The sequence below is a fragment of the Gobio gobio genome, assembly GCF_949357685.1.
Source record: "Gobio gobio genome assembly, chromosome: 10".
In the NCBI taxonomy this organism is placed as follows: Eukaryota; Metazoa; Chordata; class Actinopteri; order Cypriniformes; family Gobionidae; genus Gobio; species Gobio gobio.
Genome location: NC_137116.1, coordinates 38,113,640 through 38,219,602, shown reverse-complemented (window position 1 = coordinate 38,219,602; position 105,963 = coordinate 38,113,640). Strand labels below are relative to the sequence as shown.

The following is a 105,963-nucleotide window of genomic DNA, read 5'->3' as shown; positions in this document are numbered from 1 at the left end:
GGAGGGGTTACACATGGACTATTTTAATCAGGCAGTCTTTACTGCCTTTCTAGGCCTTTAAAAAGTGTTAATTAAATAGCTGTCTATGGAGAGGTCAGAAAGCTCTAGAATTTAATCAAAAATATCTTAATTTGTGTTCCAAAGATGAACTTACGGGTTTGGAACAACATGAGGGTGAGTGATTAATGACAGAATTTTCATTTTTGGGTAAACTAACCCTTTAATATAGCCTGAACCTTGCCGTTGGTCCAGAGGTCGTCTTTTTTTTTTAAAACTCCATTGTTGATTCGAATAGCGAACAACTCTTACTGCAAGCCCCTCAACAGACTTTTAAAAATGGTGGTTAAAATAAAATGCTGCGGGAACACAACCAATCAGCATGTTCAGCGCCCATGTACCATGCCCGAAAGTTCCTGAACTTTGAAAAAGTACTACCTAGCAAGCAGAGACTTTCTGAGGGGACATTTTATCTGACATTTTTACCCAGAACTTCGTTTAAACCCTGGTCCCTGCGGTCGAAACACACCGAGTACCTGCCCAAAGTCCCTAGTTCCTGGAGAAAGTTTGGTGGAAACGCGGCTTAAGACATGTGATATCCGTTTCACTTGCCTTTTTGAGAGCGTTCATGCTGCAGTTTCTGATAGAGTCCAGGAGCTGATCTCTGGAGCTCCTGTCCGTCTGTCGGACAGCAGCACTGCTGTCTTGTTTCCTCTGAGAGATTGGGGTCAGCGACCTCCTCAGGGCTTGAACATCTAACCCTGGGCTGGGAGGTGGTGGTGGAGGAGGAGGAGGAGCTTGTCGACTTCCTGTTGCCCCTCTTTTCTTTCCTGTTACCTCAGAGGGGAGGGGTTTAGATGGTGGCTTTGTGGGCGGAGCTTTGGGAGTTTCCTGAGCAGAGGGTAATTTTGAAATGGCACCAAATTTTGAGTCTTTCTTCTGAGTCTTGACAGACTTATTTTTTTCAAATGAACTCTTATCTTCACGTGGGGTTTTGTGGGAGGAATCGCTCTCCAGTCTGGTGAGTTTTTGTGCGTCTAGACGTTGCTGCCGCTTCCTGTCCATGTTTCGGCTCAAGATGTTCGTCATGGTCATCCTGGGCCCAGCCAGTTCGAAATGATATCCCAACTTCAGCAGAGAAGAGTTGTCACGTAAGACTTTGGGCATCTCCATCTCAGTCTTCCCTCCGCAGATGTGTCTCTGGTTATGAAACCTCAGCTCCATGAGCGTGCTGTTGTGCTGAAGAGAGTTGATGATGGCCAGGATGCCTTTGCCTGTCAAATGGTTCGAGTCGAGGTTGATTCCGGTCAGGGATGAGTTATTTCGCAGGGTTCCAGCGATGGCGAACGCAACATGATCATCCGCTCTCGTGTTCGCGAGACAGAAGGTTTTGACGTGAGTGTTGCTGCGAAGCCCCTCGGCAAACTGTATCAGGGTGTCTGTCTTAATGGCATCAGAATTATTAACATTGACCTCTGTTAGTTCAGGGTCGTCACTGCGAACCTGCTCTAGAAGGTCGTCAAACATGCTGGAGCCAGTATCACTGTCTATATCTTCACTAAAAGACTCATCCTCCTCAGTGGTCACAGAACGGTCATCCACACCGTGACAGTTCCCCGAGCTATTACGGGTGGAATTGGTAGATATCTTCACCTCATTGTTTTCTGACTGTTTCACTTGTTCTTTTTCTCTCTCTTTCCGTGCTTTGGTTGTGTCTCTCTGTGAGTGACTTTTCTCATCCTGCTCTTCTCTCTCCCATCGTCTGCTTGTCTCTTCTACATTTCTAATTCTGCTTTTCTTCTCCTCTGTTTCTCCATCTTTCAGGTTTACTCTTCCTACTGCTCTGTTGTTCTTGGGTTCCTCTATGGTTTTAGATCTGCTTTCGTCTTGTTTCTTGACATCTGCCTTATTGTCTTTTACTTTTAGGTCTTCAGCATCTTTATCCCCCAGAAGTTTGGAGACAAAACCTCGTATTTTGGAGTTTTCACTTACTTTTTTCTCCTCCTTCCTCCCTCTTTCTTTCTTATCCTCTTTTTTCTCCTGCAGTTTGGATATGAGGTCTAGAGTTTTGCTGCTTCCTCTCTCTTTCCTAGAAAGTTCTTTTCCAATTTCCATCTTATTACCTGTCTTCTCTCCTTCTTGCTTCTCTTCCTCCCTTTTCTTCTCAAAGCCTTTTTCTCCTTCATCAGGTAAACCTTTAAAGTCATCCTCCCTTTTTCTCGCTTGCTCCTTATCTTTTTCACTCTCTGCATTTCTACTTTCTGTGTCGGGAGGATCGCTGCTCTGCGACCTGGAAAACTCTCTGCTCCTCATCCGGCGGAGTCGATCTCTTCTTCTGCCATCCCCTCTTGCCTCTCCCTTCAACATTAAATACAAAATAAATGAGTCACATTACATTAAATCTGATAACCTCTTTGTCTTTTGGTATTAATCTGATTTTGACTAATCGTGATCTGGCTCACCATATTAACATTTTATATTAGTTCCCATTTACACACTAATTATAGATGAATATCAATTTTATCATTAAATACATGAGGGCATCAAACAAAGGGAACATCTAATTACAGCCAGTGGCTGGACCCAGCAAGGCTCAACTGAGTGAGTTATTTTTAGAGGTCATTAAAAGGGAATGAACATACTGTGTCAATTTGTGTGCTATTGTTTGAAGAAGCCTTAAAACTCTCAGATGTGCCCTTATAAGGCAGCAAAGGGAGGAACATTCAGGTCTGGAATGCCGTCCTTGACTATTCCAAAGCCTCACTGAGGCCAAGCTTAAAGTAAACACATTCACAAATCGCTGAAGTACATCACTCTTAACTACTGACTACTGTAAAATAACCTGAACATCAATTTCATTCTCACAGCTGTTTTACTGAATACACTTGGAAGTGACTATTCAGTTAGCAAATTCACACTGCCAGAACAGACTTCACAGCAGAATATCAATAAGATAAACTATAAACTATAAATGGGGAATCACTGATTGTAAAGAGCACCGTGTTACTTAGTTACTCCTGTGTGTGTGTGTGTGTGTGTGTGTATTCTGTTGCCTGCTGAACATGTTTCAAACAAACTCTTCAGTGTCTCAATAGTTTAAAAGTAGTTTGTGGCCCCTTGAGTGCATCTCACATTACAAGTGCTTCATTAGCACCTGTTTAAAACACAACTAGCACTCTCCAAAAACATAAGGAACACCATCCCAGAAGAACCAGACCATCTGTCCTGTGCTGTTTCTGTTACTCTAGACAATTTTTACAGCATCCTCTCAGAAAATCATATTGAGGTGAACCCAAAAGTGAATAAACAGCAACTCTGATGTCAAAGGTTAGTGCTGCATACTTTATATCAGGGTTATTCAAATCTTGCCCTGGAGGGCCAATGCGGTGCAGAGTTTAGCTCCAACCCTGATCAAACTCACCTACCTGTGATTTTCTAATGAACCTGAAGACATTGATTAGCATGTTCAGGTGTGTTTGATTAGGGTTAAAGCTAAACTCTGCAGGAAAGTGGATCTCGTGGGCCAGATTTAAGGAACCCTGCTTTATATGGAGTGCCAACTACAAATGGCCATCCCCTAGAACCACAGAAGGGAGAGAGAATCCTGTGTTTATACCAGACAACAATAAACTAAGCCACGATGCAAAATGTTTATAAAGACATTTGGCTGTAAAGAAGAAATATATAGCCTATTTGCTTCTGGATTTTTACCCAAGAGAAGCTTTACTGTTATACTTGTCAGAAGTGTTTTGGAGATTTGTTGTTGGAAAAAAAAAAAAAGCTTTGACTCACACTTGGAAGTACAAATTGTTTTGTAAATGTGCGGCTCAGGCACATGCTCAAAAGCAAAGAAAAGTTCATCAACACCAGATGATAGCAACATTATAGGCCATTAGGGTCCCGTGTGTGCAACAAAACGGGTGTTGACATATGTGACCATATCAGCATGTCAGGCACGTAGGCAGGGCCGGCCCTAACCAATTTGGTGCCCTAGGCAAGATTTTACTTGGTGCCCCTTGTGTCAAGGTTTAGCACTACACGTTATCAGTCTTTGGAAACACTCGTACTGTTTTATTTTTGTAATGCATTGATGTTTTATTTTTATTTTTGTTGTTTTATATGATGTCCAGTCCATTCTACCCCGTCATTATGTTCATGATATTATTATTATTATTTTTTATTTTTTAAAGGCTGATGATAGTCAAACTATACAAAAATTGCACCACTCTAAAAAAAAAAAGGTTCTATATGGCACCAAAAATAGTTCTTGGCTCGTAATCATAGGGGAACCTTTTTTTAGTGCTATATAGCACCATTTTTGGTGCTTCAGTGGTTCTTCAGCGGTTCTTCAGAGGTTCTTCACCGGTTCTTTGACTAAGGTGCTATATAGCACCTCTGAAGAACCACTGAAGCACCAAAATTGGTGCTATATAGCACTAAAAAAGGTTCCCTTATGATCACGAGACTTTTTTTTTAGACTGTATGCCACATTACAGCCTAAACACAAAGAGCAAGAGTGCATCTAGCATTCATGCACAAACTATTCATTGAGAACTAGCAAAAGTGTTTGTTTTCCAGTATGGCAGCAATATTCCACTAAACTATGAGCATTCATGTTTTCACCAGGAATTAAACAGAAATTTAGATATTTAATGTGAATTTTACATAAAATGTTGCTATTTTAAATAAACCTATATATAAATATCATTACTAATTTGGGCAAATACATTTTAAAATTGATATACACCCCCTTAAAGGTCCCGTTTTTCGTGTTTTTTTGAAGCTTTGATTGTGTTTACAGTGTGCAATATAACATGTGTTCATGTTTCGCGTGTAAAAAAACACTGTATTTTTCACACAATTTACTTATCTGTATACTGCTGTTTTCACTGTCCTCAAAACGGCTTGAAAGATTTCCCTGTTCTATGAAGTCCCTCCTTCAGAAATACGTAACGAGTTCTGATTGTGCCAGCGGTTCCCGTGTTGTGATTTGACAGCAGCTTAGCACACGCAAGAGCGCACGTTACCGGAAAGGTAACAGCGTCTCGACGACATGGCAACAAACAAACTATACGAACGCAACCGAACGCAACACTTCCTCTTCTCCACGCGGGAGCAACAAGACCACGCCCCCTTTTTTGCGTGTTCTTGTGGGCGGAGGTTAGTCGACATACTGCTCTACTGACGTAATTAAAGCAGGAAATACCAGGATGTAGTCCTAACCAGCCATTCGCTGTAGGCTTTGAAAGGGAACTTCTGTTAAATAAAATATCTCGCTTGGCATTGAACTTTGAGCTTTATAATTTTACAGGTATTATAAATGCTCTAACAGCAACATTACACACTAACTAAAGTTTGAAAAAGGGGATCACGAAGAACAGGACCTTTAAAACTGCACAACTGCAGAGTTAAAACAGGCTATTAAAAAAGTGATAGGCTATTACATGCGTTTAATATTTTTATATTATTTATTTTTTTAAAAATCACACTGGCTGTGGCCTCTGGAGATCCCAGAACAGCTGCTTGCATAAAGTTTAAGGTAAAAATAACTGGAATTAATTAGCAAACATTAGCATGTTACTACTATGCAATTGAATAAACTGTTCATTAATTTGCCTACATCACTTTACTTCTGTCTTTACACTGCAAAAAATGCTCTTCTTATTTAAACAAGAATCTTTTTCTTGTTTCCAGTCCAAATATCTAAAAATTCTTAAATCAAGGTGCATTTAATAGATAAGTAAAATGACATAAGCCATTTTTCTTGTTTACTTGAAAATAAAATCAAAATGAAGTGAGTTTTTGCTTAAAACAAGCAAAATGATCTGCCAATGGGGTGAGAAAAATAATCTTATTTCTGTTTGGGACAGAAACAAGATTTCAATCAGGAACAAGATTATTTTTCTCACTCCATTGGCAGATAATTTTGCTTGTTTTAAGCAAAAACTCACTTAATTTTGATTTTATTTTCAAGTAGCCTAAACAAGAAAAATATCTTCTGTCATTTTACTTATCTAGTAAATGCACCTTGATTTAAGAATTTTTAGATAAACAAAACACAAATACTAGGCTAAGTAAGAAGAGCAGTGTAGCCTATCCCTTATCTTGCCTGCTTCAGAGGGCTTCTGTCTTTTTTGACACTACAATTCGGCCATCCGTCATAAATAATCAGGCAACTTACACCGTGTCAACACCTGGAGCGAGCGGCCAAGCACCCTAAAAAATGAAAGCAATCCTGTCTGCGTCGGATGCGGCGAGAGGCGACGCAACACAACAAATTCCCCTAATGATAAACTGATCGCGCGTTGTATTTCTGACGCACTTCAAGATCGGCGGGGGGAGATTGATGAGGCGGACCGGGAAGATGCGGGGGACTTAGTTAAGTTTTTTGCGCTTTATTTGGTAATATTTCAAATTAATATTAATAAAATAGTATCAGTAATACATTTTTGGCGCCCCTATGGATGAGTGGCGCCCCTAGCATTTGCCTATTCCGCCTATGCCACGGGCCGGCACTGCACGTAGGACTGATTAACATGGATCTCAATGCTAAATCAGCCATTCACTGTGTCCACAGATCAAAAAAATGTCACACTATGATGAGATTTTAAACTGTAAAAGACTGAATGACAGATGAACACAGGTCAGCACTTCATTCTTCATCCCCCCTGCATGCAAGTCTCTAAACTTAGGCCACCAAGAGCAAACTATTACCAATAGGGGAAATATATTCATTTGTTAATGTATTTTGTAATTTTGGATTTTTAAAGTTTTTAATTTTTTTAAAGATTGAAGGGTTTCGTAGATGGACAAAAAAAAAAAGCTTCATTTAACAGTTGGAATAATTATTAAAAATAATAATAAAGGGTGAATTCAGGATAGCCTAATTGGGACACTTTTTGTCATTGAGATGACTTGGGAAAAGTGTCCCAATCAATCTGAATTCAGCTTAATTGTATGTACTAGCTATTCATAATAATACTAATTGTTGTTGTTGTTATTATTGTTGTTCTTAGCCTAATATTATATACGCATCACCTCTACGCTCAACTCTCTCCGGATCAGTTTCTTGGTCTCCCGCTCGCAGTAGTCAAGCATAGCCCCTCTGTCATATCCTCGGGACGGTAGTTTCTCCGTCTGATTCCGCTGGCGGAGTCCCACCGGTACGCTCGGGTCTGGATCAATAAAAACGAGCTCCCGCTCGAGCTCCTCCACTTCCTCCGGTGAGAGCGTCGCGAGCAGCAGGTCCGTGTCCGTGTCCGAGTCATCGCTCCCCTGCCGCTCCGAGACCTTTGGTCTGGACATTTTCTTTGGAAATATTTAATGTTTATTAGCCAAGTATAAGGACCCAGTTTAAAGAGTATATTTTCCCTTCACAAATGCCGTTAAATCCGTGAGAAAAAAAAAGGGGTGAGGGTCTCGCGCTCAGTGCGCCTTTCACGAGCTCCAGCTCAAGCTCGGATCGCCAAGACGCATTCCGCGCGATCCTTCACATTTGCGTGACCGCGTGCAGCCTGCGTACACGCACAAATGCGAGAACGTCTGTCTATCTGTCAGACAGGTTACCCCTTTATGCGCCAGCTCCTCCATAGTCATCATTTTCTCAAGCCACATCCATTGACTTGAAAAGTTTTAAAGAATTCTGCCATAGCCTATTCCTTTCACTTTCCTTACCGAGTAGCCTTCCTCCACCTTTTTCTCTTGAATACACTTGCCATTGGTATTCTTCCTCTTGTTTCACCACGTTCTGTTGTTTGAATCATAAGCCCGAGTTTGTAGTTCTTTTGATAAATACTGGGGTTATGCATATGAATTACCACTAGATGGCCGCCCTTTCACCAGTTCTTGCAAGGCACAATAGTAAAATCCTTCTTTATTAGTAGAAATAGCAGAGCATTTACTGTAAATTAAACCTCTTTCAATATCCGATTTTCAATATTGTCTAATATTACGTCAAGTAGTTCATTGAAAAGTTATATTAAGTTTAAAGGATATTGGGGTGCGTATAAAATAAATTCAACTTTTCAACTGATTATTATTCTATTTATGCCGATGGAAGCGATAGTTATCTACAAAAAGTTAATGTCTAGTCAACTAATAACAGTGAAATCATTTAAAGTATTTTAGTTATTGAATGTGTGTGGTATTCAAATATATAAAAAAAAACCCAAATAAAGCTAATTTAATTAGAAAGAAGCCCCGCCTCCCTATGATCACTTGACACACCCCAAAATGTTTTATTTTATTGTTGCTGCAGTTATAATTTTGTGTTTGGTTTTGATTTAATTATTGTTTGTTTTTAGTTATTATTGTTCCCTTTTGTAAATCACCGTGACAAACCACAATCTTGCATGAAGCTCATCACAGAAGCCATTTTATATATTATATAAACAATGCTAAAATAACACTGGTCTGTGATCAGTGCAAAGAAATCAGATGCACCATCATACCAATGATCACTAAATGAAGAGAAGAGGCTTCGTCTGATATTAGAACAAAAAGTTTTATTCCACACTATAAATTGGGACACTTTTTTTTAAACAAGCTAGTCAAACCCCAAACCCTAAAACCCCCCACCCTCACCCTTCAAAACGGCTTGAGCAGGTTTTGTGGCAGTTCATTACACTCTTCTGTCTGCTACAAATCTGACGCCTGTGTGTCCGTTACATATCCTGAATATCTGACCACCATCTCTAAAAGCACCAACACAACTGAGACCCCCCAAACCTGAAACTTACAAACGACATTATTGCTCCGATAAATAAAACTAATCTACAAAAGGAAATAAAACGACACAACGGAGAGAATCCCAGATGCCTGTGTACTGAAACGGCAAGTTTCCAAAAAATAGTTTCTCTGTATTTATTATTTATTGTATTTGGTGAAAACTGTTGGTTTGTCTTGTGTTTCTGGCCGTGCATGCAAAAGACCCTCGCAGAGTTTCACGAGAGAGTCTCTCCTCCACACCAGAAAGCAACACAAACACAAACCCATGCACCGCTATATTCATTCAGCATTTAGCATATTTATCATTGTTTTAGACAATCACAAACAGTTCGACAGAAGGAAAAAAGCTGTAAAAATACAAAAAGGTGACCAAATAGTATCATTCAGGACAATAGAGTCCAACAAAAAGCGTAAAATAGCACCGTTGTTACAAAGGTCAGAGGTCATATGATAGGGAATGGGGAGGGTCAGTTACACATCCAGGAGAAGGGATGGAGGAGAATGGGGTGGGAGACCGGTGGCCGCCCTTGTCCGTCTCACTTCCGGCGGCCCGCGTTAGTTTTGCTGCAGGTCACGCACATGTAATCCTCCTCGGCTGCCAGTTCTGCCGATACCCCCACACATATCATATGAAACCAGCGGTTACAGCAGTCACACTGCACCCAGTACACCTGAAGCAGAGAGAAACCGGTCAAAACACATTCAAACACGCTAGAGCTGCATGAGTGATCCTTAAAAGATGGCAAGTGACGTCACAGTCATCCGGAGTGACTGTGGTTACGCCCACTGAGTGGCAAAAAGACTGAGCAGCAGCATTGGTTTTCAGCGTAAATGCCGCGAAAAACACACAAAACGCATCTAAAACGGGAAAGAGCTTCGAGATTGACTGTACAAATAGATTTGACAAGAAATCTGAGGTATATTCTTTTTACGGACTGCTAAAAGCTACAGAAAAGAGAAGCAAATGGATCGCTGCAATTCATTGAAACAACTGGACTCCAGTCAGCAAAACATGGATTTGCAGTTATCAGTTTGTATCAATATGTTGAATTTTGGGGTAAAATCATAGCCTTTATATTGTATTGACATCAGTTAAACTCATGAGTTAAATATTTACCATCTAATATTTTGCATGATTGGATGTTTTTAAATAAGCACTGACAAAAACAACAAGTTTTAGGGGTGGACAGTATGACGATATATATAACATTGATATAAGTGATCACCAGGATTTAGACCTACCTATATTGTATTTATATAAAGGGTTCACAGGCAAATTTGCTTTATGTATTTCCCCGGCATTGAAAAAAAGACTTGATAAATGTCACGAAACACGATTCCTGGCTGCATGTCAATATCCATGGATCACTGGATCTTTGGTCAGTTGTAAGGAACACTATGAAGTCCAAACTGATAATTGTTTGTTTTACTCGTGTTTGATGCTTGAAATAAAGATTGTATCGATTATATCATTACACCAGTAGGTGGCGACAAGTGACTTAAAAATATATTTGTCATTAGCTATGTTTCCATCCAAAGTTGCGAATTTAACTTATGCGCAAATTGGAATATCACATAAAACGTGTATATAGTTATAGAATAAAGCAGCGTTTCCATCCCATGCATTCAAGAGAACAAAATCATAATTTCCTGGGAAATTGGCACAAAAATGTTATCTTGAGTTTGGATGACTGGCATTTGGGAACTCGATCGCGTGAGACACTTTTGGGAGGTCTTTATACCAGACTTTGGCTCAGGCATTTCAGAATGATCAAACCAACATTTGAGATGCTGTGCAATGAAATTTGTCAGCTGGTTAGTCCAGAAAATATCCACCTCATTTTTAGAATTGATGCTCATCTTACCGTTTCCATCCAGCGTTTTTTATGCGATATCCCAAAATGTGCATAAAAATAGGTGGATGGAAACATCGCTATTAAATCATTCATTCAAGGGATTTGTTTTAAAAACGCTGATTTATCCAGTAATGAAACAAGTGAAACCTTTTTGAGCGAGTCATTGAATCATTCATTCAAACGGAATTCTTTTTTTAATTCATTCAAATAAATGTTATATTTTTAAAGAGACTGCAGCAATTAACATTTTGTCGTTATTTTGTTTAGTTGTCACTCTAGAATTGCGCAGCTCCAGCACACACTCGGTCATTACGTTGACTCACTCACCTCTTCCCCCTCCGGCTGGAGACAGCTCTCTGCTGGACACAGGGTCATGTCCTCCTCTGAGTCTTCCGACTGAGACACGTCTGATGCAGAGACAGATGCTGCTTTCCTCTCCCTCCGCTTCTCCGTACCCATTCTCTGCTTCTTGTTTTTCGGCTTTATCCCTCTATCCCTGATCTCAGTATCCTCTCTGTTCATTCGCCGCTTGGCTTTCTTTTCGGCTGAAGTGATTGCGTCTCTCTTTAGAGAGAGAAAAAAAGATGAAGAAATAATGAATGCAAGTTCTTAAACTAAGGTCTTCAAACCATTTTCAGGCTGAGGACCCTTTGGTGGATCAACATACATGTAAATTAATGTACAAAAACAAATTTATCACGGTATCCACAAAAGTATTAGGAAAGCACAACCGTTTAACATTGATAACAATAAATGCTGATTTGGATCTCAAGAAACTTATATTGTATAGGAGTAATGGCTGCTAAAAAAAATTAATTTGCCATCATAGGTATAAATTACATTTTTAAAATCTATTAAAATAGAAAACTGTAACATTTTTAAATTCTTACAATTTAAAATAACGGTTTTACTGTATTTTTGATCAAATTAATACAGCCGTGGTGAGCATAAGAGACTTCTTTCAAAAAAACAAAAACAATGTACAGACCCCAAACCTTTGTACGATGCATTTACATACTTTGTCAAGATGCTTACAAAGCCATTAAAATAATCATTATTGATGTACAGAGTTATATACTTATACAATTTAAATTTAAAGAGGGACGCACCTTCAATTTTTTACTTTAGCATTTAAGTTAACTTAATTCTGTATTTTCTTATTATTTAATATCTAACAATAATAGCCAGACCCCACTGGAGACCTTAGTGAGCTTTAAATAAACAAATAGTGGAGGTCGACTTTTTCAGTAGCCTCGGTTCTGCAAGTATTTTCCCCATGCATTTTCCACACAGATTAAATAAAGATACAGTTGACTCAATTGTTAAAAAATCCTCAATTTAGAGTTGAACCATCAACTAAACCATTTAGCTCAAAGATAAAATAAAAAATATCAAGGTTTGATTTGAAACAAGAAAGCTGCTTCAAAAGGTAAAAGACCTTTGATTAAAAGATACTTGCATTAAGCAAATTATGTAATCAAGTAAAATATAGTACTGTTGTCATATAAAATATATGCAATGTATACAATATATTTGAAGTTGCAAAATAAATCAAATATATACATTGTTTGAGAAAGTAGGGAAACTTATTGAATTATGTAATTCATGCTTTATGGGAGTGGGAAGTTGCTGCTGAGCTCTCTCGCCATGGCTCTCGTTTCCATGGTAACAGCTTGATCCAAGGAGGCTCTCTCTTCAGGAATATGGCTACTAATAGTGCTTCATCAGAAATCCAGATATCAAACACCAAGCTGAAATTCACATGACGTGTGGCTTCTACAGAAGCATAAGCCATTGCTTATCTTGCCGCTCTTGGTGTTTTTTTTCTCAAAAGGAGACAAGCAGCCAGTCTATACATTATCGCCAGGGAGATTTTTACTTATAACCCTGATTATTCTTCTCAATTAGTGATTGAATTTTACTTGCTAAACAGCATGAAAGCCTTGCACGCTTTACCTCTCTCTGCGGCGAGGAGTGTTTCTGTGTGAGGTAGGGTGTGTGTTCTGTATGGGACGTGTTTGTGGTCGGGAGGCCAGACAGCAGAAGTCTGTAGAGCTGCTGGGCCTCGGGGAGAGAAACCTGCAGGAGCAAACCCTCCACCATCAGTTCCTCCAACTCCGAACTGAGACCTGAAACACAGACACGGTTTCATATTAAAACACAATCAGTTATTCTGCACTTGCGCTACAGTGAGATTTCAGAAAATATTAAAATGCTCTGAGTTTGTGTATGTGAGAATGATACAGACCCTGGAGAGGGATACAGCGTTGCTCTGTGTAAAACACGGTCTGTTCCTGCCCAGAAACACGCCAGTCCTGACTCTGAGATGGAGATCCACACAGCTGCTACAATAAAACAACAAAGCATCTCTTTATTGATGGGTGGTAAGCAAAAATAGCATTACACAGCAACAAAAAATGAGTGATGTAAAAACTGATGCAATTCACAATTTTAAAAAAGTTGTCTAACCTTCCTGTTGTGCCCAGTGGTCCTGTGGCTGTGTGTAGGTGAAGCTACTCTGCAATCCTGATGGTCTATGACCTCTCGTGCCCGTCGCTGCCAGCTGCCAGTACGTTCAACCATATAACGTAGAGCGTCACCCTCCGGGAGACGCACACGGATCCGCTGCAGTGATGACAACAGCGTCAGGATCTTGTCCAGAGGAGGCTTAGTCGACCGTAGGCATAACGGACACAGCCAGGCTTCGGGGTCGAGGGGATCCGAGGGCCCACGTACGCACACGCTGTGGAAAGCATCTCGACACAGCTCACACTGCAGCATGGCGCCCATGGCTGGCTTCTGACACACGCACACTTTGAGAGAAGAGCAGTCCGCTGTAGGCAGGAGCTTCGATTCATTAGCTGCACGGAGAGAGCATAGCGACTCCAACTCTTTTAAACGAACCTCAGCCAGAGTAAACATCTGCGGGAGAGAAAAAGAGAATGAATGAGAAAGTGAAGCTTTTTGTTCATCTCAAATATTTCTGGAATGTACCGTATTGCGAGCTTACAGAGGACGCAGAGTCTTTGCTGTCTGAAAGTGCCCTCTCCACATCACTCATATTGTCCAGCTTCACAAGCTTCTTCTTCCCTGATGACACACACTCTCCCTTCACCTTCCTCATCTTCTTCTTCAAAGAGCTGCCCACTTCCCATCGGGGACACAAGACCTGCACAGGTGATCAGATACATGAATAACCTCGACAACAACCATTTATTTATTCAAAATAAAGTTTTACAAAGTTTCTTTATGAGTGAATGTCATGAAAACATTTGCAGGTCATATTTCACCCTAAAAGTAGATTTAGTATATTTTCTAAAAGTATATATTTTTTTGCGTTGCATTCTCATAACCTATATTTATAGATATGTCAATAATTAAAATGTATTATATCTAAATGAAAATACTTTGCTTTATTATTTGTGAAAATAATTGGGACAACAGTATTTAAATATTATAAATCATAATAATTATAGTTTATACATCATATATTGTTAATCATAAATATTTCATTTAAATTCCCAACCTCTAAGCCATTGTAAGGTTATAACAAATTTTAGAAGACAGTTTTTAATTTCTATCATTTAAGAACTGAAACGTCCATTTAAAATGTTATAAAGTCCACTGCAATTTTTTTTAATATTTCCTATTAGTTTAATTTATGATATGTCCAGTCTAACCTCTAACAGCGTGAAGGGTGAGTTTTTGATGAGGAAGGTTTTTGCGACTGACTCTTTCCAGGCCAGCACCTCTGATACCAGAACCTCCAGCTGGTCCAGAGGCTCCAGTCGCACAGGAATAGCATGAGCTCTCAGAACCATATCAGAGAGCGAGCCGAGAACCGGAATCTGACCTCCCACCTGCCAGCACAAACGTAAACACACAGGACCACAACTACCATTAAAATTACTGACAGATTTTTTCCCCCCGTTCAAAAACATGAAAAGACACGAGACAGTACCCTAGTGTGCAGAATGCATACATAGTTCATTTAGCGAGGAGTACTCAACCTGTAAATCCTCAGCTTCCTGAAGCCATTCTTTAGCCCGGTTCACTGTGTCTTGTAGTAAGAGGCAGTTTGGCAGGTATGCAGGTACCCCATCCAGCTGAGTCAGCATGGAACCGAGCGTCTCCAAACTCTCTGGAGGCCTAAAAAAAACAAATAAACAAATGTCATCAATTTCATTACACAATAACTTTGTGATGCCTCTTGCAAGTCCTCAGCACGCACCACAGGAGTTAATTCAAGCTCATTCAAGGGCTGTTTTGCATTTCCAAGCCTCCATTTTGTCCTGCACTGATGCAAATGTTCATCTGTTGTACAAAAGGAAGTGGTTCCCCTATCCAATTTGTTTCTCATAAAGTCACTGTAGTAGAAATTGTCACGGCTTGAGACCAGAGATCCCACTGAAATGAAAACTATGAAATGTTGTCTTGGAAACTAATTAAAATAAAATAAGCTTAAGTTGAAGTACTAAAATAAAAATTAATTAAAAGCTATATAAAAATAAAACTAATAATAAAAAAAGCCGAAAGGACAACATTACTTTACTTAAATTAAATACTATAATATTATATAAATAACACTGGTACACATTATGCCATTTACATGTTAAATTCCATTCTGTAATGTTTTTTCTGTAATGTTTTTTTAGGTGTGTATAAATTCTGTGTAGACTCCTTATATTTGGTTATTTGGTGTGCTTTTGGAGTCTTCAATGATCCTTGAAGCTTCAATCTGAACTTTGGATATAGCAAATAATGAATGCGTTTAATGAGAAATGGCATATGCTTAATTTCACGATAAGCGAGCGAATAATCACACAACAGAGACGCGATTAATCACGATTAAAAAAAATGTATCTATTGACAGCCCTATTGAAAATATATAGCTGCCTATATTTGAGGAAGGGGGTTCATCATATTTGGGGGTCTGTTACCCCTTTTCCACCAGAATGAACCGGGTGCTAGTTCAGAGCCAGTGCTAGTCCCAGTTCATAGTTGGTTAGACTGAGGAGCTTTCTAAGAACCGTTTGCTTTTCCACATGCTGAGAGCCACAACAGAGCCAGGTCTTACGTCACTGTATACGTCTCATCTCTCTCAGCAACGCTAGCGAGGCAGCGGGAAACAAACACACCAAGCTTGTTCGAGATGTATCGGCGCCACGTATGATATAAAAATAAAAAAAAACGCACGAGTGAATCAAAAGCATAAGGAGTCATATGCTCTCGCTGGACTCGTTATCATACGCCGATCGGTCTGCACGGCACCGCTGCGAACAAGCCTAGTTCCATCAACAATGCAAACGTTGCGTTACTATTGATTCACATGGCTTTACGATCCTACATCAGCATCAAAACACAACGAAAACACAGCGAATCCAACGCATTCATGCAGTTCGCCGTAATTTGTATAGATGGAGATTACAAACGAGCAGCAGCTGTTAGCTCCATTAGCTGCCATTTCAAAAATGGCGGATCTCAAGTTTGTGTTCATCTTGTTGACCCCGCCCCCAGTGCCTGACGTAATCGGTTCTTACTTCTAGCCCAGCAATGTTTTGGTGCTACTTATGGCTCGTTTCCACTGAGCGGTACGGTTCGGTACGCATTTATTTGCGTTTCCACTGTCAAAAGTTGTGACTGGTACCAAAATGCCGAACCGTACCGTACCACTTTTTCCGGTACCCTTCCGTTGGGGTACCTAGCACAGTGGTACGGTACTAAAGGGTGGAGCTAGACTCACTGCAGAACGCTGATTGGTTGACAGAGAATCGTCACTTGCGCGTGCGACAGGGGGATCGAACTGCCTTTCCCTGTATTTTTCGGCTGTGTTTTTCCTTGCAGCCCTTATCAAACAAAGCTTGTCTCCTCCTTGTTATAAACAGCCACATGCCGAGAAGCAAAAACAAGATCTGCTGTAAGGCCTCCATCGTTCTTCTTCACACGCACGAATGACGTCAACCTATGCTTTCCGTAATACACCACGCCTATCAAAAAGGGTACTGATGGCAGTGGAAATACTCGCCTAATTCAAGGTTTACTGACCCGAACCGTACTGTACCGTACCGTACCGCTCAGTGGAAACGAGCCATTAAGAACCACTTTTCCTGGCTCTGAGCTGGTGCTTTGGGTGTGGAAACACAAAGAACCGATTTGAAACTAGGCTCTGGCTCCGAACTAGCACCAGCACTGCCTTGGTGGAAAAGGGGTCTGTGACATCGCTCAGTGCTGCCCCCACCTGGCCTTCAGCAGTGCCTGTGCTTTGTCCTCCAACTCCTCTGAAATCGTGAGCAGTTCCTGCAGCCGAGCCATCGTGCGTTCAGTGGAGGAATGCGGTGTCAGTCCGACACCTCGATCGATCAGCCGGCGCATGCTGTCCAGAGAGAGACCGCAGGGGTTTGATACCGGATCCTCTGCCTGCTGAACTCCGGCCAGCCAACGAGCCTGTTCCAAACGCTCCCGTAGCAGCGGCAACTCCGGAAGAAACACGTCGAACTGAGAGCCCTCCTCCAGCAAGGACTCAATCTCACCAACAGCATCTGCGCTCACTTCATCGGAGAGAAGCTTCTCACTGTGCTGCTGGAAATCCTCGATGCTATTCAGCAGTTCCTGAGAAAGAGAGTGTTAAAAGCTTCAATTATATGAGGTGTTTAGAGATTAACTATGCCTTCATTCATCTTCAGGAAGACTGCTTGCATCATACATGACTGTGTGTGCACGTGTGTGTGTGTGTCAGTCACCTTCAGAAGCGGTGCCTGTGTCAGGCTGCAGGGCAGGTTATAAAGCTGGCGGACAAATGATCTCATTTCCTCCACAGTGAGCTGATTAAGAGATTTACCCCCGCCTGTGCGATACCTGCAGACAGATGACGGCAGACGGACATAAACAAATGCATGAAATAATACACAAAATTCACATGCCACATGCATCTCAGCCAAACCACTGTGTGCAGGAAAACTAAGCCCACCACACTGGAAATTCCCCTTAAATGGAAATAAACACAGAAATAAACACTGTGAGTTAAGGTACTTGTATAGTGAATGTGTAAGAGGTCATTCTTTCATTGTTTGCACCATGTACGAATGTGTTTATAGACGGGTGTCACAGAGTTGCAATGCCCTTCTGTTTTTTCAGCAATCTGCACCATGAGCTACCAGTTATAACCATTTTTAAGATGCATCGGACATGTTATGTGAAAACATATTCAGCAAGAACGTGTATATATATAAAATGTATGTGTATGTGTGTGTGCGTGTACCTGGTCTGCCTCTTGCCGTTTAGCAGTTGCTGAGCAACAGATGAGCATTTCTCAGCATCTTGAGTAACTAGCCTCAGCTGACGTAACAGATCATTTTCTGGGAACGTCCTCTCATCAGACTCCTCCAGAAGGGTGCGAAACATGGTGACATCTACAGCGAAAGAGAGAGGTACATAAGTTGAGTACATAAGTTGAAAAGGGGAAAAAAAAGGAATTTACCGTATCTAATTTAAGTTACACATTTTGTGTATGAATACCTTTTTTTTATTTTTATATAATAATAACAACAACAACAACTACTTGTTAAAAGTGGATTCTCATTCAGAAAGCTTCAAAGGAGCATCAGTTCTGGAAGTTTTCAGAATGAAACTCACTGCGTTTCTTTTCTAGCTTTGCTTCCATGACCTCTGACACTCTTGACGCCCACTCATCATAAGACTCCGCCCTCTGCCGCACAGCATTCATCATGGGGTAAAGGTCATCCAGTGTGTAACGGTAACTGTGTGGTTGAGCATTATATTGAGTGAAACTTTCACCACGTTCACTTAAGAAATCTGCCCCACTGATGATGATTTTTAGCAGTGGAATCACTTCAATGATTAAACATATTAAATACATGTGTAAATATGTATCTTTTTTGATGAAGAAAGTACACATTGGCCTATCATAGGCCTATAAGGTCATTGAGGAATACTGAAAGCAGAAGTGGAGACTTACTTGAGTGTGTAGTTGGAGACGGGGCAGGAGCAGAGGTCGTGGGCATGGTGTAGACACACCTGGACTCCTGGTCTGCAGGGGCAGGTGAGAGCAGACAGGTAACAGGTGGTGCGACACTTCACGCACTGTCTCTCATCATCTGCCAGCAAGTCATATTCAAACAACTCACACTGGACCACCCCCTACACAGAGAGAGAATATTAATAAATGATCATTAATAGACAAGTAGGAAAAAAATACACCACCATGACCATTACCATTTTATATTATATTTTCATTAGGGCTGATTTTTGCTGTTAATTTCTCACTGAATTTGCATAATTAAAATAAACTGAACACCATTACATCATATTTAGCTAATCTCAAAATAACACGTTCAATTTAACAGTGACAATGTAACGATTAATAGTAAATAGTAATGGTAATTAGTAAATAGTAACGGTAAAACAGGTAAATAGAATCCTAAAATCAAGCATTCTACGTTAGTTCAGGCAGGACACGTAGTCAAGCTCCGATATCAGCTGACTGGAAAAATTCAAACCCCACCCCTATCAGCTAATCTGATTCCTATGCAGTCATTTGGCAACTCTCAAACAGGGTGCCTTACTTCAGCAAAGCTTAAGTTCAGTCTGCCTACTTGGCTGCTTCCGCTGCATGCTGCTTTGCAACCCACCTCCTCCTTAAACTGGTGTTTAACTTAATCAATGTCATTGATGCATGCTTTGTTCTATATGGGGGGGGGGGGGTCATTTACGCTGCTCTCCCAGTTTAAAAATGGGAGGTTGTCCCCATAAAATGCTGCTGTTCCATGTCTTGGCTTTTCATGGAGCTCATGAAAAGGAGGGGGAATTTAGAACAGAGCCATATCGCCAAATGTAACATTTGAAAAATATGCCAATAAAAGTTTGTCTATGGTGTTTTTGACTTAAGTAGTCTTGACTGAAGTGAGGATAGTTGTTTTATTGAATTATAACATATGCATTTCAAAAATATAGAATCTATTTGTTTTCCTCAGAGTGAACAGAGTAATGAGCACTGTTGCATGAATTTACATTACAGTGTGATCCACATAAATTGCATCACACACAGACTTGACAGGTTTTGTTTGTGTTCTCTCACCATCTTACGGACTTTGTCCCGTAGCTCTCTCTCCTCTCTTATCATGAGCTTCATGTCCTTCTGTACAGATGACGCCAGAACCACGTCCAGTTTGCCGGCCTTCGTGGCCATATTACACACCATCTCATCATGAGAGAACACGCAGTAACGGTTCAGCAGGCGGTAGTGATCCACACACTGACGACCCAGTGGCATCTGCACACCAAATTTACAACGCAAAGTAGTAAACAATTAGAAGAAGAAAAATGCAGAAAGACAACTGCAAAAATCCATGTGAATTAAAACTCTCTATGCTCAGCTCTGAGATCTAGAGAATCATTGTTACAGCAGGATTAATTGAGGAAATACTCACCCAGTCCACCGTGCAAAAGTTCACAGCCTCCGCAAAGTTGAAGCCCTGGTTGAAGCCGCTGTGATAGGATCGTGGAAACGTGATGACAAACTCTCCTGCGCACTGATTGGTTCTGTAAATCTAAAAACAGAGCGAGTGTTACTCTCATGTGAGTGTGTGACTTGTGATTGTGTGTATAAACGTTACTCACTGGTACTCCATGGGCCATAAGTGTATTGGGGTTCATGATTGTGACGAGCTGGTGTAGAAGATCCGGCTGAGACTCAAACAGTTCCGGGGCCAGTTTCCTCATGACTGCTTCCAACTGCTCAGCGGCAAATCCAGGAGCACCATACCAGGTCTTAGGTTCTCCCCTAAAACACACAAAAAACATAATCAAGGTCTTCACACGTACAGGACTGATCAAAAGTTATCGATAGCATTTTTTTTTTTACATGTTTTTTAAAAAAGAGGCTCTTGTGCTAACCAAGGCTGCAATTACTTAATAAAGGTAAAGTAAAAACAGTAATCTGGTGACATATTACAATTTAAAATAGCCGTTTTCTATTTAAATACATTTAAAAATGTAATACATTTCTGTGATGGCAAAAATGAAGTTTCAGCAGCCATTACTCCAGTCTTCAGTGTCATATGATCCTTCAGAAATCATTCTAATATGCGGATTTGGTGTGGAAGAAACATTTCTTATTATTATCACTGCTGAAAACAAATTGTGCTGCTTTATATTTTGCGGAAACAGCAATACATTTTTTTCAGGAGTCTTTGATTAATGAAAAGTTCAGAAGAACAGCATTTGTTTGAAATATAAATATTATTAATGTCTTCACTGTCACTTTTTATAAGCAACCTTGCTGAATTAAAAGTACTGGTACTAATTTCTTGACCGTAAAAAAAAAAAAAAAATTACTGAATGGTAGTGTAAAAGGTAATTAAATCATATTGATCTCAGATATTTTCCCTCTCTGTATTAACGCACAGTCTCATGGGTAACTGTGTTCAAATCTAAAGCAAAAACAAGGTTGTGGGGACAGACGCACAATCAGTTCAGCATGCTGCACTATATAAATCACTACTAAAGTAGATTTCTCGATTTAAGCATTAAATTGTGCTTATTACCAATGCAGGTAGTTGATTGAATAGCTCCAGTGGTCCTCAATGTGCCAGCAGAAAGAGGAGAAGCACATGCCCACGTAGAGCCATGGCAAAGTCATGCCACAGATATCAGCAGTGACATGGGTCAGCACTGATGGTGTCATCATGGCCATGTTATTCAGGTTCCACCCACAGTCAAGATATTTCTACAGCAACCAATCACACCACAGAATAACTAAATCAGTGATGGAAACAGGATGTAGTACATATGGAAAATACAATGTCAGACGTTCTGAGTAATATCTTAACATCGGATATTTCAGTTGTACCTCATCATGCGGTGCAACCTTAAACTTTCCACCCTTGATTGGAAAACCGCTTCCGAACTCTTTTGAGGCTATATCAGCACCATATTCCACTGTCACATCCTCCTCAATGGTGCCTACCAATCTCCAAAACTCTTTTTCTACCAATTCCGTGGGTACCATCTACAACAAACACCACATTCAGTATTCACAGGATGTGCTTATGTTAAGGTTAGTTCATATGTTTTAACATTATATTTGTAAATCTAAACTCTTGAGGGTCGCCATCAGAGTCTCAGTAGGGTTTTGTACATACATGAACAGGCATGTTGAAATAGTCTGACTTGAAGGAGTCTGCCATTTCCCCAAAGGATTTGAGAGAATAGTCCCTGTATGCTTGCTCGAAGCCAAACGCCTCCTGAGGTTTACTGCACTCCTGCAGGAACACATCAAAAAAAATGAGTCAATAATCTTTGCTACTGAATCAAAGTCTCTTTAAAAGCAACATTGACTGGATTGGGATGCTAAAGCAGAACTGTTCAGATTAATTTGCTGCTTCTAATGACTTTAAATTATTTTTCACTATGCAAACTCACCCGAGCCAGACACTTAGGGCACCTCCAATCCCCTTTAGGGACATCACTGAGAGGCGGGATCAAACAGAAGGTGTGGTAGCTGTCATCACAACCGTCGCATAGCAACAAACGATCCTCATCGTTCCCTTTTCCACACACTAAACACACATACATGTCCACCTAGTGAAAGACAGAGAGCACTATAAGTTTCAGCCACACAAAATGTTTGTATAGAGCTTGTAGTTATAAAAGAAATAGTTGTTTTAAGTTAACTCAAATTAATTTCACAGTACTGTATAATATTGTATAGTTATTCAACTTCAACGGTTTAAGATCAATAAATGAGATGAGTTGACGAGTTAACAACAACACTGTATATCTTTCCAATCAAAATAATCAGTTCCAGAATCCACAGTTCTGATTTACATGTGACAGAAAAGCTCTGCAGAATGTCCATTTGAATAAGAAAGAGGGCAGGAAACTCACCATGCTCACTGGAGGAGGAAGGTTACTGATTTTCTTGTAACGTGATTTGCATTTATCAGGTTCTGGATTTAACTCTTTAATCTCCTCAGGTTCCTGCTTCACCTGTATAGGGATCTCCCCCTCTAATAGACACATACAAAAAAATTGTTAATATAAAGACACTGATTTGACTAATAAAGCTATGCTTATCACGTTTGCTTTGCTTGATTGACTATGGATATTTGCTACTGAAGATATGAGTCATGTGAGGTTAAATGCAAAGGTTAGTTGATCACCTGGTTCAGGCTTGGCAACAAAGGAACCCATCCTCCTCCTGAGATTGGGCCTGTTCTCACATCCCTCACCCCCTTCTGACTTTACACAGCCAGACTATAGACACAAACAATAAGCATGCGAGTTAAAACACTAACAAAGAATCTATTCATTAAACATAGAAATTATTATATAAAATTATACCACCCTACCTTTTAAAAGTTTGCAGTCAGTGACCTGGTTTCACAGACAGGGTTTAGATTAAGCCATGATTAGGCCTTAGTTCAATTAGGGCATTTAAGTAGCTTTAATAAATGTGTCTTAGAAAAAAAACACACATTATGGTGTGCATCTTGAGACAAAACAACGTCACTGACATAATTTTAAAATATGTCAGTGCAAGTTGCGTTCGGTTAAAACAGCTCAAACATGCATTGTAGTCTAGGACTAGCTTAAGCCTTGTCTGTGAATCAAGGGGAGTTTTTTTTTTAAAGAAATTAATATTTTAATCAATTCAGACTGTTTTTAATGTTTTAAAGTCTTTTGAACTTTATATTAATAAAACAATTCTGAAAAAAAAGTATGCAATTTTCCACAATAATATTAAGCAGCACAACTGTCTTCACTATTAATAATAGCAATAATGTTTCTTGAGCACCAAATCAGCATTTTAGAATGATTTCTGAGGGATCATGTGACACTGAAGACTGGAGTAATGATGCTGAAAATTCAGCTTTAACATCACAGGAATAAACTACGATTTAAAATATAAAACCGGAAAGTTATTTTAAACTTTTAATATTTAAAAATACTAGTTTTTACTGTATTTTTGATCAAATAAATACAGCATAAGAGACTAAAAATAAATCTTGCTAATCCCCGTTAAACAATACTGTATAACCAAACTGACATATTGACTAACATGGAGAAGTAAAACAACTAAAACTAAACTGACAAAATGAAGGCGGATTGTGATTATGAACATACAGTGTGAGTGCGTTTACATTTACCTCTGTTTTCATCCTCTTGGCTCTTCTAGCAGGTGCACTCATGTCGTTGGGCTGGACGAGAATGTTTTGCCACTGCAGCAGGTCGTGAGGTTTATACTCTTTATCATTGTCATTTACATCATCCAATGATGTCTTCTGCAGACACTGAAAAAAAACACAACACAACTGGTTATATGAGCTCTTCAGTCTGGACGTTAAAGGGTTAGTTCACCCAAAAATGAAAATGACCCCATGATTTACTCACCATCAAGCCATCTTAGGTGTACATGACATTCTTCTTTCAGACGAATACAATCAAAGTTATATTAAAAAATGTCCTGGCTCTTCCAAGCATTATAATGGCCATGAATGGAAGTCCAAAATTTGAAGCCCCCCAAAAAAAGTGTCTCCATCCATCATAAACGTACTCCATACAGCTCTGGAAGGTTAGTAAAGGCCTTCTGATGTGAATCGATGGGCTTTTGTAAGAAAAATATCCATATTTAACGTTACACTTTCTGTGTAAGTAGAATACGGAAGGCGGTCCACCAGAAGCTAGATATTTTACTTTATAAAGTTTTAAATATTGTTATTTTTCATAAGGCCTTTATTAACCCCACAGAGCCGTGTGGATTACTTTTATAATGGATAGATGCACTTTTTGGGCTTCAAATTTTGGACTGATTGTATTGGTCTGAAAGAAGAATTTCATATACACTTAGGATGGCTTGAGGGTGAGTAAATTATGGGATACTTTTCATTTTTGGGTGAAATATCCCTTTAACTTGATTAAATGATCCCTCATGTTGTTTTAAACCTGTATGCATTTATTTTTTCCCTGTCAAACACAATAGGAGATGTTGGGCAGAATGTCCAAGCTGCTCTTTTCCATGTTGCAAATGTGATTAAAAAGCTAGGGCTGAATGGCAAGATTTTCAGCAAATAATTTACATTTTGGCCTTTTCCTTATACAAAGCTATCATAAGGTTTCAGAAGAGTTGTATCAAGTACTTTTAAAAGGTACTATTTTGAGCTTGACAGCCCATGGATAAGAACAGCTCGGGAATCCTGCATAACATCACAATTTGTGTAGGGAAAGTCAGTCATACAAGTTGAGAACTAGCCTGGTCCTACCAGACTCTCGTACATTTCATTTGTACAGAGAGTCTGGCCACTCTCCATTGACAAGTGTTTACTTCCTTGAAGGCGGGTACTCTGTTGAAGTTTAAAACTATTGGATCTGCCCAGAGCCACTCTGGATCTGCCATAACCAATCGCTAATGTTTGGTCGTGAGGCATGTCATCTCAAACTAGCACATGACATCAAATCGTCCGCCGATTGAACCGGTTAAATTTTGACCAGAGAAAACCAGAGAATATACTACAATCCCAGACATAACAGAGTCCTGAAGGAAAATGAAAATTGAGCGGAAGCACGTAGGAGGGCGGAGCCAGGCTAGTTGAGAACAACGAGAGTGGTAAAATGATCAAAAAACTAAATTTAGAGTGTAATTTAACAAACATTTAGGTCTGTTTTTGATCCAGAGTGATGTTTAAGATTTTAATTCCATGAAGAGTGAAAGGTCATTTTAAGGTCATCTCAGGGTTCTTCACACTAGAAATTGTGAAACTTAACACTTTAAAATTCTCATTTCCCTCCACTCATGATCCCTCCACTCCACACGTTAACACAGATAATCTGTGTTAACGTGTGAATAACCTGTTAGCCTGGCCTTAAAGAGTGTTACATCTGTGATTGCATGCAGGAAAAATCCTCAACATTCCCGGTTATGCTTGCTACCACTATCAGATTACAGATTAACGTAGAGACCGAGGATAGAGGGAGGAGAGAGAACAGCTGGAGGTGTAAAGAGATTAGCGTGAACAGAAAGCAGGTCACAGTCTCTGTGGGTTGAGAGGAGGAGTGGGAGGGGGGAGGGGTGGAAGAAAAGATGCAGCAGAAGTCAAAAAGACAAAAACAGAAAGAGCAGCAAGTGAAAACAAAGACAAGAGAAGTGGGTGGAGAATGAAAGCAACAGTGTCCCGGCAGGACGGCTGCGGGTTTGGCAGGGGGTCAGGACGGGTTGAATGCTGTCCGTCACAGAAACAACAGCTCGCTCGCTCCCATTTGTCACCCAAACTCAAAAAACAAAACACTTGGTTAAGGAAAATAAACAAACAAACACACACACACACACACACACACACACACACACACACACACTAAAAGCAGCAAAAGGAAATGGTTTACAGACCATTGAGATAAAGAACCAAGGAGAGTTTTGTGGTTTTGTGTAAAACATATAATAAAGGGTTAATACATGGCTTTATTAATATTAACCCTCATTTTTACCTTTTAAAGATGGATAGTGTGATTTTCAGATATCTATAAGAGCCACAGCGACTACTAAATGAAACATTCACTGCCACGGGTCCCATAATGACATCACATTCTGTCCATATTTAAATCGTCAGATTAAGTAATGGGGAAAGTAGAAACGTACCTCCTCCAGCCCAGGAGGTGCCCTAAAACTTGACAGTTTGGCTGCGATCTCAGGAGCCTGATGTAGAAAAGAGCACCCAACATTACATAGACATTGCCAGTGACCTCGGGGTCAGAGGTCACAGACATCTCTAACAGAGATGTCAAGCATTCAGTCAATGGAAAGAAAATTTGTTACTCCAAGTTACTTTTCATATGCTCTTGACCACTGATCGCATTTATATATTAAAATACTTTCATGTTAAAATCAGCAGCTTACAGTGTAAAAAAAAAAAAAGATATGTGCTTTTCAAAACATCCCGTTAATTGACATCGATAATGTATTATCTTCTAAAGACAAAAGAAGTCATTTGCGACCACATTTGGCAGAGGCTGGCGCACAAACAGCAGTAACGCTGAAAAGATCAGTACACATTACAGAAAACAAGCAGATAGAACACAACAAAACACACTTAACAACCACAGATTGCATTTATGCACACAGCACACTCCATCAGACCTTAATAGTGCACAAACTAATACCACTAACCCTGAAGGCCCAGCTTTAACACTGTTGACCAGCTGTAACCTGACTAAACCCAATAGCCGCCCAAACACACACTGTGAACTCCTGCATGACTGCTGAAAGCTTTATGCAGTGTGTGTGATATATTAATTTGATGCATCTATAAAATGAACTCACCAGTAGGTTTGTCCCAGACTGGAAGAGGTTGTACGGATACAGGATCCTTTCATAATGGGCTCTCAGGTGTGACCCCACAGCTTTGCCTGGGGCAAAACCCATCGTCATGGCGATCTTCGTCCATCTCCTCTCTCTACAGACTAAATCGAATCCGCCCTCATCTGCAACCAACTGGCAGATGGAGAAAGAGAATGTTAGACGTTATAGTAAAAAGATAATTGACATTTACCAATGCTTTTGACTCTCTTGGTCAAGGATAAAGAGCTCAGCGGTTACATGAATTAAAAAGTTTCTGTCATTAATTACTCAACCTCATGTCGTTCCAAACCCATAAGACTTTCGTTCATCTTCGGAACACAAATTAAGATATTTTTGATGAAATCGAAGAGGTTTCTAAATTACCCATAGGCAGCAGCGTCATTGCAACTTTCAAGGCCCAGAAATGTAGTAAAGACCTTTTTAAAATAGTCCATATGGTTCAACTTTAATGTTATGAAGCGATAAGAATACTCTACGTCAGAACACCAGCTCAATATTGGCTGATGCTGTTCACGTGAGAACAACAATGCATGTGCGCGATGCTGACGCAGGAGCGGGCCAATAATGAGCCGGTGTTCTGCCGTAGAACCTTGAAGCGCTGCACTGTGTTTACAACGTGAACAGCATAGGAGACTGACCTGGAAGAGAAGAAATTGTTGAATAAAGGCATTATTTTTGTTTGTATTTTTGCACACAAAAAGTATTCTTATCGCTTCATAACATTAAAGTTGACTATTTTAACAATGTCTTTACTACATTTCTGGGCCTTGAAAGTTGCAATGACATTGATGCCTGTGGGTGATTCAGAAAACTCACAGGTTTCATAAAAAATATCTTAATCTGTGTTCCGAAGATGAACGAAAGTCTTATGGGTTTGAAACGACATGAGGGTGAGTAATTAATGACAACAATTTTTAAGGTTCATTCACACCAATAACTATATTAACATCCACAAAATATTGTTTATTATAACCATGTGCTGCAGTTTTGTTGTCTGTCTCTTTAAATGCTCAAGCTCTTTAAAGCAGGATGGATTCATCAGCTGGAAAATTGTTCTGAAAGTGATTCCAACGATATTGTTCCTCTTCTCCCATTCTCACAGAATTAGAACCATTTTTAAAACTTTATAGTAATCGACCTTAGTGTGAACAGGCCTTTACTCTGTGACACATACAGATATGAGTCACAGGTTTCACCAAACAATATTACGAGTCATAATAGATCATTAATGACATATACCACAGTCCTGTAGGGAGCCTGACTGACACACTCACTCTGTTCAGCTGGTACAGATCGAGGATCTTCCGCTCCACATGTGGAATTTTGAGCGTGCATCCTTGTAGTTCCCAAAATTTAGCAATCTGGTCCAAGAAGTTGAGTTTAACTCTGGTTTGAGCCTGCGAGAAGGGGGAAGGGTAGATGGAGGTTGCAAGAAAAAGAAAAAATAAGAATCAGCAACATTGCAAATGGTGCATGTTAATTATTAAGCGTTTCAGAGATGGTGTTTTTTTTTATATCAGACATCTCAAAAGAACCAAAATCTGCTGACAAGACTGACCATTGACCCTAACAATGCAGACACGCACCCTCCAGTTTCACTATATCAGTGATGACATCTCAGAGACAGTGTTTTTTTCTATAGAGGTGACGATATTTGCAAAACTCTGACCCCAAACCTAACCCTGTGACAAGCCTGTTGATATCAGTAGACTAATGATTTGACAAATATATGAGTCTTTTAAAAAGGGAGAAGCACTTTAAATGACCTTGCAAGTTAGTTTTCAGCATGTCTCATTATATTTGTGGGGATATTTTAAATATTTGGCCCTAATGAATATAGCCAAACTTGTATACACACAATTTCCAAGCTCAAAGCAAAATCATACAATTACCTCTAACTCGTTGAGTCTCTGGATTCGTGGCGTAAAATGGAGTCGGTCAACGTCACATGCAAATGGAGGCTGCCAGTCCTAAATACACATACAAAGAAAACATACAATTAGTAAACATACATTTTTCTTACTTTTTATTGAAATTTAGTTCATATTGCTTGATTTGTGAAGTTTATTCAACTTCAATAATCAAATATTGGCGACATCCAAAAGGGACCAATGAAGCATTGTATGTCCTGTGTGAATTACATTCTACATATATTTGTAGTTAAAATAATCACAAAAACAAACTATTTCCATCAACAGCGAATCTAAACTGCAGAATGTGACCTTGAGCCCAGCCTCTGACTCATTACCGCGGAGGTCATGAACATAAACATGTTCGAAGCAAAAGGAGGCTTTATCAAAGAAATTATTTTTATCTTTAGCTTTCTGATTTTCGGAATTCATCAAGAATGTGTTTTGCATGTGCACACAAAAACGGGATGCTGTTGATTAGGTGGTGACCGTTTTTCATGTGTACAGATAAGACTTTCATTCTGAGGGTTCTGGACACTGATAAATTAAACGGGAACAAAATATCTACATAAACCACTGGAACACTGCATGTTGCCGGAGCCATTGTATTGAGTACAGAAGCAAAATAAGAAATAGTGGCTTCTCTTTCACTAATTTTTCTTTCTGTGCATTCATAAATTTAATTGAAATGATCTGATAAAGACAACCCTGTATAAATGTGACCGCTACACTGTGGTTTGTGGTCTACAGACTTGTGAATGTTTGTCTGCCTAAAACAATGGCTAAAAGTGAGCTAAAAATGTATATCACGTTCACTTACACGCAACCTGCTGTACATGCTAAACCGTGGAATTGTGGTTTTTGTTCAGCTCAGTCACCTATATTAAAAAATATGTTGGTCTAAATTTAACACATTTTCTTTGTCTCCAGCCTCCCATAACCACATGCTTACAAATGCGCTCAGAAAAACAGCAACACACAATCGTGTCTCCAGATACACACAATGTAATTAACAGTTTGATTACAGAGACCAGACATTTCCCTCTTGGGATCAATAAAGTGCTACCCATTCTTAGCCAAATAAGGAACCCCATGATAATCACAATCAAAATGAGCTGCTAAACCACATATTTTAGCCTCAGTGAATTCAAAAAGCAGATAAGTTTGCTTTTATACATTTATATTAATAGTGTAATTACGTAATCAGTAGGCCTACCTGAGAAAAACAAAACCATAGTTTTTATTCCAAAAATGAAAAATACAATTTCCTGCCTCATAATACATAAAATGGCATATTCATAAACACACCAGTGCAGGAGTCTGTACATTAAACCACTGTGCATTAAGATCTTTGACTACATTTACAGATTTCTGCGTGTTTTATGAATAATATTCATCACAATTTGCATCTACTACTTCAGCAACACAAAATATATAAAATGAAGGCGAGTTGTGCGCACATTAAGTCCATTTATTACAGTATTTCCTTGTTTGCTGTTCAGGCTGCATAGTTACAGAAAGACACAAAATGGCCAGATGGTTCATTCACTCCAAAGCTCGCAACATGGAGGACGCGCCCGGCCTGAGGACTTCATCTATCCATCCACAGGGTTCGGGGCCAGAATATGAACCGAACCGAACCTATGAATCACTTTACACGGTCTAAATGGTTTAAAACGAGTCGGGCTCCACCGCACGTAGGCTATGTTGGTGGTAGAAAGCAAGATGGCCATTTGGAAAACATTCTGAGCTTTAACACGTTTCTAAAATATTACTTTTTGGTTGGTTTATTAATACCGTCAATAATACGAAGCCATCGTGCTATAATGGCTGGACGTGTTTTACCCGTTAATCATCGCTTGTTAAACGTAATTACGCTTTCTCTCTTCTGCGACCTCATGCGTGAATCACGTCACGTAGCTACGAATCTAATAGATTCATACCCGAATCCGGGATCAGAACCAGAGAGTTTGATCCAGAGCGCGTCGTGGTCATAACAGATGAGGCGAGGATTGTCAATAAAGAAGTAAATACCATTTAAAATACATGAAGACAAAAACTAACATGCTTTCATGCGTTTTAATGCCCATAAACATGAAAATAAAGATGATGAAATACATAATCGGTTTTCCAGACAAATAAAACCATCTCCAGAGACGAATAGATTACAATGTTCGTGTCATTGGACTCGTCTAATGTTAACTAACACTAACGTTACCTTATAAAATATAAGACGCCATCAGAACCACTGAAACCCTTCAAACTCGTTTAGACGGGTTCGGATTCAGATTAACGCCGTTGGTCTGAACCAGATCATTTCGCTAATATGTAAACTTATATTTAGTCGCTGGCTATAAATGGTAATTAATTAATTGCATTAATCTAATCCGCACACAACCACTTTTGTCAAAGAATGGATTCGTTCTGATCAGAATAGACTAAATTATACAATCATTATAGGTTTATATGAACATAATCTGATCCTTTAGGCAATAATGATTAAATAAAATAATATAGACTAAATTCAATTTATGAACATTTAAAAGTTAGGGTGCTAAGATGAAAATGAAAGGAAGTTTATTTCCGCATTGGCAGGTATCTCATTGTCTCTTTGTTTTTTGTTTGTTTAGTTTTTTTTGTCTGTCCGATGACTTTAATTTCTCGTTAAAAAGTAGGCCTACATTGAATTCATTAGCCTTTAAATCAAACGATGAGGTAACAGATGGGGGTTTCTGTTCGTCAATGTCAACAACAAAGATGCAGAAGCAACTATACCCGTAACGTTACAACTAATTCAATACACAAATATGTATATATATAAAAAATCGGGTTTTTTATATATCACTGATAATCAGCAAACTAAATTAAGTAAATGTGACGTTTAATCCAGTACTAGAACCGAGCCAGGCCTTAAACTACACTCACAGTGGCTATAAAGAGACATTTTCCTGTATAATATTCACACATCCGCGACGTTTGCGTGTAGTGAGCAATGTTATTGCGCTCGTGGGTCAGAAATCCGGGTCATGCGGGTCCGCGGGTCGAGCACAGACCCGGCAGAGCTTCGGAAATTCAACTGATATGATGCCTATAGACACACAAAGCGGTTCGGCAGTGCTGTCACTGCGCCGCCATGTTTAGACATTTCCCTTTAAATCGAACTCAGAATCACTCCGCAGATCCGGCCCGGTTCAACCGGTCCGATTCAGACCGTCCGGACAGCACTCACCGGCGGTGGTCGAACCTTGCAGATCCCGGTTTTCTCGGCGATGGGTCGGATTTTATTGATAAACGCAAACGGGTCTGCAAATTCCTCCCAACTGGGCTCGAACACCGGGCACTCGGGCGGTGGGGTAAACTCAGCCGGGCCCCGCTGGGTCATCCTGCAGGTCCGGTTCCGGAGCAGAATCGAGTCGCTCAGCGAAACGGGGACAGAACTTCCTGGGATCCGCAACAAGGTCTGTCTGTCCGTTACTCCCCTAGTCCGGCCAACACTTGAACAACACGAACAATCAACACACGCGCGCACATACATACACACTCTCACCGTGACGTGACTGCTCTTAGGCTGAGACCACATCCGCTCAAAAATCTAGAGACGAAGCGAGCATGCCCACTCATTTCTAGCGTTGAAGAAACACTTTAACGAAACAATTCAGTCGTGATATTTACCGTTCATTGTCGTATTATTTAAACAGTGTGTCTTTTTGACGCGTAACGATAACAGCTGGAAATACGTTATTGTTCGTTGACATTAGTGCACGTGCTATTCAACATCAAGGAAAAAAGTAAACCCATTCCATACAGTTAACTCGCCTTCAAATACAAACTCTTATTATATACACTTTATACCTTTCTTCTATCATGTGACTTATTTAAAAGAAAAACAAGACATCTTTTTAGTCAGGGTTTTTTTTTATACTCGATGAAAATAATTTCATGTAACACGTGATAGTGAAACTACAGTTGTGAGTAACAAGGTTTTACTAGTTCCACTGCTGACTTGTACGTTTACGTGAAAACTCATAATACACGTGTTCTGCTCTGTTCACTGTTCATTTAGAAACTTGAGGAGCTCTGTGTCTTTACATACACTTCTGCTGAACAGCATGCGCTCAAAGCCGTCAACCGCTCTGCTCCGCCCCAGTGTTTACCTCTGCGTATGGATACCTTCAGGTGACAGCTGATAGTGGCTGGGACTACTTCTTTAAATAGACTTACTGCGGGTTCTGATTGGACGACTTGCGTATATAGAATGTGACGCATTGCAAGGGGGAGGAGGGGCGTTGAAGTAAAGCGCTTTACAGTGGTCTAGTTTTGTGTTTTGAAGTAAAGGCAACTCTGGTAATGTCGCACTTAAATGTAACATTTAGCACTGCAATTTTTGTGTTTATAATATGATAATATAAAACAAATTACAAGGCCACGTCTGAGGCTTGGTAACACGAAGCGTATTGTTGTAAAGTAATGTTTTAGATGGACATGGACAGTGATCGGAAATTCGGGAGACCCTCTTTAGAAAAAAAAGCAGTGCTGCATCTCAAACATGGCCTTTAACAAGCGATGATGCTTTAATTGCAAAACTATTCAAATAAAACCACTTAAAAATAAAATGTATCTAGGTTTGGTGTAATATTGTACTTCTGTTTAAGCATTTCAATTAAAAAAAGGTTGAGATTAAACAATGCAATTACTGCATTGCAGATGGAAGACCCATGATTGAGATCAATTATTTTGATAAAAAATACTTTAATAAAACTAATTGATAACCGTTCACTCAGTTTGTTTTAACAAAAAAGGTGATGTATTCAAATGTCTTGATCACACTATTCAAATATAACAATAGGGTACACCTATTGAACCCACCTTGCTTGACAATAAATAAATAGCTAGTATAAATAACTAGCCCAACTATAACAGCACATGTGGTCATGAAGAAAATGTCAGTGCTTTAGGGTTACTTTTCAACAAGAGAGAATAAAAAGTTTGTTGCCACATTGCTAGAGCCAAAAGCAGCAAATCCTTACGAAACGCCTAACTTTTAGTTTGAAGCATGGTCCACTCAACCCCTGCTGGTAGTTGCTGGCATTACACAATTCTGGGTGGAAAAAAAAATCTCTATTGCTTGCCATTCAAATAAACCTTGTATTGAGGAGCTACATATGAAATAATACAATGAAGCAGTTTTAAAGCCTGTTTGTTCTTCTAGTGATCTTATTTTAAATAAATGTATACATGGATAAAACCTTGAACCTACTTTCCACCTTAGTTATGAACACTTGAAGTCACTGGCTAAAGCTTCACATCACTACTAAAAATCATATCAAGAGATTCATTTCTCTTTAAGGAATTATTGTATGTACAAAATAAGACATGACAATTTATTCTGAAACTGCATTAAATCACTTACAGCATGGGTGAGAGACAAAGACAGCTTACAAAACAAAATGTTCACAGACAAAATGCCTTTGGCAACTCGTTTCTTTGAAATCAGACAGAATAGAAGGAAAAGAAAAGAACAAAACCTGACACAACAGAACATTTATAAATCACACACACCAGGGCATCGTTCCCCATCATTGGGATTTCAGAAGGCAACTTGCTATTGGAGAGGTAAAATACTGCTTGTAAGTGCTAGATTAGGACTAGTTTCTCTTCTGACTGTAGGTCTCAGATCAGCCTCTTAAAGCATCTCTAATACTCTTCTCCCTCCTCTTCATCCTCCACAGACTCTGTGCCAACCTCCTCATAATCTTTCTCCAGTGCGGCAAGATCCTCTCTGGCCTCGGAGAACTCTCCCTCTTCCATTCCTTCACCGACATACCAGTGCACGAAAGCACGCTTGGCGTACATCAAGTCGAACTTGTGGTCCAGTCGGGCCCAGGCCTCGGCAATAGCCGTGGTGTTGCTCAGCATGCACACAGCTCTTTGTACCTTGGCCAGGTCTCCACCAGGGACCGCTGTAGGTGGCTGGTAATTAATGCCAACCTGTTGAGAAAGAGGACACATTGTTAACTTGACTGAAGTTTCAATAAATGACACTTGAACGTCTTGTCAATCTCTCCCACCTTGAATCCAGTTGGGCACCAGTCCACAAACTGGATGGAGCGTTTGGTCTTAATGTTGGCAATAGCGGCATTGACATCTTTGGGCACGACATCACCACGATACAGCATACAGCAGGCCATGTACTTCCCATGCCGGGGGTCACACTTCACCATCTGATTGGATGGCTCAAAGCAGGCGCTGGTGATCTCAGACACGGACAGCTGCTCATGGTAGGCTTTCTCAGCAGAGATGATGGGAGAGTATGTGACTAGGGGGAAGTGAATTCTGGGATATGGCACCAAGTTGGTCTGGAACTCAGTCAGATCGACATTCAGGGCACCATCAAAGCGCAGTGAAGCGGTGATGGAGGACACGATCTGACCGATGAGACGGTTGAGATTGGTGTAGCTGGGGCGCTCGATGTCAAGATTTCTGCGGCAGATGTCGTAGATTGCCTCGTTATCTACCATGAAAGCACAGTCAGAGTGTTCCAGGGTGGTGTGGGTGGTTAGGATGGAGTTATAAGGCTCAACTACAGCGGTGGAGACCTGAGGAGCAGGATAGATAGCAAACTCAAGCTTGGACTTCTTGCCGTAGTCGACAGAGAGACGCTCCATCAGGAGGGACGTGAACCCAGAGCCAGTGCCTCCACCAAAACTGTGGAAAATTAGGAAACCCTGGAGACCGGTGCACTGGTCTGTCTAGATCAGGAGGACATTAAGAAATAATGAGTATATCAGATATACTGGTCTAAATTACACTTATGTGAAGGGATATGTATCGTTTACCCTCATGCTGTTCAAAACCGGCATGACATTTCCATATTTTGTGGAATAAAAGATAAGAGAAAAGTTCTCCTTTTAAAAACGTTTAATACATTAAATGTTCTTTTTTAGCAAATCACAATCCATTTTTCATTAATTTAATAAGTTAAATGTAATCTTTAGCAAATCTCAATGAATATCCATTTTTCATGCTGTACAAAATAATGTGATAACCAAATGCACTTGTAGAACTTAAGGATTGAATGCTTAATTTTAAGGCATTTGCATTGATTTTTTTAATATTGACAATAAAATTATAATAGTCAGTGCATCCTTCCTTATAGCTCATACCAATTTGCGGACACGCTCCAGCACCATATCAATAATCTCCTTGCCAACAGTGTAATGGCCTCTGGCGTAATTATTGGCTGCATCTTCCTTCCCAGAGATGAGCTGCTCCGGATGAAACAGTTGCTTGTAGGTTCCAGACCGTACCTCATCTGAAACATAAGATACAGGTCGTTTTGATATTCAGCTCTTAAAAAAAAAAAAAAAAAAACATGGATGCCAACTTAACCCTTAATCGCCCCTCAAGTAGGGTTTACATTCGAGTCCCTTGGGGTCAGATAGACCCCAAACTTTTACAGAGCGATTGCATAAGGAAATATAATTTTTTTACATGGAAAACTATATCATTTTTTTTATTTACTTCTCAACTATACATTTATGCTGTGTTTTTGTGGGTATTTGGTAGTTTTTTACCCATTTACTGCACAAATACTTAACTATGTCATAAATTGGCTCATTTAAAATCATTTTTTTATGAAAAAAAAAATCACTTGAATGATGATCTAAAATAAATATAAATAGTTTTTGGACATTACTCTATGTGTTAGGGATAGAATACCGCCATCTGTAGGTTTGTGGAAAAACTTTAGGAATTATAGTTAAAGAGAAAGAGAGTGCAATGACCACATTATCCAATAGAGGTCCATAGGGAAGTTATGCAAAAGTTAAGCCGCCTTTCATCTTTCTTTTATTTACCCTTTCCCCTCTTTCTCATGATTGTTCCATGTTGCATTTGTGCTCTAGTATTTGTCCTTCATTTATGTATGGAATTTTTTCAGATTTATGCCAGTTTTGTTGATTTTATTTGCCAGTTTCTATAAAAATGCTCTCTGTTGCAGTCACACACATGTGTGTGTTTGAGTGTGTGTGCACGAGACAGAAAGTTCGTTCCACTGTGTTTATGCTCTAGGACCAGATCTTGATATAAATGTAGACATTTTCAGATTTATACTGGATTTAGTTGATTTTTTTTTACAAACAAAGTGAAAAAAAAAAGCTTTTTTTACATTTTCCCATTCATTGCCAAAATCCAAAAAAATGCTCCAGACACCTGTGTTTGTGCGTGAACATGCTTGTTCCATATTGCATTTGTGCTCTAGTATTAGTACTTCATTTATGTATGAAAATCTTTCAGATTTATGCCAGTTTCTATAAAAATGCTCTCTGTTGCAGTCACACACGTGTGTGTGTGTGTGTGTGTGAGACAGAAAGTTCGTTCTACTTTGTATTTATGCTCTAGGACCAGACCTTGATATAAATGTGGAAATTTTCAGATTTATACTGGATTTAGTAAAAAAAAATTGACAAAAAAAGTGAACAAAAAAAAAAAATGTATTTTTTACACTTTCCCATTCATTTTCAATGTGGGGTCAATCTGACCCCGAGGGACTTAAACGGTAGATTTTTTTTTACACACCTTTAGAACAACCAAATCAAGCCCAGGTTTTTTTTGTGTGCATGTTTAGATAGATTATTTAGGAAGTCACCGAGTCTCATGGCCCTGAGATGAAGGGAACACTTTTAAAAAATGGAGGAAAAGTCCAGTGGGGTCAGCTGGACCCCAAGGGACGATTAAGGGTTAAGTGCAACTATTTGCACTCTGAATGTTGGTCAAAGTACACATACATTTCAACGGTAATAAAACTGGTTTGCTACAGGATAGTATTTATATGATGTTGATAGTTCCAATAACCATTTACCAATGACTGCAGGCTCCAGATCCACAAACACAGCTCGTGGCACATGCTTCCCAGAGCCAGTCTCACTGAAGAAAGTGTTGAAGGAGTCATCCACACCACCAGAGACCTTATCACTCGGCATATTGCCATCAGGCTGGATGCCATGCTCCAGGCAATACAACTCCCAGCATGCATTGCCAATCTGTACTCCGGCCTGGCCCACATGGATGGAGATGCACTCACGCTACACAAAGAAATACAAAGTGCTTTAAATGGCTGCCAACCAACTGCTGCCTCCAAGCCCATGAACCTGGTGACCTCAATATGGGTAGTCTCACAGTTGAATTAATTTTTTACATCACATTTTGTTTTAAAATAAATGAAATGTTTGTGTGTCCAAAGCCATTACATAAAAAGACTGCTATTTTTTCGTCAGGCAGCTTTTCAGTGACAAGTAATAAAAATAATGGCCATAGTCTTGAAATGAGATTAGTGTTTGTCAAGTTGGAGTCGATTAAATGTGAGATATTGACCTTGAACCCATTGAAGTTGACACTAATTTAAGTCCTATCTTGCTTATGCAGCAGAACTTGAAACTATAGTTACAGTTCAATCACTAAATGGAGCTGAAAGGCGAGACTGAATGGCACTAGCGAACACCCGAGCCATATTCCTGCATTTTAGCGAATAAATCCTTCTTCAGTCTGATCTGAAGACCAAATAATATCCAGTGAATGTACTTGCTGAATCTCTATCAGAAATTATTTGAATTTCACTTCCTCATCTTAACGTTCCTACTGGTGATAAAATGATGGTTGAGGAATGTTCCAAACCTGTGTGACTTTCTTCAGCGGAACACAAAATGAGCGACACCATTCTTCATTCACTTTATTTATATGGAGCGGGTGACTGAAGAAGTCAATTCTTACTGATGTCCTTTTGTGTTCCATGGAAGGAAGAAAAAAAAAAACTAGTTTGGAACATTTTCCTTCCAAGAGAAACTCTGGAGAAGAGAGAAAATCTCCCAGGAACATTTAAATCATAACTTTTTGTGAAAAACAGTAGGAAAGTGACTGAGTGCGCGCGCTCTATTATCGTAAAATGGGCGACAGGAAGGAGCCAGGCTGAACTAATGGCACAATAGAGGAAGAGGAGAAGATTTTTTTCGGCCGCCAACATCAAAGCAACGACACAAACAAGTAACCGCATTTTAAAAGAACAACTGCTCCTAGAGTAGCTTGAGGGCTAAAAGTCTGTAAAAGTCAGCAGACTCCCATCCCCCAGCCTCGCGCTCCCACCGGACCGCGCGCGTGAACGGCCTCCGCGGTGGGATGCCATGAATTCCTCATGCGCAACTTCTGAGTTATATCACTTTACGCTCTAATCATACATTCCGGTAAGGAAAACATTTTGTTATATTAATTTTCAAAGGTCACCAACATAAGAGTCACACTTCCTGCATTGAGGACAAGAAATATTTCACATTAAAGTGAAGACACGGAAGAGATGGCGACATAAAACGACGCGTGCAATCGTTATATAAAGTTGATAATGTGACTAACTTTTGTGGCGTTAATGTCTAAAGTAATAGTTTAATCAAAATTAAGTCTCCCTCGTTTTACTCCAAACCGGTTTGATTTCCCCCCCTCCTGAAGTACTGACAGTGAGTTACGTTACATCTTTTTAAACGTGAATGCAGACTGTCAATCTGCAAAAATCTCATTTTGTGTTACACGGAAGAGCGAAAGTCATACTGGTTTTATAGTAACGTTACATTGGGGTGAATGACAGAACTTTTACATTTAAGTGAGCTGCCCCTTTAAGATGCTTCAAAGTAAACGACTACGAAGTAAAATACGGTTTAATAAAATGCTAATTAAAAAATAACTGAGACAAAAAGACCACGTTTGACTTTTTATCGTTAAAGCTATAAAGTATTAATATTTCAGAGACTTGAGTCTCACTTACCATTGTGACTTAGTCTTCGTGGATACAAGTTTTTTTTTAAGAAACGTAAAGGTCTTTCGGTGGGAAAATTCACCAAAAGTTTTTGAGCTCCGTTGAGTGCAGACGCGCAACGTGTCTCCGCCAACACAGCAATGAGAGACCAAAGGTCCGCGGTTCAGTCTATATACTCGCGTGCGCGCTCTCGCCGCCGCTGCAGCTCGCGATTGGCCAGCAGCAGCATCAACATCCTCCTCGCCATATGATTGGTGAAACTAAACATCCATTTTAGATTTAAAAGTGTTGCGACATTTCTAACCGTTCTCGAGAGCAAAATAGATTTTTTTTTCTAAAAAGCCCTTACCTTTTCCTGAGAATCCTGATAAGAAAATAGGTTATCTGAGAGCTGAATTATTAGTATATTTTCGTCACAAGAAGGGAAAGTTTCCTTGGAAAGTTCAAATTAGTCCCATTTCTTTTGTTCGACAGCTTTTCTTCACAAAAGCTCTTTAACATTATTATACAGGGTAATAGGGAAACTATGAAAGCACTTAGTAAAACAAACCTTTTAAAGACTCCATAAAAACAAATGTATGGTTATGTGTCTTCCTTGCGTATTTTGCTAAAGTACTCCTAAATTCTAACGTTTATCAGATAAACAAGTTTAAAGTTTATAGCCCTGCTCATGTAGGGAAAAAGGCCTAATGACTCATCATGCGCTATACAGATTTTTTTTGTCCAATCAAATGATCTCTAGAATGAGCATGTCCCTCCTCCAAATGTCACCTGTAAATAATGCTGCCTTCACGTGCTGCCTAGTTTCTTGAATAAAAAATGGGACATGTTGCCAATTTGGGGATTTTGTCACCAAATTTTGCCACTTTCTCATTTTTGCTGCGACTTTTATTCATGTTTTGCAACAAGGAGCTATTTTGCCTATATTTAAATAAAATTACCGATTTTTTTTATTTGGGCAATTAAACTCTGGCTGGTTGGTACAGCCCTGTAGTATAACATAATACTACTATGACACACTCACACGTATGTTTACTGAGTGACAACTTAATGCACACTCCTGAAGGATATCCTTTGAAATAATTAATCAAATGTAAAATAAAATGTGTTCAAGTTCACATACACTACCAGTCAAAAGTTTGGAAACTGAACTATTTTGATTGTTTTTGAAAGAAGTCTCTTCTGCTCACCAAGGCTGCATTTATTTGATCCAAAATACAGCAAAAACAGTATTATTGTGAAATATTTGTACAATTAAAACTTAAAACAATTTAATGCAATTTATTTGTGATTCAAAGCTGAATTTTCAGCATAATAGTCATATGATCGTTCAGAAATCATTATAATATGCCAATTTGTTGCTCAAGAAACATTTATGATTACTATAAATGTTGAAAACAGTTTCAGTGTACAATTTTGTTTCAGGATAATTATTTAATGAATAGAAAGTTCAAAAGAACAGCATTTATCTGAAATATAAAGCTTTTGCAACATTATAAATGGGTGTCCCCCATTTCATTCATTCATAAAAAAAAAATAAAAAAAAACTTATGCATGCCTGTTTATACCTTATTTTGATATTTGGTGACTTTTTATGAAAAATTGAGTATTTTCAGAGGGAGGGGTTTGGCAACATTGGAACGCCCTCTCAAGTTAAAAGGCCCTCTCAAGTTAGAGCTTGTAAGCACACCATCGGAAGTGGGAAGTACGAAATTCCCGATAGCATGTGAAGGCAGCATAACAAGTATGTGGCCTTCAAGTGAGTTCTGAGCACATGAAGACTGAGCAGAGTTGTATTTACAAGTGGGAAACTCTGAATTTTAGATGATACACAAGTTGCTGAGTTGTGACGTTGGAAAGATTGGTCTAAACAAAATTTACAGATTAGTGAGCTGATTCATATTTTATTATAATTATAAATTCAGATGTAGATATTTGGGTTTATTGTTCAGTATAATTCTTCTGCTTCGTTTAGGCTACCTCTGTGTTGTTTCTGACTTGAATGCGTGATGTCACCATAATGAACATCTAAGGTTTGAGTTTCCCAGGTGTACTTGAAGGCAGCATTAGATACATATCGTCTCAACTTCCTGTTTCAGTAGGAAGTACGTCAGCACAATAAAGAAAACTGCAAATCTAACAATTTCAATGGGTCTTTAAACGTTTTATGAAATAATAGCAAATTCACTAGACAGTAATTCAAATATTTCTTTGTCATTTTGCCAGAGGGAGTGCAGCTACCATGGCAATATTCAGCAAGCGTGACTTGAGACTGATTTCTAGCATCTCCTATTTTAAAACAATCTCACAGGTAAGCTGATGATGTGAAACGTCTGTACAGGCTTCAGTTGTGTTACATGATAAACAGACTTTTCCTTTATTGTCTTTATCATGGAATCACTATTAAAACAGCATACCACATCAATGATATACTGCAGAACATCCACCATGCACGTCATCCTTCATTCATATTAATGGGTCAGTTTCCAGTATTTAACAAGACACTTTTCACTGAGAGGGCAAAGCTAAATTGACCCATGCATTCAGAGTCACACTACCAAACACTTACAACACCAGCACACTGGCTTCATGATATCTCGCTGATGGTTCTGTACATGACAGAAAAAAAATCCCTGGTGCATCAGGCACGTTGATAAAGGGTCGAGGAGCCCCAGCAACCAGAGTTGATGACGAAAATGTCATAACGGATATTACAGACAGGATCACACAAAGCACCTCTGCTGTCACATCCTGATAAATCTGACAATATTCTCTCCTTCAGGAAGGATTCAGTCACTTGGGCAGTAAGGCATACACATACTCGTCTCTTCTCGGAGACATTTTTGACACCAGTAGATTATTATATTGCACTTTAGAGGACATAACTGAGTGAATCTTACAAGTAATCAAAAATCGCAGAACTCTGTATGAAGAGGACAAAACATGGTGGTGAAACACACATGTTGACTGTATCATAAAGTTAGTGTTTTTCTTCCTCATTAAGGGAAAACAAGGACTGAGATCTCAGATGGCAAAAAAACGTAAATCCAAAGAGGAAAGGAGTCATAAAAAGGCTGGTAATGGGATCTGATGCTCCACTGAGCAGTGGAGCACAGATTCCAGCGTCCAGATGTCATTATAAAGCGCCTCCATGTCAGAAGAGTTTGTCTTCTCATTTTTCTCTAAGCACACAAACTCCTGCATCACAGCGTTGTGTTGCCATTGAAGTCACCACTTCCCAGCTGTCAATCACAGGGTCGTAACATTCAATGCTGCTGAGCAGCGAGTTCCCATCATATCTGCAGAAAGAACAGACGCAATATCAAAAGCAAAAGATTAAAAGGTTAGTTAACCCAAAAATGAAAATTCTGTCATTAATGACTTACCGTCATGTCGTTCGACACCCGTAAGACCTCCGTTCATCTTCGGAACTCAAATGAAGATTTTAGTTGAAATCCGATGGCTCAGAAAGGCCTCCATTGGCACAATGCACTTTACACTCTCAAGACCCATGAAAGGTACTAAAGACGTTGTTACAAAGTCCATTTCACTACAGTGGTTCTACAATAAGTTTATGAATCGACAAGAATAGTTTTTGTGCGCAAAAAAACCTAAATAACAACTTATATAGTGATGACCGATTTCAAAACACCGCATCATGAAGCTTTGAAGCGTTAGCGTGAGCGATTAGCGAAGCGTGAGATGTACTTTGTAATGACGTCTTTAGTACATTTTATGGGTCTTGAGAGTGTACAGTGCATTGTGCCAATGGAGGCCTTCCTGAGCCATCGGATTTCAACTTAAATATCTACATTTGTGTTCTGAAGATGAACGGAGGTCTTACGGGTGTTGAACGACATGACGGTAAGTAATTAATGACAGAATTTTCATTTTTGGGTGAACTAACGCTTTAAGTCATACATTTATTTTCTGGTCGTAACAACAGCACAAACACAAATGAGAACGGTTCAGTGTTCTACATTGACATCTTACCCTGCAATGGCATAAAGGCGGCCCCTTAGAACTGTGGCTCCTACGTAGCAGCGGGGTGTGGTCATATTGGCCACAGTGGTCCAATAGTCTGTGCGGATGTTGTACACCTCTACGGAAGACAGGTGGGCTGTGCCGTCAAACCCTCCGACAACATATATGTGATCATTCAGCAAAGCCACACCAGCCCCTGTAACACATAAATCAGGGTTTGTCAAATATTGTTTGATCTCAAAACTAATTTGAGAAAAACATATACTACCTTTCAAATGTTTTTTTTTTTTGTATATATGCAACACACACTATACAGAAATGTATATATATATATATATATATATATATATATATATATATATATATATATATATATATATATATATATATATATATATATATATATATTCACAAATATTTTAGGACGTAGGATATTATATTTAATGTGTTAAAAAGGAGACTGAGAGTGTACCTGAGCGTTTGTTGGCCATGGGAGTGACGCTGGTCCAGTGTCCTGTGTGAGGGTCATACCGCTCTACAGAATTCAGGATGTTCAGACCATCATAACCACCTGAAGTCACAACAACACAATGTTTACCATGTCTGAAAAGCTGCATGTCTATCTGAACATGACTGTGTCTAGCCTTTTGAGTCCCTGCCATTATCAACGCTAGTTAGGACTGTATTACTGGTTTCTCAGCACAAGAACACAAGAGGAAATGCCCATACTTTCCAGTCATATTCATTTACATTTAACAACTACTAAAACACTACCTAAACAGTAAATGAGGCCGCTTGCTACGACAAGTCCTGCTCCCTCTCTGGCAGTCTGCATATCTCCCAGCATGCTCCACTGGTCAATATTGGGGTCATAACGCTCCATGCTGGTGTGACGTCGACTACCATCGAATCCACCCGCAACATAGATCATATCTGTAAAAGAGAAGCTTTGCTCAACCAACTTACAAAAGAAAAGCGCTTCAGGCGATGTAGCCTAAGAACACTGTGTGAAGAAAATCATCCTGCTCTACATCCACAAAACCCACATAATTCAAACTCACTGAACTTGTTTTGTTGGGAGATTTAGTTTCAGTCTTATGTGAACTGTACTGCTGCATTCAATGCTCATGTACCTGAAAATGTTCATAAATGCAACCCATCTTGACCCAGAATCCAAAAGAAACCACTACGAATGTACAAGTAGGGGTTTTATTTCCCTATACAGAATAGGTACCTCCGAGGGTTGTAGCTCCAGCAAGGCCTCTGCGTACATTCATTGTGGCGACAGAGTACCAGACTCCATCTTCATCGGCTGTGTAGTCCAAACACTCAACCGAACTCAACCGCGATCGGCCGTCATAGCCACCGATAACGTAAACACGATCATTCAGGGCGACGGTAGCGACGTAGCGTCGCTTCCTTGCAATGTTCTGGAACATAAAAGATGTTTTGAGAGAAATCTCTTTGCCGTCTTTCCTCTCCTAAACAGACATGTTGGCTTCAGTTTGTCCACTGACACTGGGGAAATGTTTAATTAAATGGACAACATAACTCACAGGAAGAAAGCTCCATTCTCGAGTTTTGGGATCATACTTCTCAACAACGTCTATGGGTGATTGCTGGCTGCCAAATCCTCCGATAACCAACAGAACCTCTTTGGCACCTAAAACCCATCCAGTGTTAGAAAGTAGTTGTACGAGGCTTCACAAGAAAATCACAAACACGTTAAGACATGCAAAACTGATTCAGCGAAAGAGTGAACTGACATAATGAATGATATATTTTGAGGATTAATTAGAAGGATTTCAGGCCTAAATATTGAAAACACACAGAGGCATCAGACCGAGTCTCGCTTGGGTTCGAGGACTCTGCATCTCGCTGCGCAACTCTGGGCGGAGGTGAAACTTCTTTGCTTCGTCCACCAAATCTCGACATGGCAAACTGCAGCGTATTAATGGCTGAAACACAGATATGCAACATCATGCAATAATACACATAAAATAAAAACACAGGTGGGAACATCAAATTTTGCAACTGCAGCATCCTTTACATTCATACAGGCAGCGTGTATTGGGCAGAAGCTGACCTCTATGTCAATGACATCAGTGATGTATCGTGGGGTGAGCAGCGGCATGCGCACATACTCCAGTAGATCAGGCAGGTACGGCTCTCTCTCTTTTCTGTTGTGCTTCACCCAGTTAAGAACTGCCTCGAATACAGGCTCCTCTGAGTCAACCTACACATGTACAGTAACATTCAGATTTGTTGAGGCACAAACCTCAGTGGCAAAACTAACTTGTTGCTTCTAATTTTCATGGTTTAGATCTGTGACTTCAGCCTGCAACCATAAATGTAAGTCCAAACGTTGTAATTACACCTTCAGAATTAATGGACCGTGGTGAAAGATAAGAATTTAACAACACAAAATGTACTTGGTTTTTGTCTGAGATAGTCCATGTGTGCATAAAACAAGTCGAGGGGGTGTTACTGGTCTGCACTTGCGTTTTTACTTGTCTTTACTAATAAATAAAAAAACCACAAAAGAAAGACATTTCAAACTTATGGAGAAATATGGTACTCAAAACCAACCTGAACTGGTTCCTATGTGTACAACTCCAACCAGAAGAAATGTAAACTAATGTGTATGTTCTATAATAATATCTTTTTAAATTCGCTTGTGCCGTCAGAAATATTGTAATTACAAGTTTCAAGCACATAAATGACCAGGCAAAGTCATATATACAAAATGAATTCCGAATTCTAGATGATACACAAGTCTGTAGTGAATGGTAAAGAATGACTTTGCAAGTTGAATTTTACAGGCTGTATTTAGATCATTTTAAAGGGGTCATGTACGGAACAACTGGTAGACAACAAGTGTAAAGGTAATCACTCAACTTTCATGTTTTTCTTTATGCAACACAAACATTTAGGTACCATCTATTAATAAGTGATTGAAATTATAATTTTTTTGTCATTCGGAATTCAGATGTAGTAATTTGTGTATCCTTTTCACAATATAATTCATGACTACTTCCTTGTTATGTTTCCGACTTGAATGTGTGGCATTGTCGCAATAACTTAAAGGTACGAGTTTCCCAGGTGCACTTGAAGGCAGGGACTCATTCAGAATGAAAGAGAGCAGACAATCTCACCTGGATCTCATCACACTTGATGAGTTTTTCCACTTCATTCTGACTGAGCAGCATAAACTCTTCCTGTTGCACCACCTCAGCAAAATGCTTTTGTGAGAACAGTTCAGCAGCCTGCATCAAGTCCAGACAGTTGTGCGTTTCTGCAAAGTCTCTGATTCCCAGACAGTTTGATGGATCTAACTGACTATTAAGAAAATCACAGCAAGCCCTCTTCACACCTGTGAAGAACAAACACAAACACACACTAACATCCGTTTATTTGTGCATTAAAAACAGCAGAATAACATCCACTCAACAGGCAAATTGAATAAATGCATCAAGCTGATATGAAGACGCAAACTCAAACTCAAAGTTATACTGCTCAAAGTAACACAGAAGCTTAATCTGCCACCAGCATTTTTGACAGCAGGGTGTGTTGGGAGCAGGTGTTACCTGGGTGTCAAGCTACATTTTGTTTGTGCCAAACATAAACGTTTCAATTTCAGGACATAGAGCTCAACTTTCAAAAGCTTTTAGGTTTTTTCACAGGGATTTTTTGAGTTAGTTAGAGTGACCTACAGCCAATGAGAGCGCAAGATACAGGGCAGCAGGAACGGGAAGTTCGGGGAGGAGATATACACCAGAATATCAGTAGCCACGTTTACATGCGCCCTTTTTTTATCATTCCGCTTGAAAGATTCAGTGGACTGCTTACATGATAAACCGATTTGGTGTTTACATGTGCTGATGCTTTCAATCGGAATCATTTTGTGACATGCGCACACAGTTTGTTTGCCGCATCAGATTCGTAACGTTGCCAGTTATAGTAACTGCGACTTTCATGGATCAATATTTCTGTGTTGGTCATTTTTATATTTATTTTTCTGTGGGCGGACATGCAGTAGTTTAACCTCATTTATGTCCTATACAATGGCTATTTCAACCATAGACAGTAAAAGAAATAGACACAGCGACCCCATAGACTTCAACGCAGAAAAATGAAGTCAATTAGAAGCACTCACTTCCTGATGGCTGAGCGTACTGCGCAGCCTCAGACTGAGCTTGACGACGTAGATGTGACGTGAGCAACCTGTCTGACAGTTGTAAGTCTTCTAGTAGTTGTGCAAAGTGAAATCTGAATCACCGAATCTTGCAGAGACGGAGAGCGTAAGTAGGGGCAACTTTTGGTAAGTATTCTGACTAATTATTGTGTCATTTTGCATAGTATTTCTTTATTTTAAAATTGAATGCCAGTGCGCCATTTTAAGTTAATGCATCCTGTCTATACAGGAATATATGGTAATTTCTCTACTGCACGACTGGTTATGACGCAATCGTTAGCCTATTTTTACAAAAACAACTTCTACAGGGCGATAGTGTAAGATAAAAGGTAATGGAGCCTTTTATACATTGTCATGTTTCTTTAGAAATAAGCAATGGACAAATGGAGTCTTTAAACGCCTCAGATGTAAAGTCATTCGCTGTCTAAGTGACTCCAAATGAATGGGAGTCAATGGGATGCTGACAGCAGGTGATGGCTTGGTTAGCAATGGCTGCCCCTATGGAAGGTACGTTTTCCGGGTGTAGGATTACCCACTTGATTTCAACAGCTGTGAATGGACCCTTTTCACATTTTCGGGTTTCTCAGAGCGGAAGTCGTCATAGTTGGGTTAACTATTATAGTTGTTAACAAGCCTGTAGCACTCCTATCAGAAACTGAAGCCTCCGCGCCTTGATCGACCCCAGGTGGTTGGTCCCAGTATAGGTCATAACACCCACCCCTCTGTGTTTTCTAATGGACGCGAGACACACTATACAATCAAATTACTTCAAATAATTGTTTCCCAAAGTTAGTTTCTGTCATTGTAGGCAGTTTTTATCACAATGATTTCATCATGACGTCATGATTGACAGCTGAGATAGAGTGAAGTTGTCACTGAGGCACTAACATACTTTTTTCGGGATCTCTTTATTTCACACCGACATGATGAATTGTTCTTCATCTGCGAGAGTGTGGGTGGGCTTTTGATACCGCGTCTCTACCTTCAGCTCTCTACCGCATTAAAACACGTCATCAGTCTGTGAAAAGGGTCTATGATGAATGCGGACTCAAAATTAATTCAATTCATTTATTTTGAAAAACACAAAATTAACAAAATGCACCCAAATTATTAATAAAAACATAGGATATACGGTGAAACATGAATGAAAACATTCAAGACGTGCTCAGCATAATTACTAGTACGTTAGATAAATACTAAACGCATAGATATTTCAGACGATTAAGGAAAAATACCATTATCACAGAGGTATAAATATTAACAAAAGTTAATTAAAGTAGACTGTGGGTAATGTTACTTAACCAATTTGAAGTAGTTGTTGAACTTTTTTTTTAATATATAACTTACGAGAAACAGAGAGAAATGTCGACATATCCTCTCCAGCAACTTGAATGTTCCCCGTTGCCATGGCAACTCTCAGCAGCCACCAGGACTTATACAGTTTTATAAAAGCTATTTATTATTTGTTGTAAAGTGTAAGAATCGCCTCAGAAAAATTAATTCTTCTGTCAGGTGCAGTTGAAGCATGGGACAAACGCTGTCAAGATGAGATAGTGTAGCCAGGCAATGTCTGTGTCATTATTCCAACATTATGTTCATAACTTGTAACAAAATAAAAAGTTTAACACTTTAGAAAAATTTACTTCATGAAAAGGTTTATCCCACCCCTCTTAAACCGATTTCAATTTCAATTCAACTTTCCTCTCATCAACATTATAGCCTGGTGTGAGCGTGGCATGCACTCTTCAGTGATGGAGGTGCGTGCTGTATATCACGTCACAGAAGGACGTACATTCAAAGTAATCGGATCAGGTTGTTTACATGGTGGAATTTTTCGTTTGATCAGTTCATGAAAAGGTTTATCGCACCCCTCTTAAACCGAAAGGAACAGTGATCTGACGAGTTTGTCCTGACGTGCAGTGTGAACTCGGCTTTGTGAACTCGGCACTTCACAAAGCGCACATGAGCATTTGAAATTGAAAGCAGCCTACAGTCAGTAAGTTTCATATTTTTAATATATAAGCCCACAGCATTCCAAATGATATAAATGACGCCTTCATTGATCATTCGTAAAGAAAATACAGGCGGACATGACCGCACACTGCAAAGCGTGCGTTTCCCACACCGCATATCCTGTGCAATGAAAAAGTCCTTGTAATTCGCTTCAACCTTTCCGAACTTTATAAAAGATATTTTATGGAATGTTCATGTGGTCTGTGTGTGTGTGTGTGTGTGTGTGTGTGTGTGTGTGTGAGGAATTGGAAGCAAGCAGAATACGGGTGTTGCTAAAGCACACGCATCTGCGGTCAAAAACTAAGTTCAGAATTGATAATGAAATTCTATGAATCGATCCAGAATCGTTGGAGAGAAATCACAATGCATCGATTTTTTCTCCCACCCCTAGTGCTCGGTCCGATCCAATTTTTAAAAAAAATTGCTTACTGCACCTTTAAAGATACGTCTGTTAATGTTTTCTAAAAATGGCAAAATCTGTCTTTTGTTTTTTTTCTATTGTGGAGACAGACACAAATTGAATAAAAAAAACAGAGATCAATCAAATTCTTCTCTAATCTTTATCTTCAGCAGCTGAGCTGTAATAGCAGGTCTCTGGCAATAATTGCACCCTGATATCATGCAGGTTTGTGCTTGTGTTTGTCTGCTTTATAATTAAGAGTCTCAGTGACTCCCTATCATGCTCTGATCTCAGCAAGCATGCAATGTTCATTCCATCATAACAGAAAAACAATCAAATCATGCAGAATATTGTTTTTTTAAATGCCACATGTAAAATCATATACATCACAGGTAAAAAAATAAATAAAATAAGATTAATAAGAATAATAAGAATTTCTTTATTTAGATGTGCTGATCTTGTTTTTCACTTTAAGCACATATAAAAATGGATAAACGTTGTATTGCTGGACGATGACATCATTGTTTCGCAGAACTGCTTTAAATTTGAAATGAACTAACGTTAATTTAATAATTGATGATCTTTACAATGGAACTGAATCAACACTGACTTCAGCTGAACAACAGCCGAAATGCATCATTTTCCTGTTATCAGTGTAAAGCTGCTTTGAAAAAAATCTGTATTGTATAAAGCGCTATATAAATAAATATGACCTGTAATCAGCTCTCAAACATGAAATGGGTTTGTTAATGTTAGAATCCAATAACAAAGAAACAACAATGTGAGCTGGGCTGGTTTGTGAGTTTGTACCTTTAAGCTGCAGGAGACAGGCAGCGGGCAGCAGCTCCTGAACGTTTTCTACAGTAACCAGCACCGTCTCGGTGTAAACAAAATCCAGCAGGATCTCCATGGTGGACGCTGTGAGGCCCTGAATGTCCACAAAGGACTTCCCTTTTTCAGCAAGCTATAGAGTAACAAGAAAATAGACTGACATTAAAAAAGGCTGCCTTTTCTTTTTACAAGCACATTTAAATCAAAACACAACTTAAACTGTAAATTAAAAAATGATGCATTCTTAGGGATTTATTCACACTTTAGGCAAAGCTGTCACACGTTTTTTTACACTGTTGATTTCCTTCCCTTTGTCTGGGGAAAAAAAACTGACCAATAAGAAATAGGCCAGCTTTCCGGAACCAGCATTTCTGATTGAGAGTACAAAACAAAAGCTACAACTGTAACAAATAACCAAAACAAAAATAAGTGATAAGGACATCAAATGCATATTTCTACCCTAATATATCACCACAGCTATAATATTATCATTATAGACTGCTGCAGGGATGGCGCACTTTGTAGGCAAAAACAAGTTAGTCCTGAAGTCCTTTGTCCTGAAGTCAATAGCTTTTTTTTTTGGATAAATGCCTGAAATAAGGTATTTAGTGAACACAAGCTCAAAATATTTTCACGTTTTATTCTATGACATTAGTAATAACACCTTGAGCTTTTACGCGTAGATGAATAGGACTACAGAGGCTGTCAGGTACATTAAACGTCATCAGCTGAACAAAATGTGTATGAATTATAAAGTTCAAATTAAAATAATAATTATATATAATATATATATATATATATATATATATATATATATATATATATATATATATATATATATATATATATATATATATATATATATATATATATATATATATATATATATATTCCATTCTTTGTTTTCAAGAACATAAATTGCTTTAAATATTACATTACGTCAGGTTTTCCCATACTGGGCTTTGTGAGTATAACGAAGAGCTATTAAGTAATTAAATCATAAAAATGTAAATAAATAATTGTAAAATAAAAACAATCAAAATAAAACATTTACTAAAGATACTAAATATTTTTTATTATTATTAACTAAATTTTATTATTGACCTTACTTACTAACTTAAAATATCAGGCCGTATTATAAATGTATGTAAATGTAAATATAAATATATGTAAATATATTAGGGCAAATAGGTTCAGCTGACAATAAAGTTGGGGAATCCCAGCATTGCATTAGCCTGGCTCCGCCCTTCTACATACTTCCGCTCAATTTTCATTTTCTTTAAGTACTCCGTCTGGGACTGCAGTATATTCTCTGGTTTTCTCCGGTCAAATTTTAACCGGTCCAATCAGCGAACAGAGGGAGTGGCTGAGAACAATGACGTTGATGTCGTGCGCTATTTTGAGATGACATACGTCACGACCAAACGTTAGCGATGGGTTATGGCAGATCCAGAGTGGCTCTGGGCAGATGCAATAGTTTTAAACTTCAACAGAGTACCCGCCTTCAAGGAAGTAAACACTTGTCAATGGAGAGTGGCCAGACTCTCGGTACAAATGAAATGTACGAGAGTCTGGTAGGACCAGACTAGCATTGCATGTAAATAATGAAAGACTTGAATTTGTACATTTTAATGTGAAAGACAAAAGCCTTCCAGATACAGTAATACAAGGTTGAATGACTCACTGAGTTATAATTCAAATAATGATTTTGTTTGTCAGGAGTTGATTAGATTTGAAATGTTCCAATGTTGAGAAAACGCTTGACCTGTGATCAAATGCTGTTCTCAGTTTTCAGTGATAGGACTAGTGACTAGTGGCTGGTCTGTGTGTGCAATTCCACCAAACCTGGAAGACCTTATGAATGTATACAAGCAGTAGACTTTGTCTTTTACAGAAAGAAAAGTGTAAAATATTATGAATAATTTAATGCCAATGCAAACATATAGGCCCGGTTTCACAGACAGGGCTAAGATTAAGCCAGGACTAGGCCTTGGTTAAATTAAGACAATTAAGTAGCTTTTATAAATGTGCCTTCAAAAAACATTACTGGTGTGCATCTTGAGACAAAACAATGACACTGACCTATTTTAAGACTACTTAAAATTTGCCAGCACAAGTAGTAATCAGTTAAAACAGCTAAATAATGCATTTTAGTCTGGGACTAGCTTAAGTCTTGTCTGTGAAACCGGGCAGTAATCATGTAATCAATAGAAAAGTAACTGTAGTCAGAGTAGGAGTATTTTCAAATGTAATATAATCTAAATTAAAGCTGCCAGCAGCGATGAAAGGGCCCTTGCACCCAGGGACACCTCCACCCAGTGGCCCTGTGTGGAAAAACAGTGAATAGTGGGTGACGTGCATTTAAGCGGGTGAATAAAGGAGAAAATGACACTTCAATGTGCCACCCTTCCTGCAGCCAGCAGGTGGCACTTTGACAATAACTGGATATTTCCATGTAGATGTCTTCAGGTCAGGACTATTATCCTGTGAAGTTTAAGGCAGATCGGACATTGTATGCCTGAGTTACAACAACTTCCTGCTTCGTGGTGTTAATCGCATACATTAGCACTTAGCCAAGGGGTTTTGCATTATTTAAAGTGTTTCTAGCATGTTTGGTACTTCGTGGCATATTTAAAATGCGTTTCAGGGAGTGAACTACAGTGTAAAGCGTGCCATTTCCTGTTGCCCACAGGTGGCTCTATGACTGTAACTGAATATTGGCATGTAGATGTCTTGAGGTTTGGGGCAGATTGGACATTGTATGCCTGACTTACAACAACTTCCTGTTTCATGGTGAAACACCAAGACTTTTTCAGGCTGCCACGGACACTCCCTTCAAGGAAAACTCAAGATCTTCACAATTTAATGTAGGGCTGTAACGATGTGACCAAAAATAAAAATCTTGATTAATTGAACATTTTACCTTGATTACGATTAAAGGGATAGTTCGCCCAAAAACGAAAATGTTATGTTTTTCTGCTTACCCTTAAGGCATCAATTGTCCAGATTAATTGTCCAGCCCTAATTTAACGTCGCAAAGGCCTTTAGATTAGACATACCAAATTTGATGATGATCCGATTAAATCTCTAGGAGGATTTTGTTAAAGTACAAAATCTGGAAATGGCAAAAACTGCAAAAATCTTGCAGAGAAAATTTAAAATATCCCACTTCCTGTTGGGTTTCAGATTTTGCTCCAAGGGACATTTTTTGTAGGTATTGGGCTGTTACATGCTTGTATGTGAAATGCAGTGCGAGCGGCGCTTAATTAAAAATTATTGCAGGTGACACTGCCATTTTGCTATGCCTAATTCTAAAACCTATATCAGGCATACATTTTCGCCACTTCTGACGTGTGAGTTTTCGAGCATGTTTAGGCCCTCAAAAATCTCGGAGAAGAAGAATAATAGACCGAGCAAACCTCACACCATCAGTGCTCGGGCCCTAATTAAAATTTTTGGAATCTGATTACATAATCCAGATTACATGTAATCAAATATTGCCCAGCACTGATCCCTATATTATGCTATAAAACAATTTCTCTTACATTGTACAACATTATCATCAATCAGTTGGCATCTAGCTTGAATGCATGTGTCGTGTTCACTCTAGTAGCACTGAACCAGCTTCAACATATCTGAGAATAAGAGACTGCCTGGCTGCACCTCCTACTGTGAAGGAGCAGAATTGCAACAAAGTTAGAGCCAATTTTTTTTATATGGATATTTGGTGGACAGAGGCCAGGAAATGTTGAAGAATGCCGGCTAACTTGCACGTCAGGACCCCAAAGGAGGTTATTTTAATACAATCATACTCAAATGAAGGCTTTTCATTGACATTCGGGTAGGTCTTTATAGTTTTTAGACATAAATTGTGAAGAGACCGCTCCAGCTAAGACCACAGTCTGTTCTGTAACATGCGAGGGTTGAGTGTGGATATAGAGGGTGTTTGTTACCTCACTGGTGAACATGGCACAGAAATAATCACTGCAGGCTGCCAACACAATGCGGTGGGCCGGGAAATCTGTGCCCTCCACCCTCAGAGTGATGTCACACAGCGTGTTGCTCTTTCTTAGGGCGTTCATGGCATTCAAAATGGATTTGGCGTGTGAATTGGTCATGATGTCCTTGGGCGCCATGACGACAGGGGGTGGGGTGGAGTGACAAAGCCTCAGGCACTGCAGGATGATGATTTCTGCAGGACACACCAATCAGTGACCACTTTGTACCAACACAGCCGATCCCAAATACACAAAAAAAAAAATCCAAACTCGTATTACTTTCTTTCTTCGGTGGAACATAAAGGAAGACATTTCGAAGAATGTCGGTAACTAAAAAGTTTTAGTTCCCACTAACTTTCATTGTATGGACAAAAAATACAATGAAAGTCAATGGGAACCAAAACTGTTTGGTTACCGACATTCTTCAAAATATCTTATTTCAAGATAAACCAGAAAGAAAGTTTGGAAAGACATAAGGGTAGGTAAATGATGACAGGATTTTTATTATTGAGTGGACTATCCCTTTAAGATCAGATCGTTAGTGTCCATTTTTTGTATCTGTATTAGCTCAGAAATTGGCAGCTGTATGTTGACATTTGTAGAGAAAGTTACTTTCAAGGATTAACCAAAAAAATCTGTCTCAATGAAACAGCTCACTGCACATTCTTTAGGATACATTAATCTTTCCATCAGCATCTTAGAAAGAAACACATTCTGAAACATAATACAGCAATGTAAATATATAAACAGTAAAATATTTTAGAAAATGTGTACATAGATGTAGGCTGATGGACATTACGCCTGAGTGTTACTACAGACGGAAAACAGGACTCGTTTCTTCGTATTTATTATTTTCTTCGTATAAATTCATCTAAGTGTTGGTGTGAACAGGTGAGAGTTTTAAGTCTGACAGAGGTGATATGAGGCTACATGCTAAGGCTAACTAAAAACGAATGCTAACCCACACACATAAACATCTTTATGTGAACTCACAGCGTACAGCCGATCCACCAGAGAAAAGAAACGGACCAGGACTGGATGACAGCACACGGCGGTCTATTTAGACATCTGCTGGCACCCCTAACAGGGAGACCCTCGCAGGTGTGAACTGGATTATTTTACTCTAGCAATGAAAAGAACAGCGCTCACGTGTGCGCGCATCCCCAGCAAAACACTGCGACGTCACCAGCGCGCGTGCGCTGTCAGCGGCTATGCGCACTGAAAGAATTGTGCTCGCGCGTTTTGTAATAATGTAATCTCAAACACATTCCGACATTCATTTGATAACCTAATTAAAAAATCATTCGTTTTTTGATAAAACGTTATAATTTGTTTAAAAAATATACGGTTTTATAAAACAGCGCAATAGGAAGTACCGTCAGACAAAGTGGGCCGTTTTACGTAGTTAAAAAATACTACAACTAAAGAACTACAACTACCACAAAGATGGAACTGTGTATGATTTGTAGATCAAAACTCTAAAGTCTCTTCATGTAATGTAAACCACAGACCTCAATGGAAACACTTTCACATGGCTCCCAGTCCCAGCGGGCTACAAACTGAACAGCTAGAGCTTTATATAATAATTTTAAGTAAAAAGTAGTCATGAAATCTTTTGACAAACAGAATATATTGCTATAACATGGCTGAGGGTGATTTGTAGTTCAAGTTGGGCTTAAATGACACAGTGTGGTGCTAGTTTTGGGCAATGCCATGTAAGTATTTTCATGAAGAACCCATAGGAAATCTAATTTATCCTTTTAGTGTTGTTATTGTTAACTAAGCTATTAGAAATAGTTTTCAGTTATTGAAATAAAGCTGAAATTAAATTGAAATTACTCAAACTATATAGAAAAAACCTAACACTAATCAAAATGATAAAAGCACATAATATTATTAAAACTAAAATATAAATTAATTCAAACTGAAAATATAAAAATAAACACTAATTCAAATGACAGTATAAATATATTGTCCTTGAACAACTGACCTTAAATAAAGTCATGTATAACACAAAATCCTCTTTCATATGCTAAAATGACATTATATTTATATTTTAAAAAAGCCTATTAATGATCAAAGCAAGTATTTCTTGGTGTTTTTATCTTTATTCTGCTCTTTTTAAATATCTTGACTTCTATGATTTCCAAAACCAATACAAGTATTTTGGACTGAAACCCTGATTCACTCAAACAAAAGATAAAATTGCACGTGTCCCAATGTGAATCCCACTGCCGAAGCTCTGGGTCATTCCAGGTCAAAAGTTAATAAATGATCATGCAAACATGTTTGAGAAAACTGAGAACTAAACATGTTCATGTGTGTTTTCCCTAAAATTCTTACAAAGTACAGAACCACGAACAGGAAATGAAACCTTAGATTATCTCAGTAGATCAGAAAACTGTCAGGGAAAAAAAAGTGTTGGAGGAGGTAGTGTCTCTTAAGACCTCTGTAATGCTTTATGACTCATTCCAGTGATTTACAATAAATGCTGTGCTGTACTGAAATAGTAAAGAACAATATAAACACAAGACTACCTCATTTATCAATAATTTTACGCATCTTAACAAATAAACGTCTTATTTAAATATATGTTAAAATCCCTCAGAGATTATACAAATCTTTAAATCATTATGACGGGTCCAGGTTCATTGTTAAGTGAGCAGGCACCGGCCAAAGTTCAAGCGATTTGTTTTTTGTTTCGTTTTTTACAGCAGAGTGTCATCTGTGCAGCCTCCTTCCAGACCATAGCGGAATTCCTGCAGGTTTGAGATTCCATAAAAATGGACAAACGCCGCTGCGACAACCAGCACATGGAATATCTGATGAGACTGAAACTGAGGAAGTAAAACAGATCGAGACCATGAGTATACTTGCATGAACATTACGCTACTTTACAGTACCACATGCAACAAAAATTCCCGAGCCGTACCCAGATGTCACATCTTCCAGGAAAGTAGCGTTCAGGAATCCGTGCTGCATACAGTGCTGCTCCACTGACGTACATGGCACCCATCAGATAGAACCAGCCCAACTGACCCACTGTTGTTGCCTTCACAAAACCCTCTGCAATGGTGAAATGCATTGTGGGAATGAGTCCACTCAGACCGAGGCCCAGGAAAACACCTGTAGATGGGGAAATGTTTTTAACAAACATCTCAAATCAATCATGAAGGTGGTACATTTCGAGGAGCAGGTTACTGTGTTACCTGCACGTGTGCACCGGTGGCGAGGGGTGGCGAATCGGTCCACCTGGGCCACTATGATAGCAGCGACGCCCAGCACACATACAACAGATAGATAGATTAGCCGCGGCTGAGGCGAGCAGTAAAACGAGTAGTACAGCCATGGAACGAATGAGCCCATAATCAACAAAGCGATACCAGAGTAATCCAACCTAGGGACATAAAAAATACACTGCAGTTACTGAAGATAATGCACGTATGTAATATGCCTACACACATACAGTACCGGTCAAAAGTTTGGAAACATTACTATTTTTGATGTTTTAAGAAGTCTCTTATTCTCATCAAGCCTATATTTATTTGATCAAAAATACAGAAAAAAAACAGTAATACTGTGAAATATTATTACAATTTAAAATGTTTAATATACTTTAAAATATAATTTATTTCTGTGATGCAAAGCTGAATTTTCACCAGCCATTACTCCAGTTTTCAGTGTCGCATGATCCTTTAGAAATCATTCTAATATGCTGATTAATTATCAATGTTTGAAACAGTTGTGCTGCTTAGTATTTTTTAACCCATGTTACTTTTTTCAGGATTCTTCGATGAATAAAAAGTTAAGGGGGAGGGGGGGGGTTTGAAACACCCAGTTTCAGTCAATCTCATGTCAATCTTGAGTGCCTATGGAGTAGTATTGCATCCTTCATATCTCCAAAAAGTCTTTAGTTTTATTATATTTATAAAAGAAAGATACACTGTACCGAGTCTTTCCGAAAAAAAAACAGAGCGGCTGGAGGCGTATTGTGTGGGCGAAGCTAAAGAATGAGTAGCGTGCGCAGCTATTGCGTTGAGAACTTCTGAAAGCTCTGACATCCTTAAACGTGGAAAAAAAAAACTTTATCCTAAATAAACCATTGAGATCAATCAGATTTAGCCATACATATACACTCACCTAAAGGATTATTAGGAACACCATAAATACTGTGTTTGACCCCCTTTCGCCTTCAAAACTGCCTTAATTCTACGTGGCATTGATTCAACAAGGTGCTGAAAGCATTCTTTAGAAATGTGGCCCATATTGATAGGATAGCATCTTGCAGTTGATGGAGATTTGTGGGATGCACATCCAGGGCACGAAGCTCCCGTTCCACCACGTCCCAAAGATGCTCCATTGGGTTGAGATCTGGTGACTGTGGGGGCCATTTTAGTACAGTGAACTCATTGTCATGTTCAAGAAACCAATTTGAAATGATTCAAGCTTTGTGACATGGTGCATTATCCTGCTGGAAATAGCCATCAGAGGATGGGTACATGATGGTCATTAAGGGATGGACAGGGTCAGAAATAATGCTCAGGTAGGCCATGGCATTTAAACGATGCCCAATTGGCACTAAGGGGCCTAAAGTGTGCCAAGAAAACCTCCCCCACATCATTACACCACCACCACCAGCCTGCACTGTGGTAACAAGGCATGATGGATCCATGTTCTCATTCTGTTTACGCCAAATTCTGACTCTACCATCTGAATGTCTCAACAGAAATCGAGACTCATCAGACCAGGCAACCTTTTTCCAGTCTTCAACGGTCCAATTTTGGTGAGCTTGTGCAAATTGTAGCCTCTTTTTCCTATTTGTAGTGGAGATGAGTGGTACCCGGTGGGGTCTTCTGCTGTTGTAGCCCATCCGCCTCAAGGTTGTGCATGTTGTGGCTTCACAAATGCTTTGCTGCATAACTCGGTTGTAACGAGTGGTTATTTCAGTCAAAGTTGCTCTTCTATCAGCTTGAATCAGTCGGCACATTCTCCTCTGACCTCTAGCATCAACAGGGCATTTTCGCCCACAGGACTGCCCTATACTGGATGTTTTTCCCTTTTCACACCATTCTTTGTAAACCCTAGAAATGGTTGTGCGTGAAAATCCCAGTAACTGAGCAGATTGTGAAATACTCAGACCGGCCCGTCTGGTACCAACAACCATGCCACGCTCAAAATTGCTTAAATCACCTTTCTTTCCCATTCTGACATTCAGTTTGGAATTCAGGAGATTGTCTTGACCAGGACCACACCCCTAAATGCATTGAAGCAACTGCCATGTGATTGGTTGATTAGAAAATTGCAATAATGAGAAATTGTACAGGTGTTCCTAATAATCCTTTAGGTGAGTGTATGATCCAGAATCAGATCTAGAGGCTGAAATTGAACAGGAGAAGCAGCAAGACGACTACAGCAGGATGTCTCAATGGTATGTACTGTAACTTATATACTTGCTTAGCGGCTTGTCATGCTCGTGAGTTTTACAACATTTTTGTGTGTTTACTCATGGTTTATGAGGACATAATTTGGTTTATGGACTGTATGTGATTTAATGTTATCAATAGCAAGCGGAACGGCTTTGCATGTCAGACTAGTGCGTGTTTACATAGAAAAACAATGGAATAATAGCGCATTTGAATGAACGAGTCGATAGCTAACAACACAAAGACATTTGAAGCAGTTTTACTCACTGCCTGCTTCCAACGCACGACCGTGAACCTTAATCGCTGGGACTGCTCCATCTTTCAGCATTAGACGAGCTACAAATCCGGAGTTTAACTGTACCTTGTTTATAAACCATCATCACTGAAATTCAGGGAACAAACTAAAACACTTGCACAACTCCGTTGCTGCTCCGGAAAAACTAACTCCATCCACTGTCCCATTAAAGCTGGGTTCTTTGGAAAGCTGTGCAGGGTTGTCTTGCCCTGACAACCAAAAACACACATCTTTGGTGACATTGTTGATTTCGTGAAGTCCTGTGACTGCAGCGCAGCCGGCTTCCCTAAAGCGTTTGCTCTCTTGCTCTAGTCGCGCGCGCGCACCCTTCCGGGAGAAGAGCCCGTACAAGGTCTATCTGACGTCAGATAGACCCATACTCGGAAAAAAAATTCTGAAACTTATGAGAAACCGGAAGGAGTATTTTTGGCACAGAAATACTCCATCAAACGTCCAACTTTTTAAAAAAAACTTTGTCCATGTTTAGGATGGGAATCCAAGTCTTTAACAGTGTAAAAAGCTCAGTATGAATGAAACAGCATTTCACCCCACTTTAAAAAAAGAACGACATTTATTTAAAAAACAAATCTTTTGTAACAATATACACTACCATTCAAACGTTTTTTGGAAAGAAATTAATACTTTTATTCAGCAAGGATGTGTTAAATTGATAATATTTATATTGTTAGAAAAGTTGTATTTTGAATAAATGGTGTTCTTTTTACTTTTTATTCATCAATGAATCCTGAAAAAAGTATCACAGATTTCAAATAAAATGTTGTGCAGCACAACCGTTTCCCACATTGATAAAAACTGAGTATCAAATCAGCATATTAGAATGATTTCTGAAGGATCATGTGACACTGCAGACTTGGAGTAATGGCTGGTGAAAATTCAGCTTTGCATCACAGAAATAAATTATATTTTAATGTATATTAAAATAGAAAAACATTATTTTAAATTGTAATTATATTATTTCACATTACTATTTTTACTGTATTTTTGATTAAATAAATGCAGGCTTTTTGAAAATAAGTTTCAAAAACAGCAAAAATAGTAATGTTTCCAAACTACAGTAGAACATAAAAACCGGTGTCACTTACTTGGAGAAAGTTCTGGAGACCTTTTCCGAGTGGCAGTAGACGGTGTGAAAAAGCCATGAGAAGCACAAACAAAGCACTGCACCCAGGAAGAACATCCCAAACACCACCTTCTCCTGCACGGGCGCCATAAATGACACATTCGGCCGCAGCATTGTCAGTGTGCCCAAGCACAGGAACAGAATTAGGCCTGTAGGGAGACATAGTGATAGCTTAATTAGCCTCCAAAATGACTCACCAGAACCATAATTACAGGTTTGACACTTTAAAAGTCAAAGTGGTGTGTTTTTTGTCATCCTCAGGGCAATGATTCACACATATCAACTGATCACATTACAAATATCATACAATTTATCTTGCAAGTTCCAGAAGTTGTGGAACATCTTTCTTAAAACGCCACTGGGGTTATAAGGCGTACACAACTGTTCAAAAGTTTGTGATCAGTAAGATTTTTTTTTTGAAAGAAAAGAATACTTTTATTCAGCAAGGACAGTAATTAGAGTAAAGACTTCTATAATGTTACAAAAGATTTCTATTTCAAATAAGCCCTTTTCTTTTGAACTTTCTATTCATCAAGGATCCCTGAAAACATTCATAATAATAATGTTGCATGAGCAGCAAATCAGCATATTAAAATGATTTCTGAAGGATAATATGATACTAAAGTTATTATGCTGAAAATTCAGCCGTCAACACAGGAATCAAATACATTTGAAAATATATTAAAATAGAAATCAGTTATTCTGTGATTATATTTTTATAATATTGCTGTTTTTACTGTATTGTTATCAAATAAATGCAGCCTTGGTGAGCATAAGATTTAACATTTAGTTAAATTCAAATCTCTGTCTCTTGAACTTTTCAAAAGATGGTTGTTGTAATGTTTTACTTTTGTTTATTTTTTGCATTATTATGTCACAATGTCTAATATCAAAAGCACAGACCCAGCAGGTGTGTCCAGATGTTTCCAGTTTCTGTGTGAATCCTAAAGATGCTCCCAAAACAAGCACGGAATGACGGCATGGGTGGCCGGTGTCCATGCAGCAAGTAATCATTGTCCTTCAGCCAATCGGGGAGGAGATGGTATGGAATAACTCGCCAACGTCCTTCCCATACCTAGTAATGGTAAGAGTTTGCTTTAATACAAACATCTCAGACTAGAAATAGGCCACATTTATGTTACAACACTTTTGGGACATTTAAGGATGAACATCACCTTGTGTACAAACTCCTCCATCTTCTCCATGGCATGGTGTGCCTGCATGGGCAGTGTAACCACCCGCAAACCTTCCTCTTCCTCTTCCTCTTCATCCTCCTCAGGAAACGCTGATGCACCCTGAAAAAACAATCATGCTTTTAGTTAACTGTAGGTGTTCTTGCCTCCTACTATCTACTGAATTTACACTACCGTTCAAAAGTTTGAGGTTAGTAAGATTTGTTTTTGAAAGTCTCTTATGCTCAGTGAGATATTGTAATATTGTGAAATATAATTGTAATAAAATAACACGTCATTTATTCCTGTGATGGCAAAGCTGAATTTGATGAATGTAAAGTGCAAAACCACAGCATTTATTTGAAATAGAAATCTAAAAATGTCTTTACTGTCACTTTTGATCAATTGAATGTCTTTTCTCGCTACTCACTGTGGATTTCTCTGCATTGTCTGGAGATGTCAACAGCGGCCCAAGCTCAGCGAGCTCCGCATTCTCCATTTTCTCCTCATCATCAGAGGTGCGCCGCTCGGCATCACTGTTGGAGCCGCAGTCACCATGGTGACACGTTGTCATGGGGAGACAAACCTAAAACTCCCCAGAGTTTCTACCTTGTCCAACAGTTCACAATCGGAGTCTGATGATGACAACATAAAATGCATACATTAGAGAGTTTTGACATAAATTAATGTCACAATGCATACAGATGTAGTCAAGACAGACTTATAGGTTTCAAAATATGTATTCTTTGCATATCAATAACTAATTAATTAATCAATCAACTTGAAGTATATTACATAAATTAGCGACATGATGAGCAAAAGCCTCAACATCAATTCCAGTGTGGGGTCTTAAGTTAAATTCTGAAACTGATTTGTGTCAGTAAAATCAATATTAGGACTATCGGTTTTAACTTGAACTATATTAGTGTTATCCTATGAATGATCAGCTGTTTTTCTGCTCAGATCTGGTCAGACTGGACAGGCTGCTCCAGTTTTCCATAACCGTCAAAGGTTTACATCCTGTTAACTTAGCATGCTTACAGGCTAACCAAACGAATAATCACACATTAAAAGGGAAAAAGATCACGTTTTCGAATTCTCGCGTCTAGCAACGTTATGCTAAACGTGTTTGTTTATGTGTTATGTGTGTCAGTGTTATGTGTGTGCTGTATTATTATACTGCGTGTAACGTCGTTGTTGTGACTGAACTGAATCAAATTAGCCGAACCGGACAACATTAGCCTGCATGCTAATACACTTCCCTATCGTCTGATTTGATCATTATTTACATAACACAAGGCTGCTATCATCACAACAGATTATATTATTATAGAGCGGGCAATAATATAACATTTCAGTGTTCATACGTTACCTGGCTGGACAGGCTGTCAGGTCGGTTCATGGGAGTTTTACAGCTGCAGCTTGCCGGGCGGTCGCTATGAGCCTCTATAGACCTGTAGAACCAGTCGGTTCAGTTCAGTAGCAAATTATAACAAAGATAAATAAATTAACATAAATTAAAACAGTCTGATACACAGTCTGCTATATCAGCACGCGGAGACAGCAAGTGGATGCACGTTCTGTCTGTCAGAGAGAGAGAGAGAAGAACACGTAATACCGTAACCGGGTGACTTTGACCCATTCAAGCCGTTTTAACATTTAATCCTTAAAACGTAGCTACTAGTAGGCCTATCTATTTTCATGATATAGCCTACTTATTTTTTTAGATACTAGTATCTATTTCTTAGGTAAGTACTTATTCATTACCTAGTAACTTTTTTCAAAGATACTTACTTGGATACTATTCTTATTTATTAGATAGGCTACTCATTAATTAGATACTAGTACTTATTAAATACAAGTAGCCTACTTTTTCATTAGATTCTAGTATACTACTTATTTCAATAGGTGCTAAATATTGTTACTAGTTAGTAACACATTTTAAAAAAAAATTTCAATTGACTTCTAGGGATCTGTCAGTCAGATATTCACTTTTCAGTTTTGACTAGTATATTCCAGTTGTGACTAGTAGGCTTACATTTTTATTATTTATTATATACTATTTATTCACATACTTCTTATTTATTAGATACTCGTACATATTAAATATAGTACTTATTCATTAGATATTCGTACATAATAAATAGATGTAGTACTTATTCATTAGATACTAGAACTTATTGTCACAGGAGATTGCTACTTTTTGGAGAATATTTATAATTCCTTGAAATAAAAAGTAATGAATATAAATCTGCGATTAGGTGGTGGATAAAGATATTAAGAGATGAACTTAACCCATTTTAAAGCCATTTTAGACCAATATGATTTTTTTTATTTTATTTTATTTTTTACTTCAACTGGTTTGGGAAAAACAATCACGCTCATTCTGTGTGATTTATAAATTGTTTTCCTCATGGAGATAAAAAAAAAAAATGTCCCCACAAGGACAAGGATTTTGGATATTACCCTCTTTGTGGGGACATTTTGTCCCTGTTGACGTAGAGTTGTGACCACACTCCACACTCACAGTCTATTTTAATCTAAATATTGTATAAATTGAAAATAATATGAAATATTTATTCTATATTTGCATTATTTTATATTGAAATAAATGTTGAATAATTTGGAGTTTACCATTGTCTATACCATTAAATCCCCTCAAAATACTAAATATTAAAGACTGAATATTATTGAAACAAAATAAAGGACATTAAAAAAAACATTAAAAACATTAAAAAATGTATTGTCTCTTTTGAACTCAGATTATCAGACCCCCCCCCCCCCCCCAGTGACTTTAAGCTTAATCCACAAAAAACTAAAATATTAATATGAAATGCTAGCCTACATATACAAAATATTACATTTAGCTACTTAATTGAATACTGCTTACAAAATGCTGCAACCCAAAGTTTGGGTTGTAATATGATTTATTTTACTGTTCTATGATCCATTGCACTTTTCTAAATTGCATTACGCATTATGCGTATTGGGTAAACTCTCAGAACTACAAAAACTACAAAGCCCAGAAGAATGAAGCGGTAACGCTCCGTAGTATGATTGGGCGAAGGGGTTGCCACGCCCCACTACTTTGCGCTGGTTGGCCTTTACCCTGAGTTCGTGGACACTCCCAGTCTTTCATTGGTTATTGTGAGGAAAGAGGCGTGATCACGACGCAGAGCGGAGAGCAGTGCTGCGGGAGGAGCAAGCAGCGTGTTTCCGGTAAGGGCGACACAACAGTACCATTAGAAACGTTCTGTAAGAAAATTAAAGCAGACTTTTAAAATAATTAATTTCCATGTGATTCGACATCGACTTTATAACTAATTGTATTGCCAGGGAGCCATCTATCGAGCGGCGCGGAACACACGCGGCAATGGAAGCCGAGTTTCGGGAAATCGATGAGCTCGGGAACTGGAACGCCGTTTACCAGGTAAAGAACTGATTCTGCTACACACTTGATTATGATGTTCTAAATATACATAACAACCCAAAACAAGTTAGTTTTGTTTATTTGATGTGATGTTTATTTTTTTGACAGGTCAGATTACGCTGCTTCTTTGCTAAACTCAGAATAAATTATTTGACAAGTTGTAGAGATGACCTGAATTTGTCATTTAACGGAGATAGAGATGGTGGGAAAGAGTTCATCTTTTATGAGCGGAAGTCTGTTATTAGTTGGTTTGACACCTTTATCTTCTTCTCTGCCTTACTTGCAGTTTTTTAAATAAGTGATATGATGAATGACATCTTAAACTGGAGACTGGTGGTCCCCCATAACTCTGTGTGCCATATAGTTTCTCCCAGCAAATCATTTGCCACATATTTGTTTCACTAACAGAATGAAGCATTTTCATCTCATAGACTTCTGTTTTACTGTAGGAGATCAGGCAGCAGTCGAGTGACCTACCATGCAAGATCGCCAAACTTCCAGAAAACAGAAATCGTAATCGCTACAGAGACGTCAGCCCATGTAAGTGTGCCGCTTCCCCTGTTCGACACAGTGAGTGACACCTAACGGAAGGGGCCTGTTATCAGCGAGCTGTTAAAGTCATTTCACACTGAAGATGTCATGTCTTTTTTTCTCTCCCTTTTTTAACTCTTCCGTCACAAAGAGCAACACTGTTGTGGTTTCCTCTTTCTCTGAGTCTTTCTCTTTTTCCACAACAACCTGAAAAGGTCCTCGGCTCGCAAAACACCACAATAAACGAATGCCTGTGTATTTTATCTGTTTTCAATTGAGCGTCTTCATCAGGAAGATGTTTTACTCTCTTGTGGGGAACTGAGAACAGGACCTGAAAAAGAATCGCTCCACCGCTGAACGCGCAAAGCATCATGGGTGATGTGCCCCACAGCTTAATCGCTCTCTCTTTTCACAGTTGACCACAGCCGTATTCCTCTACAGATCGGCAATAATGACTACATCAATGCCAGTCTGATCTCAGTGGATGAAGCTCAGAGAAACTACATACTAACTCAGGTGACACACCGACTTTTACATCTCAGCTGCATCTGCTGAGGAATCTGATGCTGTATTTGCGCCTGCATGACATCTGACACACACATGAGGATGATATACGGTTGGTGTAAAGGCACTGAAGAGTTCTTTAATATAGTATATTAGGGACATATATCCGGTGGAAAATCTCTTGTCAAGTTCACTATTATGGTTTATTTTTTGTTACTTTTTAAGATCTTAAAATGTGCATTATTATTGCCTTTTCACACCAAAGTGTTCAGCCTGGAAATTTCGTTTTCGCATGAGGTTTGTTTGTTTTGACCAATGTGTAAAAAATGCTAGTTAAAAAAGCTAAACCACTGTCTGACTTTAGCTGGCACATTAAGAAAAGCGCAAATCTTGGCCAGTTTTCTTCACTGTGAAATAGAAATTAGATTAGATGTCAATTTACATAAATTCCCATAATCGATTGTTAATTAATCTATTAATCATTAACCTCTTAAAACCAAAGCAAGGGGCTCTGCTAAGTTATCACTTTACTTAACCAACATAAAATAGATTTCATTTTAAAGCTTAGAAGCTTGGCTATACAGTGAATATAGGGAATATGAATATCACTTAACAAGTGCTTTTAAATTTGCTGACATATTAGATGTGCTCTATTTTCATAGCGTGAAAAAAAACTGCTTTACATGACAATGCGATCTGTAAAATCATCGTGCATAATAGATAGAATTGTGTTATATATCGTTGAAAAGGTCTAAACAAGCAGAATACAGTTGGGCTTGACCAGAATATTTTAATATTCGTTCGGAATCGTTTTTTTCTCGCAAATCCGGCATCCCCCTCGAAACGGTTCTCATTCGCGCTTGAATATGTTTACACTATAAAATCAGGCGAAATACAATACTCTTTATTTTACAGTTATTTTGAGTAGCCTAGCCTTTTTTAATAGGATGGACAGTTGAATAGGAACTCAACCTCGTTATACTTAATAAATATATTTTTTTGCTTCTTAGCCTAAGTGTTCCATGCAATGGAGTATTCTCTCTCTAGATGTTCAATGTTCATTTGACATTGTGCAAAATAGAATAGAATCAAAATATATTAGCCTTGTGGCCGTGCGCATTTTAGTTAATTGTGGGTTCATTAGCCTATTATTCTTAATGAAAAACACAACAACAAAACAGCTTTTACATTTCATGTTGAAATCAAGTCTTCTGCGATCATCTTGTCATTCAGCTCAGCTTCTCGCTCTCGTGATGAATAAGGTCTGACTCCTGCTGCACGTTCAGTTTTTTAATTGTAGTTAATCTGTTCTCTAACTAAACTAAATGATTTTTACTACTATAAAATATCAAAACGACGGTGGGGGCGGAGGCCGCGGAGCCGTGGTGGGCAAGTGATGTTACCGGTGTTATGCCTGAACACTAACACCGACTATCGCAGCAAGCCTATTATCCGTTTTTATCAATCTAAATGAATCTACTGCAAAATATAGGAGCTTGTTACTGGGACGTAACAGACTGGTGTGTTTTGTATAATTAGTGCAGTGTTCGTTCTCGGCGCATATAAGCCCTGCACGCATGAGGCGCGCCACTTCTCGAGATTCCTGCCTTCATTAGAGAGACGAATATGTTCAACCCCCTCCTTCTGAATTTTTGAATATTCTGTATTAATTACTACTAGTAATTGGGTAAATAGGTAGATAAAATACTATATCTCTTCACATAAATACTATTTTCTACTTAAAACTATAATTTTGTTATTTTTACTAACCCAAATAATGACTCATCCGCTAGGTTGCACGTGAGGGGGAAAAATAGGTTCCTTCCACTTAAGAGTTGAGCTCTTTTTATTTTAATATATCTCTTCACATAAATACTATTTTCTACTTTAAAAAAATAATTTCGTTATTTTACTAACCCAGTGTTTTGTATGTGAATGCTGTTTCGCGTGAATATTACCACAGGAGTGAAGCACTTTGTTTAGCCTAGAAAGGAAATAATGGTCAGATAGCACTTTTTCAGTCTGTTTTGCGATCTGGATCTGGTCACTCGATTTTCCGTGAATTTTAACAATAGGCCCTGTCCATTTTATCCCAATGGACTTGGACATCTCGTTTCTTTTCCCAAATCTTCACTCACGTCGCCATTTTCGCAGGGGATTATAATTGTTTCTTCCTTTCGTTTGCTTATAATTAAGTCTATTATAACTATTCACATCCTTTACGGTGGTAAAGTATAAAAAACACTGTGGGACGAATACCCTTTTACTTCAAATTTTATTTAACACAGTTTGTTCTTGTTATTAAACTTGGTAAGGCACGTCAAGTTTGGTTTATTTGAATAGCGCATTTCACACACACGCCGGTGATTTTAGTTTCGTTTTCTCTGGCAGTGAATAATCAAACATTGCCTAAATGTCTTGACCTTGTGGAAGATAAAATCCGCTCTTCAGACCTTTTACAACAAGTGTTGCCTTGCAACATCAGGAGAAAACATGAAAATGAAGATATTCGAAAGGTGTCTATCCAGCTTGTCCCATTCCTCTCAAAGCGCAGAGCGGTATATGATGCATCTTTGCGGGGAAATAGTATGAATCAAATATTTTTCTAACTAATATTTAATTTTCTTATTGAGGTAACCGTTATTTACTGAAAATCATTTAAATGTTTTATAGGCTGTGTTGTTTCACTGACGGAAGTGCTAAAATAAATACGCATGCATGGATGTTTCAGCCTCAAATGATTTAAAAATGTAGGCTATATATATATCTGGCATAGACTACAGTTTTTAAAATAGCATTTATGCATTAGTTACATTCTCAATTTAATTTACAGAGCAATCCCTGCTAAGTTTTTAGTTTAACTAATACTATTGAAGAGGATTAGTGTGTGTCGCACTCACAACAGACTCGCAACGGGGGCGTGGCATCACAATGGTGGCGCTCAATGATATCGTCCATCGGTACAACCCTACAGCAAGCATATAAGTTTCAGTTAGAGACCAAACTATACCAAGTATTTGTATGAAAAAAGAGAAAAATAAATAAACGACTAGTCGTCCAAATCCATTGCATGTCTTGGAAGATAGTAATTCATATAGAATATGTAACTAAGGGGCTATGGGGTGTTTCTACTGCACGTGTTTTGCGCATGAGCCACACACACACACCTTAAAACTACGTATTCTGACGACCTTGCTTAATCGAGCATAGCTACGTTTTATTGATTAAATTATAGACAATTAATCGGTACCATTAGGGCTGACCGATATGGACAAAATATTATTTTTAAATATAATATTATTGTACAAAACTAAATTTTGCCCATATCATACAATATTGATATTTATTTACCATTAATGGGAAAAGAAATGCTTTCCACAAATTTGTTAGACCTTGAGAATGAATGTAAACTTGTTTGTTTACAATTAAACTCCACAGAGTAGCTACCTTTAAATTTAGGCCCCCATGAAATCCATTTTATTTCCCCCTAAATTCTATTTAATTTTGGGGGGATTTTGTGTTTTATGATTTAATTTAAAAAAAAAAAGTAATATTTAACAATTGAATCAAGCTTTTAAAATGTGATCAAATGAAAAATAACAATTAATTTGCAAAAAAACAAAACTTTGCATTTGCATTTTTTGTCAAATAAGATGCTTCACAACAGAACTGTATTCATTTAAAACATGGATGAAAAAATATATAGGTTGTGTGATATTCCTTAGAAGTAATAATATTATTACTTGGAGAAGTACAGTAGTTATATATTTCTGTCATAATTTCTTGAAGTTATACCAAACTCTTATTTTGACAGTTTGTCGTGAAGATCTTTAGTTTTAGTTTCAGTGTGTATTTGAAGGCAGATTTTCTCAAATGAAACATTGAAAATCTTGTGAAGTGACTCAGTTTGGGAGATCAAGTTTCATGTGTTTGTGTCCTCATATGTTAAAGGTAGGGTAGGTAAGAATGATCTAAAACACTTTTGTCCAAATTAGTTTAAACTTTCTTTATATGTCAATACATAATTAAAATGTAAGTACTCTGAAAAAGAAAGTATAAAAATCGAGTGACTCTAGACTTTTTAATCTGCAATAAACACTGCTCATTATTTTCGTCCGGGACGAAACAAGTGATTGGCTTGGGCGACTGTCACTCTCTCTCGCTACCATGGCTACCGCCGCTTTTGCTACAGGATCTGCCCACATGCGTGCGCCCCAGTGTTGCCAAGTCGGGCTACTTCAACAATGTTGCCGCGGGCTTTTTTTCATGTCCGCGGGTTGAAGCGACCCCAATTATGTGATATTTTGCCCCGGGATTTGCAAATTTGAGCAGGCAGCCCTACCAAAAAGACACATATTTTACCCCCCAAATGCGATTTTTACCGGAGAAACACGATTGGGCTTGTTTTGGGCTAGATTTGAGTAGCAATTGGGACGGATTTTGTTGTGAAAACCTGGCAACCCTGGCGCACCCGTTTGATTTGAAGAGTTCAAGAGGCTGTATTTCTGCCGGACAGGTAATCTTTCATTTTGATTATACATTTTGTTGGTTTATGTTTTCATGAAGCATGTATCACTAGCACACGTAGCTGCCTAATATAGCTAACATAACATTACTTAGCATAAAGTTACAATGTTATACACTTAGCGAGCCATTAGTAGAGATGATAAATACTCAATATGCTTTGCTCAAGTTGATCGCTGTCGTGTTGAATTTCGCAAAATGTAACTAGATAACAAAATACATGTGTAAAAGCTAGTACACCGCATCCAGGAACTTTTTTTAGAACTAAGATAGCTTTAGCTACTACCCTCTGTCTAAACTCTTTTACCATGTTCACCTAGCCTAGAAATCGAGACGCACCCTAGCGGCAGAAAATTTATTTTGCCACGAGTGTAGTCTAGCAACTCTCGGTAGACCTCAGAGCTGGAAAAACCAAACTCTGGTCAGGCCAATCACAGCGTGTGTAGAGTCGGTGGACGGGCTTAACATAATGACGGAGCGGAGGTTCTTGGTGCTACAGGTAAACAAAGAAGCTGACGATCAGCGTCTTTCAAATCGGTTTTGGCCGCTACTCTGGAAGACTTGGACTTAAGCTTTTCTTTGAGGAAAGAACAAAGAACGGCACTGATGTCATTCGTAAGAAATGAAGATGTATTCGGAGTTGAATCTATCAACTAACGTTAGCTCCGTCTCGGTTGGTTGTGGCGCTATCCAATTGCGTGCAGAGGGAATTTGACAGACAACCGTTTATCACGCCCCTCGGATTGAGCCCTGTCAATGGTGAGTTTCCAGACCAAACATCTTGATGTGGTCTGGCTTGTCAGGCTAATGTTCACCGGGAACTTTACCTGCACGTTTATTTCGGCCCTTGGTTTGTTTTTATATTCTCTACCAATGGTTACTGATGTTTTTATCTTGTATCTGTGTGTGTCGTAGACTGTGTCGCACACTGTGTTGTGTGTGTATTTTAAACTTTACCAGTATCGTTATTCTAGCTTGATAGTGAGTACTAAAAGACATCTTATTTGTTTATATTCATAATGATAAAGTTAGATTTTTTATTACATGTGATTCTGACATGATGTCACTACATGCACTTCTTACCCGCTCGTCTCAGGTAAATAATTCGTCTTTCAGCTGATCGTGATCGGCGTAGCACGTTCATGTGTTTTGGGGGCGTGGCTTTGGAAAGAGCCCAGAAGGGAGAAGGTCGAGGGAATGGAAATAATGAGCTGTCTTTAAAACAGTCGTGAGAGGTCTACAGACACTCAATTTTTATACTTTCTTTTTCAGAGTACTTGCATTTTAATTATGTATTGATATATAAAGAAAGTTTAAACAAATTTGAAAAAAAAGTTTTTTAACCAAATCTTACCTACCCTACCTTTAAGACGACAGTCGCGGAAAACACAGCGTGCGATACATGTGTGCCGTTGATACATAATGATACATAACCATGCCGTTCATTCACACAGAGGCACACAGAAATCACTATCGATATGCACCGACTGGCTGTTGTCGCATTTATTTCTGCTGTGCGATAGGCTGTTAGATTAACCAATAATAAAGTAAAAATGTCCAGTGTAAATTTTACAGCAATCTTGATATGATATTGTCAATCGCCCAGGCCTAGTTAGCAACCATAAGAACATCTTTCCTTTAAAAGTGTCATGAACTGGCTTTTTTTCTTTTTTTATACTGTTGTCTCCTGTTAACTTATGACGTTTGCATGGTTTTTACATTCAAAAACATCATAATGAATAAGTAATAGGCTATTTTCTGCCATGGTTTTGAGGCTCTCTGAAAAACGCTCGGTTTTGATGGGCGTGCAGCACTGAAGACTTGGGAAGTAAACGCCCACTGCTAGGATTGGATAAGATTTGCATTTTTAATGAGCTTCAGCTCCCCTCAGTACATGTTGGGATTGTTTTGAAAGCGTCTGGGGAAATGCTAACAGGGCTCTCAAAATGCCTTTATCAAACAATCACAATGATTCATCTCTCATCCACCTGCGATTGATTGGAATTTTAACTTTGTATTACTTTGTCCGCCCGATCAGTGAATATAACCGCAAACTGTATACACACACACACACACACACACACGTCCGCGCGCAAGAAAGCAATGTTATTTCACTATTTAAGATATCACCGGCCTGCCGACAGGCTACGTTTTGGTAGCCCGTCTGAAAAACACATAGCCCCGGGACGTTGGGCTTTGTGAGCTCTGGCGTTACAAATCAAGAATGAACCAATAACACCACCTAAGATATGTAATCAGTAGATATCAAACGATCTGTAACAATGCAATACTAACAAATGGGCCTATAAAAAAAACATGTTTTACTCACATAAGTGTGTTGCACCGTTCCTGTCGGATCCAATATAGAAGGCACAGCATTGTGTTTTAATCTCTATGTCTGCAAATCCAGTCTCGACCTGTATCTTGTTTACAATCGATTCTGCGGTGAAATGAAGCGAACAAACACGCAATGTCTTAAGCACGTGAGCTGGAACCGGCATGTTAATTGCTCGGTAGCGCGACCTGTTTAGCTCCACGAGTCGCTGGGTGGGCTTGAGGCGGTGCTTCTGCATTCTATGACGTCAGTGGTCGACATATTCTGAGATCTCTCGTTTTCTGGGCCTGGTGTCAATAAAAGCTTTTCTTTGACTAACAAGGATGTTTTCAGCTCTGAAACTTATAGGATATTCTTATATCACGATGAACTTTTATATATTAAAGGCTCAAGGGAAAGGTGATTCCTCAATTTGTCACCCCTTTAAAAATCTGTCACATTGATGGCATGCAGATATAGACATATTAACAGCATTCATGCATTGAATTTGTACACGGAATATTCGTGTTATCTAGCTGTTTATTTTCATCTGACGACTTTGAACAGTGATTTCAAACTAGGACGTGCTGTAGAATCTGGACAAAGATAGACTTTTGTAATGGTGAACGTTATCCGTTTCACTTGGCACTGTCGCTAAAATTCACACTGCCCATGACACAAGTTTTCAATCGAATAATATCAAAAGTATTTTTTAAAACAGCTTTACAGTTTAAACCTGAACCATTGTAATAATCGCCATTTTAGTTATAATAGAGCTATATTAAGTTAAAGGTAACATTTCTGGTTTATTTGACTTTCGGATGGGACTTTGGGGATACATAAGACAAAAAGGTTAGGGAACATCCTGGATAGCTACACTAAAATAATAATAGGTAAGCAAGTAATGGGGAAACTCCCTGTTCAGAGAGACCCCCATCTTGGTTTTGACATTCGTATTACGTGTCCATTAGGCCGCCAACACCCCAACAAGCGTCACACTGATATACTATAGTGACGCTCATGGCATCTGCCAGGAAGATTTTCCTTCTCCTGTATCTGGAAAGAACACTGGGAAATGTTGTGAAATCTTGAGTTGCGTCACCATGACATGTTTCTTTATTATACAGATGAATTAGCACACTGATGCTCTGAGACGGCAGCAGACTCGTCTCAACCTGCAAGCCTTGTTCAGTCAGAGCATTGTCAGCTACCACCACAAACACACAAAACACACACACACACATTCTCACCCACAATGCCATGTACCTCACGACTGCACAAATGTGTGGTTTAGGGTTACTAAAGGTCATGAGTGCAGGAGTTTCCACTATAAGCAAAATGAAAAATCCCAAGTACATTTAAAAGAGTTTAAAATTTACTAACTACTGTACAGACATGTTCACCAAACATGTCTAGCCTGAAGTTTTTTCCCCCTCGCATAACAAAAACTTTGGGGTAAAGAAATGAAAACCTTTATTTAGCAATGTTGCATTAAATTGATCAAATGTGACAGTAAAGACGTAATGTTACAAAAAAATAGCATTTCAAATAAATGCTCTTCTTTTGAGCTTTTTCTATTCAAAGAATCATGAGAACTTTATCACGGTCTCCACAAATATATTAATCAAATGTTTTGCACCATGATTTATTTTGCAAATGATTCTTGAGCACCAAATCCGCATATTAGAATGAATTTTAAAGGATCATGTGACACTGAAGACTGGAGTAATGATGCTGAAAATTCAGCTTTGCTTTGCCATCACAGGAATACATTATATCATCGGGCCTGTTTACACCTGGTGTAAGATGCAAGATGCATTTTAGTCGATCATTTTAGATGCATTAAAATGATTGACTAAGATGCATTTTAGTCGATCAGATCACAAGTAGACGAGTCAGACACATACCCGTTTACACCTGGGCTGCGTCCGAAAACCTAGGCAGCTGACTCGTTGCCTCGCTGCCTTATCAGGCAATGACTCTTCAGGCAGCGTTATGTGCATGAAGGCACCTCACAAAACTAAATTTCGGACAGACTTCTTAGGCAGTGTAACTGTTTAATGATCTACAGCAAAATAGAGAGTGCTTCGGTGAGAACTAAACACATATTTAATTACTACATTAGTAATTTCTCCCTTGAAATGACATCAGAAGTAGAACATTTTGGTTAAAAAAAGTACATTTACACACAAACTGACCAGTAAACGCAACTTTCGGACGCTATCTTTTTTCCTCAGCTCAACTGTGACAGAATGGAACGCACAGGATTGTGATCAGGTATCAGAGACAGGAAGTGAAGCTAACATTTGATTCGGACATGCCTTGGTGCCTTCCTGCTTTGAAATGTGTCCTCCGAAGGCAGCATTTTCCAGGTTTCGGACGCTGCCCTGGTGTTTTAATTATCCACTTTCAACCACTTCTGCCCTGATTTCTTTGAGGGTAGGGTCTATGTGTGGTTAAATGTATAGGGTTTTTCAGATCTTTCGATCTAATGGATGAAATAAGCTCACACAATTTACATATGAACGCAACCAGAGACGAATGAAAAACATACGGAGAGCATCAGCTTTCGTTTCTGTTCTGACAGCTGCAAGACGCAAACGCAGTGTGCATGTTACAAATTGGGAACATTGCTTGCTACATTTTTGTCTTGGGACTTTAGCCACCAAAGTTAGGTCAGTAGGCAGAGAGTAGGTGGTCTTTTGTGGCTGTTCGAATGCATTCGATCTACACTATGAAAGCAATTCAGTTGAATGCATTTTTCGACTACCTCTGGAAGTGGTCGAAAGTGGACAAACTAAAGACGTTTTAGACCCCAATAACACCTGTATTTAGCGTCGTCTACTTGTGATCTGCTCGACCAAAGCGCATTTTAATACCAGCTGTAAACAGGGCCATAAAATATTAAAACAAAATTGTACTTTAAATTACAAGTCTGTTTATAAAATGTATTATTAATACAGTAGACAGGTTGTGCTTGTTTTAATGGTTGTGTTTGTGTTTAGGGTCCGTTACCAAACACCTGTGGTCATTTCTGGGAGATGGTGTGGGAGCAGCGCTGCCGAGGGGTCTTGATGCTGAATCGTGTTATAGAGAAAGGCTCGGTGAGAGAAACACACCGTACCTGTTTCTTTGTACCGTACCTGTAGCAATGATACACACTCGCTTTTGGATACCTCCCTAAAAAGCTTCAAGCGTGCAAATGGAATGTGTACATCGTTTGTGTGTGTGAATCTTGTGGTGTATGGTAATAATGAAGAAGCGTGTGTGTGTGTGTGTGTGCGCGTGCAGGTAAAGTGTGCTCAGTACTGGCCTCAGCGAGAGGAGAGGGAGGCTGTTTTTGAGGACACAAACTTCAGACTTACTCTGATCTCAGAAGATGTGAAATCGTACTACACAGTACGAGAGTTGGAGCTGGAAAATCTGTTGGTGAGACAATGTTCATCTCATCCTCATCATGCTTTTGCTCATCTGTCTATCTCTTTCACTGATTATTCTGCTATTTTTAACTCTTGAGGTTTTATGCAGTCATTTTTCTTTCTGCATGCGTGAAAAATGTTCCTAAAAATTAACTTCTTTATAGCTGGATGGCTTGTTGACTTGACTCAACGCTCTCAGGATATTACAGATGCCAGAGGCTCATTTCAGATAAGCACACACTCATCATGATTAATGTTGTGTCATGTGTGTTTAAAGACACAGGAAACACGGGAGATTCTTCATTTCCACTACACCACATGGCCAGATTTTGGCGTGCCAGAGTCGCCTGCATCTTTTCTCAACTTCCTGTTGAAAGTCCGCGAGTCGGGCTGTCTGAGTCCAGATCACGGCCCTGTCGTGGTTCACTGCAGCGCTGGCATTGGCCGTTCTGGAACGTTCTGCCTTGTAGACACCTGCCTTCTACTGGTGAGAGAACTGACCACTCCGATGCCATATCTGTCGGACAAAATTGCTTGTATTAATAGTTAACTTTTTAAATAAAGGAGTGTACTCAATAGCATATTAGTTTTTATTATTCAAGCATTACATTGACCTTGCAAATGGCGTTATACAAGTGAAATGTAAAGATTATTGGTACCGTGGCACTCCATTATTTAAAAAAATTAAATAACACTAATACACTATCATTTAATATTTTGGGGCCAAATTGATACTTTTATTCTCTAAGAACGCATTATATTGATCAAAAGTGATAATAAAGTTGAATTGTTACTAGGGGTGTAACGATACATTGTTATATCGAGATGTATCGCAATATAAAAATGCAACGATATCTATCGGTAATGGAAACGATATGATTTGTGATTATAGAGTTAGTTTTATCCAAGGCTTATTAGCCTACTGTTTAAAAAAAAAAAAAATTCTGTCATGTAGCCTACTCACCCTCATTTAATTTCAAACCTATAAGAATGAAGATTTGAAACCTGAGAGATGGAAAGTTTTAAAACTAGAGATGGATTTAAAGTCCATTCTTTTAAAATTGAAAAGATCCAAAAAGGTCATAAAGGCATCGTAAAAATAATAAATCGAGCAGTCTAATCCAAATCCTGAAGAGACACGATGGCTTTATATGATGAACACTATAGTAAACACGGACATTCAAATGCATGAGAACAACATGAGCGTAAATGGAGACAGAATTTACATTTTTGGACACGCTTGATTGCATTGATCATCTGAAGCGCACTCCTCAAAGTGAAAGTGCAAACATAATTTAAATCATTATATCGCATTTAGTTTTAGTAGAATGATTATTCAAAGCATTTGAGATGTTTTATTCTTATGTAAGTGCATTAATAGCTGTAGAGGCTGGACATATTGAGCACTGGGAGTGTGTGCACGCAGCTTGTTTGTAAGAGATCCAACAAATGCCTGCATAATGGACCAAGTCTGTTCAAGTCCACACCAAATTTAACATTTTAATCAATCGGTATATTTTTTGTTAACTTTACCATGTCTTAGAAGTAGTAATAATAATAAAAGAACTCTTAAAATATCTCAGAACTATTGTATTGTGAGTTCATTATCGTTATTTGTATCGAATCGTGACGTGTTACACCCCTAATTGTTAAAGTTTTCTATATCAATTAAATGTTGTTGTTTTTTTTGTTTATAGTCATCAAAGAATCATGAAAAAATGTATCACAGTTTCTACAAAAATAGTAAGCAGCACAACTGTTTTCAACATTGATAATATGTTTCTTGAGCAGCAAATCAGCATATTAGAATGATTTCTGAAGGATCATGTGACACTGACTGGCGTAATGATGCTGAAAATTCAGATCTACCATCACGGGAATAAATTATATTTAAAATTATATTTCAATAGAAAATGTATTTTAAATTGTAACCATATTTTACAATATTACTAGCCTGACAAGCCAGACCCACATCAAGATGTTGGGTCTGGAAACTCACCATTGACAGGGCTCAACCCAAGGGGCGGGATAAACGGTTGTCTTTCAAATTCCCTCTGTGCGCAATTGGATAGCGCCATGAGCGCCACAACCAACCAGAGCAAAGAAGAAGGTGAATCCGAGCTAACGTTAGTTGATTGACTTTCGCCGTATCCGGTAGGCAAAACTTCGAACATATCTTCTTTTCTTAAGAATGACTTCAGTGCCGTTCTTTGTTCTTTTCTCAAAGAAAAGCTTAACTCCAAGTCTTCCAGAGTCGCGGCCAAACGCCAAAGCTGATTCGAAAGACCGCTGTTCGCCAGCTTCTTTGTTTACGAGTAGCAAGCAGAACCTCCGCAACTCTGCCGTGACATGCCGTCATTGTGATTGGCCTGACCAGAGTTTGGTTTTTCCAGCTCTCAGGTCTACCGTGAGTTGCTAGACTACACTCGCGGCAAAATACATTTTCTGCCGCTAGGGTGCGTCTAGATTTCTAGGCTACAATATTACAGTTTTTTTTTATGATTTAAAAAAATGCAGCCTTGGTGAGCACTTTTCAAAAACATAAAAAAATCTTACTGACCCCAAAAGTATTCAGTAAACAGCCAGTAATAAAAATAAAAAAATACTGCAAGCAAAATAACAAATAGTGCAGAGATGCAAATAAAGTTAACAGTGCTTGACATTTTTTTCACATAATTAAGAGCAGTATCAGTACTTTTGACTTCCCTAGTACAGAGACCCGCTGGATGTCTGATGTCTCATGTGCACTTCAGATTTGTTCTTGCTTTTGTTTAGAGCTCAGTAGAACCCCCTTGCGTCCTCTAAAAAAACTGCTATTGTGTGTTCTCAGATGTCTCAGAGGGAAGATCCATCATCAGTACGCATCCAGGAGGTTTTGCTGGAAATGCGGCGATACCGCATGGGTCTGATCCAGACAGCTGATCAGCTGCGTTTCTCTTACCTCGCTGTCATAGAGGGTGCCAAGTACATCATGGGAGACACGTCTGTACAGGTAATGCCATGGGATGTTAAAGAAACATATTTGAAACATTTGGTGTTGTGAAATGTTTCATTTTTGGATTCTTTGCTGAGGGTGTTGTAGGATGTAGAGCTGAGTGATATGCTGGTGGATAGTGGATACTATGGGTGTTGAAATGAATCATTGCATCGATGCATCACAACGTGGACGATTCTGCAGTAATAGACCATAATCGATTATAGCCTACTGACGTTTCTCTGACATCATTCATCACATACACGCTTCTCGTGCTAGCATAAAATGGAGGAGGGAGGCGAAACACAAAAGCGAGTAATAGAAAATGCACCCGTTATTTTAACATTTACAGTGTGTGAGCGAGGCTGTGTGTGTGCGAGGCTGCATGTGAGGGGTGTGAGTGTGTGCGCATTATATTGTAAATTAAGTTTCATGCGTTTTTAGTATTTAGCAGGGCTGCCACCTCTCACATATTCAGCATGAGACTCCCAAATTACACTTTTCACACTCCCACCCACACATCCATTTTCTCATGCAGAGAAAAATCGCGATGCAAAGAGGACACTAATGCCAACAGACAAGACAGAGCAGGTTACTTTTGAAATGAAACTAACTCACAACTCTCAAATTCTGTCAGTTTATTTCGAAATATAAACAATAAATACCGCTTTGTCGTATAGAGAGAAGTATTTGGCTAAATATGTGCACTTTAATACATATTTATTATATTTTTACTTGTATAATTTAAATATTATAATGTTGTTATAATAAAAACTGCATTATATTTAACCTTTAATAATTATACCAGCTGACAGGGCTCTCTATATGCTTACAATATTAGGTGAGGGATGGTTTTTTTTTTTCTTGAGAAAAATGTAGCGACTGTTCCTAATATTTATCCAGATGATAATATTTAATCCAGATTCAGTAAGTGTACTTTCTTGGAGCAGATCAAATAAAAACGGAGTTCATTGACTGCTTGTATTCATTGACAAAAATGTAGCTATGTGCAGTTATGTTGAAAATTGAGGATGCAACACATTGGGATATCGAATCGAATCGTTGACATGATAATCGTAATCAAAACGTTCAATAGATTTGGGTTGGTAAGATCATTTTTAAATGTTTTTGAAAAGTCTTATGCTTTCCAAGGATGTTTCTTTGATAAAATATACTGTAAAACTGTCAAATAATACTACCATTTAAAGGTAGGGATACACAAAACCGACCCAAAGAACTAGCGCTGATGAAAGCCGACTGTGTTTTCGCCTCGCGTCAGGGAAGGAAACCTCACCTGAACACACCAAAAGAACTACAGGTGACGGTCAACTAGCATGTGCGTTCTGCTCCTGTGTGTAAAGGAGATAACTGTCTATTTATGCAGATATATTTGTCTATATTCCTCATTCAGAAAGGGAAAATGAAACTAAGCCTGCAGGCATACAAACCATAAACAAAGCAGAGCTTGCTTAACATTTTGAATATCAGTCACACTGATTGTGTTCTTTATTCCACTCCGCTCATGTTATTATGAAAATATTCGCGCAGTGTTCACTCAGGTTAGGTAAAATTGTAACAGCCTTCTTTCTATTCAGTTTTGACTTGCTCGCTTTCATCACTTTTGCTCTTATTCTCGTGCACTGACTCGTTCGCTAACTCTGAACAGCCAATCAGAGTTCTCTCTCACCGACGCCGATTCTACATGTTGAATCGGCCAAAAAAACAACAACAACAACAGCGTGGGACATATTCAAAGTTGCCGATGTTGCCTGACCATCGGCTTGGTGTGTCCCTGGCTTAAAACAACTTCTCTATTTGAATATATATTAATGTTATTTATTCCTATGATGGCAAAGCTGAATTTTCAGCATCATTACTCCAGTCTTCAGTGTCACATGATCCTTCAGAAATCATTCTAATATGCTGATTTGCAGTTCAAGAAACTTTTCTTCTTATCAATGTTGAAAACAGTTGTTCTTTTTAATATTGCTGTGGAAACAGTTATACTTTTTTCCCCTTCAGGATTCTTTCAATAGCAACTTCACAAGAAATAGAAAATGTCAGGGCTGTAACATTATAAATATCTTTACTGTCACTTTTGATCACCTAAAAATTTAAATTCTGTCATTTACTCACCCTCATGTTGTTCCAAATCCATAAGGCTTTTGTTCATCTTTGAAACACAAATGAAGATATTTAGTATATTTCCATATGAATTGAGCGGTTAAATCAGACTTCAGAAGAGACATGATCACTATATGATGCACAGATTTAATTTAGGCTTTTATTCGCATATAAACCTTGATCAGTCACGAACATGCTTTCAGATTTGATCACGGAAGCTCAAGCAAGCCTGCTTGATGCGCGCGAATGAGTTTCGTTCTTGCGTGTCAAACCAGCACATTTAAGCTTTCGCAAGAACCAATGAGGTTTGTTATTGCTCCTCAAGCAATCCTAAATTCAATCTGTTCATCACATAAAGCGTTCGGTCTCTTCAGAAGATTTGGACGAAACAACTCGATTCATATGGATTTATTCATCCATACAATCTCTTTATGAACTTTAGAAGTGTCAGGTGTTTTGGGTGAATAGACTTTTATGGAGGGTCCGAAATCTTTTAATTTTTTTAAAAATATCTTAATTTGTGTTCTGAAGATAAGCCTTATGGGTTTGGAACGACATGAGGGTGAGTAAATGACAGAATTTTCAGTTTTGGGTGAACTATCCCTTTAATGCATCCTTGTTGAACAAAAGTATTAATTTCTTACTGACCCCAAACGTACTATTTTACAACTTTTTAAAAATGTATTATTTTGAATGATTTATTTTTTAAAACAATCATCCTACCGGTGGGGTAGGATCATTGACATAATCGTATCGTGAGACCAGTGACGATTCACAATGGTTAGAGTCGGACTTGTAACCCGCAAGTTGCGGGTTCGAACCTCAGGTACGACAGGAATTGTCGGTCGGGGGAGTGAATAACCAGCGCTCTCTTCCACCCTCCAATTCCAATACCACGACTGAGGTGAGACCCTTAAGCAAGGCACCGAACCCCCAAATGCTCCCCGGGCGTCGCAGCAAAATGGCTGCCCACTGCTCTGGGTGTGTGTTCACTACTGGTGTGTGCGCACTTGGATGGGTTAAATGCAGAGCACAAATTCCAAGTATGGGTCACCATACTTGGCCACACGTCACTTTACTTTCATTTGTCCATAAAATGTCAAAAAATCCCTGTAATTTTTAATTCATATAACTGATAAATATTAGGTTTAGGTTTATTTAAGGTTTGACAAGGCAGGGTATTGCAGTACAAAACTCTGAAATGTGTCAAACATAACATACTCAAAAAACACCAACCTGGTTTAAAGGGTTAGTTCACCCAAAAATGAAAATTCTGTCATTAATTACTTACCCTCATGTCGTTCGGCACCCGTAAGACCTCCGTTCATCTTCAGAACACAAATGAAGATATTTTAGTTGAAATCTGATGGCTCTGAAAGGCCTCCATTGGCACAATGCACGGTACACTCTCAAGACACTTAAAAGGTACTAAAGACGTCGTTACAAAGTCCATCTCACTACAGTGGTTCTACAATAACTTTATGGAGTGACGAGAATAGTTTTTGTGCGCAAAAAACCCCTAAATAACGACTTGTATAGTGATGACGATTTCAAAACACGGCATCATGAAGCTTCGAAGCGTTATGAATCAGTGAGTCGAATCATGATTCGGATCGCGTGTCAAACTGCTGAAATATGGCGATCCAAACTGCTGAATCGACTCACTGATTCATAACGCTTCAAAGCTTCATGATGCCGTGTTGAAGTCTCAGTGATGGGAGTGTTGATACCTATTATCCGACAGCAACGATTTTGCACCCTCTCTAACTCATCAGAGAGACCTTTAGGTAGTCCACCCCATACTGGGCTAGCGTACTCCAGAACTGGCCGTATAAAACTTAAATATATTTGTGTTAGAACATCACAAGGGAGACCTGCTTTTTTAGCAACACAAAGATAATAGATTCAAGGATGTACTTTCATAATTATGTACTTAATGTGGGCGTCCCATGACAGATCAGAAGATATATATTTTATTGTAATTTAATTTGAAACATTTTGAGGTTAAAAAATATCATCATATGATATACCTTTACGGTCATAAAAAAAACTTCTACCATGAGATGTAACATTTTGTTCATGCCGCCCACTTCTAGTAGGCAGTATCGATCAGTGAAGTGTTTGTATTTCTGTGTGAGTAGGAGTGTTGGAAGGAGTTATCAAATGAGGAGGATCTCCCCCCTGAATTCACTCCTCCTCCCAGGCCACGGCCCCCAATAGATCCTCCTAACGGCAAAGACGACCTGGTGAACTCTGACCCCACACACTTCTTCACTGAGATCATTAAAAACAGTGCAGAAATCTGTGCAAACAGGTCAGCCTACTCTCAATATATTCTCTCTGTAGTGCCCATCCACACCCAGCATCCACATACAAACATTTTTTGTTGTTGGTGTTTTTCCAGTGCACCCCAGACATTCACAGACGGCCCGGACCTGCGCAGACGGATGGTCACAACTGGTGAGGTCGGAGCGACAGCGTTGTCAAGCGAACAACCCGACGACCCAATCGTTGCAAGAGAAGCCCCTCCCAAACCAGCACGGTCTCCGCCCAAGACTCCCACGGCAGTGGCTGCTCCTGCTCCTGCTCCCGCCCATGGAGCGTGGAGCCCCTTGATGGCCAGTGTGTGTATGTGCACGGTACTGGCTGCAGGTGCTTATGTCTGTTACCGCACCTATTTCCACTGATGCCCTGTCTTTCATTCCGTCTCTTTCTCTATCCCTCCATCTGCTGGCTATTGGTGGGAAAAGAAAAAGAGAGACACACACACACACACACACACACACTTTCTCAGCTGGACCTGTCTCTCTCAGCTGAGCCCATCTCACTCTCTCCAAGTGTCTCTGGGGAAGAGTTCAGAGGCTTTTCTCTGCCAAACTGCTGTCGTCTCCCTCTATACACACTCTTACACACAATCTAATAAACGTGTGTCCGTTTAAAACCTCAGGGCCTCACAATTCAGGTGTTGCTACCTAAAACGTTACATACAGGTAAAAGAAAATCCAAAAGACTGTTATTGCTGCAGTAAGTAAGGGAATTTTTTGTGTGTACGTATTTCAATCATATGGCTTTTTTTTGTTTTTGCATTTTAAGTCTGACGACTATCAGTGATGGTCTTGGATGGAGCTGCACAGGAAGTGAGCTCATAATACATGCTGAACACACAAATCTGCTGTACCTAATATGGGAGGTCACGAGTAGTCTGGGATATCTGATATGATCGAGTGCTCTGTGTTGCACTATTGTTACAGTAGAAAACATCCGAAACTTTTTCTCTTTTCATCCTTTTTTCCCCCTTCCTCTGCTTTTGTGTGTATGCCAAAGGTGACACTGGCACTTCATCTGTGTTCTCATTCATTCGTTTTCTTTGTTAAAGCCATTTCCTTTTAAGCAAAAGGTTCAGACCATTTAAAATGCTGGAGCTGGTCTCAAACCACAGTTGGATCCACCAGATTTGCTGGTCCTCCAGAGGCCTAACGCAATAAAAGGAACTGCGGCCGTTTAGTTCAGTCAAAATGAGAACTCCCATTTTATTTTTCATTTAACAGAAATACTAAAATCACTTAACCCAGGCAAGCTTTCTTACTAGACCTGATGTTCTGCACTTGATAGGTCTTAATCCCCAAATTTGCATACATTTCGAGGGAACTTTAATGATGGAACAGTGAATCCCTCAGGGTTTTCAGCTAAACATCCCTGGCTGATTGATTAATTAAACAAAAGTGTGGCAAAGCTCAACCAGCAGGTGGCAGTATTGAGTGTAATGAATTTTTTTTTTTTGTGTGTGTGTGCTTGTATTCCCCTTTAGAAGATAGTGATTCATGGGACAGGATTTGAAATTGAATTTGTAATTTTTTCTAGTTGCAATACAGATATGTTCAGATGCTTCTGGCCTTTGTCACATGACTTGAATGGTGTGCAGTGAGCGCAGGGGGTCAGACTAACCAAAAAGAAAGAAAAAAAATCCTGAAAACACCAGCACTGAATGAATGCAAAAAGAGAAACGATCAGTGACAGTGAGCTGTCTTCGTGTTTTATCATATTATTGTCATAGTAATTATCAAGAGAGATTAACAGCAGACAGGCATACACATTTCCTTCAAATCGAACCACGCTGCAGAACTGTTGCTTTTTAACAGTGTGTGTGTGAACAAGTCCAATGCAGTAACCTCAAAACAAAGCCTTTTCTTTAGGTGTATTGAGGCCCGAGACGCTTTTAATTGTGACTGCTTTGTGTGGTGACTTTTTTACTGCTGCTTGACCAGTCCAGAATGGTATTTTTTTTGGGTTGCTGGGCGGTTTGTCCTGTTAGTAGAGGTTCAGTGTTCCACACTCTGAAGCTGTTGATGTTTGGTTTGAAGATTCTGCCACCATCCATCATAGTGACTCTCAGAATCTGGTCCTGTAGCTGGACCACAGAATGTAAAGTCTCTCTTGTTGATAGCTTTATTTACACACACACACATATATAGAGAAATATATTTGTCTGTGTCATTTGTCTTCTTTCAGTTATCTTTGGACTGGTAGACATCAGACATCTTTGGCCTTTGTATTTGAGGCTTAAGAATCTCCCGCATCCTGTTGTATTGTTTTTAATGTTTATTATCTGTTTGTTTGTTTGTTTTCTTTTGTAAGTAAAGCATATGCTTTGTTCCAGTTGGATGTAATGACCGTTGAAATTAAATTTTTTTCGGACAGAATACAGAGCAGACGCTGTGGTAATAAACGTGTACATCTCTGCTGATCTTCTGTTTTTGATTTTTTGTTCCTATTTCGTTCTTATTCCCTCATGTGACTATAAGAGAAGTTCCTCCGATATTTTTAGAATCTCATTGAGAAATTAATGAATGAAAGCTCTCTCTCCCCCGGTTTCACAGACAATGCTTAAGCTAGTCCTAGACTAAAATACATGTTTGAGCTGTTTTAACTGAAAGAATCTTGCACTGACAAATCTTAAAATATGTCAGTGGCATTGTTTTGTCTCAAGATGCACACCAGTAATGTTTTTTTCTTGGGCACGTTTATAAAAGTTACTTAAATGTCCTAATTGAACTAAGGCCTAATCCTGGCTTAGTCTAAGCCCTGTCTGTGAAACCGGGCCTCTGAGTTCTAATGTTAAAAAACTAAATCATAGATTACAGATTCAAAATTCCATGTGAAGTGTGGTGTAGTTTGAGCTTGTTTCATCATCTTATTATTTAGTTCATATTTGATCCCACAATTAAAACTAAATGTATACAGGTCTGGATTATGAATCGGGCCAAATCTCTCGAAAGCTACACACAAACTACATACAAATGATAGCCTACCAAAAAAAATAATAATAATAAAAAAGTGAGAAAGGAGTCTCTATGGAGAAAAATATACTGGTAGTATATATTTTTATATTTAAGGAAGGAGAGATGAAAATGTAGAAATCATTTATTAATGATGATATTAAAATGTGCTGTCAAATTGATTAATTGTGATTAATCACATTTAACGAAAGTTTGTGTTTACATGTATTTATAAATTTTATATATATATATATATATATATATATATATATATATATATATATATATATATATATATATATATATATGTGTGTGTGTGTGCATGCGTGTCTTGTGTATATTATGCATACTGTGTACACACACAGGCATAACATTAGGATTCCTAATATTGTGTTGGTCCCCCTTTTGCTTCCAAAACAGCCCTGACCCGTCGAGGCATGGACTCCACTAGACCCCTGAAGGTGTGTTGTGGTATCTGGCACCAAGATGTTAGCAGCAGATCCTTTAAGTCCTGTAAGTTGTGAGGTGGGGCCTCCATGAATCGGACTTGTTTGTTCAGCACATCCCACAGATGCTCGATTAGATTGAAATCTGGGGAATTTGGAGTCAACACCTCAAACTCGTTCTGGGGAATTTGGAGTCAACACCTCAGACTCGTTCTGCTCCTCAAACCATTCCTGAACCATTTTTGCTTTGTGGCAGGACGCATTATCCGGCTGAAAGAGGCCACAGCCACCAGGGAATACCGTTTCCATGAAAGGGGGTACATGGTCTGCAATAATGCTTAGGTAGGTGGTACGTGTCAAAGTAACCTCCACATGGATGGCAGGACCCAAGGTTTCCCATCAGAACATTGCCCAAAGCATCACACTGCCTCCACCGGCTTGCCTTCTTCCCATAGTGCATCCTGGTGCCATGTGTTCCCCAAGTAAGCAGCACACACCCGGCCATACACGTGATGTAAAAGAAAACGTGATTCATCAGACCAGGCCACCTTCTTCCACTTTCGGTGGTGGACAGGGGTCAGCACGGGCACCCTGACTGGTCTGCGGCTATGCAGCCCCATACGCGACAAACTGCGATGCACTGTGTATTCTGACACCTTTCTATCAGAACCAGCATTAACTTCTTGAGCAATTTGAGCTACAGTAGCTCGTCTGTTTGATCGGACCACATGGCCGTTGCTCCCCACGTGCATCAATGAGCCGCCCATGACCCTGTCGCGGTTCACCACTGTTCCTTCCTTGGACCACTTTTGATAGATACTGACCACTGCAGACAGGGAACACCTCACAAGAGCTGTAGTTTTGGAGATGCTCTGACCCAATCGTCTAGCCATCACAATTTGGCACTTGTCAAACTCGCTCAAATCTTTATGCTTGCCCATTTTTCCTGCTTCAAAAAGGACAAAATGTTCACTTGCTGCCTAATATATCCCACCCACTAACATTCATTCATTCAAACAAGCTTTTATGTTAGATGTGATTTCAATCGATTTGACAGCCCTAATTAAAACATTTTATTTATACGTTTATAATTTTTTAGAAAGTAATATTTTTTACAAAACGATATATATTTTTTAATAATAATTAAATAGCTTTTTTCCCCCCACTGAATATTCCAAAGACCCCTATAGCACCCCTTTCCTGCACACACTTTGCTTTTTGTCACAGGCCCTATGAATTTTAGCAGCTAATATATAAAATCACAATTCTTATTGGAGGGCGTGTCCCTCTGAATGTCTTAGGTCAGGTGATTACATCCCTGACGTCAGTACACACGTGAAAATTTCGCGTGGCCAGTGGAGGGCGCTTAAGGACCAGTAACGCTCTTCTTGGCTTTTATTTAAATTGGGTCTTTCCCAATAAGCAAACTAGAACTTTTTTTTATAACTTGTCTGAACTCGTGTCATTGCAATCTAATAACATGTATTTTAGAGTCAGTGAATTGTAGCTTTTCAGATTCTTGTGCCCCTTTTCTAAGGAAACCCATCCTCATGTTGGCACGTTCAGTGCAAAAATGCAGATAAATCCATAGGCTTTTCCAAACCACATTTTTGTCTGTGAGATGCTTTACTTATGACCGCTGTAACGTTTTCTCTTGTGTACGTGCTTGAGTGTGTGTCAGCACAGTACAGCTGGTACCCAAGCATTTCCTGTAGCATTACCTTGCCCTACTAACAATACCTTACAGATTCAAATACATGATTTTGATCTAATTTTTTTTTCAGCACAAGTCTTATCCCACATGGACTGTTTGTGTGATAAGTGGGATTTCTTGAATGTTTTTACAACTCAAGTGTCATAACCATGCTTTCATACTTACAGTACGTACAGTATACAGGACATTTCATAACCATTCTGTGCTGCTTTTGAGTGGGTTTCAGTTAATGCTAATGACGTTCTTCTGACGCTACTTGTCTGAGGCGACAGATTTGTGGTTGTCTTTACCTGTTTTTACTTTTATACACTAGTTTGTGTCGGTTTATACTGGTCTGAGAAGGTCCATAGTCAGTTTGTCTCCTCATGCGCCTAAACATATTATTGGAATGTCTCAATTAGAGGTGATTTATGTCACTCCTGCCTAGCTGTTCATCCCATTTCCTGTGACAGCCTATATGTAACATTATAGTATGCCTTTCCCTCCCTTAACAGTTCACTTGTTTTAGTGTCACCCATTTCTCTCTCTCTCTATCATTGTTTTTCAGGGTGATTCAGCAGTTTGGAATCATGTTTTGGGCTGCGGGGAGCCGTATATTAACCGTTTCTGGCCTTGTTGAAAGGAAATTCAGATTGGGTCGATTTCAGACTATAGATGTTTTTCTAAAATACATATTTCATCACATCTGGCTAAAAACGGTATTCTTCCACGCCCACTCATGAAAAGTGCTGAAATAAAATGTCATTATAAATCCTGTGACAAAACTGATTCATCCGATGCTGACGCACACGTATGTTTCTTATGATCCAAATAATGCTGCAAGGGAAGTATACACTCAGGACGGTATACAAATGAGTTAGGATGTAAACCAACAGGAAACTGTAACATTTGACATGAAGCACTAGAACACATAAGTGACATTACAGAGATGAATGTTATTGTTCCAGATGGTAAAGTGTTTGTAAACTTGTCTGGCAGTCCTAATTGTGTTCTTATGTGTATAATCACATTCTGTTGTGGGTTAAACTTACAGTAGAGGTGAGTGTATTCTCAAGTATGCGTATGTGGTTCATAAGTATGTTGGTTCACACTGTTCAGGAATGAGTGTGTGTGTATGTGTGTGAGCATGAGTCAGGGCACTCCCTAACTCGTGGTACTTTGACGTAAAACAGACAAGACCGAACAGGCTGATCCAACTGGGAAAAACACTGAGGTGGGCGGGGCTTCGTACCGGAAACGCACTTAAAAAGACAGCGAACACAAAAATCCAGCTGGGGCTCGGGGTCAGTTATGGGTTCAGGTATCAAACAGCTGTTGCTCATTATTTCTATCAACAAACACAAGCTCTATGAAACTCTGCTTGATCTGTATATTTAGAGTAAAACCATTTGGATAGGCGGAGTTTTGGCATGCGCATAGTGTGCGTTACAACATAAATGAGGAATGGTATTGGTTTTCTCCTTCACTTGTCGCACTTTCCTGTACGTACCGCCCTCTGTTCTGTCTCCTCCCATTTCCGTTCCTTTTGGAACATTTCCTGGGAGCAACTGAATTAGGAAACTCCAGAAAGAAAAAAGAAAACTCTGCTTGAGTCACTCATGTTCCTACTCAATCATGATCAATGTCAACCCGCAGATGTTAAAACCAAAGAACAGAAATATTTAAATTTAATTTAAAAAAATCAGTAAAGGAGTAGAAAACTAATAAACAAAACAGACTTTTTAGGTGGAAATCCGGTTGTTTTATTGTGCTTCAGTATTTTGAAAAGAAATGTTTGAGGCACTAGCATTGTTCTCAAACCTAGTGAGCATTTTAAGGCATCAAGGCTGGCAAGATAATTATAAATTATTATAAATAGGGCTACTTGAAAATCGTTCAAAACTGAAAAGTAAAGACTTATGTGCAATTAAAAATGCACTGTTTTGCGCTATGTATGTTTGTTTGTTAGAGAAGCAACGTGCTAGCATAGCCTCATGTTAGCATCAAACTCTATTGAAATCAATGGCAAATTGAATCTCCCATAACGCTCTTTGTGTGGCTGCCGTTAGCTTAGCAAAATGCTAATATCAATCTCAACTGCAAGTTGATTCTTCTGTGGCAACAGTCAAAACTGTCTGTCTAGCTATAGCTCGCGTTTATAGAGAAAAACAATTATAAACAGCAAAGTGGTAAAACGTGATATGCAGAGACAAAAAATGCAAGGTCTCGAAACAGGTTTTAAAAAGCTAAACTTCTTTGAACTTGAATGGCGCATTTTTAGAACACCATATGCGCCAAAAAAGGATCAAAAAGAAGGGTACTTTGAGTTTAAAATAATGAAAAATGCTGTTTAACGCATTGTGTGTATCTGTGTATTTTTATGCTTATTAGAGTATCTTGTCATTATTTTAGCTGAATGCTAGCAAGTTGAGTCCCTGTGACACTAAATGAGTGGTGTGTAGAGTTTGCTGCCTATAATGCTGCAGTCTATGTTGGCAGTCGACAGGAAGGCAGCTCACTAGGTTTTGGAGTTGGAACCCACTGAAACCAGCATGAACTATGTAACCCTCAGATTATCCCCATTAAAGTAAGGTCAGTGTATACAAAATAAGTTTTTGCCATTATGACTGGAGCAAAGCAGCTAAAATATCCTCGCAAGTTCCATTATTGCACTTGTTTATGCTTAAGTAAATGGAAAAAAAAACAACAAAAAACTGCTGCTGGCCATTATGTTTTGGGAGGCTGATGGTCTGTTTGAGGGCACCCCTCAACCGCATCTTGTTTTTTTGAGGTTGAGTTTCCTCGGCAACAAGCGCGTGCACTGTAATTTCCTGTTGCTATGTACGCTGCGTGCGCATGCACTCCACTGCAGAGCTTACGTAAAAAGCTAAGCTCGGTGCTTCCCCTTCTTTAGGACAAGCGCTTCCTTCCTCACGCGCACACAAATGCTGTGACCTGCTTAAAAAATTGAGATCTTCCACAACAAGTGTCCTATCGTTCACCACCTTTACATCACAGTCGTCATATCGACGCTTTGTGCGATTGACAGGGGGATGTTTTTATACGCAGAATAGGAAGCGCAAAACAGCATGTTCTCGTACCCTCTGAATCTTCGAAGGCAGGCCTGCTGATGTCTTGCAGAAAATTGTGTGTGCATTTGTTTGATCACCCATTAGTCTATTTCAAATTAAGTGCAATTTAATATTTTATGGGGTTCATTATGGATAGGGCGAATAGGGCGAGGGCCTCCAAAACCTCAGGCCACAGATAAATAGTACAAACTGTGACAACTAGGGCCCTTGGGGCCCCTCAGCACATTCAGAACAAGCTGACTACTGTGGCCCCTGACTGCATTTTTTATTTTTCTAATGGTATCTTAACAAAAACACACATTTTCTAGTTTGTTTAGCAAAATCGTCCTTGTTATTTTCCCTACGCTGTTAGAAACAATGTGCTAAAATTGTAGCCTGACAAGCCAGACCCACATCAAGATGTTGGGTCTGGAAACTCACCATTGACAGGGCTCAACCCAAGGGGCGGGATAAACGGTTGTCTTTCAAATTCCCTCTGCACGCAATTGGATAGCGCCATGACCGCCACAAACAAACAGAGAGAAGAAGAAGGTGAAGCCGAGCTAACGTTAGTTGATAGACTTTCGCCGTATCCGGTAGGCAAATTTCCGAACATATATTTCTCAAAGAAAAGCTTAACTCCAAGTCTTCCAGAGTCATGGCCAAAGCCGATTCAAAAGACCGCTGTTCGTCAGCTTTGTTTACGAGTAGCACGCAGATCCTTCGCAACTCTGCCGTGACGTGCCGTCATTATGTTAAGCCCGCCCACCGACTCTACACACGCTGTGATTGGCCTGACCAGAGTTTGGCTTTTCCAGCTCTCAGGTCTACCGTGAGTTACTAGACTACACTCGCGGCAAAATAAATTTTCTGCCGCTAGGGTGCGTCTAGATTTCTAGGGTACTAAAATTGTACACTTGCTACAATTGTACAACACCACAAAGACTACAGTCAACGGCCGACTAGCATGAGAGGAAATAACTCTATACCAGCAGATGACAGTAGTCTGTAAACAACCATTACCATTTTGAATATTAATCATGTTGATTATGTCGCTATGAAAACATTGACATATCGGAATGCTCAGGTAAGATGATGTAAAATCATCTTTTGCTTTCCTTCTTTCACACTGGTTTGCTAAACTGAACAGCAATTCAGAGTGATCTCTCTCACTAGCTGAGTTTCCATCCAAAAGTTTCCATCCAATCTTTTCAAAGTTTGCAAAAAACAAACAAACAAATGCGAATTAAGTGTTTCCATGCAAGTTGTTCGAGCGGATGAAGGTGGTATTGGTAACCTAGTAACAACAGTAAATGAAACGCCATCAGCTGAAACAGCCGATTAGTCACATGGGCGTTCAATCTCCCATTATTCGCATTAACTCTTTTTCGCACTGTTCAAAAACCATCTCAAATGAATGTAAAAACTTTTTTTTGTGAATTAAGGGGAAATTTGGCGTTTCCATCACTCGTTTCTGATGTAATACTTCAAAATGTGCATAAAAATATGGTGATGGAAACCCTACTGACTGCCCGACGCCATTTCAACATGCTCAGCTGGCCAAACAGCCACGACAGGGTTTGACTCAACGGGACCAACAGTGTGGAACACGCTGCAAAAACTGAGCTGACAAACTTTCAACGATGGCCCAACTTTGGCTGATGGTTGGCTTAGTGTGTCACGACCTTAAGGGGCCCTATATGGGACAATGACATACCTAGAGGCCTCGTGGGACCATGATCATGCCCAATTTACCCGTCAGCAATCTGGCATTTAGTGTTTTGGCCAGAAAAGCCCAAAAAAGGTTATTGGGTCACTTCTGTCTCTCTCTTTTCTTTTAAACCACATGTCTTGTGCGATCACAGTTAGGCCACCCCCACTCATGTATGTCAGTTTTCAATTACATTTTCCATTCTGTTTTACAGCATGACTAAACCTCTTTTGAGAAGACGTGACTTAGCAGCTATCTTCGCAGGTGCAGTGCAGCCCATGACAGAGAACCCACAATGGTCCAACACAAAATCATCTTGTGGTTTCCTCCTTGTAATTCATTGAGGGATCTTTCCCAGATTGCATCAGGGGCATATGTGAACCACATTAAGAGTTCAAGCGGAAATGAGCTGATTGTAATTAACTTTGTTCATTAGTTAGTGTTTACTGGAGTTTAGAGCTTTTAGTATCAACTGCCTAAAATAAAAATAAAGATCGCTTAGGGATGTTTAATCTGTGTCTTTCATACTGACCCATGATAAGTTACTCTGCTTTAAAACACACACACACTTCTTTGTGGGAACTCTACTACAAACTGTATATTCTATCCCCTTACACTAAACCTACCCATCACACAAAACTTTCTCATTCTGTATGATTTATAAGCTTGCTTTCTCATGGGGACCTCAATTTAGCTCCCCACGGTGACACGAGTCCCCATTAGTCAGTGTGCATTCAGGTTGAAGTCCCCACCGGGATAGAAAACATGCACACACACACACACATGCGCAAAATGCTGTAATATTAGCATGGAGTATTACTGTGTATGCAAAGCGGTTTATGTGCAATAGAGCCCTGTCAACCTTGATGCATATTCTTCTAACTAAATCTGAGTCATGCGTCTGGCTGTAAAGGGTGTGTCTGGAGTTTCAGGAGTGTTCAGTAGGGCAGAGTGTGTTTCTGGGATCTTAAACTGGGCTTTGTTGTATTATTCTTTCCTCTATTCAGACAAAGTAAGATTAAACATAAGTAATCATAGGGGTTTTGCGCTCACATTTTAAAATGCTACATTTCCTCATAACACCCTGCATCATAACACAAGACAGCTTAGCACTGCAGGAAGTTGTAGAGTCTACCTGGGGTCAGAGAGTGAGATAACCCAAAGTCAAGGTCTGACCCTATGTGTGTAATCATTCTCAGGTTTTTAAAGTTCAAATGCATACATTGTAAAGAGGGAGGGATCTTCATTATTCAAGAGCTTAAAAGCCAATATGTCACCAATTGTGTCCACAGTGGTCCTTATCCAAAGTCCAATCAAATGTTTGTGAAGTCACCCATTACTGACCAAGATATCAACAACTTGCTTCTTTTTGCATAGTGAATATGTACACTCAAAGGCCTACATTTAAGTATTAAATCGAATCAAATCGAATTTAAATTTCCATTCATTTGGATTTTACAAGTTTAACATAAATATATTTAATGTGATGCATATTTGTCAGTCATACATAAATGAAACTAAGGTTTCTGTAGTAGTACTTTAAATTAATTTTGTTTTAAATACACAGGCTTGTATCATTATCATCAATCTATCCAGTTTGTTTCAAACTCATACATTTTAACTAACTGAATATTGCTTTTTCCACAGCTAACCATATTTTGATTTTTTTAACTGAATGTAATGTTCACAATAAACAGATTTATGCTGATTCTAAGCAATCTTACCAAATGCATTTTGAAAATATGATTATTTAAATAAACCCAAACAGATGCAAATAGTTAATAATAAACTATGCATGACTGACATTTATAGATAAAGTTTATTTTAAAACTGTGTAGTCCAAATGTATTTCAAAAGCATAAATCTTAAATTTAGTCCTTTTCGAGCATATTTGTTGATATAAAGAAGATTCAAATCTATATTATACATTTTCTGAAGATAATGGTTTGCATCCAAAATATGGCTCAGATTCCTCCTCCGATATATATGTATGGGATTTTCCCAGCTATTTTATCATCTACCAGGTGAAATCTGTAAGTCTGATCCATTCGAAGAGTTATAGCACTCCTCACTTCAACAAGCTGCACAGTCTTATGGCCATATAGCATACCACCACACCACCACAGTTTATTAGTTAGACTTAGTGGTGGTTAGCAATAATAATAGTTACACTTGCTAATAAAAAAAAATTGAAGGAGATGCATTTGTCATTAAATGCACACGGCAACCTTCACCGCTCATGTGTTGAGAGCTTTCAGAGTCAGTTAAATTCTGACTTGCATCTTTTTTTCCTGCACTCTTGCTCTTTGCGTTCTCTTGTTCACATTATCTCTGCAGGAAGGAAGAGATCCAATATAGTGATGTGGGTTGAGTGCCACGGTCTGTTTGTGAGACAGTTAAGATTCCATCACGTGAGTTTAAGAGAGGTTATACGTACATGCACACGCAAACCAATATCAGTACCCTCTGAGTCTGACTGTGGCCTATTTTGAGCCGCCTGCACTGATTGCCTATCTCATGTTTAGAGGTGAAGAGAGCAGATGCAACCTTTACGTTGGAGCCCCTCGCATACTCGGCAATGGAGAGATGGCAGATAGAAATATGCGTTTGTGAGAAAGATACAGTGACATCATCAGTGCAAGGAACCGATCACTCTCAAAAAGCACTGCGTAGTTTTGGGCTACTGCGACAACAGAAAGTCTGAGGCCTCAAGCGTAAATAGATCAAAGTCTTAATTGTCTTACGGATGCTTTGAGATTTATTAGTCTCAAACTATTTCAAATCAAAATGTGATGGACTATTGCATAAGGCAAATATCTCTATAATTACTGCTCATATTTAGTCCTGTACTGATTGTGCAATGAACATGAATGATACCTTAAATCATGTAGCTTACTTAGAGGAGTGCTATTAATTTTCTAAGCAATCAGATTTATGAATTTCACCTTGCGTATAATAAATGAGGTGAAAAAAAAACATCTAAAAACTTACAGTATACCATTCAAAAGTTTGGTGTCTGGAAGATTTTTTGGCAACACTTTACAATAAGGTTCATTGGTTAACATTAGTTAACTGCATTAGTTAACATGAACTATGAACTGCACTTTTAAGGCATTTATTTATATTTGTTAATGTTCATTTCAACATTTACTAATGCATTATTCAAAACTTGTTAACAACAGCTTGATTTTTATTAACTAACTTTAACAAAGATGAACTAATGCAGAACAGAGGTGTTGTTCATGGTTAGTTCATGTTAATTAATGCATTAACAAATGTTAACTAATACAACCTTATTGCAGTGTTACCGATTTAAAAAACATTTTTTTTTATAAAGAAGTCTCTTATGCTCACCAATGCTGCATTTATTTGATCAAAAGAACAGGAAAAAAGTAATATTGTGAAATATTATTACAATTTAAAATTGTTTTCTATTTTAATATATTTTGAAATGTAACTTATTACTGTGACGGCAAAGCTGAATTTTCAGCAGCCTTTACTCATTCATTTCTCCTCCATGATTTCAGTATCACATGATCCTTCAGAAATCATTCTAACGTGCTAATTTGGTGCTCAATATACATTTCTTATTATCAATGTTGAAAACAGTTGTGCTGCTTAATGTGTTTGTGTAATGTGTTTGTGTTTTTCACACTGCACTTAACCCAGGGTTATTGTCGTTCTAAATTCTGCTTTTAACCCCGGGTAAAGGAACGTTTCACACTTGTACGGGGTTAGCACCGCTTTTTATCCGGGTTTATGAAACACGGCTTTTGCAGTGTTAACCCCGCATTGCGGTGCTTAACTTGTACAGTATGAAACGATGTGGTCTTAGAATGTTAAAGCTAGACGCTTAGCAACAGACAAACAATCGCCTGCATATTTGCGTCCTTTGTACAGTCGCTGCTCATTGTAGCTATATATAAACAGTAAATTCAGCGTTTGAGAGGAAAAATGTTGAATGCTGACGGAAAAAGCAACAATTTGTGACCGTTTCATTCTTACCTATACTATATTGCCAAATGTTTTGGGACACCTGCATTTACATGCACATGAACTACAATGACATCCCATTCTTAATCCGTAGGGTTTAATATGGAGTTGGCCCACCCTTTGCAGCTATAACAGCTTCAACTCTGTTTTCAACTGTTTTCTACAAGGTTAGGAGTGTGTTTATAGGAATTTTTGACCATTCTTCTAGAAGTGCATTTGTGAGGTCAGGCACAGATGTTGGACAAGAAGGCCTGGTTTGCAGTCTCCGCTCTAATTCATCCCAAAGATGTTCTATCGGGTTGAGGTCAGGACTCTGTGTAGGCCATTCAAGTTCCTCCACACCAAACTCATCCATGTCTTTATGGACCTTGCTTTGTGCACTGGTGCGCAGTCATGTTGGATCAGGAAGGGGCCATCCCCAAACTGTTCCCACAAAGTTGGGAGCATGAAATTGTCCAAAATGTCTTGGTTTGCTGAAGCATTAAGAGTTCCTTTTCACTGGAGCTAAGGGGCCAAGCCCAAACCCTGAAAAACAACCCCACACCATAATCCCCCCTCCACCAAATTTTACACTTGGCACAATTCTCCTGGCAAACGCCAAACCCAGACTCGTCCATCAGATTGCCAGACAGAGAAGTAAGATTTGTCACTTCAGAGAACATGTCTCCACTGCTCTAGAGTCCAGTGGTGGCGTGCTTTACACCAATGCATCCGACACTTTGCATTGCACTTTGTGATGTAAGGCTTGGATGCAGCTGCTTGGCCATGAAAACCCATTCCACGAAGCTCTCTACACACTGTTCTTGAGCTAATCTGAAGGCCACACAAAGTTTGGAGGTCTGTAGCTATTGACTCTGCAGAAAGTTGGCGACTTCTGCGCAGGTTGGCAACCTATCACGGTACCACGCTTGAATTCACTGAGCTCCTGAGAGTGACCCATTCTTTCACAAATGTTTATAGAAGCAGTCTGCATGCCTAGGTGCTTGATTTTATACACCTGTGGCTGATTTGGTAAATGATTTGGAGGGGTGTCCCGATGCTTTTTTCGCAATATAGTGTATATAGTTCCAAGTATCCATTCAGTATAAACTCGATAGTACACTCGATAATACGAGGACGTGTGATGATAGAGCTTTTATGTAAACAGGTCACGTGATGCGTTCATCCAATCAATGACACTGATCCTACAAATATGCAAATAAAAAAGTTAACCCAAGGTTTAGGAAAGTACAATGTGATACGCCAGTTTATGAATACCCAGGATTCATTTTTAACCCTGTAAAATAATGTGTAATTATTTTTTACAAGAGAAAAAGATATATTTGAAAAATAAATCAGAATGACAAAACAGAGACATGTAAATGCTGGGTTAAAAACAACCCAAGTTTTGTTGAAATTTTCTACCCAACTTGAGTTGTTTTTAACCCAGCAGTTTTAAGAGTGTAGGTGGGCTGTTTTGACTAAGCAAACACCTAGCAACCATAATGCACTAAATACCACTTCCACAGCACGCAGTAATTTACGCTGGTAAGCACCGCTCACATATTCTTCAGAAAAACTGTGAAAATCTAATTTTCTGTTGATTTCTGTATTTAGCAATGTGATTCTTTGAATAAAGAAAACAGAACTATAACTGGTCATTTGTATGCTCAAGCTTATATTTCACACGCTCACACATTTGCATGCAACAGTGACATTATTTTCCAGTTCATGATTGATTGATTTTTATCAATCACACTGATCTCCAAGATAATCTTCAAACATCCAAACACGAACATGTACACAACATGTTTGATCTGCAGGCCAGGGCCTTAATGGGATACTGGGATTTTTGTCCATAAAATGAAAGTCAATGGGGTCCAATGTGATTTTGGACCCCATTGACTACCATTAACATGTTGTGTTCTACAGAAGAAAGTTTTGAACGATATGAGGATGAGCAGAATGTTTGATTGAAATAGCTCTTTAACCATAAACCAAAGTTCTCCATGTAGTGGTATGCTGATTAAGGTTACCAAGTCTGACCAATTTAGATATTAGTGTTCGGTACTAGTTTTATGGCATATTAAAGGATCAAGTGGGTAATTATGACACCTAAATGTGTGGCTAGTGATGGCCGTAGTGGCCTGATCACTGTTCTGTTCTATTCTGTTGTTTTGCAACAACAGGAAGGCTGTCAATTACTCAACCGTGTCCTGCATGATGCGAGCGGTACGACCCAACATCGTGGCGGTCGTCGTGAGCCACTGCGCAAGCGTCACAAGGCAGAATAGCAGAAGTGCAACAGTGTCGAAATCTGGGCCAGTGTCCTGCTGGGTCATGGCTCCACCTCTTACGGCCATTGTGGACGCCCGAGTTCCCGGCAGCCGCGCCGCAAGGACCCCCGGATGTTCAAAGCCAGCGTCATTCACTCGAGCCCAGGCAAAAGAGAAGAACGGCGACAGAAAGACCAAGAGAAACAGGGAAGTGGTGGATGAATGAAAGCTTTTGCCATTGGTACATCACAGCACTTTCAAACTGCTGACCTCATCCCCACCCTCAAACCTACTTTTCTACTCCAAGTAGTAGACCACAATGATTCTATAGTCATCTTTCTCCTTCTTTAGATGGTTAAATGGTATAATTGGACTCTTAATAAGCCTCATTCGGATGCAGGTTCGAGTCGGACTTAAACCACATCTAAGTCCTGTTTTAACTCTCTACGTGTACTTTCCTATTGCTACTGCAATGTATTGTGAAAATAAAGGCAAAAAACTAACCTAAAAAAATGATATACTTGTATCTTGTCAACAGTGTGTACCTACAATAGAGTATATTCCTGTTGACATGATGCCTTTTGACCATTTTTCAATTAAAAATTAATCATTTTTTAGCATCACTCATGCCATAAAGGTGACGTTGACCACTTGGGAAGGTGTCAGAAACTCATTGACTATTAATGTGTCTGCCAGGGATTGTTCACCTTTGATATGTTGGCCTTGTTTGTTGCAACAATGCTGTTGTTAATATTTAACCACAGCATTTTATATTGGGACAGTATCAGCTGGCTTTCAGAGTCAAACTTTCAAACTTTTCAAACCAAGAGGCCTGAGAAGTTTGTTTTGCAATGAAGACCAGCTGAGAGAAATTCTTTTCTTTTAAAATGTGTTTTCAAGGAAAAGGCCATTTAAGGGAAGTGAGAGGAGAACCACATGCTAAAAATATGCAGAATCTGTTTGATTTAATTGAAAACATTTGATTTTGCTATGGTTAAGATTTCAGCGCCAAACTGTAATTCTAAAGAAGCAGATCATGACCAAGACACAATAGCTTAAGGCCATATGAGATTTTTTTTTTCATTGTTTCTAGGTAAGATGCACGAGTGCGTAGGATGAGGGCTTGACAATCCAGTGTAGGCTGGATCATATTAGTATCAGCAGGTCGGCTGGCAGCGTGACGCAGCAATTCGTTTACTGACAGACGTTACACTACTGACGGTAAAGTCCTGCCTGGAAGCGGGTGGGGCATTGCTCTCTAGTAAAAGGGGAAAAGAAACTTGTAATCCTGACAATGGAAACCCCTGTGTTAGCAATCAACAGTGCTCAAGAGACTAGGACACAAACTAAATAAACAAAGCGAACTGGAACCAAAATATTACAATGATGTAATATTTCAAAATGCGTAATGTAATTCACAGGCACAAAGTATTATTATTTGTTTGCCATTTTCTGCTTAGTCTGGCATTAACAAAGCAATCATCTCAAGAAAAGTAAATAAAGTCCAGAAAAATCTTATTCAATAGATTCAAATAGTCTATGGCAAGTTTTTGCTGGCTCTTGGTTCATATTAGAAATATGAACACTTTCAGATTTAGATGGACTCTGGTTGTGTTGGACTAAAACAACTGTATTAAATGAGAGTATCTAAGACAGCAGTACACATGCAACAACACTTGCATGCACAGATGGAGAAGGAAGTTGGAAGTGTTGAGCAACTCAGATCCTCCTGCACTATAGGACGACGTTGTGAAATACACTGTTCAAAACAACACCCTTTTCCTCCTTTTAGAGATCAGTTTCTCACTGTTCTACAGGTTCCCCAAACATCAAACAAAATGTAAAACTAAAATTTTCAAGCAAACTGTGAGTGTGGTGCAATCAGCATGTAGGCAATTCATTACGAAAGACAACCATTTATTTCACACAATAGGTTATATATATATATATATATATACTGCTGTACCGAACCCGTACCGAACCGTGATTTCAAAACTGAGGTACGTACCAAACTGTCAGTTTTGTGTACCATCACACCACTAATATATATATATATATATATATATATATATATATAAGAATAAACATGAATGAACAATTTGCATATATATATATTAGTGGTGTGATGGTACACAAAACTGACAGTTTGGTACGTACCTCAGTTTTGAAATCACGGTTCGGTACGGGTTCGGTACAGCAGTTATACAAAATGGCTTTTTATTTATTTTGATTGGTTTACTGAAAAAAGTGTCTGTCCTTAAATTAACTAATTAATGACATTGTTTAGTTGACAAGCAGTTTTGAGGTATTTCCGCCATTGAAACACTGATTGAGCGATTACACCATATATGATATGTGACAGTAAGTTGTAATTTATCCTCAACATACCTTCAGATGTTCATTCATGTTTATTCTTTAGGAAGAAATGATCGATCGCGCGGCCGCTTGAACTGTGATCAGTGATCAGTCACGCCACATTAAAGAGCGTCAAAACGGCATTTATCGTTTGAACTTCGTGATAAAATGGACTGATATATATACACAGGGTTGGACAATGAAACTGAAACACTGGCCAATATAGTGTAATTATGGTGTATAGTGCAATTCACTGATTCTTCTCTGATTTTACATTCCATCAGTAAGAGCAGAGTGTGAACTGTTTGTCGGGAGCTCCACAGAGTCAATATTCATAGGGCTATAGCCAAAGCTTTGGTCACTCGTGTCAATGCCAAAATTCGGTTTCATTGGTGCCAACAATGCAAATCTCGGGCTGTGGACAATGTGAAACATGTTTTTTTCTTTGATGAGTCCACCTTGTCTTTCCCACATCCATGAAGAAACCCCAAAAAGGCTTAACACCCAGACTGAAGCACAGGTGGATCAGTGATGGTTTTTGCTGCAATATCATGGCCAGTCCCTTCTGTGCTTGATGGGCCAACTAACTGCCAAGGACTACCGAAATATTCTGGAGGACCATGTGCACCTGATTCAAACATTTAAAAAGGGTGTGGTGCATCAGCATGATAATGCACCAATACACAAGCAGCAAGACTTGTGAGAGAATGGTTTGATGAACATGAAAGTGAAGTTGAACATCTCCCATGGCCTGCACAGTCACCAGATCTAAATATTTTTGAGCCACTTTGGGATATTTTGGAGGAGCAAATTAGAAAATGTTTTCCTGCACCACCATCTCGTAGTGACCTGGCCACTGTTTTGTAAGATTGGGAATGGGTCAAAAACCTTCTGCACTGTGATGAACTGATGATTGGCCACAAAAGGAGACCCTACACCATACTAAGTTTCATTGTCCAACCCATATATATATATTATATATATATATATATATATATATATATATATATATATATATATATATATATATATATATATATATATATATATATATATATATATATGGGTGTGTAATGTTTTAGTGATTTTCTATCAGCTCAGCTGATGTGTATGTTGGTGTAAGACCACAGTGTCTCACACACAAGAGGAACCTTTATACAAGAAGTTTAGATGCTGCTGATCACAAGTTCAGATTACCCACTGATACATTAATTTAAGCCCTCTCTCTCTCTCTCTCTCACTCTCCCACCTTCCATTGTCATGTTGATGAACTGTTCCTTGTCTACCTACTTACTCTCCTCCCTGACTGACAGGTCATTCAACCTGTCCATCAGGTTTCATTTCCTTCTGCAGGACTCAGACGGTCACACCTCAACAGCTAATTTTCCGTTACCAAAGAAGAAATCCCAACAATAAATTTCACATAAAAATAGATTAAGCAGGTACTCTGATATGCTATGTAAATAGTAATATATTTGTATGTGTAATTAAATTTTTTAAAGAATTGAATTAGGTCCACCTTTGCTAGATTTAAATTTGTATGGGTTTATATCTCATATATACATATATTTTGTGTTATGTATCAGTCATCCGTGTATTATATTTATTTAATTTTTTTAACACAAGACATAATAAAATGCCCCTATGTGGCCTAAATGCCCTTAGGCCTGATGTTGATTAAATCCCCCTCGTATTGATCATTTCTCTTATCTAAATCTTCATTTTCACTCAAATCCAACCATATCACTGTTTGCTTGTCCACGACAGCCTGTAATCCATGCCCATGTTTAATGTCTAGTTATCTCACCGTGACATGCATGCTTTCTGTTGAGTAAACTGAGTGTTTGTATGTGTTTGTGTGTTTTGAGGGTCTAGAAAGTTCAGTGCTTATCTAGCCTTGAACCAGTCTTTAACGGACCGCTGAACTCTTTGGATTGTTGACCCTGCCTGTGTATTTTAGATAACTGTACCTCTAAGTGACTCATGAACACAGATTTCAAAAGATCTCCAAATATCCAGTCACGAAACAGGAGGTTTCTATCAAATAACTGTAAATGATTATCGTGTCTTCATGTGTATATACAGGCAACGTTTCAAATGTATATGTCCTGATAAAAAGAGAGTATTAAAGGTAAAGTGAAACCATACACTGCATAGTGGAAACTGAATCTCAGCAGCTGTGGGTGGGTGGGTGCTAATATGTTTTGACAGCAGTAATAAAATGCGTTTAGACA

General features: G+C 38.9%; 7 protein-coding genes across 10 annotated transcripts in view; 1 reads left to right on the top strand and 6 right to left on the bottom strand.

Moving 5' to 3' along the window:
* Positions 1-546: 546 nt before the first annotated feature.
* lmod1a (leiomodin 1a (smooth muscle)) lies at positions 547-7,302 on the bottom strand (the record flags this gene model as incomplete). The annotated part of the gene is made up of 2 exons (XM_079826329.1): positions 547-2,355; positions 7,036-7,302. The coding sequence occupies 2 exons, from the start codon at positions 7,300-7,302 to the stop codon at positions 547-549; spliced, it is 2,076 nt and encodes a 691-aa protein (XP_079682455.1).
* A 1,178-nt stretch (positions 7,303-8,480) lies between these two features.
* Positions 8,481-34,101, bottom strand: kdm5bb (lysine demethylase 5Bb). 2 transcript variants are annotated; one of them, XM_079826951.1, is made up of 28 exons: positions 32,089-34,101; positions 28,842-28,919; positions 28,224-28,346; positions 26,911-27,081; positions 26,230-26,286; positions 23,747-23,890; positions 22,760-22,853; positions 22,485-22,606; positions 22,020-22,178; positions 21,740-21,859; positions 21,448-21,606; positions 21,143-21,324; positions 20,217-20,379; positions 20,027-20,146; positions 19,675-19,869; positions 18,556-18,737; positions 18,213-18,337; positions 17,839-17,989; positions 17,321-17,435; positions 16,819-17,189; positions 14,591-14,729; positions 14,261-14,440; positions 13,591-13,749; positions 13,050-13,502; positions 12,829-12,925; positions 12,537-12,709; positions 10,908-11,144; positions 8,481-9,395 (listed from the first exon to the last, which is right to left on the bottom strand). In XM_079826951.1, the coding sequence occupies exons 1-28, from the start codon at positions 32,437-32,439 to the stop codon at positions 9,261-9,263; spliced, it is 4,755 nt and encodes a 1,584-aa protein (XP_079683077.1). In that variant the 5' UTR covers positions 32,440-34,101; the 3' UTR covers positions 8,481-9,260. The 2 variants fall into 2 exon arrangements, with proteins under 2 accessions (XP_079683077.1, XP_079683078.1); XM_079826952.1 differs by lacking the exon at positions 26,230-26,286.
* A 118-nt stretch (positions 34,102-34,219) lies between these two features.
* Positions 34,220-39,855, bottom strand: tuba5 (tubulin alpha 5). The gene is made up of 5 exons (XM_079826953.1): positions 39,667-39,855; positions 37,720-37,942; positions 36,023-36,171; positions 34,928-35,608; positions 34,220-34,847 (listed from the first exon to the last, which is right to left on the bottom strand). The coding sequence occupies exons 1-5, from the start codon at positions 39,667-39,669 to the stop codon at positions 34,554-34,556; spliced, it is 1,350 nt and encodes a 449-aa protein (XP_079683079.1). The 5' UTR covers positions 39,670-39,855; the 3' UTR covers positions 34,220-34,553.
* Positions 39,856-42,264: 2,409 nt separating this feature from the next.
* On the bottom strand, positions 42,265-56,265 carry klhl12 (kelch-like family member 12). 2 transcript variants are annotated; one of them, XM_079826947.1, is made up of 12 exons: positions 56,072-56,265; positions 55,034-55,272; positions 51,060-51,213; positions 46,797-47,014; positions 45,728-45,877; positions 45,485-45,599; positions 45,198-45,304; positions 44,876-45,071; positions 44,416-44,574; positions 44,114-44,212; positions 43,651-43,837; positions 42,265-42,956 (listed from the first exon to the last, which is right to left on the bottom strand). In XM_079826947.1, exons 2-12 carry the CDS (start codon positions 55,214-55,216, stop codon positions 42,830-42,832), a joined length of 1,695 nt encoding a protein of 564 aa, XP_079683073.1. In that variant the 5' UTR covers positions 55,217-55,272; positions 56,072-56,265; the 3' UTR covers positions 42,265-42,829. The 2 variants fall into 2 exon arrangements, with proteins under 2 accessions (XP_079683073.1, XP_079683074.1); XM_079826948.1 differs by having other exon boundaries at positions 45,198-45,342; positions 45,472-45,599; positions 56,072-56,254.
* Positions 56,266-57,029: 764 nt separating this feature from the next.
* Positions 57,030-64,777, bottom strand: adipor1b (adiponectin receptor 1b). The gene is made up of 8 exons (XM_079827073.1): positions 64,482-64,777; positions 63,540-63,744; positions 63,113-63,232; positions 62,841-63,012; positions 61,900-62,086; positions 58,288-58,475; positions 58,011-58,204; positions 57,030-57,915 (listed from the first exon to the last, which is right to left on the bottom strand). The coding sequence occupies exons 2-8, from the start codon at positions 63,681-63,683 to the stop codon at positions 57,787-57,789; spliced, it is 1,134 nt and encodes a 377-aa protein (XP_079683199.1). The 5' UTR covers positions 63,684-63,744; positions 64,482-64,777; the 3' UTR covers positions 57,030-57,786.
* Positions 64,778-66,283: 1,506 nt separating this feature from the next.
* On the top strand, positions 66,284-88,239 carry ptpn1 (protein tyrosine phosphatase non-receptor type 1). Of its 2 annotated transcripts, none has more exons than XM_079828069.1 (10): positions 66,284-66,364; positions 66,446-66,539; positions 66,989-67,079; positions 67,486-67,586; positions 77,418-77,516; positions 77,704-77,841; positions 78,109-78,318; positions 80,662-80,823; positions 85,071-85,243; positions 85,334-88,239. In XM_079828069.1, the coding sequence occupies exons 2-10, from the start codon at positions 66,483-66,485 to the stop codon at positions 85,614-85,616; spliced, it is 1,314 nt and encodes a 437-aa protein (XP_079684195.1). In that variant the 5' UTR covers positions 66,284-66,364; positions 66,446-66,482; the 3' UTR covers positions 85,617-88,239. The 2 variants fall into 2 exon arrangements, with proteins under 2 accessions (XP_079684195.1, XP_079684196.1); XM_079828070.1 differs by having other exon boundaries at positions 66,284-66,328; positions 85,334-87,674.
* Positions 88,240-105,353: 17,114 nt separating this feature from the next.
* cebpb (CCAAT enhancer binding protein beta) overlaps positions 105,354-105,963 on the bottom strand; it is a 2,078-nt gene continuing 1,468 nt past the window's right edge. Inside the window, exon 1 of the mRNA XM_079826229.1 lies at positions 105,354-105,963. This exon is cut by the window's right edge and continues 1,468 nt beyond it. The gene's annotated coding sequence lies outside the window, so the exon portion shown is untranslated.

What these genes read in the sequence shown, in the direction of transcription:
- kdm5bb (XM_079826951.1), bottom strand. Translation starts at nt 32,439, where the DNA reads ATGTGGTCTCAGCCTAAGAGCAGTCACGTCACGGTGAGAGTGTGTATG. An exon ending in GCAAGGTTCGACCACCGCCG is followed by an intron (nt 28,920 to 32,088) that starts GTGAGTGCTGTC and finishes ATGTGTATTTAG; the next exon opens with GACTGGCAGCCTCCATTTGC. An exon ending in TCAATCAACTACCTGCATTG is followed by an intron (nt 20,380 to 21,142) that starts GTAATAAGCACA and finishes TGTGTGTTTTAG; the next exon opens with GGGAGAACCTAAGACCTGGT.
- tuba5 (XM_079826953.1), bottom strand. An exon ending in TGGAGCGTGTCCGCAAATTG is followed by an intron (nt 35,609 to 36,022) that starts GTATGAGCTATA and finishes CTCCTGATCTAG; the next exon opens with ACAGACCAGTGCACCGGTCT. An exon ending in GGTGCCCAACTGGATTCAAG is followed by an intron (nt 34,848 to 34,927) that starts GTGGGAGAGATT and finishes CTTTCTCAACAG; the next exon opens with GTTGGCATTAATTACCAGCC.
- klhl12 (XM_079826948.1), bottom strand. Translation starts at nt 55,216, where the DNA reads ATGGCGCCCAAGGACATCATGACCAATTCACACGCCAAATCCATTTTG. An exon ending in GTGCCATGTTCACCAGTGAG is followed by an intron (nt 51,214 to 55,033) that starts GTAACAAACACC and finishes GTTACTCTATAG; the next exon opens with CTTGCTGAAAAAGGGAAGTC. An exon ending in AGACTCGGTCTGATGCCTCT is followed by an intron (nt 45,343 to 45,471) that starts GTGTGTTTTCAA and finishes TTTCTTGTGAAG; the next exon opens with CCTCGTACAACTACTTTCTA.
- adipor1b (XM_079827073.1), bottom strand. Translation starts at nt 63,683, where the DNA reads ATGACAACGTGTCACCATGGTGACTGCGGCTCCAACAGTGATGCCGAG. An exon ending in TGGAGGAGTTTGTACACAAG is followed by an intron (nt 63,013 to 63,112) that starts GTGATGTTCATC and finishes TACCATTACTAG; the next exon opens with GTATGGGAAGGACGTTGGCG. An exon ending in CCACCGGTGCACACGTGCAG is followed by an intron (nt 58,205 to 58,287) that starts GTAACACAGTAA and finishes CCCCATCTACAG; the next exon opens with GTGTTTTCCTGGGCCTCGGT.
- ptpn1 (XM_079828069.1), top strand. Translation starts at nt 66,483, where the DNA reads ATGGAAGCCGAGTTTCGGGAAATCGATGAGCTCGGGAACTGGAACGCC. An exon ending in TGGAGCTGGAAAATCTGTTG is followed by an intron (nt 77,842 to 78,108) that starts GTGAGACAATGT and finishes GTGTGTTTAAAG; the next exon opens with ACACAGGAAACACGGGAGAT. An exon ending in TAGACACCTGCCTTCTACTG is followed by an intron (nt 78,319 to 80,661) that starts GTGAGAGAACTG and finishes GTGTGTTCTCAG; the next exon opens with ATGTCTCAGAGGGAAGATCC.